This window comes from Phascolarctos cinereus, unplaced genomic scaffold (assembly GCF_003287225.1).
Source record: "Phascolarctos cinereus isolate Bilbo 61053 unplaced genomic scaffold, phaCin_HiC Scaffold_1;HRSCAF=81, whole genome shotgun sequence".
In the NCBI taxonomy this organism is placed as follows: Eukaryota; Metazoa; Chordata; class Mammalia; order Diprotodontia; family Phascolarctidae; genus Phascolarctos; species Phascolarctos cinereus.
In genome coordinates this window covers 236,703,294-236,847,472 of record NW_027555514.1, presented here as the reverse complement: position 1 = coordinate 236,847,472, position 144,179 = coordinate 236,703,294, and the positions used below count along the sequence as shown (strand labels likewise).

The following is a 144,179-nucleotide window of genomic DNA, read 5'->3' as shown; positions in this document are numbered from 1 at the left end:
CACACACACACACACACACACACACATTACACACACGTGTGTGTGCACCCACAAACACAAAGACTCTGCCTTCAGTAGCTTACATTCTACTGAAGTAAAACAATTTGTAAACAGATGAATTATTGGAAAATTTATGCAAAGTGAATCCAAAGTCAGATTGGTCATGTAAGAACACTAATAACTGGGAGGCTCTTCAAAGGTCTTTTATAGGATGATTTAATATTTCAGCGGTCTTGGAGGAAACAAAGATTTCTAGAAGTGGAGGTGAGAAGGCAGGCATGGTGGACAGCCCGGGCAAGTGCAGAGATGGGATATGTAATATGTACAGGGAACAGCAAATAGACTAATTTTCCTGGCATAAACAGTATGCATCAGGGAGTAATAATCCCCTGGAAAGGTGATCTGGCATCAGATTAGGGAAATTCAATCATACCAAACTGAGGAATTTATATTTTGTCCGAGAGGTAATAGGAAGTTCCTGAAGTTTCTTGAGCAGGGAAGTAACTTGGTCAGGAAGACCAATTTGGCAGCTTTGCACTGGGGGAAGGGACATATTGGAAACAGAATGACTGATTAAGAAGCTATGTGATAGGTGATGACGGGCCTGAACTAGGGTGATGGCTATATGAGTGTAGCAAAAAAGGACCATTGTAGGACCAATATTTATTAGCATTTTTCTCATCACCCCTACCCCAGGTATTACTTTTTCCTCAAAGGTGACAAAATATTAGGAAAAGATTAATCATTGTTTCAGGGGAAAGAGTTGGTTGGTTTTTGTCCTTTGTACTTAAAGAGAACCAAATGACATCACTCTGTTGGGATCAATGAATGGTGTGCCCAAGTGTGGCTGATCAGATCAATATAAGATAGGAAAGCTCTTCTGCAGGTCATGTACTAATAGTCCATATGAACATGTGGGATGGAGGGGAAAGGGTGAAATCCTAGGAGATACTGATCTTATCTCAGGGGCAGATTGGAGAGTTATTGTGGAACTAGAAACAATAAGATATGACGACCTCTTGTGGTAGAAATATCAGAGAAGCATGTTGTAAACAGATTGCTTATAGAATCTTAATTGTTGTACAGCATCTAGGGGAGCATAAAAAAGTCTATTCTAAATGAATTAAATTAAAGAGTTCATGAAAAATTAACAGGCATAAGCACCTTTGATGGATACATGAATAAACTATCTAGCATCTTCTGTTTGCTGCCCCCATTAACCCACTGTTTCCATCATGCAAAAGCAGCCCTGTTTTTCTATTATAACAGAAATTCACTTTCCTTACAGCAAAACACTTCCATGCCTATGACGTAGACCACTAACCAAACAGTCAAAAGCAATTAAATGAATGGTTTGGACCAAGTTACTCTTTATGCACTCCATGCAGATTGAAAAAGAGAGAAGTTCAAATAAACCTCAAACAAAGTTTAAATTTACTAGTGACCCCAGTTTGTATTTCACGAGGCTCTGAGTACAGACGAGTAACACCTACAGCATGTTACTCTACATCTGTCCCAGAGACTGAATAGGCAGATACTTAAATGATCCACTTTTGCCAAGAGTCATAAATGTTATGACCTGCTCTGAATTGGGGGCAAAAAACAATGCTTTAATAGGATTTTTTAAAAATCAGGAATATGAGCAAAAGGGAAAAAGTAACATGATTCCCTTTAGTGACTCAGATGGAGGGAAATGTCTCCAACAATTTCACCTTTAAGTATAATGGGACTCATTCAAAAGGACATGGATGAACATTCAGAGAAAAAAAAAGCTGCAAAAACTTACACTCCCAGGTTTGAGCAGAATGGGATTTTTCCAAGATTCTAAAGCATCTGGATAACCTTTTTAAGCTGTCTTCATTCTGTTATCTGTTCGCTTATTTCTACCCAGGACATGAAACAGATCTGCTGAAATGTCATGGAGAATGGTCCACCCAGCTTAAGGGATGCAGAGAGTACAGAAGACTTCCACTTCAATTCTGTATATTTAAGAGTCAATAGTGTAAGCTTCCCAACATCATCTTAACCTAAACTAATTCAAACTTCTGTCTTTTCAAGTCTTATAAAAAATTCATTCAACATTCAATAAGCATTTGTTGAATGCTTGGTATGTACAAGGCATGATATTACTTGTGGGGATCCAAAAAGAAAACCATGAAAAAAAAATCAATCTCTGCCCTCAAAGAGTTTGCAAACTTTGGGACAGCTAGGTGGTGCAGTGGATAGAGCACCAGCCCTGGAGTCAGAAGGAACTGAATTAAAATCCCACCTCAGACCTCACTAGCTGCAGGACTCTGGGCAAGTCCAACCCCAATTGCCTCACCAAAAAAAAAAAAGAAAGAAAAGAATTTGCATGCTTCAGGGATCACCCATCAAGATAAGAATCCTAAAGGACTAAAGTATATAGCTAAATCTGGTCTCAGAGACTTACTAGCTGTGTGACCCTGGGCAAGTCACTTAACCCTGTTTGCCTCAGTTCCTCATCTGCAAAATGAGCTAGAGAAGGAAATGGCAAACCACTACAGTACCTTTGCCAAGAAAAACCCCAAATGGGGTCATGGAGAGTCAGACATGACTGGATACAACTCAACAACAACAAAAATGATTTTCTTATTTAAATTGTATATATTCTGATTTCATAGGAGCATAGAGCTTTTATTATTATTTAATCCAATTAATGTGGGTATTTTAAACACAGTGAAATGGCCTGAAACAGAGGAGATGCTTCAAGTAAAAACTTTTGTCATTTCTTGAATTGAAGCTTTAAAAAAGTTTTATCTATTATTTTTTAGGAGACCTCTTACAGAACATGTTGGTTGTGATGCTAATGAATGAGTCTTTTGCAATTCCTGAGCTAGTTGGTGCACTGAGAACTCTAGACTTGCAATATGGAAACTATGGGTTCAAATCCCTGCTCCAACATTTACTAGGTGCATGACTATTGGCTAGTCACTTAATGTCTCTCTGCCTCAGCTGGCTGGGAATGAGAATGACAGCATTGGTGTTACCTACCTCATAGAGCTGTCATGAGGAAAATACTTTGAAAGTCAAATAAAGTAAGCAGTTGCTGATATTATTTTTGGATTAATCACTTTAAATCTGAAATTGATCAACTGTAAGAAGAATCATAGCATCATAAATTGTTTTAGTCAAAATCTGTACCTGAAAATTTCAACCCTGATCAATTTGATATGCCAGGCATCATGCTGTTGTGGGGGGATTAAAAAGGCAAATGAAATAACTCTTGCCTTCAGGGGGCTTATATTCTTTTAGGAAGAAAAAAATGCACATATATTAGTAAATGTGAAATATATATGAAGTACTTTCCAGAGTAGGACACAGTACTAATATGAAGGGAAATTTATTAACTATACAATAGGAGTTCCAGTGGGGGAAAAATGGAAAGGTAAGGAAGAATCATGTTCCAGAATTAGGGGAAAATTTGTATCTCTAATTGCTTACATCAATAAAATAGAGAAAGAGCAGATGAATGAATTGGACATGCAATTAAAAAAAACTAGACAAAGAACAAATTAAAAATCCTCAATTAAACAAAAAATTGGAAATCCCGAAAACCAAAGGAAACTAATAAAATTGAAAGTAAGAAAACCATTGAACTAATAAGCTAGAAGCTGGTTTTATGAAAAAAAACCCAATAAAATACATAAACTATTGGTTAATTTGATTAAGAATTATGTACGAGAAGGATGGGATTGATGAGGATGAGTGTGAGAGAATAGGTATAGCCATAGTTAAAGGAGGAAACTTTGGTCTATACAGCTTACTATTAGAATCACAGAGATAGTGAGTGGATTATCAGAGTATTCATAGTAGCAAAGGTAATGTTGATTTGAATATCAGTCCCTGAGAAAGAGGTAGAGGGGGTGGTTTGTAAATGATCAAGCTAAGGATCAGTGGAATCCTGGGACCAGGCTGGTTATAGATGGGGTGAAATATGTGTAGCACACTCACCCACAGCCAGGTCAGTTCTGTCTGAGGACTCACTCCAATATTAAGCGGATTATCTCTAGCAAATATGCTCCTCCAGCCTTTACCTAAAGGCCTTAAAAAGAAAGTCACCAAAACAATCTTTACCTATACCTTCTTTAGACTTGGCTTTATACATAGCCAGTAGATGGCTGTCTATGAGCTTAAGTTCAAGAAATGCCAAAAGTTCTTACTTGAAACCTTTCTTGTTTCAGGCCATTTCGCTATGCCTAAAATACCCACATTAATTAGGCTAAATAATAATGATAATAGTTGATCTTTATATATATATAACTTTAAGGTTTGCAAGTACTCTATATTATTTGGTTCTCACAACAACTTTATAAAGTAAAATTGTATTATAACCCCCATTTTTTAGATAAGCATTCTGAGACTGAGAAAGATTTAACTGATTTGCTGAGGTTTGCTGAGCTAGCAAATGTCTGAGGCCAGAATTGAACTCAGCTTTTCCAGACTCCAAGTCCAGTACTTTTCCCACTATGCCACTTAGCTTCCACAGAGTATCAAAAGCCTCTACTAAAATCCAACTATAGGGGAACTAGGTGGTGAAATGAATAGAGCACTGGCTCTGGAGTAAGGAGGACCTGAGTTCAAATCCAGCCTCATATGTTTAGCAGCTGTGTGACCATATGCACATTAACCCCACTGCCTCAAAAAAAAAATCATTGGTGATATGCTAAGTCCTTCATCAATTCATTCCCTAGATGAGGAGGAGAGCAATAGGTTGGTTATTGATGGTCATTCTTCCTCCTCCAATAATATAGCCTGGGATGTTGGGCTCATAAACTTTATACACAGATTAAAAGGATGGACAAGAGGAAAAGATCATGCCAGACTCTCCCCTCTGCCCTTCTCTTCTACCTGTTCCTCCTTACCAATCCCCAACACATAGGATTCCTCTGTTTATGACCTGGTACTGATGAGGTCTAGAGGTTTAGAGGTGCTGGGACCCCGAGATTACAACACGCAGGTCCTGTCCGAAAGAATTCAATCAAAGCCTTCTTTCAGCCAAAGGCAAGGTTTATTAAACATCCACCATATTATCCAGGCTCTTAAGGAATCTGAACACCTGTGAGCTATTGACTAGATTGTAAAAATCTGAGCAGTGGCTAGATTTTAAGAAGCTGAGCACCTTAATGGAGTCAAGATGGACCTTATATGCAGAAACACTGAAGGAGGGATCTAGGAGTGGCCAAGTAGTTTTTGGGGACAAGGAGGTAATAGAATGCCAGGGACCTGGACCACATAGCCAAGGGATAATGGAGCCTTGCTAGGATTAAGAATGGGAAGCAGGCAGGGGCTGTAGGGAGGTAAAACAATGGAGCTCTAGGCTAGGTTAAGGGTAACAGAGAATTGGGAGATTGGGCATAGCCACAGTGAAACACCAGTTGATGGGATTATAGCTTCAGGCAAATGCTAGAGATTTGGCCATGTGGGAAAGTCCAGGGTTTTTCCTTTCTGGGGTCGGATCCCAAACCCCATCAGTACCACACCTGAAGTCCAACATTCATCAAGTTTACAAGGACCCAGGGATAGAAAGACAACAAGCAAAATGTCCCTTGCCCTTAAGAAGCTTATATTCTGGGCAGCTAGGTGGTGCAGTGGATAGAGCACCAGACCTGAAGTCAGGAGAACCTGCGTTCAAATCCGGCCTCAGACACTTGACACTTACTAGCTGTGTGACCCTGGGCAAGTCCCTTAACCCCAATTGCCTAAAAAAAAAAAGAAGCTTATATTCTATGGGAATGGATATTGACTTAATGATAAGTTGAATAATGTGAATAATCTAGCAAATCTTTCTGCTAATACCTTTTCTTTTATTGTGTGTGTGTATATTTTTTTTTCACAAATGCAAATACTCTTGAATGGGACCACACTTTGAGGTCTATCAATTAAATCATATCAATTAAAACTTTGGCAGAGATAAGTCAAAAGCCCCCTAGAGCTGAAAGAAGGGACAAAGGATACTGTTATGAAGAAGTAAGGGGTGGTATACTAAGCAGGATGGGGGTGTGGCTGGGTTGTAAGAAGGAGAATAGTGAAAGAGTAGGGGTATGCAAGATAAACCATCCACTTCTCAGCTTTAGTTAGAGTTGGCAAGGTCAGTCAACTTCATCTTGCCTGCCACCTTTGGCAAATGCCTCTGGATCAGCCATTTACACAGAGAACAATTTAGGGGCTAATTAAGTCCTTCCTTAAGTCCTGAGGGTCTTATAAATGGAACACTCTGGGACCATTGGGTAAAACCTCTATAAAAGAAATCTGTTTCTCTGGAAATATGATCACGTTCCTCTCAGTATGTACACTTCTACCATCCGGACGAGGAGCTTCCAATTCACAAACTGTTCATTTAATGAAGCATCTTTTTTTGACCTATGGCCCAACAGCTGACTTATTCTACCCTGAGGCTTTTAAAAAGCTTTGGTTAGTCTTACGGGAAGTCATCTCAACATTGGCCAAGCTTAATGAGGCTTTTGATGACTTTAATGGATCCATGATCTCATCCATATGGATACTCCCTCCACACATGCAGATTTCAACCCCTCCATAGCTTTTTAGCCTATGCAAATGTTGCCCAGGTCTCCCACACAAAGGATCTTCCTTCCTCACCCCTAAAGCATAAGAAACCTTCCCTTAGTTCTTTAAATCTTTCCAGGATAAAAATGCATCATTAAGGCAGGGTGGCATAGTTGATAGAGTGTTGTACTTCTCCCATCACAGTTTTGATATATCTTGGGTTGACATAATTAAATGGAATTTTGAGGGAGAACACCAAAGGCCAGCAGATGACCTAGAGTCTATGACCAAATACTTAACCTAAATTTTATAATAAGATACTGTAAACATCCCACAGAAGAAAAAGAAAAAAATCACACTTCTCTGGTATTAAGGGAGAGTCCAGAATACAGGGGGTCCCACAGCCCTAACCCCCTACCATGTAGAAAGGATAACTGTACTTGTGAGTTTGATCAAAGATCTAGGTTTGAATTTTACCTCATATACTTACTAGATATCTAACTGGAAAAATTACATAACCACTCATCCTAAAATGGAAGCAATAGCAATAATTACCTCACAGGGATTGTTTTGAGAACTAAATGTGATATGTATGCAAAATGCTTTGCAAATATTAAAATGCTAAATATCAGGTATTATTATTATTATTCCTCTCTCTATGATGGCCCTACTTCCTCATCATATATATCCCTAATACTTGTCTTTAAGACATGTCTTTAAGATGTCTTTAAGTACAACTTGGTAATATGTTAGATTGGCTTATAGCCAGCATAGATTTTTTTCCCTATTATCCTTTGGGTCATGAGCAGTTCTGAATCTTCAGGATTTGTGGTGAAACTTGGAGGAAAAAATGTCTTACTACTTTTGGGAAGTTTGTATCAGATATTAGAAATCTGTGAATGAAATGAAATGAGAATACTTTTTTTCAAGAAATTTGACTGAGCAGAGGGAGACATATAGAATGATAGCTAGCTGGCATTGGGGCATGGTGGGTTCTAACAATGGCATTTTTAAAGTTGGGGAAGACATGGGAGTGTTTGTGTTCATCAGGGAAGGAGCCACTATGTATGTGTGCGTGTATACATGCACACACACACACACACACACACACACACAGATAAATGAGAGAGATAAAAATAATAATATTGGATGACATTGGGTAACATTGTTATCTACAAGTTTAATACCCTTGTTAATAAAAGAAGTGAAATTAATTTGGGATAACCTGTTCTTAGGAAACCTAGACTGAATTGTAATTTCCTTGTAGTTACAAACAGCAATATCATTAGAAAATCTAAAATTGTGCATATGTTGGACAAACAACCGTAGCTACTGAATACCTTCCAAATTACAGTTCTCCCCACCAAACTTTTTGACACTGTCACATAGTTCATCATAAATGGATATGATCTTCTCAGTGGAAATAACATTAAAATAGATACATTACAATCCATCAATTTTACCTCTGCATCCTAAGGACCACTGAGGCTTTCTTTCTGACTTGCAGTGGAAAACTCCAACATATTGTTATTAGGATGTGAGCTCCTTGAGAGTAGAGATGCTTTGCTTTTCTATTTATATCTCCAGACTTTAGCCCAGTGCTTTGTGCCTAGTAATTTCTTAATAAATGCTTTTTAATTATCATCCGTCCCTACCTGCAACTCTGGAGGAAATGAGCTTAGGATCTAGATTCTTTTTAAAATTTTTTTTTTTAGTAATTTATTTTGATTTATCAACAATCACTTCCATGAGCTTTTGAGTTTTTAATTTTTCTCCCCTTTCCTCCCCACCCCCTCCCAAGACAGCATGCAATCTGATATACGCTGTACATATACATTCCTATTAAACATATTTTCACATTAGTGATGTTGTAAGAATTAGAACCAATAGAAGGAACCACCAGGAAGAGGAAACAAAACACAATAGAAGAAAAAAAATAGCAAATAGTATGCTTCAATCTGCATTCAAACTCCATAGTTCTTTCTTTGGTTGTGGACGGCATTTTCCATCATGAGGCCTTTGAAGATGTCTTACGTCTTTGCATTGCTGAGAAGGGCTAAGTCTATCAATGATGTAGATTCTAATAAAATAATTTTTTTCCATGAAGTTTGGATTTAGTCTAAAGGCTGCCACATGTGGCCTCGAGGCCACAGGTTCCCCACTCCTGATTTCTAGAAAGTCAAGAGAAGCAGCAGTTAACAGTGTATTAGTCACATATCTCTATCTAAATATCTCTACGTACATCTATATCCAAATCTATCTGTGTCTATCTATCATCTGTGTCTATATATCTACCTATGTATATTGAAGATTTGAGAACAGGTATGACAATGGAGGCAATCTACTGGAGAAGATGGGAGGGAATGGGAAAACGGGTAGACCTGGAGGGGCTGACTTAGCCTGCAGGAGGGCTGTCTTCTTATTAGTGACTAGAGAAAAGGAGGAGACTGTGTCATTGACTCATTTAGCATGGTCTCATGACTTCCTCCAGCTCCATTTAGTCACATGTGACTAGTAAAGGAGGTAGATAGTGGGAGTAACCTTGGGTTATGACATAACTGGTGATAAGACCAGAAAGCAAAGGATTGCCACAGTACTAGCATTGAAGTGTTTTGCCAAATGATCAAAGTTGGGAAGGGAGAAGAGTATAACTGGAGTAAGGTTGATTGCCTCGTCCAGTACCAAAAAGCTGAGGGAGGAGAGGATGTAATAAAGAGGAAGAATATGGTTAGGGTAGTAAGACATGGAGAGAGATGGAATGATAAAAGATTATGATTGGATAAAGAAATTTCAGAATTCTCAAACATAAAGGTGTTTGTGGTTGTTCAGTTATGTCCAACTCTTCATGACCCCATTTGGGGTTTTCTTGGCAAAGATACAGGAGTGGTTTGCCATTTCCTTCTCTAGCTCATTTTACAGATGAGGAGCTGAGGTAAACAGGGTTTATGTGACTTGCCCAGGGTCACTCATCTAGTAAGTGTCTGAGGCCAGATCTGAACTCAAGTATTCCCAATTTCAGGCCTGGTGCTCTATCCACTGCACCACCTAGCTGCCCATAGAAATGGGTTACTTGTGGGCAATGGCAAGATCCAGGATACATCCACTCTTGTGTATAATTGAGGTAGAGTGAAGGAATAGGGCATGGAGGTTGAGTAGACTGAGTACCTAAATTCAGGATTTCACATCTATCCCTATTAAGCAATAATTTTGTCATATCCCAGACCATAGAGATATTTTTGAATCTTGATGGGATCATCCAATGTATTCAATATCCCTTCAAGCAATGTCACGCACTGCAATATATCTGACAGGTGGTCATTTCAACTCTATTTAAACACACCCAACAACAAAGCAGCCCTTTTTTATATTTGAACAGAATTAATCATTAGAAATTTCTTTTTTAAATGAAGTTTAAAAAAATCTCTCACATCATGGACACTATGGTTCCACTAATTCAGTGTAAGATAGAGTTAACATTTTTTGTTACCTTCTCACAATGCTGATTCACATTGATTGCATAGTCTATAAACCTCCAGATCTTTTCATGTGAATAATTGTCTAACTATCCCCCCATCCTATGCATGTGCAGATGCTTTTTTTTTTACCCAAATATAGAACTTTACATTTAATCCTGTAAAATTCTATCTTATTAGTTTTGGTCCATCATTCTATTTTGTTGAAATCTTTTTGAGTCCTGATTCATCCAAAGTGTTATCTAAGCGATGGCTTTATGTCATCTGCAAATTTAATGAGCAAGGCATTTATAACTTGGTTTAAATATTTTAAACAGAGCAGTGCTAAAATCAGAAAGAATGCTATGGCACTCCAGTAGAGACCTAAGTGTAGGCTGATATTGATCCTTGTTTGAGTTCAGTCATTCAACCAGTTCTAACTCCACTTAAATTTATTGTTATGCTGTCCAGAGTTCTTCATCTTATCCATGAAGATATAACAACTCTGTCCAATTCCTTGCTGAAATCCGTCTAAATTTTGTCTTGGAGATTCCCCTGATTTACCAGTCTAGTAACACTATAAAAATGGAGCTTTGGGTTTTAATGGTATAATTTGTGATTTATTAATCAATGCATTCTCCTGGAGATCACAGCTGCAATTCCTTTAATAATTCATTCCATATTTTTGCAAGGCATTTGGGTCAAGTTTATGAGACTATAGAAGGATATAAAACACTCCTTCTGTCCTTTTTTTCAGTTCTATGGCACCTTGCCTGTTCTCCAGTTTTTCAAAGGTCACAGAGTGATTGTGTTGGGTTCTATGGAAAATGCAGTAGTGAATAAGATAAAACCCTTTCTTTCTGGTAGTTTATAATCTAGTAAGGGAGAAAAGATATTTTATCAGTGGAAATAACACAAATAAGTATAAAGTAAGTCAATATTTGATAAGTATCGTGTGAATGATGGGACCAGTTGAGGCCTCAAGTTCCTTCAGCAAGTAAGTCTTTTGTTATTTTAATTCTTGATTGCATAAGAATCAGATTTTCTCAAACCAGACCCTATGATACAGCTTCATATGACTTATAGATGGAAAAGACCTTAGAAGTCTTCTAGTTCAACTCTTTCATTTTATAGATGAAAGCACTGAGGCCCAGAAATGGCAAAAGACTTGTCCAAGGTCATACGGATGGTAAGCATCTTTCACAGGAAGGCTTTCCCAACTCCTCTTAACTCTAGTGCCTTCCATCTGTTGATTATTTCTATTTGTCCTGTATGTAGCTTGCTTTGCGTAGATTCATTTGCCTTTTGTCTCCCTCATTAGATTGTGAGCCCCTTGAGGGCAGGGACTGCATTTTGCCTCTTTTTATGCTCCTAGCACTTAGCATAACCCTTGGCTCATTGTAGGTGTTCAATAAATGTTTATTGTTGATTGATTGATTGTAGCAGCATTAGGCAGCTAACTGGTACAGTGGATACAGTGTTGGGCCTAGAGTTAGGAAAACTCATCTTCATAAGTTCAAATCTGGCCTCAGACACTTACTAGCTTTGTGACTTTGGGCAAGTCACTTAAGTGACAAGCCTCAGCTCCTCATCTATAAAATGAGTTAGAAAAGGAAATGTCAAAACACTCCAGTAATCTTGCCAAGAAAAGCCCAAATGGGTCAGAAAAAGACACAACCGAAAACAACTGGACAGCAAAAAGCAGCTTGGGAGATCAAATAATAAGCATAGAGTTTCACATAGTATGGAAGGTGAATGACTCACCCTTTTTGTGAGTCTGATATTATTTCTGATTTGGAACTAATTGAGAGTACACCCTGCTGGCTTCCCTGAAAGCAATTGAGGACGCAGTCATAATAGTTTGTGACACAACCATTAATTTCACTTGGTGAGTACACTCCCAGTCCAGTACCACGCAAAGTAGGCACTTAATACATGCTTGTTAATGATGTTGATGAAGTGTGAGGCATTTGAATACTGTGACTGTTACATTTATAGGGAGAGACATTTCCTTTAATGCTGTTTTACAATTGAGTCAAAAAAAGGTCTGCAAACATAGACTGGAGAGCTTTCAAGTTTCTCAGCATCTTGAGTTACTGTGCTCCCAGGCTGCAGGAGGATTTTTGAGCTAACATGGAACAGTTGCACTTCACTAACCTTATTAAACCCACCCAGAGCTTGGGAGAGTTTCAAACTCCTTTGAAGACATGGCATTTTGTAAATATGCTGGCTTGGAGAGGATAGTGGGGGTGGGGATGGAAACAGCTTGTCAACCTAGGCTCACAGAGGCAACACTCCTAGTGTGGGAACTCCCTCCATCAAAGATTGCAAGCTTTCTATGACTTAGTAGGTCAATTCCTGAGGCAAACAGGGTTCAAATAACTCGTCCAGGGTCACAGAGCTAGTAAGTGTCAGAAGCAGAATCTGAACCTCACCATTTCCAACTCAAGGACTGAACCCCAGGTTTCCTCATCTGTCAAATAAGAAAAGTTGAACTAAATGATATCTGAAGTCCCAACTAGCATCTGTTCTATGAATCTATGGTCACTTAACCTTAGTTTATCTCAGTTTCCTCACCTCTAAAATGAGGATAATAATAACCCTTACCTGCCAGGGTTGTTCTGAGGATCAAAGGAGATTATATTTGTAAAGCACTTAGTATAGTGCCTAGCACGTAGTCAGCACTATATAAATGTTGTGGTTGTAATTATTATTATTAATTATCCATCATAGCAGCATGTGGTTGAAATTAACTTTGTTACAAGCTTCTCACCTTCTAAATCCACCCACTTCTACATTCACCTAGAGTTGCAGCTTCTCCTCACAGGCTTTAGGCAGATAAGACTTAATCTCTCCCAGACACAAAAGGGAAAGTGGGCTCATTGTTTATAATTGATGACTTTTTGGTGTGATATTTCTTTTCTGATCAATCACTTCTTTTGAGCTACATTTTCCCTTGGTACAGATTGTTTCAATCTTGGACTGGTAGATATTTGGTCTAGTATTTTTTTGGTACAAGGTTTGGTGAGCAGAAAGTATATAACAGTTTGTGTTACCAACAGAACTGAGCCCTCCTTGGCCTGATAGCTTTTTTGGACAGCCATATCCATGCTGTTGACTCAGAGCTTGCGGGCTATTAAATCCTTTTAATGTCTTGTGCCATCATGTATTTCTGCAAGCTGATTTTCTAAACACAAATTCAAGGTTTTACATGAGTGTATCTTTTACAAATTTGATCTCATTGACTTCAGTTATGATATTTCAGCCTGCTGAGATTAATTTGGCATCTTGATTGGGGCATACACTGTAGCTGCTCCTCCCAGATTTTTTTGTCATTAGCAAATTTGACAAGGGTACCATGGCTACCTTCAGCCAAGTTACTGATAAAAACATATTGTCTTCCTCCATTAGAATGTAATATCTAGGAGGGCAGCCTGCTTTTATTAGTATCTTTAGCACTTGGCAAGTGATTAATAAATTATCGTCCCTCACATCTGCCTCCAAAGTTAACATTGATTCATTAATCACCCTTCTTGGGCCCATTATAAACCCATTGTTCTCATCTATATCTTTATTATGCCCACATCTCATCCACTAAGATAGCATGAGAAACTTTGCAAATTACCTTACTGAAATCTAAGCTTAGTCTATTTATGAAATTTCCATGATCTGGACTTGGAGCCAAGAAGACCTAAATTCGAATCCTGCCCTAGACACTAATTAGCTGTGTGACTTTGGGCATTTAGCCTCCTTCTGCTTTGTTTACCTCATCTGAAACAGGAGGATAATAATAATAACACCTACTTCCCAGGGCTGTTGCAGAGGTTAAAATGAGATAATGTTTGTAAAGTACTTTTCAAACCTTAAAGGTCTGTAGAAATGCTATTTATTAATTAAGGGGTGAGAGAGGCTTATGCTGGGAGAAGGAGAAAGGGAGTGGTAGAATGAGGTAAATTATCTCACATAAAACAGACAAGAAAAGGCTTTTACAGTGGAGGGGAAGTGGGGGAAGGTGAGAGGCAATGAGTGAATCTTATTCTCACAGGAATTGGCTTAAGGAGGGAATAGCATACACACTCAAATGGATATGGAAATCTATCTTACCCTACAGGAAAATAGGGGGGAAAGGGACAAGAGAGCAGGGAGATGATAGAGGGGAGGGCAGATCGGGGAAAGGGGTAATCAAAAGCAAACACCTGTGAGGAAGAACAGGGTAAAAAGAGAGAATAGAATAAATGGGAGGTGGGGTAGAATTAAGGGAAATTAGTTAGTTTTTCACAACATGACTACTATGGAAGTATTTTGCATAACTGCACATGTATAAGCTATACTGAGTTGCTTGCCTTTTCAATGAGGGTGGGTGGGGAGGGAAGAATGGAGGAAATTTGGAACCCAAAGTTTTAAAAATACATGTTAAAAATTTTTTTCACATGCAACTGGGAAATAAAAAATACAGGAAATGGGGTATAGAAATATATCCTGCCCTATAGGAAAATAGAAGGGGAAGGGGATACGAGAAGGGGAGGGAGAGACAGAAGGGAGGGCAGATTAGGGGAAGAAGTATTCAGAATGCATCCCATCTTGGGGTGGGGGCGGGGCTAGATGGGGAGAAAATTTGGCACTTGAAATCTTGTGGAGGTGAATGTTGAAAACTAAAAACAAATAAATTAAAATTTAAAAAAAATGCTATTTATTGTTGTTCTCTACAAGTTTAATACCCTTGTTGACAAAAGAAAGTGAAGTAAATTAGATATAACTTGTTCTTTTTTAAATTTTAATTTAATTTAATGTTTTTAAAATTTCTGGAATGAAACAAGCATTTCCATAACTTAGTATAACAAAAAAGATGATTGCACATGAAACTGCAAATCTATTATGTACCATTTGCTCTTCCTTTTAAATATATAATAAAGTTATCATGTAGTTTTTTTTTTCCTTCCTTATCTCCCTCCCCCCACTCAGCCCTAGAGATAGCTACCATTAGACACAAATAACTTATTCTTAAGGAACCTGGTCTGCCTTGTAGTTTACTAACAGCAATGTCATTAGAAAATCTAAAATTGTGTATATGTTGGACAGACAGCAAGGATTTGGTTAAACCTGTATGCCACAGCTTCTAAACACTTTTGAAATTAAAATTCTCCCCACCTAAGTTTTTGGCACTGACATACAGTTTATCATAAGTAGATATGAACTTCTCATTGGAAATAACATTAAAATAGATACATTACCATCCATCAATTTTACCTCTGCCCCCTAAGGACCACTGAAGCTTTCTATCTGACTTGGAGTAGAAAACTACAATATGTGTCATCTCCTGCTATTAGGATGTGAGCTCCTTAAGAGCAGAGATTGTTTTGCTTTTCTATTTGTATTTTCAGCCCTTAGCCCAGTGCTTTGTGCTTTGTAATTTCTTAATAAATGCTTTTTAATTATTATCCGTCCCTACCTGTAAGTCAGGAAGAAATGGGCTATGGGATCTAGAAAGTAAACAGACACAGCAGTTATAGTATATCAGTGACAGAGGGAGGTGGAGACCCCTTCCTGCTTGTGATACATTCAGTCTTCCTTTAAGACTTGGTCATGGGACTACATAAGTATAATCTATATTGAATTGCTTGCCTTCTCAATGTAGGGGTGTGGGTGGGGAGGGAGGAAGGGAGAACATTTGGAACTCGAAGTTTTAAAAATGAGTGTTAAAATTGTTTTTATGAAAGGGCAGCTCTGTGGCACGGTGGATAGAGCATCGGCCCTGAAGTCAGGAGGACCAAACACTTGACACTTACTACCTGTGTGACTCTGGGCAAGTCACTTAACCCCAACTGCCTAAAAAAAATTGTTTTTATGTGTAACTGGGGAAAAATAAAACACTAAACAAAAAAAGTTTTTTAAAAAAGAAAAAAGACATGGTCATGGGAGGAGAGGGTAGAGAAATAAGTGGAGTATTTTTCTTCTTTTCCTTAAAGGAAATAAAATGAATCAAGAGTATGGCAACTGATAAGCTCACCATTGGTCCCTTTTCTCTGGTCTCTCCCCTCTCCAATCCACTCTTCACAGCTGCAAAATTGATATTCCTAAAGCACATGATACTGACCATGTCACTCCCCTGCTCAAGAAGCTCCCATGATTCCTTCTTGCCTCTGGGATAAAATACAACCATCTTTGGCATTCAAAGCCCTTCACTATCTGGCTCTAGACTACCTTTCCAGGCTTTCTACACAGTACTCCCCTTGGGATATTCTAGATGTTTCAGCCAAACTGTTCTACTTCTTGTTCCTCTTTCTCCAGGCTTTTCGCCAAGCTGCCGCCATTTCTGAGGGCACTCCCTCCTCATTTCTGTCTCCAAGGATTCCAAGATCAGCTCAAGTGGTATTTCTTAAACAGATCTTTCCTGAGCCCTTCAGTTGACAACATACTCTCTGGTCAAATTATTGAGCATTTACTTGGTATGTATTTTGTATCCCTATTTTCACGTACATCTTGTTTCACTCAAATATAATGTCAGCTTCATGAGGTTGAGGCTCATTTAATTTTTGTTTCTGTATCCTCAGTGCTTACCACGTCTAGGTGGCACAGTGTCTGGAGTGCTAGGCCTGGAGTGAGGAAGACTCATCTTCCTGAATTCAAATATAGTTAAGTATTTAGTAAATGCTTGTTAAATGGAAAGACAGCTAGGTGGCACAGTGGATAGAGTGCTGGAGTCAGGAAGACTCATCTTCCTGAATTCAAATCTGGCCTGAGACACTTATTAGCTGTATGATCCCAGGTGAGTCACTTCATCCTCTTTACCTCAGTTTCCTCTTCTGTAAAATGAACTGGAGAAGGAAATGGCAAGCCACTATAGTATCTTTGCCAAGAAAACCTCAAACGGGGTCATGAAGAATAGGACAAGGCTGGAAATGACTGAACAACAAATAATGAATGGAGTCCTGGGATACCCATTTCCTCAGTTTGTAGCTGGCTGAGAGATGGTATGATATCTATGGGTTACTGATATTTCTTTTATTGTCTTGTCTACCCTTGACCAGGAAACCAGAAAATAAATCAATGCTGCCATGTAATTAAAGCAACTACTAACACATCCTTCCATTTGAGGTACCCCTCTTTATATGAAAATAAAAGGTAATATACACGAAGAGAAAACTTTGAAGCCATTGAGACACTAATTGTTTTTTTTTAATTTTTCCTTTTCCTTATTGAAACTTTCAAAATCCACTATTATTTACTGTAATTATAATTATTATGAATTTAGCATCAGAAGGACAGCAGTGTCTCACAGGATAATGTCCCTGAAGGAGCAGGTTAACTTCCTTTTGCTCACCATATGCAGGTTCCTTTTTAGAAAATGGTTAGGAAAGGGATTCCTCATAAAAGAGGCTATGCTCTCAGCTTGGAAGTTGGTAAGAGTTGCTAACACCATTTTACTTTTCTTTTATTAGTTCTCAAAAGTGACATGGACTCTGAGGTAGAGGGTGATATTTCTATTGGGAGTCCTCATGCAGCTACCATGGGACATCGATCTGATGACGAGCAGGGTTCAATAAAGTTTCAAGTGTCACACGACTTTTCTGGATAGTAATTATTCTGGCCAGCCTTCAGGTAGAGTCTCAATTACCACCATCAGCAGCAGCTGCTCGCTCTCTCTCTCTCTCTCTCTCTCTCTCTCTCTCTCTCTCTCTCTCTCTCTCTCTCTCTCTCTCTCTCTCTCTCTCTCCCTTCTCCAGCTGTCAGCAGCTGTTCTCCCTCTCCTGCCATATCTAGATGCAAACAGCTGTTCTCTCTTTTGTCAAAATTGTCAGAAGCTACTCATTTTGCTCCAAACAGATGAACACCTGCAGCAATAGAAATTTTATTTTTCAGCTGTGGGATAAAGACCTTTCTGCTTTAAAGAGGTGATCAGGGCAAGGAAAGAAGGGGAGGCTTGTTATATTTAACAAGAAATTGAATTAACGAGTAGGAAAATGATTGCTCAGTTGTCTTTCAGGGAATGGGAGAGATTCAAGATGACTTTAAATGCCCATCAGAGGTGGCTGAAGCATAGTGGATAGAGAGCTAGCCAGGAAAATGTTGGATCAAGTCTGGTCTCTGACAACTACTGGTTGTGTGACCCTGAGCAAGGTACTTAACTTCTCAGTGTTCTCAGCAACTGTATGAAACTATAAATTGCAGAGGCAGGGCTGACCTGCACTGACTGAGGTAGCTTCCTTATCTGGGAGCATCTCATATCAGTGAAATCATAGTCCAGACCTTTTTCCTAATACCTATCATATTTCTGCCTGTTATAAAATTCCCAAAGGGATCATCATCATCACTGCCACCACCATCCCATCTTCATCATCACCCTCACCCATTAACCTAGGAAATGAAGCACCTCAAGAAATTATTTAAGGCCCAGTCAGTTCTGTAAAATGTATGTTGGTTGGTATATTATTATTATCTCAGAAGCAAACTTTTTACAAAGGAGTGAAAAATTCCAGTGATTTCATTTGGTAGGGAGCTTCCAGTATGTAAAGTCCTTCTACTGATGCAGATCAGCAACTACTTTGTATATTACCAGTTTAAAGAGTTACCAGGGGGCACTTAAGGATTAAGTGTGTCCTTGGTCACACAACTCCAGGTCTTCATGACTAGGAGACAAGTCCTATATCCCCTAAGTCAGGGAAGCTAACATACTCTCAGGCAGCAAGATGGTACAGCGAGAGACTCATCTTCCTGAGTTCAAATCTGGCCCTAGACTCTCACTAGCTGTGTGACCCTGGGTAAGTCACTTTACCCTGTTTGCCCCAGTTTCCTCATCTGTATAATGAGCTGGAAGAGAAAATGGCAAACCACTCCAGTATCTTTGCCAAGAAATCCCCAACTGGGGTCACAAAGAGTCAGATATGACTGAACAACAAAACATACTCTTAATAAATGGATTTTCCTCCTCAAATTCATGTTATTTTCCGTATTATTCTGAGTAAAGTCTTTGAGTCTTGACTTCCAGTTCTGTTTCTTTTGTTCACTTCTGATGTATAATCTGTTCTTTTTTTTTCTTCCTTTTATTCACATTATGATTGAACAGATGGTGTTCACAATAATACCAATGCTTCAAATTGTGATCATGCCCACTCTAATAGACTTAGCTGTTCTCAGTAATACAATGATCTAAGACAATTCCAAAAGACTCAAGGTGGAATCTGCTTTCCACATCCAGAGAAAGAACTATGGAATCTGAATGCAGATTGAAGCACGCTATTTTCTCTTTTTTTCCTTTCTCATGGTTTTTCCCTTTTGTTCTGATTCTTTTTTTGCAACATGACTAATGTGGAAATATGTTTAATATGATTGTAAATGCTGTCTTGGGGATGGAGAAAAAAATTTGGAACTCAAAATCTTATAAAAGTGAATGTTGAAAATGAAAAAAAATTTAAATTAAATTAGAAAAAAAGAAATTGTGATCATGAAAACATACACATCCATCGGCAAGATTTACCTTGACTTCATCAGGTTGTAGGGTAGCTGTTGTACAGGTAAAAATGAATTCAAAATTATTTTGAAGTCTCATAACAAAGATGGAAATTACAAAGGAAGTGACTGTCATTCAAAAGCATGTAAGAACAAGAAAGAGAAATTTTGAGCGACAGGGAGATATTAGATAACCTCACTTCACCCTCTTGGCTCTCTCCCACTGAAATGCATCAAATATCACTCATTGGGCATCTTTCCAGACCCCAGTGGAAGAGAACTGACTGAGCCTCTGAGGCAAGATGCTATGGTTTGGGGAGCCATTAGGACTCATTCCTATAATTTCATCATCTTATAAGTCCTTGTACTCGTGGCTGGCCAAGAGAGAGTCTTGTTAGAATATTGCCAAACTGAGTATCACCAGCTCGTTTGGCTGTGGAGGAAAAAAAAAAAAGAAATGAGAAACAACTGACATCTGTAGACTTGAAATTATGAGCTGTTTCTCTAACAAAGAGACCAAACACTTTTGGCTTGTTTTACAGTAAACATACACATAGAACAATCTGGCTGGCTAACAGCTGGCTGATGCACATGTAAAGCATATGTGAACACATATGGCTGCATAAAATTCACATATGTTCACTTAAAAGGACACTGTCAAGTCATTTTATGGCCTTTTTTTGTTCTCTGCACTGTATTGTTTATAAAACCTTCTTAGAAGCTTAAAAATACAATTTTCCTCCCTACTGATTTTTGTCTCTCTCTATCTCTGTCTCTGTCTCTCTTTTGTCATTCTTGGTCTCTTTCTTTCAAAGATTTATTTTAAATGGAGCTCAAATGGAGGGGACTGGTTTTAATATCAAAACAAGCTTAAGCTTATATAGCCCATGACTGAGCCAGAACCAGGATGGATGAGTTGGTAAAATGATTTGCACTGAACACAGCTCCACACTCCATGCTCAGAAGTAGATTTTTCCAGAACGTCATTGGTATTTAGTGGACCATTTCCTGGAATTTCAAGACTTGTCTTTGTATTGGAAGCCACAGGTAAGGAATAGTTGCCAGAAACCTGTCTAAAGTTTTCTGTAGTCCCTTTCTTTCCTCTGGACAAACTGGAACACATCCAGAGGGGGGCAACCAGGCCAGAAAAGAGGCCATAATCCATATGAAGACCCACTGAAAGAGCTGGAGATATTTAACCTGGAGAATAAAATCTAGTTTTCTATTATTTTGTTTTGATCTTTCATTCATTCCCCAAGCTCTACTTTCAAAAGAAATATATTTTCAAAAGCAGAGATTCTTAACCTTAAACCAAAAAAGGTTTGCTTCACAGACCCTTTCAGTGGTCTAATGAAGCCAGTGGACCTCTTCTAAGAAGAATATTTTAAAATGCATAAAATACATAATATTGCAAAGAAAACCAATTATGTTGAGATTCAGTTATCAAAATATTAAATAAAAAAACAAGTTCATGGATCCCATGTTGAGCTCCTATTAAAAAAACTTTTCTTATGTTTAACATGATTGTACGTGTATAACCTATACCAGATTGCTTGCTGTCTTGGGGAGGGGGAAGGGAAAGGAAGGAGAAAAAATTGGAATTCAAAATCTTACAAAGATGAATGGTGAAAACTGTCTTTACGTGTAATTGAAAAAAATGCCAGTAAGAAAAAAAAATTTTTCCTTTATTTTCAAGAGTCATCATAGGAACAGAGCAAAGTATGACATCAGAGCATGTGGAGTTTCCAGGAACATGCAGTTAGTCACTCAAAGAATGGAATAATAGAAAGAAATTTAACTTAAAACTGAGCCGTGTAGGTATGTTGACTCATTCAGGTATGGGCAGCATTTGTCCCTTTGTGCTGCTTAGTGGTGTCTAAAACATTTCTACGAACCCTATTAGGAAGGAAGAAATATGGATTCATTAAGCACCTACTACATGCCAAGCATTTTTACAAATATTATTTCATTTGATCTTTATTACTATTCATTGCAAAGACCTGTCAGTAGGCCAAGCACCGCTGCTACTTCCTCAACAAGGGTTAAGTAGCATCTGCAGGACTCTGTTCCTAAGAACTTCTGGTTCTAAGCATGGCACCTGTCATCTCTGGACTGTTAACATTCCAAGGAGTCTAAAAGGGACAAGGAGGGAAATGGCTCCAACCGTAGAATTAAAAACTCTAGTTACTTACCATTAACTCTGGAACCCAGTATGAAATGTTGTTCACTGGTGAGTGATCACTGACTGTTTCACCACCTGACCTCTGATTATTACCTGTCCAGAACTTTGAGATGTGTCTTATCCTTCTTGGTTTAGCTAGCTATCTAACTTTGGGAAGAAACATGGTACAATGGATAAGAGATTGGCCTTAGAGTTGCCTGATAACTCTCTACTTCTTGTTACCATATTTGTTCAGATTCTTACCACCTCACACATAAGTTGTCCAATAAGTTGCCAAATGGTACATCAGTCATTAGACTATCTTTACCTCCATTCCAATTATCAAGAATTCAAAATTCAAGCATTCACACTGTACTGGCGGAATACAACTCTAATGGCGTGGCCATGTTGTTTGTGTGCCAAGTGTACATTTGCCTAACAGATTGTTTTATGGAGAACTCACACAAAGCAAGCATTCGTATAGAGGGCAGAAGAAGTAATACAAGAATACTCCCAGGATCTCTCTGAAGAGACACTGGCACATGACCACCCAATGTGGCATCCCTGCATCAAAGAAGGCACTGACTCTATGAGCAAAGCAGAATTACAGCAATAGCTCAAAAGAAATGTGAAATGCACAAATGTAGAGACATCTCCATTCCAAATGTTCACATGGACTATTTGTGCCCAACTTGTGGTAGAACCTTCCGAACCCATGTTGATCTGATCAGCCATAGCTGGACATACTGTACCTTAATCCCAACATAGTGATGTCATTTTGGTCCTCTTTGAGCATGACAGATGACCACCGACCAACTTCCATTCCATCCTGCATATGGTTACTAGATTAGCCTTATGGTATAGCTCTAGCTATGTTGCTCTACTGCTCAAACACCTTCAATAGCTTCCTATTGCTTATTGAATGGTCTATACTACTTAGCTAACTACTTCAAGATCCTTTATTGCTTTGTTGCAACCTACCTTTCCAGTCTTATTTTCTCTAATCCCCTATTTTCAATAATCCCCAATGAGGGCTAAACACATCCAGAGTTTTCTGCCTCTGTGATTTAATTCATCTAATTCCTATTACTTGAAATGCTTTCCCTGCTCTCTATCCTCAACCATTTCTACCTATCAAAGTCTTATTCATTCTTTAAATACTTTTTTAACTTTTTAAAAATAATTTTTATCTATTTCATTAAATATTTCCCAATTACATATAAAAAAATTAATAATATTTTTAAATGAGCTTCAAATTCTCTCCTCTTTCCCTCCCTCCCCCTCCTATTCTTGAGAAGGCAAGCAATTTGATATCGACTACATATGTGAAGTTGTATAAAATGCATTTCCATATTATTCCCATTGCAAAAGAAAACACGCAAAAATAAAACAATAAGAACAAAAAGAGTGAAAAAAGTGTGTTTTAATCTACATTCAGAATTCATCAGTTCTCCCTCTGGAGGTGTATAGCATTTTTCATTTTGGTCCATTGGAATTGTCTTTGGTCATTGTCTTGATCAGAACCGCTAAGTCTTTCACAATTGATCAGCCTTACAATATTGCTATTACTGTGAACAATATTCTTCTGTTTCTATTTCTTCACTTTGCATCAATTCATTGAAGTCTTCCCAGGTTTTTCTGAAACCATACTGCTGATCATTTCTTATCTTAGCACAATAATATTTCATCGCAATCATATACCACAACTCATTCAGTCATTCCCCAATTGGTGGACATCCCCTCAATTTCTAATCCTTTGCCACTACAAAAAGAACTGCAATAAATATATTTGTACTAGGTCCTTTACCCTTTTCTTTGATCTCTTTGTGATATAAATCTAGTAGTAGTATTGCTAGGTGAAAGGATATGCACAGTTTTACAGCCCTTGGGGTATAGTTTTGAATTGTTCTCCAGAATGGTTGAAATCAGTTCAGAATTCCACCAATAATGCATTAGTGTCTCAATTTTTCCACATCCCCTCCAGCCTTTATCATTTTCTTTTTCTGTCCTGTTAGCCAATCTGATATCTTTCTTTGCCAAGAAAATCCCAGATGGGGTCATGAAGAGTCAGACGTGACTGAAAAATGACCAAACAATGAGAATGATTTATTGTACCTGTATTTTACTCCAATCAGTATTAATCAGTTTAGTGTGATTCCATAGGGGTAGTGATTATAATGATATGTTTATCTGTTAACATACATTGAGTCAGTCTAGTCAAGTAATATTAGCAAAGGAATTACATATATTAATATCTATTTTTCAAATATTATACTTGGGGATAATTAGATAAGATAAATTCTTTCTCATAATAAGCCCCAGACTTTAAACTATAAGTTATAAATTCACTAGCTTGTTAACCTATAAGTTCACTGTTCACTCATCTGCTACATCGCTCATTTGCCTAACCACAAGAATGCTGACTAGATGACTTCTACCCTTTTGAGTGATGAGTAGGTGACCAAGCCCAGTGTGGGTGAGATGTCCTAATATGATATGGAAAGTCCTCTAATTTATTTTGTACCTCCAGACCACGCATTCTTGCCCAACATGAGGAGATGCTTATCGTATGACTTCTTAGTCAGTGGAGATGACCCTTGCCTTGCCCATCCTGTGACTACCCATGCTGATGCATCATTTCTGGCCCTCCTGGAGAGTCAAAATCAAAAACTATCAACTAATGGACTCTACATTTTAATTTGCCTCATCTGTGTCTCTTGGTATCAAGCACTATAAAACTGGAGCCCTGGAAACAGGGGGCATCTCAGATCATGAGGAAGATCTGAAGTCCCATTCACTGAAGGGAGTCTATCCCTTTTATAAATGGTTATTAGTTTGGAGCTCTGCCTCAGTTTCTTTTATTGCAGATTGGGTAATTTTTGGACCCTAGAACAATAATAATCTCTCAAATATCTGTGATACCCAATCATAAATACCTACAGAATCCTGGGGAATTGATATCTTGCTTAAAAAGCAAATATGATGAAGGAGTAACTCACAGTTTCTGGTTTCTAGAAGTCCTTTTCTCCCATTTCTGGGGTGCTCAAGAAGTTTCTCTTAAGCATCATGAATTAGCATCCATCATCCTTGGCTACTGATAAGAAGTATTGATGTCATCTTATCTGGGACACCAGTAGGACTATGGGAATTCCAAAATCTTTGAAACCTTTTGAAGTTTGTAAGGTCTTCTTCTGGCCGAGGGCAGGGTGGAGGTAGGACAAAAGATGAGGAGACCTGGCTGAACCTAAGGCTGAAGTTTCTTCTCTTCTCCTCTTCTTCATCATCTTGGGTATTCTAGAAATTTACACTTTCTCTAACATCCTAAGTTCAATTCTTTCTCAATTCCCTTGATAATTTATATGGCTAAATTTTCTTGGCATATGGCTAAATTTTCTTGACATATTCAAACACGGTTGCTGTGTAATGCCATTTCAGTTCAAAACATTTTAGTCTTTTAGCATTTAGGCTAAGACATATTCTAACCAAGTTAAGCCTAAATGAGAATGGAGTCCAGTCCTCATGACCCTGTGAATCAGGAAGTGAGAGTGAGAGAAGGAATCAGCGACCAGGGTAGTGGGTTGCAAGTGTGTCCTCAGGATTGAGCAAGATTTCAGTTAAAGGAAAGAAGTGAAAAGAATATTTGTTAAAAAAAAGTATAAGTTTATAGGGAAATTTGTTGATAATATAGAAGAATTCTTAAGGGCACAACGGAACTAATCCCAGATTAGTGATCACAGAAGATCACAGAATCACAGAGCCCACCTAGGTTTTAAATTACTTGAAGTAAGAAACTCTTTGTATCCTCTACAATGTGCCTAGCAAAAATAATCCTAATATCATCTCCCTTGCTTCATCTACCTCTCTGGATGGGATCTATTGCCTTCTTTGCCTGTGACAACTTCGGGATACTTCCTGTTTACTAGATAGAGTTGCTATCCTGGTCCTATTTGGCTAGCCTTATCCTATGGCAATCAACATCCTTGTGTGACATTGGTAATAGTTCTTTTCTCTCCCTCTCATTCACTCACATTCTTTCATCTTCTCCCTCATCCTGTCTTTCTGTTTCTCTGTTTCTTTGCCTCTGTCTTTCTTCTTTTCTCCCCTCCCCTGTTACGCCCAGTACTATTCCACTTCCCTCCTTTTCACATTTAAACTTCCTACAATTTGGCCCCGTTCCACATTTCCAGTTGTATTACAAATTGCTTCCCACCTGTCTTTCTATCATTTAAACAAACTAACTTTCTTGCTATAACTTATACATGATGTTCCATTTCCTGACTCCAGTGTAAGTGGGAGATGTATATCTATCTTACATATACGTATATATTTATTTATTGTATGTGCATTGTTACATTTCATGTTGTCTCCTTCATTAGGATGTGACCTTCTTGAGAAATTGTATTTTTTTTTTGCCTTTTTTTTGGATTCTAGCCCTTAGCATAATGCTGATCACATTGTTAACTAGATTAGGTCTTTAATGGAATCTCATTATTTCAGGGTTCATCCCTCAGTTTCTTTCTTGTTACTCATTGGGTTTCTATAACTTCATCTGGATCATCCTGAAAGTGTGTTTGAGAAAGAAAGGAAGGAAGGAAGAAAGAAAGGAAGAAAGAAAGAAGATAAAAAAAAGACACAAGGAAAAAAGTTAAAGACAAAAGAAAAGCAAAAGAAAGTAAAGGGAAGTAAAGAAAAGCTAAGTTGTAAAAATAGCTCTTTTAAATTTGGCTCCAAAGTAAAGTTGAAGAAATGCATCACTATTCTTCACTCTAGAGGTAAGGAATATAGTATATGCTGTCAGACACAGCAGATGCATCAGTTAATTTTGTTGAACATTTTTTCTTTCTCTTACTTTTAAAGTTTTGGTTCCGAGGGATGGCTCACTGGGTAGGGAAGGAAGGGGAGCATATTCAGAAATAAATAGAATGCACAAAGCAAAGGGTATTGATATAAGTGATATTTTTTTGAAAGTAACTGTCATATTTTAAACAGTCTTTAGCTCATCATCTATTGATTGATCAGACTTCTGCATCAATGAGTTAAGGTCCATCTACAACACCAGATGTTCTGTTTCAATTCAGTAAACATTTATTAAACACCTACTATGTACAAGGCACTGTGTTAGGCATTGTTAACACCAGGAATTTGACTATGACAAGTATCTGGTGCTCATAAAACATATTACTGACACACTGACCCTGTGCCATGACTCAGCTTACCACCCATGGACAGCCAACCTTTCTGCTTCCTGAAATTGTTCCTCTTTTCTGTTGGTATTTCATATCTGGTCCAGAAAAGACTTCTTCCTGAAGACAGAGGGTGATAGATAGAACACCTCCCTTACCTTCAGTATAATGAAGGACTATAATTCTATAGCCTCATTGATTTAGAACTTTATTCTTTGTCTGGCTTGTTTGTATCATAACTGTAGGAGAATGTTCTCATCTAAGTGATTCCATTAGAGAATTATGTCATGCTTGCCAATGATCAGAGCACTCTCTAATGGTTTCCTGTACTTTTCAATGCTAAAGGTTGATTGGCTCAGAGTTTCAACTTTTGCCAACTCACGTTATTAGAAACAGTATAAAATCCTGATCTAGTTCTTTGTGCCACCTTGCCTTGGACTGCAGGTTCCTGGACTGGGTGCTACAACTGGGCAAGAATTTCAAACAACAAGACTGACCTGTAACACTGCCAGCTACCTATACCTACAATACAACTGAGAAGTCCATCACTTCATGGAAAACCAGTAGCTCCTTTCAGAAGCCTATGCCTTGCTGAGATACACACTGTGAGTCTGGGGATCTGGGGGATGGACGGAATTCTGATGAAGTGCCTTTGTTCTTGTTCCTATTGAGTATCCTTGCCAAGAATACCCTCGATCAACTGAGCACTGAGCGTTAGGCTTTAGCCTAAACCTGAATGCTAAGTAAATATCCCACTGGACTGATGTAGCTAATGCTCTCATCATTTCCTTGGCTCAGTTACCCTAATGCAGCATCAAAGATACAAAGATAGATGCAGAGTTAGAAAAGAGAGAAATCTTTTTAGGAAAGCTTTCATTCATTTCATGTGAGATAGAAATGTTTTCTGCACAAGTTCTTTTTCTGCCTGCATCTTCTCTTTTCTAAGCAGTTATTTGATGTTATCCTTGGAAATAGCCATTCTTCTCCAGTCTTAATGAAATGCAGGGCTCTATGCATAGATATAGCTGGGTATAGGAGTCTCTGACCTTCTTTCCTCCCTTCCCCCTACCCCAGACTACAATGACAATTACGCTTGATATGTCTTTATCACCTCTCAGTGTTGTCGATTTTTTGGTCCTTCTCATTATAAAGTCAGCCCCAGATTGCCAACACTAAAGATAAAGATAGGATTTGGGACTGGGGATAAAGGCATGTATTGGGAGAGTGGGTACAGTGTGTGCATGTATAATAATAATAATAATTAGCATTTATGTAGTGGTTAAGGTTTGCAAAGCAGTTTACAAATATTTCATTTTACCCTCAAAATAATACAAGGAAGTAGGTGCTATTAAATTTCTCATTTTTCAGATGAGGAAAATGAGACAAAAAGAACTTAAATCACTTGCCCAGGATCATACAGCTAGTAAATGTCTGAGAAAGGATTGGAACTAGGGTTTTCTTGACTCCAAGCCTGGCACTGTCCACTATGCCACCTAGATACATTAGTGTCTATGCACGTGTGCCAAAGTGAATATATATATATATATATGTTTCAGTTTTCAAAGAGACTATAAACATTTTAATTTCTGGATTATTAGCATTTTTTTGGACGTGACCTCACTGAGTATCTACTGTACAAACAAAAACACATAAGAAAATAAACTACTTTTTCCCCCCAGCACTTATCTACCCCCCTGAAAAGCCATGAAACTTTTGAGATCAGGTTTATAGTAGTCTGTTAGTCACAAATGCCTTACTAGGTGCTTTGAAGGTAGGGACTGTATTTTAACTAACCTTTACCTTCTTCCCAGTTCTCAGCACTGTGCTTTGTTACATATTCAATACTTGACTACTCAAATGGAGCTGGGATCTTATTAATGTGCATGTTTGCTCCAGAGACACAAATCTCAACCCATCTATTGTAGCTCTTGTCAATGTCCTCTCACAATTTCACTGTGGGAGTGCATTCAAAGTGCTGGGGACCTTCCTCAAGTTCTTTTGACCTTATGAGAACACCAGTAGAACTATGGCTCATCAGTACCCCTTGTTCTCAACACACTACCAATTAACTCCTCTCTTTTGAAATTCCTTATTCTTAATGAGTTGCAACCAACTCAAATCCACTATGTTCTTACTTAAGTGATCTTTAATTCCAGTTCTTTAGACACTAATGTTTCATAACCCATGGTTATTGTTCAGTCATTTCAGTCATGTCTGACTCTTTGTGACCCCATCTGAAGTTTTCTTGGCAAAAATACTGGAGTGGTTTGCCATTTCCTTATCCGGCTTATTTCACAGGTGATAAAGCTGAGGTTTAAGGGACTTGCTCAGGGTCACACAGTAGTAAATGAACTCAGGTATTCCTGACTCCAGGCTTGGCATTCTATTCGCTCTACCATCTGCTTGTCTTTCATGACTTGCAGACATATAATAACATCCAAAAAATACTAATATTGATGGATCTATTTTTTCAGAAGCATGGGGAACATTAAAGGAACTTCTCAGTTCCCCAAAGGCAATCTATCCCACTCTCCATCTGACATTCAATACTGGACTCTACTAATTGTCCAATTGAAGTGTCTTCTCAAGATATGGAAGCTGAGGGGCAGCTAGGTGGCACAGCAGCTAGAGCACCAGCCCTGGAGTCAGGAGGATCTAAGTTCAAATCCAGTCTCAGACACATAACACTCACTAGCTGTATGACTCTGGGCAAGTCACTTAATCCCATAGAAACTGATAGATAAAATATGTTGTCCATTTAACTGCATATTATAGTTAGAACAATAGGAATTTTTATCCACTTATTTTTTCCTCTGTGTATACTTAAATTAAACTCTTTTCAGTGATAATGAATCTCACTTAGGAGGTTTTCCAGTGCTCTAGAGCTTAGCCCAATAAACACAATGTCATCTAAAAGCAGGAGCATCTGGAAGACTTCATCACATATAGGAGGATCCATCTTCAAGTTAAGCTCTGCATTGTATTTCCTCCATGGCAGTAGTGAACAACAAATCCCCCCTCTGATGCTTACTACTGATGTGACCTTGGGCCAATAACTTTTCTGGTCCTCAGTTTCCTCTTCCGTAAAATGAGCGGGGTGGATTACATAAATACTGAAGTCTTGGTCTATGATCTATGACCTTACGAGGCTCCGATGACAATATATCTCTCAGATTTATACCATATTTGAATCCAAGAATTTGTGGGTCATGGAACAGTGCTCTTTCTATTGTTTATGTATTTCAAGCTATCACATAATTTTGATATATATACTAGGGAATTTAGAAAGGAGGAGGATTTAAGAGGTACACATGTTGCCATGGACAAATAATTCATCACCAAGCAGCCGATTCAATGGTGATGAGCCTCTCTGAACTTAGGTTAAACACAGTCTATTGCCAGCACTAGACTTCAAGCTTTCCTAGCATGCTAGAACCTGCCTTAGTGTGAGTTCTCCTGGTATACCCTCTGAGAGTCAATGGTCATTTTCATGAATCTTATGCATAGTAGGTGCTTAATAAATGTTTTGTTGTTGTTATTATTCAATTGTGTTCTACTCTTCATGATCTCTTTCGGGGTTTTCTTGGCAAAGATACTGGAGTGGTTTTGCCATTTCCTTCTCCAGTTCATTTTATAGATAAGGAAACTGAGACAGAGTTAAGTGACTTGCTCAAAATCACATAGCTAGTAAGTGTCTGAGGCTAGATTCAAACTCAGGGAGATGAGACTTTCTGACTCTAGGCCATGCTCTATCCACCATCTCACATGGCTGTCCCTTATAAATGTAGGTTATTTTCTATTTTTGCACTTGAGCCCATTCTGTAACTTCACATTCTGTGTATCTGAATGTTAAGGATTCACTTGAATAATGGTAGTAAGTAATTTTTTTTATCTGAATTTTTGAATGGTTAGAGGAAATTAATTTACCTAGAAACTCCTTAAGTAGCCACGTGATCTTGGCCAAACTTACATTATCTCTCTAAGATGTAGTTTTCTCATCTATGAAATGAAAGAGTTGGACTAGGATGATCTATAAAGTCCAATCAAATATGTTTAATAGGAATGTATATGCAGAGCCTGTATCAGATCGTGAGCCACCTTGGGGAGGGAAGAGAGGAAGGAGGGGGAGAAAAATTTAAAACTCAAAAGCTTATGGAAGAGATAGCTGATAAATCAAAATAAATAAATAAATAAAATAAAAAAAGATAAAGTCCCCTCAAGTTCTGAGAGTCTATGATTAAATGTTGCATAGACCTGGCCTTTGAGTGCTGTAATCTGGTTTGGTGTTCTTCACTGCCACCTTCTGTATTTTTGTAGTACTGCAGATGAATTTTTAATAGATAAAGCAATATTAGAGTTGGAAGGGACCTAAAAAACAGTTAGTTCTATAAGATAACTTACCTGACTCTACAAATATAGTGCATTTGCTTTGAGATGATTTCCCCTCCACCCCCTAGTCTCATTTGTGTTCATTCATCTATTCTTTCTTACCCAGGTATTCTTATAACCAAATCATTTTCATGATAGCTATATCATTAGAATAATATGTCTCCATGAATGTGAAACTTAACTGTCCCAAGCAAAGTCGGAACTATAATACTATGAAGTTACCAGCTGAGCCATTGTAACTGATGCCCAAGTGCATCAAACGATTGTGATATTGATACCTTCTCCTCCTCTTCCCCCATCCCCCTGAATAAAGGGACTAAATCTGAGTTAATGTATGGAATGCCCCTATGCTTAGAATGGGCAGCTAGGTGGTGCAGTGGATAGATGTCAGGCCTGGAGTCAGAAGACTCATCTTCTTGAGTTCAAATATGTCTGCAGACACTTAGTAGCTGTGTTCCCCTGGACAAGTCAATTAACCCTGTTTACCTCAAGTTTCCTCGTTTATAAAATGAGCTGGAGAAGGAAATGGCAAACCACTCTAGTATCTTTGCCAAGAAAACCCCAAATGGGTTTATGAAGGGTTGGACATGACTAAAAATGACAGAACAAACAAATGCTTAGAATTTCTTATTTTCCTCCTTTCCTTCTCCATTCTTGAAGTCTTATTCCATTTGACACACCTTCTATAAAACTTTCCCTGATCCCTCCCTAACCCCACTCTCAGTTAGACTTTTCTCCCTTTTAGAGAAGGAAATAAATTTCATAGAAGTTTATTTGCATCTCTGTTGTGCATTTATCATGCGTTACGGCAGGAATTTGTTTTTAATCAAAAATTTTAACTTCTCTTATGCTTTGTATGGTCTACCACAAATGGTAGGAAGTACTTAAATATTTGTCTAATTGAATTAGAATTGTTGAATATAAATACCAGAAAGTTGGAATATGAAATAAACTATCTTGTAAGTATACAACTTCCACATGCATATATAATACAAAGCAACTAGGCTTTAACTAGGAATTCTTGAACTCACAAAATATTCCATAAGAGAGTGGGTGGAGATGAGTACACCTTCCTGAGATTTAGTTGTATCAGCGCTCAGAACAACCTGATCTTTAGAGTATATGCTCTGAATGACAATGACAGAAGATAGTTAACCAGGCAGTCAACTAGAAATTATTATGCTCCTACTATGTGCCAGATACTGTGCTAAGAGCTAGACTCATCTCCTTTAATCTGGGATCTCCCTTAAGCTGGGGTCTCCCTTGATGGGCATCTTTCTTTAGTGGGAGGTATCCCTTTTAAGCGGCCATCTCCCTTGGGGGGCCCTTTCCCTTGAGGGGTGTCTGCTTTAGAGGGCTGCCACCCCCTTAAGCTGTGTTTCCCTTCAGGGGCAAAGAAGCTTGCTTGGTCTGTTGTGTTACCTGAAACAAAAGCCTTTACTTGATTTGAAGACAGCCTAAGTGAATTCTTTCAAAACAACCGTGCACCCCAACATTTTAGGGTGCCCTTGAACCTCATCAGTACCATAACAACACCCTGGTGGTGGTGGTCCAAGGCTAGACAGAGGAGTTTGTGTGATCATGATGCATTATAGGGTACAGTCACAGGCAGGAAGCAGTCTCAGATGCCATTAATTCTTGGCTACCTGATACAGTGCCCTGGTTGCTTGCCTTACCTGTAGCTCTCCAAAATACCATGGAGTGTGGGAAAGGGCACTGGACTTTTAGCCAAAAGACTTGGGTTGGAGGTCTGGCTCTGCCATACCAAAATGGTTGTCACTTTGTCCATCTCTCAGTGCCCCTGTATAAAAACCTATAAAATGATGAAAAATATAAAAATCCATTAATCTATAAAAATGGAAATAATAGTACCTCGCAGGGCTGTTGTAAGGAAAACATGAAATTTAGATAGTGAAGAAATAGGAGTTCTCATAAATCAATTTCTTTACTCTTAATTTCATTTATTATGAGATGACATTTTCTTTTTTTTTAAAGAAAAAGAAATATATTATAAACTTAAATATTAAAGCTTAAATACAAGAGGTGACATTTTCTTGACTACTACATAATTGCCAGTAACAAACAATTATGTATTTGATATTATGGTATGCCTGTAGGTTCTCTGCATCTAATTATTGCCTATCTTTCCCTTAAATTTGTTTTTAAAAGCATCTTTCCTTATATGTTCTCTTTTCGTATTTTACAAATATGAATAATTTGATAGTGTATCCTCCAGGATATTATTTTGCCTGTCTTTGTATACTGATTATTGATTGGTGATGCTTTTCCTACTACTTGTCTTATTTTGTTGGTATTTGTATACAATGATGACACTTTGATACTAGCTTTCCTGTGTAGTCAGGCAGTCAATAAACATTTATTAAGTGCCTACCATGTGTCAATCACTGTGCCTAGCACTGGCAAAGACAGTACTTACTCTTGAGCTCATAATCTATTATGGGCAACAATGAGCAGCCACATATGTATAAACGAGCCATATATGGAGGAAAGTCATATTTTTTTCTATTTGTTTCAGTTATCCAGTGCTTCTATGAGTATGCCTTCTAATGATGCAGTTCCCAAGCCACCCATGACCCCCACCTCCAACTTGTTTCACTCCTGTCCATGGCCTTCTTTGAATCTGCCATAGGGGTGGGGGATCCACTTAATCTGCCATGGGCCAACCTTATGTTTTTTAACATCACATTTATGAAGGACGTGGATGTATAATTTAATCTCAAATATATAAGAATCAGATACAGTTAAAATCTTAGATCTGTAGAATATGTCAGAGGTCATCAAATAACAACCTGTATCTTCTTAGGAATTCTCTTTGCAACATTCCCAACAAGGGATCATTAAGCCTTCACTTAAAAAATCTATTAACTGAGAACTTCTTACTTTTTGAGTTATATCATTCATTTCTTTTTGGACAGCTCTAATCATTAATGAAGCTTTTCCTGGAATTGACCCCATATCTAACTTTCTATTAATTTGATATATTGTCGCTAATTCTATCTTCTGTGATCAAACAGGAAAAAAAAGACTAATTTTCCCCTATTGCATAGCTCTTTAAAGACATGAAAATTGCTATCATCATCCCCTATATCTTCTCTAAGCTACTCACCTCCCTTTCCTTTAAATTTATCCTTTTATGGCATTGTTTCTAGTCTCCTATTCTTTGGACAAGCTCCAGTTTGTTTATTTTCTCCCAAAAATTTTCTTATAAATGTACACAATATTCTAGATATGGTCCACACAGAACAGAATGCCACGGGTCTACTACTCTCTCTCATTCTGGATACTATGTCTCTCTTAATGTACCTTCAGCTTGATTGACCATGTCCCCCATTGATCATATAGATTGCTAGGATCCCCCAGTTGTTTTTCACATGAACTGTTGTTTAGGCATGCCTCACCTATCCTAACCTCAGGCAATTATAGTTTTAAATTCAAGTGTAGGACTTTATATAAACCCATATAGGAATTTTTGGACTTCATTCTTCCCATCCAATATTATCTATTTATCTATCCCTCTCAACTTTGTGCTGCTGGCAAATTTGGTAATAGCCACTAATGAACATTTATGTGGTGCTTATCATATGCCAGGCACTGTGCTAAATATTTTAGTGATAATGAGGTCATCCTTTATCCAACTAAGTGATAAGTCTTTTGAATTTTATAGGGCAATAGACAAAGTCCAAAGAAATTCCATTAGAGTTCTCCTTGCAATTGAAATCATTTTAGAAATTTACACTCTTTGGTATTGGCCAATCAACCAGTCAATCCTTTTCGTTCTACTGCTGTATAACATATCACATCTTGTCTTTCTTGTTGTTGTTCAGTCATTGCAGTCTGACTCTTTGTGACTCCTTGTGGGATTTTCTTGGCAAAGATACTGGAGTGGTTTGCCATTTCCTTCTCATTTTACAGATGAAGAAACTGAGGCAAAGAGGGTTAAGTGACTTGCCCAGGATCACACAGTTAGTAAGTGTCTGAGGCTGGATTTAAATTCAGAAAGACAAATCTTCCTGATTCCATGCCCAGTACTCTATACACTGCACCACCTAGCTGTCCTCAGCTAGGACATCTTGTCTACAATTCAATAAACATTTATTAAGGTGCCTACTATGTGCCAGGCACTGTATTAAGTACTAGGGATACAAATGAGAAAAACCTAGGCAGTCCTTGTCCTCAAAGAGTTTACAATTTAATGGAGAAAGACAACACATAAAGGGAAACTGGAAAGGGTAGGGGATGGGGAGAGACACCTGGGGGTATCTTGTTTCATAGAGTTGAAACCAGGCAGAGCTGCATATGGGAAGTGGAATGAGCTGAGAGTCCAATTTCTGCCATCTATAAAGGAAGGCTTTGGGAGGAGTTTGGCACTCCACCCTCCAGCTCTCCAGAAAGAGGGGAGAGGAAGCTAAGGGAGATGGCATCTAGGCTTGAGTTAGCACCTAACTGTAGGTAATACAAATGATCACCTTAACTTGGGACGTGCTTCTTGTTTTTCATGATTGAAACCAAGCAGAGCTGCAGATAGTAGAAAGTAGAGTTATATCATGAAAGTTTTTGTTAAATATTTTGCTCAAATTCAGTTTTACTTTGTCTGTGGTACTTCTCTTATCTATCAGTCTAGCAAACCTATTAAAAAAGGCAATGAAATTGATCTGGAATGAATTTTTCTAGCTCATAGTGATCTTAAAGTGCCTTAGAAATATGAGCTTTTATTGAAAGTACGTGTTTAAGATCATAGATGCCGAGCTAGATTGGACCTTAGAGGTCATGTCATCCAATTCCTTCACTATACTTGTGATAAAACTGACTTTTAGAGTGGTTAAATGATTTACCCAAGGTTACACTGGTAGTTAGTAGATAAGCTGGGAGTTAAACTCAGGCCTTATGATTCAGAGCTTAGCAGTCTTTCCATGTGGCCTCCCAAGAATGGATATTTAATTCATGCTGCAAAGTCATCTAGCATCTCAAATTGGTCTCTTCTTCCTGAATATATGCTACTTTTTTCCCTGTCCTTGGCTATTACTTCATCTAATTATCAGTAAAGCATGGAATTCAACTAATAAGAACCTTCAATTTGCTCTAAAATTTCTTTGATATTATGCTTTTGGTAGAAAGAGGCAAATGACAATAGAACAAGCTTGACTTGGGGATTTAAAAAACTTTTTTTTAGGCAATTGGGGTTAAGTGACTTGCCCAAGGTCACACAGATAGTGTCAAGTGTTTGGTCTGAGACCGGATTTGAACTCAGGTCTTCCTGACTCCAGGGCACCACCTAGCTGCCCCTAGGGATTTCTTTAATTGAAAAAAAGTCCATTTGCAGGACATATCCTGTAACAAGGCCAGTCTCTTATACCTTCTACTTGCCCTTCATATTATATACAGAGGTCATTGACATTCAGAAAAAAATGACCTTGAAACTGCTGGCTTATTAGTCATAATTTAACTCTATTTGCCATACTCTATTTACTAATAACACAAGAAAGTACAGCAGTAGCTCCCTGGGGTAACTACAGGGTAGAAAAAAGGGATATCTAATGAGCTCTCAATTGGCTAGTAGAACAGGGAAGGAGTGGTCTGCTCCTCATTAGTGGTCTTTTGACAAAAGACTGTCAACTTCAATTCACCAGTTAAACTGAACAAACATTACCAGCCTGCTATTTATAAGGCACTAACTATCCTAGGTGCTGCGTTATAGAACCAAAAGTAAACAGTAATTCTCTCAAGGTATTTCTGCTTTACATAAATTGCATGTATAATTGCGTGCAGATAAGCCAATATAAGATGACTTAAGGAGAAATATAATATTATCTACTTGGGGTGAGGGGGATTAAGAAAAGTTTTATGTCAGAAGTAGAACCTGACCTGAGCCCTTGAGGGAGCTAAGGATTCTGTAAGACAGGTAAAATGCATTGAGATTCCAAGCACTTCCAAGGAGGCCATTATGGTTGGAACTAAAGGAAGTGATGGGAAATAAGTCTAGAATGGTAGATGGGAGCCATTTTGCACAAGGTTTTAATGTCAGTTGAAGTCTAGCAAACAGCTGGTATTGATCCTGGAGTTTAGGAGAGAGATCTGTATTGGATAAATAGATTGGGGAGTTGTCAGTGTAGAGATGGTAATTGAACTGATGAGAACTAACGAGATCGACCAGATAGAGGGTTGAAAAAGAATGGAAGGTCCAACAGAGAAGAGAGAAGATTTGAAACAGTTACTGTGGATAGTATGAAAGGGAGCCCCCGGAATTGAGGGAACAATGGAAAGGATTTTTGTGCAGCAGAGCAGTTGAGATTGGACAACATAGAATTATAGTGGACCCATTCAGAAGAATTGTGTAAATTTACCAGGAGTGTTCAGTAGTCTCAGAGTTGAAGAAGAAGATGGTGAGATTAACTCAAGGCTGGAATTTGCTAAGACAAGACTGGCAAAAGGACAAAGAGATAAATGGCACTAAGGTGGAGAGTATTGTATTGCTGAACTTGTCAATCATAGGGGTGGGTCTGGGAAAGGAGAAGTATGAGGCATCACCCAGTGTGATGGATGGGAACAGTATCACAGCTTTAGAGGACTTAATAGCCATCAAGTCGGATTTCCTCATTTTATTGATGAAGAAACAGAGACATTGCTGAGGTACCACATCACACCTATCAGATTGGCCAACATGACAAAACAGGAAAATGATAAATGTTGGAGAGGATGTGGGAAAATTTGAATGCTAATACATTGTTGGTGGAGTTGTGAAATGATCCAACCATTTTGGAGAACAATTTGGAACTATGCCCAAAGGGCTACAAAAATGTGCATACCCTTTGATCCAGCAATAGCACTTCTAGGGCTATATCCCAAAGAGATCAAACAAATGGGAAAAGGACCCATATGTACAAAAATATACATAGCAGCTCTTTTTGTGGTGGCAAAGAATTGGAAATTGAGAGGATGCCCATCAATTGGGGAATGGGTGAGCAAGTTGTGGTATATGAATGTAATGGAATACTATTGTTCTATAAGAAATGATGAACAGGCTGACTTCAGAAAAACCTGGGAAGACTTATATGGTCTGATGTTGAGTGAAGTGAGCAGAACCAAGAGGACTTTGCATACAATAACAGCCCCGTTATGCAATGACTAAGAATGTTAAACTGAACCCTTTTCAGCATTATGAGGATCTAAGACATCTCCAGAGGCCTCGGGATGGAAAATGCTGTCCACATCCAAAGAAAGAACTATGGAAGTTGAATCGCTCTCACTTATTTTTACCTTCAGTTGAGTTTTGTTTCATCTTTCTGATGGTTCCTCCTATTGGTTTTAATTTTTACTTACAACTTCACTAATGTGAAAAAATATGTTTAATGGGTATGTAAATATAAAGCCTATGTCAGATTGTGGGCTATCTTGGGGAGGATGGGGGGGGAGAAAAAGGGAGAAAAAATTTTCAACTCAAAAGCATGTGGAAAAAAAAATTTTTAAAAAATTAAAATTAAAAAAAAGAAAAAAAAAGAAACAGAGACATTGAAAGTTTAAGTGTCTAGTGTCACCTTTCCAGTAAGTGTCCGAGGTCAAGTCTACCTGATACCAGGTCCAGGGCCCTACCCACCACACCATCTACCTGCCTCATGGAAGCACAAGGCCTTGAGCATCTTGAGAATTCAGGATCTCTGATGCATGGGTTAAGAATCTTGTATATGGACCACTCGTGGCCAGGGGAGAATGGAGCCTAGATAGGATTAAGAGTAGGAAGTGGCCATAGAGGGGTAAGACAATGGAGGGCTAGGCTAGGTTAAGGGTACTATTATTAATGATTGAAACCAAGCAGAGCTACAGATAGTGGAAAGTAGAGTTATATCATAAAAGTCTTTGTTAAATATTTTGCTCAAATTCAGTTTTACTTTGTGGTACTTCTCTTATCTATCAGTCTAGCAAACCTACTAAATAAGGCAATGAAATTGGTCTGGAATGAATTTTTCTGGCTCATAATGATCTTAAAATGCCTTAGAAATATGAGCTCTTATTAAAAATATGTGTTTAAGATCATAGATACAGAGCTAGATTGGACCTTAGAGTTCACCTCTTCTAATTCCTTCACTATACTTGTGATGAGACACCCCACCCCACATTACTTGGCCACTCCTAGATCCCTCCCATAGTCTTTCTGTATATAAGGTCCATCTTGTCTCCATTAAGGTGCTTAGATTCTTATAATGTAGCCATGGCTTAGATTCTTAAAATCTAGCCACTACTCAGATTCTTAGAATCTGGCCAATAGCCCACTAATGTTCAGACTCATTAAGAATCTTCCCAATAAGGCAGATGTTCTAATAAACCTTGTCATTGGCTGAAGAAAAAAAAAGAATCTTGAGTATGTGTCCCCTTCAGAGAAGGTCCTTTAATGCTTCTGGCTCTTGGGAGTTGGCGATAATAGTCACAGAGAAGATTCTCAATCAGATTTAGGTGATGCAGTTTAGGGGTCCAGAGGTGCTGAGACCCCCAAATCACAACATGCAGGCCCTACCTGAAAGAATTCAACCCAAGCCTTCTTTCAGCCAAAGACAAGGTTTATTAGAACATCCATCATATTGGGCAGATTCTTAAGGAGTCTGAGTATTAATAAGCTATTGGCTAGATTTTTAAGAATCTGAGCATCTTAATGGAGACAAGGTGGATCTTATGTACAGAAAGACTGGGAGGGACCCAGGAGCAGCCAGCAAACTGGGGTGAAGAGAATTCCTGGGACCTGGAACTCATGGCCAAGGGAGAATGGAGCCTAGCTAGGATTAAGGGTGGGAAGGCCAGGCTAGATTAACTGAACTGGGAGACTGGGTGTAGCCACAATGAAAGGCCAGTTGATGGGATTTACAGCCCCAGGTGTATGCCAGAGGTTTGGCCAAGTGAGAAAGTCCAGGGTTTTTCCTTACTGGGGTCTAGATCCCAACCCCATCATAGGTTGTATTCAGTCTTAATGATCCCTTCCAACTTGAAGATTCCTATGATTCACTGAGCCAGAAAATTCAATTAACCTAATCATCCCATTCTCAGCATATTCAACAAGGTTTTTACCAGAGTAAATAATGTTTTCTTTAAATTCCCACCATCTCTCATTGTTACTATCCAATTAAAATCTTTCTTACTAAGGATTTTCTAATTCTTCCAACTTTCTAGTGTTATTAACGGCTGTCACTCTTGGAGGCTATGACATTTTTAGTACTCTTGCTGTTGAGGTTAAGGGGTGCTGGGACACCAAAATCATAATACATGGGTCCTGCCCGAATGAATTTGACCCAAGCCTTCTTTCAGCCAGAGACAAGGTTTATTAGAACATCCGTCATATTGGGCAGACTCTTTAAGGAATCTGAATGTTGCTGAGCTATTGGCTCAGATTCTAAGAATCTGAACACCTTAATGGAGACAAGATGGACCTTATCATATACAGAAAAACTGTGAGAGAGATCTAGGAGTGGCCAAGTAGTCTGTGGGGACTTTGAGGTAATAGAATGCCAGGGACCTGGACCCTGTGGCCTAGGGAGAATGGAGCCTAGCTAAGATTAAAGGTGGGAAGTGGCTGGGGGCCATATGGAGGTTAGACAATGGAGGACCAGACTAGGTTAAGGGTAATAGAGAATTGGGAGATTGGGCATAGCCACAATGACAGGCCAGTTGATGGGATTATAGGCTTAGGCAAATACCAGAGATTTGGCCATGTGGCAAAGTCCAGGGTTTTTCTTTTTTGGGGTCCACATCCCATCCTTGTCATAGCTAGGTGGTATAGTGGAAAGAGAGCTGGGCCTGGAGTCAGGAAGACTCATCTTCCTGAGTTCAAATCTAGCCTCAGACACTTACTAGCTGTGCAACCCTGGGAAAGTCACTCACAAACACCTGTTTGCTTCAGTTTCCTCATTTGTAAAATGAGCTGGAGAAGGAAATGGCAAACCACTCCGGTACCTTTGCCAGGAAAACCCCAAATGGGGTCACTAACAGCCAGACACAACTGAAAAAATGACTGAATAACAACAAAAATATACATGGTCAATCAACGTTATTTGAATGGCCAGTGTACTTTGGTCATAAATATGGAAATGATGCTACCAAAAAAAATCTCTAAGTAGAATCCACAAGATGTCATTAGACAAATCATGCTGGAGGTTTTTTGGAATGCAAATAATTGTATACTGGGGATATCATTAAGATGATCTCATTTAGGGACCTTTGCTTCGTACTAAAAGGTGATTTTACTCAGTCTTAGTGGGCTGTTGATACACTGAGGTTTCTCCCATCATAGTTTCATGTCACTTCCTTAGAATGATATTTTATATTGTTATATAAATATATACATATAATATACATATGTACATATATTAGCTTTACAATTTTCCAGAAACTTTGAAGTTATTTGGTCAGATTTGGCTCTTTTCTTTCGAGCTCACAAAAGCAGAAATTTAGGGCTATAAAGGACCTGAAAGTTTATCTAATAAATCTTCTTTTAAAGATTAGGTATCATTTAAATCAAAGAAATTTCCCAAAAGGCTATGACTTGCCTAGGATTATACAAGTAGTCAGGATCAGACTAAGGATTGTAATACAGATCTCTGACTCCAAGCCCAGAGCTCTTTCCACTACACATGGTAATGGGGGTGGAGTGGGTCCATTTTATCAGACATTGCCATAGTTATTGGTGAATCCATAAGGTATAACCAAAAGCACCAAAGAAACTACCAATCTGGGTGCAAACTCTTAATAGGCTTACTTCCTAACTCTTCATGTTGATGTGGTTTTCTTATCCCATAGATCAGTACATTTGTAAAAGGGATCTGAGTAAGCTGTTTAGTTGAGTTTAAAAGAGTACACCTCACCCCTTTCTATCCTCCCTTTCCCCCCATAGAAAAGGGTACAATAAAAGTCACTCCTAGTTCACTTGAAGTTGTGGCTAGCTCCTGGATAGACCTCCAGTTACTGGAGTGTATCCCGCATTCAGGGCAAAAGGGATCCAGTCCTATATGATGTGTCACAAATTATTGTTACAAGTATCTCACTGTGGCCTTTATTTTGGCACCAATAAATGAGTGATATTTCCTTCTTCCTTTTATGACACTCCTATTACCTTAGTTTCTTCTTTGAGTACACCTCTTAGATTTCTTTGCAACTGCTCCATGTATCTTGTATGTACCTAGATTTTTACATGTTGTCTCTTCCATTAGAATGTATACTCCTTGGGGCAGGTAGGTGGCACAGTGGATAAAGCACCGGCCCTGGATTCAGGAGGACCTGAATTTGAATTTGGCCTCAGACACATAACACTACTTGTGTGACCCTGGGCAAGTCACTTAACCCCATTGCCTAACCAAAAGGGAAAAAAAAAGAAAGAAAGAAAAAAAATAGAATGTATACTCCTTGAGAGAAGGGACTATTTTTGTCTTGTTTTGTATCCCCAGCTTTTAGCTCACATAGTGAGTAGATAAATACTGACTGATTGATCTTTCTTACCTCATGGCATTGGAGTTCTCATGTTTTTCCGTTAATTCTGATTATAGAGGAGAGTGCTCTTAGGTATTAATTCACATTAAGGTGTTAAAGTGCAGCACAGTGCCTGGCACATAGGAGCTGTGATGATGATGATGATTGAAGAGGTCTAGGACTTTTGGGGTGCTGCAACCCCAAAATCGTGGTATCGGGCCCTGCCTGAATGAATTCAACTCAAATCTTCTTCAAGCCAGAGGAAAAGTTTATTAGTGATAAATCACATAGGCCAGGTAACACCCGCCCATGAGTATGAGCTGGCATGAGAAAATCTCAGCCTTTTGAACATGAGGTTCTCAGCATCTAAATGTGGACCAGGGTGGATCTTAAATACTAAAGTAACTTTGGGTGGCCAGGGAAGAGGGTTGGGAAAAGGGTCTAGGTAAGAATTCTAATTGGGGAGGTCTGAGAGATTGAATAGACAATGAGAATAGCTAATGGAGGGAACAGGAAGGCATGGGTCAAAGGGAGATAAGGGGAGTAGTTTAAGTATTTTATGGGGCCTGTAACAGAGGGAACTGGAAGGCATTTGCAAAAGGTGAAGACTAAGGCTTCCAAAGGGAGATAAGGGGAGTCGATAAGGAACCATTTGGAACAAGAGTAAGGGCTTTCTGGGGCCCATAGACAAAAGGGAGCCAGATTCTTTTAGTGCAAGGGGCAAAGGTGCATCTGAATAAGATTGAAAGTTAAGGCTAAGGCTTTCAAAGGGAGATGAGGAGCCAGGGTCTGTAGACAAGTGGGAGTCGGATTCCCTTTGGTGCAAGGGGTGAAGATCTTGGCTTGGGTCCCGCCCCCATCAATGATGATGATGATGATGATGATGATGGTGATGATAGTAAATCTCTCTTTGGAAGCAATGAAATGATGAAGTATTCAGGAATTCCACTCCCTCCGCAATCTTTCAAGCCAGTAGATGCAACTGATTTTAGACCAGGAGTCCTTAACCTCAGGTCTTTGAACACATTAAAAATTTTTTTGACAGTTGTATTTAAGTACAATTGGTTTCCTTTGTAATTCTACATATCTTATTTTATGCATTGATGCATACAACATTTTTATGCAATATTTTAGATATCATTGTAAGAAACGATCCATAGATTTCAATAGATTGTCAAAAGTGTACAAGATAAAAAAAAATCAAGGACTCCTGTATTAGGTGAAACTTGGAACTAATATCTCTTCAATCTATTTGCCCTAGAAGTCAGAAACTGAAGTTTAAATTGTGGGTGAATGCCTTCTTTACTTCCCAATTCTCTTGACAGGGGGCCCCTTGAAATACGAGAATTATTTGGGCAGTTCTCATGCCTTGGGTACCCGGTGATTACACGCCTTGTTCCCGCTAACTTTGGAGTAGGAATAAGATACAGTGGAATTGGAGAATGGTGCTTTTTGCAAGGCCAGGTTTTTGTAGCCCTGACCAGCTAGAGAGGAAAAATGAGTTAAACACAGCAACTGAGAAGCTTGTGTCTGGAGAGCTGTGTCTCAGAGAACTCCGAAGAACTCATGTTGGTTTACAAACCAAGTGTAATTCTGCAACAATGCAAAACTTGTTACCTTATTTAGGAAGGCTGTGTATGTGGAAACCCGCAGGAAGAGCTCTCCAGATGTGCAGACTTAAAGAACATACAGTGATTAATGCCCTACTTCTAAACTATGTGTAAATTTAGTGTCAGCATTTTCTTGAACCAACTTCCAGCATTTAGTTCTGGGAAGCCTTGCCACACAGATGCTATGTCTATGTACATTGCACGGAAAAAATGTCTGATTAGTTTACCAAAGACTTCAGTTAATCTCTGACATTTTGGAAAAATTGTAAGACTTATTCATTTACTTACAGCAGTTTAAGGTTCATACAAGTTTGTACATCATTAGCTCTGGAGAGATTTCAGAGGTTATCTAGTCTAACGGGCTCAGTAAGCAAAAACACTGAGCGTCGTAAAAGTTGTGATTTATTTGACCCTAATTTGATAACATCCTTGTAACTGGAGCAGCTTTCTAATTCCCGATCTGGGAAGCATCTCCACATTGGCCAGGGGATCTCATGAACTACATATGGGAGAATGCCACTTAGTCATCTGAGTGATGTGTATATTAAATCCAGTTATTATATTTGCAGAGTGACTTGGTAATTTTTTTCCTCATGTGCACACACTCAAACCTAGTGCCAAATTGTCTTCTACATCCCCACATCCAATACTACTTTCCCTGTATGTACCAAGCTGCTTTGTAGTGATAGCAATAAGTTAGAGTAATACTATAACAACATGGATACTGCTTATAACAAGGCTCAGTGCAGTTTTAAGCTATTAAAACTTAATTTAAGTTTAGATCATATTCAATGAAATTTTAATTAAATTAAGCTCAAATTAAATTTAAATACCCCCCTCATTTGTGTTGGATAAGTTTTAAAGCAGAGGTTCTTTATCTGGTGTCTATGAACTTTTTTTTTTTAAGTAGCTAGAAGCGATGAGGGGATGCAGTGGATAGAGTAATGGACTTCAGGTCAGGGAGACTAGAATTCTAATTTGATCTCATACTTATTAGCTGTGTGACCGTGGACAAGTCACTTGACTTCTGTTTGCCTCAATTTCCCCATTTGTAAAATAGAGATAACAATAACACCTACCTCCTAGGGTTTTGTGAGGATACAATGAGATAATATTTGTAAGGCACTTTGCAAAAACTTTAAAATACCATATAAATATTATTATTTCAAATATTTGATAATAAGTGGTACAGTGGATAGAGTCAGGAGGGCCTGAGTTCAAATTCAGTCTAGATACTTATTAGCTGTGTGACCCTGGGCAAGTCACTTAACCGCTTTTGCCTCCGTTTCCTTATCTGTAAAATGAGCTGGAGAAGGAAATGGCAAACCACACCAAGAAAACCCCAAATGGGGTCATGAAGAGTCAGACATGATTGAAATGACTCAATAACAAAATTACAAGAATTGATGCTTCTTTGAAAGCCTATGTATTTTGTTTTAAACATTCAAAAACCTCATTTTAAGAAGAGGTCCATAGGTTTCACCAGACTACCAGAAGGACCAGGACAACAACAAATGGTTCTCCCCCTCGTGCCTGTAGAGATTATTGCAAACAAACATAAGTGTTGGTTCTCAAGGTAAATGCTTTGGTTACTTTCTCATTTTCTCTTGGAAGCTTTTCCTTTTCTCTCTATTCTTTCAGTTTTCTTCTGAGCCTATGGGGAAGAAAGGCTCTTCTGTTAATTGTCCATAGGACCCTCATAGTGTTGGAAAAGATTTTAGAAGTCATATAGTATACCCCTCCCAACCATACCATTTTGAGTCATAGAAGTCCAGTGGCAAGACAAAGGTCTAGACGAACAGGGATGGCCCAGGAAGCAGGGGACTTAGGCCTTTCTAAATCAAGGTCTTTCTCAGAACTCAGTTTGTCTGAGGTGATGTCCTTTCAATGACTAAGGACTGGGTAAGAGTTGAGACAAAAGATGGCCTAATTTACCATCACAAAGAAATCAGTATGGGAGGGGAAGACCCGAAAATAATTGCTGTTTATATACTTTCTAAGCCTTCAAACACTAAACAATGAGCAACTGAGACTTGGGTTTTTGTTTACCATTCAAACAAAGCCAGAGGGGATTTTGGGTTTTGAGGTGGAGTCAAGGAGCTCCATTTAAAACTCAATGGACTTTTAAAAGCTTGTCTTTCCCACTTTGGGGGGCTTTTGGCAAAGTAGCTAAAAATTCACCTGCTGTAAGTTGTCATTCACCTTGGTCTATTGGGCAGGTGGTTAAACAGGATTGATGCTAGTGTTTTCTGAATGTGGATAATCAAGTTTAGACTAGGAACGGGAAAAATAGGGGAAAAAATGGTATACTCTGAAGGATTAATGTGAGGGCAAAGATGTGTATCACAGCTGTGCTCACTAAGCTCGTCAAAGGGGCCTTAAATGAAACAAACTGTTCACTTTGATGAGGTACCAGATTTAGCATGAAATGGGAAGAATGGTGAAACTCTCAGAAAGTCACACAAGTTTCTGCGTTTCCCCTTGGGTGGTGCTCTCTCATATTTTGAATGTTTTGAATATTTAAGGATGTGGAACTGCTTTGTACTTTTTTTTTTTGGTGTTTGTTTCTTTTAAATCTCTTGTGGCATGAGCTGGCATCTGGGACCATAATGACTTTCCTTAATTTTTTTTTTAACAGCACAAGCAGCTGCAGTTTAGATACGTTTTGGAATGTTAATCGTCACTGGGTAGGGCAGGGAAGATAGGGAAGAGTTTGGAGTGGAGGAGGCCAGCACAGATGCAGGTATAGGTAAGTTAAGTCTGCCACAAACTGACAGCCCCAAAAGCTCCCTTTCTAAACTGTACTTCTTCTCCCCTAGATCCCCCATGGCTGTGTATTATTTATTCTGAAGCTAAGATGCAAACCTGACTGCATTCTTGGCTAAATGAACATGAAACCTTGTATCAGTTCCGCAAGAAACAGGCTGTTTACTTTTTAGAAAAGCGCACATTTGATTAAAAACAATTGCCAGCAGTTGGAAGGTGGGTACAGATGGGGAGAGGTTGTTAATGAAATGGAATTAAGAGTATAAAATGGGATGGTAAAACAATGGTAATGATGATGAAAAAAACCACTTAACATTTCCACAGACTGCTACCAGAGGGCAGAAACAAAATGATAAAATGTTTCAGGCAAAGGAAATTTCCAAGGATTTTCCTAATGGATAACTAAAGATCAAATCCTCCCATATTTGAGTTAAAAAACCACCAAAAACTCAAGGACTGGATAGAACTGTGGCTTTTAGTACACTTCACAAAATCACTACTGCTCCCTATTTCCCAATGAGATCTTGCTTTTGAATATTGCAAGTGAAACTCATGATTAGCACAAGCATTTTAGCAGGAAACAAGTGGGGATGTACAGGAAAACCCCTTTGTGCTATAAAAGGACAATTCACATCTGGCAGAGAATCCACATGGAATCATGAAAATGAATTTATTGGGACAGGTTCTGTGAAGGAGCCCTTGTTGCTCGATCTTATTCATGGAGAGTGAATGTCCTTGTTCTGTTCCAGAAATATTAAAAAAAAATTAACCTATATTCAACTTAAAAAAAATTTATTTAACTCATGTGGGGTTAAGGATGAGGATGCTGTTCATGTGTGAATATGCAACCTGCCAAGACTTTCAGTACTTCAACAGATCTGTGATCTCATTAATGTGGGTGTTCAGTCAGTCAGCCAGCAAGTATTTATTAATTACTTACAAGGCACTGTACTAAATGTGGGGAATACAAATTCAAGTTAAAAGATAGTCTCTACTCTCAAAGACTGTACTTTAGAATTGGGGAAATCAACCACATAAGAAGGTGGGGAAGGAGGCTATAAATATTTATATAATACCTGCTATGTGCTACTATTATAGGTGGCCCAGTGGATAGGATGCTGGGGCAGGAATCAGGAATAAGTAATCAGGAATATTCTTCCTCCTGAATTCAAATCTGACCTCAGCCACTTGCTAGCTGTATGACCCTGGGTTAGTCCCTTAACCCTCTGCCTCAGTTTCCTCATCTGTAAAATGAGCTGGAGAAGGAAATGACAAACCACTCCAATATCTTTGCCAAGAAAACCCCAAATGGGATTGATGAGGTCTAGAGGTTTAGGGGTGCTGGGACCCCAAAATCACAACATTCAGGTCCTGCCCAAATAAATTAGACCCCATCACTAGCTATGTGACCCTCGGCAAGTCACTTAACCCCACTGCCTAGCCAAAAAATAAAAAAAGAGGTTGAAAGGTGGGAAGGGAGAGTGGGGCATGATGGAGAAAATTCTGAATTGCAGAATTGGTAAGAAATGAGGACTTTGCTAACCTGGGTACCCTCCTTAAATGGAAGTTGGGGTGGAGAGTACTTCTAATGAGTGAATTTCAAGAATAGAATGAGTTCCCACGATGAAGAGGTTTCTACAGCATAGTGAAGAAGTTTGGAATGCAGCTGTGTGGGACAGTGACCCCAACCCAAACTAAACTCAGAGACCTCCAGGTGGAATATAAAGGTTACCTTTATTACAATCTCGAGAGATGGCTGTCTGCTCCTTTGATACATGTGGAGAGAGAGAGAGAGAGAGAGAGAGAGAGAGAGATGGAGTAACAGGGGCCACCTTATGAAAGCAAATCTCCGCCCACCACGCAAACAAGCCTCCACCCACCACTATCCTTTACCCCCTTACCTGGGGGTGGGCTTACATTTTAAGCTCGAAAGTTTCTTCCTATCCTCTTAACTGGGAGGTGAGGCTTACATTCTAGGCCCGAAATTCAAAGACAAGGAAAGAGGCCGGAAGCTCAGGTTGGGGGTGGGGCAGGGCTTAGTCTTTCTGTTAAGTGCTTAAAAACAGGGTTTAAGTGGGGGAGGATTTTGAAAGTAATAATCAAGAATTATTTGACCCTTTGAGGAGCCTTCACTTCTGAGAGTTCATTTCTCACACTACCTTCTGAACTCATTACTTTAATTACACTGAGAAGTCTTCACTGGGACATCCCATTCACAGCCTCATGGGAAATGGAAAGTCAGGAAGTTCAAAATGCTGCCTTTTTATTTTCTTAGCTATTATGATGATGGACAAATCACTTAACATCTCTGAGCCTCAATTTCCTTATCTGTAAAATGGGAATAACAATACATTCTACCAATTTCAGTGACTGTTATGAATTGTCAACCTAAACATACTTTTGTGAATGTGAGATGTTTCTAATGAACAGAAAAAAAGTAGGGAACCCCCACACACATACACACGGCATAGTTGTTAGAATTATCAAACAAAATCCTGATGGGCAATATAGACCTATAATTTTCACTGTACCCTGAATGACAAAAATCCTGACCATTTTGGAACTATGATGGAAGGGAGTTTCAAAGAAGAGAGAAATTCTTATGCATTTTCATAAACATTACACCTACTTAGGACTTTCACTAAATATTCGTTCAAGTTATGAAGCATTTATTAACTGCCTACTTTGTTGAAAACTGTGCTAGAGACTGAGGTGTGTAAAGCCTTACATTGTAAGGATTTAAGTAGCCATGCTGAGTTAGCTGCACTTTTTCCTTGAGGCAAGAGGGAGACCCTAATGTTTTTTGAGCAGAGGAATAACATGGTGAGACCTATATTTTAGGAAGAGTAATTTGGCAGCCATCTAAAGAAGGGATTGAATCCAGCCAACAAAAGGAGACATCAGTACCAAGCAAGACAGGTTAATAAATATTTGTTGATTGAATAATTGATCATGATGATGAGGGCGGGGCCCAAGCCAAGATCTTCCGCCCTTTGCCCCAAAGGGAATCTGACTCAGAGGCCCCAGACCCTCATCTCCCTTGAAAGCCCTAGTTTACCTTTAGATCTTATTCAGATGCACCTTCAACCCTTGCCCTGAATAGAATCTGGCTCCCTCTTGTCTATAGGCCCCAGAAAGGCCTTCCTTTGTCTCCTTTTGAAAGTCCTAGCCCCACCTTGATTTTGTGCAGATGCCTTTCAAACTTCTGCCTTCCTGTTCCTCCATTATCTATTCCCATTGTCTATTCAATCTCGCAGACCTCCCCAATTAGAATTGTTACCTACACCTTTTACCCAACCCCCTTCTCTGGCCACCCAAAGTTACTTTAGTATTTAAGATCCACCTCGGCCCTCATTCAGATACTGAGAATCTCACGCTCAAAAGGCTGAGAACCTCTCATGCCTGCTCTTCCTTACCGGCATCACCCGGCCTATATGATTTACCACTAATAAACTGTTCCTCTGGCTGAAGAAGATGTGAGTTGAATTCTTTCAGACAGGGCCCAGTACCGCGATCTTGGGGTCCCAGCACCCCAAAACCCCTAGACCTCTTCACTGATATTGCCCATCAAAATTTCATTTGAATATATCAATTCACTCCAGAAAATATCTTATAATGACAACACCACCAAAGGAAGTCAAATGATTTTAACTGGGACAATAATGGAAGGATTTCTGTGGTAAATTTCTAGGGAGCCATGGTGGCACAGGAAAGGAGGGGAATGCTTTAAATTAAGGAGAGCAAGCCAGGGATCGATTCACCTCCAGCAGGAACATTTTGAAAATACCCACCATTTATAGATGCTGAGGAGAAGCAAAAGAGAAAATACAACAGCAATAACAACAACTTAGCAGTTTGAAAAGTGATTTTCAAATACTGTTTCATTTTATTATCACAGCAACTCCAGGAGGTAGGGGCTATTATTATCTTCATTTTATAGATGAGGAGACTGAGGCAGATAGAGTTTAAGTAACTCACTCAAGGTTATACAGTAGGGGTACTTGAGCACAGCTCTTTCTGATTCCAGGCCTAGTGCTCTATCCACTGCACCTCTTCATCCTCACTCCTTGATTTTTATGGGGGGAAAAAGATTCCCATCTTCCCATTATTTCTGGTCATGTAGAATCACCAAATCACCAAATCTCCAATTTGGGAAAACCTTTAGAAGCCATCTAGTCCAAGCTCTACTTGACCAGGAATCTTCTTTATAATATCTGTAATATGTGGTCATATAGCCTCTGCTGGAAAATCTCCAATGATATGGACCTCACTGTCCTCCGAGATCAAGCAGAACACCTTCAGTTTCTCTCAGAATAAGATTATATTTCACAATTTGTTTGTTCCTACTGTCACTTGGTACATTAGAAAGAGGGGACAGAGAGGAGGGACAAGGAGAGAGGCAGAGAGAGAGAGAGAGAGACAGACAGACAGACAGACAGACAGACAGAGACAAAGAGAACTATTTGTGTCTAATGGTAACCATCTCTAAGGTGGGGGAGGAGGGAAGAAAAAAAGAAAAATAAAGAAATTTACAGGATAACTTTATTATATTTTTTAAAGGAACAGCAAGTTGTATATAATTTGCAGTTTCATGTGCAATCATCTTTTTTTATTTTACTCTGTTATGGGAATGCTTGTTTTATTCCATAATTAAAAATAAAATTTTTAAAAAGAAAGAGGCAGATACAGAGAAACACACAGAAAGAGATAGCGAGAGAGAGAAAGAGAGAGAGAGAGAGAGAGAGAAAGAGAGAGAGAGAGAGAGAGAGAGAGAGAAAGAGAGAGAGAGAGAGAGAGAGAGAGAGAGAGAGAGAGAGAGAGAGAGAGAGATACACAATTTATTCCAAGGGAAAATTTCCCTCAAGCTCTAGGGAGGTGTGCTTGAAATCCGGAACATGGAGGGGAGCTGATTTTCTCCTACATGTTTGTCTCCTGAAGTCTGTTCTCTTTGTATCTGGATTTGTCTCCAAAGACAGTCTGTAACCATAGAACCACATGTATTCTTTTCTGGAGCAGAAAGGAAGGAAAATGCCTCTCTTCTTCCAAGATCTTGGGCTAACTCTACCCCTCACACCTATATATACATATATATATATATATATATACACACATATATATGTATATCTATATACACACACATATATATGTATATATATACATATATATATGTATATATGTATATATATATACATATATATATATATATACACATATATATATGTGGTTTGGAGTCATCATTCTCTTTATCAGTGAGGACAGTCTTACACAAAAGATCCAGTTTTTCCAGAAAAAGAACTGATGAACTCTGAATGCAGATCAAAACATACTTAAACAAAAAACCCCAACAAAACTTTATTTTTTTTGCCTGTTTTCTTTTGCAACATAGCTAATATGGAAATATATTTTAAATGGCTGCACATGTATATAGAAAATTGCTTACCTTTTCAAGGATGTGGGAAGAGAAGGAGGGAGAGAATGAATTTGGAACTCAAAATTTAAAAAAAAATGAATGCTAAACATTGTTTTTACATGTAGTTGAGAAAAAAACAAAGAAAAAAAGATCCAGATTTTAACCCAAAGTCATGAAAAAAAAGAAGAGTGAGAGAAAAAAAGAAAGGAAAAAGAAAAGGAAAGGAAAGAAAGGGAAAGAGAGAAGAAAAGAAATGGAAGAAAGAAAAACAAGGAATAGGATGATGCTGGTGCATGTGCCTGTGTGTTGGATAAGGTGGGGTTAATCGCAAGGAGCAATTGAGTACCCTGTAATCTTTGTTATTTACCATTTGATAGAGTTAGATTGTTGGGCCTTATCCATTCTCTTTCTGGGTGCAGTCACTAAAATATAATACAAACCTTAGAAACTTGAATTACCTGATCTATCGGTTGGACTACAACCTCTGAAATGATATTGGGGAATGTGAAGTGGAAACATTTAGGAACTGCTTGTAGCTGTGATTCTCTGCCCAGAGATGGACAATAGGAAGACATTGATGAACCTGAAGGGATGATGGAAACTTTCTTGAAATGATGCCTTCCCGGACTAGGAATAGGGGAAAAGGTCGTGACCAAAAGAGGGGCAGAGCAGACCATAAAAGAAAGAATGGGCAATTTTGATTATACCGAATAAAAAATTTTTGCACAAAATTAACACAGATAAAATTATACATACACACATATATACATATACATACATACATACATATATATGTATATATACACACACACACTCCCATACAATTTTCAGGAAAAGAGATCTGAACATTAGTGCATGTAAAAGAGTAGGTGGTTTGATATATTATTTTCGCATAGTAACAAAATAATTGGTAACGACTGAGCTGTTAAAAACACTGGGAATTAGGGGCAGCTATGTGGCACGGTGAATAGACCACCGGCCCTGCAGTCAGGAGGACCTGAGTTCAAATCTAACCTCAGATGAAACACTTGACACTTATTAGCTGTGTGACCCTGGGCAAGTCACTTAACCCCAATTGCCTAACCACCCCCCCCCAAACCACTGGGGACTCCAGCTCTGGTGTCTCTGACAACTTTCTCCAGGTTTAATGGGGCTATTCAGAGCAATCAGGTTTTGCAAATCATAGTTTGAACTCCAATCAGTATAACTTTCTATTACCACACCATGCAAGAATCAATAATCCAAGAGCTAAAACACTGAGGTCATAAAAGAAGTGTAAATAACCAAAGAAAAGTAGTTGAAAACTTTTCTACCACCATATAAATTTGGTGCAATTTAGGAGATGGGGTAGAAAATGCCTGGGAGAAACTATTGAAGGGATAGGGAAATTGTCTCTCAGATCATTGGCAGACATGAAGAAATTGTCAATTGTTACTCTATCTCAATTGAATGAAATTGAACACATTTTTAAGTGCTTATTCTTTGTTAGACATTGTGCTTAGGAGCTGAGGATGCAAAAGCAAAAATAAAACATTTTATAGATGCTTGTAGATTGAATAGCTGGGCATACAAAGACAGAAATAAGAGTTTACATTGATTGCATTGGGGAAAAAAACATACTCCTAGGTAGTAAATATAAAATTCATTGAAAAAATTCAGGGCAGGGATTGTAGCCACAGAGGAAAAAAGAAAATGAGCTTTGTAGGAATGGTAATTCAGTTATGCCCTGAAGGGAACTGGGGTTTCCTAGGGGAGAGGTGAGGAGGGAAAGAATTTCAGAGATGTGGGACAACTTTTAAAAAGGCAGGGAAACAGAGGATGGAATGTTGTGTACTAAAAAATTACAAGTAGTTTGTCTAGAATCTAGAGAGAGTAAGGAGAGGTAATATATAATCTGTTCCAAAAGGCAGGTGGCAGCCAGGTTTTGCAGGGCTCAGCAGGTCAGAGTAGTTTGCATTTTATCTTAAAAGCAATCAGGAACTAGGGAAGTTTCCTGAGTCAGGTAGTGACGTAGCCAGACCTGTGCTTTAAGAATATCAGTTTTGTCTGTTATGTGAAGAGCAGAGACTGAACCAAGGAAGCTTCTTAGGGAGCCTATTAGAAAAACACAGGTAAGAGAGTAAGAAGGCTTGGATTTGGGAGGTGGCTGAGTGACTGTAGAGAAGAGATAGATGTGGGAAATGTATTGGAGGTAAAATTACAAGAGTTGGGAACTCATTGGTTTTGGGAGGGTGTTGGGAGAGTGAAGGGGGGTGAGAATGAGTCTGAGGGTGGGAAATGCAGAGGTAGGCTTTAGCTAGACTCCAGCTTATATCTGCCGGATCCTTCCATATATATTTAATAATTTGGGTTCCTGTCCTGTAAGTGTAGCTAAATAGTTAGTATCTCCCCTTGATAGCTTGCTTTTCTTCCTTTGAGAACTATCTGTTTAAATCTTTTTTTGACCATTTGTCTATTGGGAAATGGCTCTTGATATATTTCATTCAGTTTCCTATATATCTTGGATATTACACCTTTATCAGAGAAAGTTACTGGCAAAGATTTTTCTCATGTAATTATGACCCTTGTAATTTCTTTTAAAAACATTTTTTATTAAACAATTTATTAATTTTTAGTTTTCAACATTTACTTCCATAAGATTTTTTGAGTTTTAAATTTTCTCCTCCTCCCTCTCCTCCCCACTCCCCAAGATAGCATGCAATCTGAAATATATATGCTTTACTTATACATTCATATTAAGCATATTTCCACATTAGTCATGATGTAAAGAACAATTAGAATCAGCGGGAAGAACCACAAGAAAGAAGAATCAAAACAAAAAAAACAAAAGAAAAGGAGAGCAAATAGTGTACTTCCATATGCATTCAGTTTCCTTAGTTCTTTGGATGTAGATAGCATTTTCCATCACGAGTCTTTTGGAGTTGTCTTAGATCCTTGGCATTGCTGAGAAGAGCTAAGTCTATCAAAATCAGTCATAGCACAGTGTGGCTGTTACTGTGTCCGTGCCTTTTCTAATTTCTACTACATTGCTTTTGTTTGTGCAAAAGCCTCCTAATTTAATGTAATGCAAATTGTCCATTTTATTTTCTATGTTGCTCTTTTCTTTGGGTATGAACTCTTCCTCTTCCCACAGTTCCCTGCTCCTCTAATTGCTTTATGAGAACCTTCACATATACTTCCTGTACCCTTTTAGGGCTTATTGTCTATATGTTGTAAGATGACATAATATGTCTAATTGATTGCAAATTGCTTTCCAGTTTTTCCAGTCATTTTCTGAGTGAATACTTACTCCAGTAGTTTCAGTCTTAGGCTTTAATATCAAATGCCATCTTAAAATTGTCAAGTGCTTCTTCACCTCCTGCACCTAATCTATTTCATTGATCAATTTCTCTAGTTTTTAAACCAATGCAAAACAGTTTTTTTAATGATTACTACTTTGTAGTGTGCCTTGAGATCCAGTAATGCTAGGCTCCTTTCATTTTTTTTCATTATATTCCCAGAGATTCTAAACCTTTTGTTACTCCAGATAAATTTTGTTATTTGTTTCTAGCATTGTACTATAACTTTTGAATTTTGATCGGCATGGTACTGAATAATTAATTTAGGCAATGTACATATAAAAGTATCTATGTATATACAAATACGTCTATACATACACGTGCATATGTGTGTATATATTTTATGTATGTAGCATGGGCCGTATATGAACAATTAATATTTCCAGTTATTTAGTTCTACATTTAATACTACAATACTGTGAATTGTGTCTTGTAGTTATACTTACCTTGTTTTTGTGTGTGTCCTGGTAGGTTGGACTCTTAAATCTTTTTATACATTCTGTAGTTATTTTAAATGTAATTTCTCTTTTGATCCTTTCCTACCAGCTTTTTTTTTTTTGATAATACACATACATTCTGATGATTTATGTGGATTTGTTTTATACCATTACTTTTCCAAAAATTATTAATTACTTCAATTGATTTTTAGCTAAGTTCTATGAGTAGACCATTCCATCATCTGCAAAAGTAATAATCTTGTTTCTTTTTGTTTTGTGCCTGCCTGTTCCCTCAATTTTTTTTATTATAGTTAGCATTTTTAGAACTATATCAAATAATGGTGGTGATAGTGGACATGATTGCTTTACTCCTGATGTTACTATAAAGGTTCTGTTATTGGTATTGCTGGCTCTTGGTTTTAAATAGAAACTATTTACCATGTTAAAGAAAGGTCCACATACCTGTGCCATTTAATGTTATTAAAACAAAAATGAATATTGGATTTACTTTCTGATTTATTCTTTGGCATGCTTGATAATTTAGCATTAAATTATTTAGCTTATTTTAGTTTTAATCCTTTATTCAAAGATTCTTTTTTTTAAAAAACTTTGTTTCATTGTGTTCATTAAAGGATTCATTAATTTTTCTGCATTTGTTAATATTTTTATTTCCTACTACACAGTCAACTTTTGTAACGACACTCTGTACAACTGAGAAATAAATTAATTACTTCTTATTCCCAAAATTAATTGCTTTCTATTCCCATCCAGTGATTGCCAGAGATGTTGTCAGACCTAACTCTTCTAAAGTTCTTTTCAGGCCCTTAGTTTATGTCTTGTTGAATCTTGTTTTTATTGATTAACTGATTTATTTCTTCTCACCGTCCTCATCCTTCTCTGCCTATCTACTGTATTCATCACTTTGGACAACTCTTTCCTCTTTGATACACTTATCTCTCCTTGCTTGGTTTGGGTAATACTCCAGTACTCCTTTTACATATCTATTCACTCTTCAGTTTCCTTTGCTAGTTCATAACTCATCCCATAACATCTAACAGTGGATCTTTCCCATTTCTTTGTCCTGAGTTTTTGCTTCTTACTTTCTACTGGACAGGAAATTAACAGAAAGATCACATTCCTGAAATCCTGTTGAGGTTACTTAGCATAATGGATCTAGGGCTGGAAGAGATGTCAGAGGCTCCTTTACTTCAACTCCTTCACTTTGCAGAAATCAAGAGCTAGGGAAGTAGAAATGATTTGTCCCAAAGGAAACAGGTAGTAGCAGAGGTGACATCTGAACCCAGTCCCAGTGTTCAGAACTGCAGACAGTATTGTTTCCACTCTACCATACTGATTGACTTATAAGACAGTGTACATTATCTAATAATGATGGAAAAGAAACAAAATCCAGGTTGAATAGACTGTACAATCTCGGAGACCATAGATCTATTTTGCTCCAAAAAAGTTACCAAGCCTAATTTTCTCCTTAAGTGCAGGATGAGTTAAGACAAACAGCTCGGGGGAAACTAGGGACAGGCTCAAAATAAGATGGACACAATAGGGTAAAGAAAAAGACAATGGCCCTATTCTTTGTTCTTTCACACAAATGAACCACACAGGTTTTACCAGATATTACTGAATTGCATATGTATATACTTTTTGAAAATATATTTAAAGACCAGTATTTTTAGTTAGAAATAAAGCTCTAGTCGAAGATTTTAATAAGGGAACCATGAAGAAATTCTTGGCCTGGAACTGCATATCCTTCTCTGACCTTCCTTATAATTTCTCTCATTCACTGATTACCTGGTTAACTCAGACATAGCACTTTTCTCAGCATTAATCATGTGAGTAAGCTCGTTATTCTAATCAGTTGTACTTTTTGATTCATCCAAAGATCTCAACCTTCCAATCAGAATTAGTAAGGGGAAAGCAGGCCCTAGGGCATACTTTCAGTTTATACAAGGTCACCCTGAGTAGAATACCTGAAATCCAACTCTGACAAAGTCTGATCACTGGATTTTCTATATGTGTTCCTTGGGAGGTTTGGTATTTTTGTTTGTTTGAACTATACAGATTCAAACAAGATACTGGAATATTTACACCAAAGCAGCAGGGTGCCATCATGTAAAGAGGTGGATTGGAGGTCAGGAATGCCTGAATCCAAATCTATTTTCCTTTTCTTTTAAAATTAATTTATTTTAAATTATCAATCTTCACTTTCATAAGATTTTTGAGGTCCAAATTTTCTCCCCTTCCCCCCCCCAAAGCATGCAATCTGATATGGGCTCTGCATATGCATTCATAATAAACATTTTCACATTAGTCACATTATAAAGAATTAGAACCAATGGGAGGAACCATGAGAAACAAACAAACAAACAAAAAAGAGCAAAGAGTATTCTTCAATCTGCATTCAGACTACATAGTTGTTTTTTTTTTTTGGTGAGGCAATTGCAGCTAAACGACTTGCCCAGAGTTACACAGCTAGTGGGTATTATGTATCTGAAGCCAGATTTGAACTCAGGTCTTCCTGACTAGAGGGCCACTGCTCTATCCACTGCACCACCTAGCTGCTCCCATATAGTTCTTTTTCTGGATGTAGATAGCATTTTCTGTCATTAGTCTCTATTGCTAAGAAGAGGTAAGTCTATCAATGTCAGTCATAGCACAGTGTTGCTATTACTGTGTACAATGTTCTCCTGGTTCTGCTTATTTCACTCAGCATCAGTTCATGTAAGTCTTTTGAGGTTTTTCTGAAATCTGCTTGGTCATCTTTTTTTTTTTTTTGCTAGGCAATGGGATTAAGTGACTTGCCAAGGGTCACACAGCTAGTAAGTGTCAAGTGTTTGAGGCTGGATTTGAAGTCAGGTCCTCCTGACTCCAGTTCCAGTTCTCTATCCGCTGCACCACCTAGTCTCCCCCTGACACTACTTTTCTAGACAACACTCTTAAGAGTAAGTTTACAGAATAAGTGTGGTCCTGCATTCAGTGAAATTACAGTTATGGTACCTATCTGCTCATAATAACAAAAAAGCATTTATGAGAAAGCAAATTTTTCTACCTGTATAATCCACACAGGATATTACAGACAAAAGAATAATAACAGGATAGTGACTTGATTTAGTTCTATTCATATCTGAATTTTAAAAAAATGAAAACATGATCATCACCTCATCAAAATGATAATTGGTCTTGATTGAGAAATCCTAAGTTTAGAAAGCACCTTATAGTATTTTAGTTGATTCTCCCAATAATCTTGTGTGAGGTAGGGTCTACAGATATTATCTCCATTTTACAGATGGAGAAATTTAAGAGTATAATAAACAAGGGAAAACCATTGGTCACTCAGTTCTATACGTGACTAGCTCTGAATGTACTTTTGTTGATTTGTTACCATTACATTACTCAGTTATGTTATGTCCCCAGTTTCAAACAAGATAGAATCATATTCAATATAATATTTCAGTAGCTCTTAGTAGCCAGACACTGTTGTGAGCCAACCTCTGAATAAGGAAGACTTCATACAAAAGTCCTGCCTTTGATATATACTGTCTGTGTGACCTTGAACAAGTCCTTGCCCCAGACAGCTGTATTAAGCCAGAGGAGGTGTGTACCTGCAGTGGTAGAGGGAGTTTCCTCATCTGGGAGTTCTCTTTGCCCATGAAATCTGTAAGACCAACCCTGAGCCTTAAATGCTGTTTTTCTTGCATATGTTAGGTTCTTAGTAAAAATTTTTGGAGAATTAAGTGAGTGAAACTTGTCTTTCTCATACAAAAATTATTTAAAAATTTAAAATTCCTTTTAAAATGTTAAACATTAAAATTTAATATTAATTAAATTAAGTATAAAATCTAATACCTATAACTTTATAGTAATATGTATGATTAATGTCTATGAAATTATACTATCTGAAAGCGGAATCTGATCATCTCTATCTCTGTAGCCTTTATTTGTTTTTTTGTGTTTTTGGCTAGGCAATGGGGTTAAGTGACTTGCCCAGGGTCACACAGCTAGTAAGTGTTATGTGTCTGAGGCCGGATTTGAACTCAGGTCCTCCTGAGTCCAGGGCCAGTGCTCTATCCACTGCACCACCCAGCTGCCCCTGTAGCCTTTGTTTGTATAAAATGCATTGACAGGGTAGGTGCTTATTAAACTGTTTGTTCAAAATAAAATAAAATATTCATGACTTGCTTGAAAATAAATAACCGGAAGCCTAATCTAACATATTTACTTTTCACAGAGATGGCCAGCTATTCTTAAATTGATGTTTTAATTTTTCAAGCCTTCTTAACTCTCCTATATGGTCCATTGGCCTAGAGTCCTTTGGAGAGCAGAGGACCCCCAGGCCATGGGTAACACACATAACTGAATTTCTATCTCTTCCATGTTAAGTGGAATTTATAAAATTGACCTACCTTCTGCCTCCTGCTGCAGAGAAAATGATCTTAAGAATTATAAAATATCTTAGAAATAAGAAGGGAAGAAATAATGCAACTCATCATGCCTCTGAGGAATTTATATACAGGTAGTCTATATATTTCTCATTGCTGTGTCTCTGGATATCATCATTAGGTTGGCCATAGCAATTCTCAAAGGCCATCTAAGTTATAAAGGGGCTGTGATTTGCTTTGGTGAAGGCTATATTTGCATGGATGAAATCCAATATACATGAAATATTGAAACATTTAAATATTAAAGCATTTCCATTTTGCATGAGAAAAAATCCCAGAGTACCCACATTTTCAAGTATGATTCAAGGCCACCAAATATTGATTTATTTAAAAAAAATAAATTCTAAACTTGACCAAAGAGAGTGGAAAATCTGGTCCTGCCCAGACAAAAATCAGAAATTCATAGAATCTCAGTAGGAAGACAGCTCAGATGACATCTAATCCAAGTCTTCCCTGAACAAGAATCTAGACTATACTTAAAGACTTCTAGTGGGTGGAACTTACTGAGGAAGCTCATTCCACTTTGTGAGAATTCTCTTTGTTAGGAAGCTTCCATTAAACAGCCAAAATATTGCCTCTTTGTAACTTTTATGCATTGTTCCTAGTATTTCCTTCTGGGGCCAAACAACAGATCTAATCTGTTTCACATGGCAGCCCTTAAAACGTCTTTTATTTTTCTTTTCTTCCATGTATACAGTGATTTTGCTGATTCACAGTTTGTAAATTATGAAAAGAAGCAATCTTAATGTCCAAACCAGGAATCAGGAAGACTGAAGCTTTTGTGTTATGAAACCTAGCTAGTGTGTAGCCTGGTGGGAGATTGTTTCCAGAGCATTTTGGGATGTCAGTGAGAATCAAAATGACTTGCACCATGTCACCCAGTGTCACACCAGTTGCATTATTTCTTTCCATCTTGCTTCTAATATACTTTATAATGTAGATTCCTAAGAGCGTTTCTCTCTGAGGTAGGTCATTTTTATAGGTTCCATTGAATATGGAGGAGATAGAAAGTCATTTGCATGTGTTACACACGGCCTGGGTCTCCTACTCTCCAAAGGACTCTAGGTCAGTGGACTAGGTTTAAACCTTGGAGCCAATCCCCTTTCTTTATTATGGCTCTACTCCCAATTCTAAAGAAATCTCTAAAACAAAGTTTAACTATGTCTCATGGCTAGGGTTTACCCCAATGGGAAGTAAAGCTCCTTCCTACAAAAGTGCTCAGTGTGCAATACAGTTACCAGATATGAAATATAATTTTATTTCTTCAACCAGAAAAAAGTATGACACAGAATCCTATGATTCATACATGAATCATATTGATTCATACTTCTGTGAACAAATAAAGGATGCACAAAATACTCAAATAGCACATTATAGTCATTAGATTCACTCTGTAAAGTAAAGATACTTTGAGGGGCTGCTGAACAAATACTCCCTGCATACCTTTGACCTTTACCAATCAAGCAACTTGGCAATGTCATGGAGGGGTCAGCACAGCTCTCCAGGCCCTTCAAAGTATGGTTCTAATCTTCCAGCTTCAGGATTCTCTTCTTGTCTGAGAAGCATCTTGTTAAGGAAGTCTACCTTTTAGAGGCTGGTGTCCAACTCAAACACATTAACTCATAATCAGGATTATCCCTGAGGTGAGCTTCATGGCTAGAAATGTCCATTTTTCTGGATAGATATTCTCTGATTTGGACTCAGAAAAGGAAACAGCCATAATGTGGAAGTCTAGGTCACCTCTCAGACTCCCTTGGACAAGCATAGGCCACTCATCATGTGTTTGTCCCATATGTAGGTTGCCCTTTTTTTTTTCTTTTTTGATCTTATGGAGAAGCAATATGTGAGAGCATAAGAAAGAGAAATATTCCATTTCTCCAATCGGGAAGAGAGAGAAAATATACAAAAAGAATAGTAAAATTGGTGGGCCATTTCACAGATGGCTTTGTAGACCACAAAGGAGACAGCATTTTTTTCTTTCCCTTCTATTTACTCCATCATGAGGTGGGTGGGGAAACAAAATTCATGAAAATGCTCCCAAATTTGAAATTTTAAAAATTTTAAAAAAATTAAAAATTTAAGAACTTAAAAAGAATTTTTAAGAAATTGCATATTGAGTCCTTTGTATCTCTGTCAGGACACAGGTAGTATTCATTATTAGTCCATTGAAATCTTTGGTTTGCTTTCATCAACATTCTTAAGTCATTCAAAGTTCATTTACATTATAAAGGCAACATTACATACTTTGTAATCTCATCTACATGATTAGGATGTCTCAAGTTGATCAGAATCTCTGCTGATCTTCTCTTACACCCTCCACTCCACTCCCATTATGAAGATTCTAAGCTGTGACTTGGTATTTAGCAGTAATAGCTAATATTTTAAGACTCATAAAAAACACTTAATACAAATGATTTCATCTGAGCCTCAGAGAAACATCATGAGTTATGTATATATATGGTAGTTATTATTATCCCCATTTTACACATAAGGAGACTGAGTTGGAGAGGGGTTAAGTGACTTCCCTAGAGTAACACAGTGTGATCAGAGCCAGCTTTTCTTGAATCTTAAGACCAATACTCTAGCCACCATATTTCTTCTAAGATAGTCTCTAATCCCAGGCTACAACTTGGTGTGCTCTACCTCTGAATAGACCAGGAAGCTACTTTTGACTGCAACAGATACCACAACTTCTTTCTATTACTATTAGAAAGAGATAATCATTATGTGGTCATTGATTGCTGAAGTATGTCCCTAATTCACATTAAGCTAGGAGGACTACACAACCCAGGAACAATCTGAAGAAAGAGGCGGGAGAAAAGCAATCACCAGGTAGCAGGTAGCATAGGAAGTAAGTGAAAACACACCTAGAAAGCAAACCAACTTATCAAAATAACTGAAGACCATTACATGAGCATTCTAGGAGCCAACAGTGACAAATAGGAAGGATTATTGCATTTTACACAGAAAGTAAGCAATAAACTGAATAATGTAAAGACATTGGTCTCCTCTACCTCCTCTTCCGCAGGCCTCCACTAAATATGAGTAGCTCCAGAGCAATCTGCTGAGTGAGATTCAAAAGAAGTAGGCATTGGGCAAAAATACACAATTTTTTTTAATGTATTCTACTGTATGTAGGAGTGAGAAGAGCTTTGAATTTGAAATTCAAAGACATGGGTTTGAATTTTGCTTCAGTTAAACAGTATTCGCTGGGTGATCATGAGCAAAGCTCATAATTCCTGAGCTTCAGTCTCATCTACATCATAACATCATAGGGTTTGCTTTATAAGGCTGTTCTGAGGAAAGTGAGCTAATCCAGTAGAATGTGTCCTTCAAGAGCAAAGACTTTTTTTTTTGTCTTTGAATCCCTAGGGCCTAGCACATGGTGAGTGGCACTTATTAAATGTTTGTTGAATTTAACTTAAACCTTATAATCTTAAAGAACTATAAATGGGAATTACTCTTTCAGTGCAGTTTTACTAATGTTAATTTGGCATCTCTCTCCAAACCTTCTACATATGTTTCATTATACTTTTAATGGCTATTTTGATTTCTGAAAAGTATTGATGATTTCCTAAGAAAATGTGGTGTTGAAATTGGATCTGTTTTCTGAAGGAAATGACATTGGAAATATGAAACAGATACAATTATCTTCCTATGATGAGAAAAATGTCTCATCACAAATCAAAAATGTCATCTTTTCCTGAGTTAAAAAAAAAAACCTCCACCAAGTACCTTTCTTTAAATTAAAAAAAAATCACTGTGAAGTCATGCAAATAGTATGAGATAAAGTCATGAGGCTGTTGACTTTTGAAATCTGCAACAAAAATTTCATGGTTCTACTTCCTTCTCCCATCCCCCTGAGTAATTTCATATCTGCTTACTTTAGGAGAGGTAATCTTACAGAGCAGAACAGAAATGTCCTGGCCTACTTCATGAAAGGCATGAAAGAAAACATGCATAGCTGCAGATAGTACCTTGTGACATTTAAATTCGCTGGTTAATTTTTATCTACCTCATTAATTGAAAGAGATGTTTTCTTTTCTCTTTTTCTTTTCTCCTTTGTGACAGCACACAGAAAATCCATCTGGTACCTTGAGAACACTGCTGGATACTCTTGTTAAAGAGAATTCTCTTTGTGCTGTTTGGTTTCTTGACTTCCTTTCGAAATGTCAGCTGTCAGTGGATTTATAAAATACTCTATGTTTATCTTCAACTTCATATTCTGGGTAAGTGTATTTTTTTTAAAACAATTTTGTGATAGAAACAGGGCACAACCCCCCCCCCCCAGATTATGGATGAACCTGGACTGTAAGCTAGAGAAACAAAAGGGAAACTATATTTTTCTATGGATTTGTTTTGTTTTAGAAAGCAATTCCTTGGTTAGTTTAAGTTTGTTTGTGACATGAAAGATTTTTTAGAGCCCCCAAGAATGTTTTTAATATCGCAGGCATAAAATTGATGAGGGACAGGACAAGTAATGAAAGTTCTTTGTAGATGTCAATCCTGAAGGGATCATTCCAAATGGTGAACACAATTGCACAGAAAAATCTCTGATCCCATTTCAGCTCCATTCCTTTCTCCTCCCAAATCTTCTCACTTAGTAGGATACAAACAAGCCATGTAGGTGGGGTTATAGAATGAAAAAAAAATAGACCGGAAGAGAATGGTGACAGTCAAATGAAAACAATGTATTGGAAAAGGCTAGAAAAAAGGACACAATTATTACTTTAATCCTAAAAGTAATAAAAGCATTATCACCTTGAGGTTGAAAAATACATTTTTAAAAATACTACCCTTAAAATTGAAACAAGGTTTGTTTTTCAATCATGATACTATACTTTCCAAACTAAAAGTCCCTTGGTTTAAATCAAAATCAAGTGGAAAAAAAATATCCAGAGAGCACTGGAACACCTATATGTAAGCACAAGTAGGATGGGCCACTTTAGTAGATACAGATGGGGGTAGGGAGGGGAAATTAAACTTCAGAAAATGGATTTTTTTTGGGGGGGGTGAGGCAGTGACTTGCCCAGAGTCACATAGCTAGTAAATGTTAAACATCTGAGGCCAGATTTGAACTCAGGTCATCCTGACTCCAGAGCCGGTGCTCTATCCACTGTGCCACCTAGCTGCCCTGAAGGCATATTTTTAAAATAAGTAAAAACTTGCTTATGTCACATAATGGCATAGAGGATGAGGAATAATGAATAGTGATTAATTTTAGTAATAATTACTCAGCATACATGCACAATAAGTTGTGGAAGTCTGTGGTGAAGATACCATCATGCTTATTCTACAAATAGACTAGTTAAGTGACTTTCTTATTTTCATACAGCTAACTAGCAAATGTTAAAGCCAGAATATGACTAGTTTCCTTTGACTCAGCTGTTGTAGTTAGTTAGAGCATACAGCTCTGTGCTTCTTGGAGGAAATAAACTCGGCGTGAGGCCTCTGTGGATTGGTTAATGTTTTGAATTATTATTTAGCCTGCACTAAAGATCCAAGAGTCTTCAGATGGGGAGTGTAGCATAATCACATGAATAAGCTAAATTTTAGTGGGCTGACTTTTTTTTTTTTGGTGGTGATCAGGGTTAAGTGACTTTCCCAGGGTCACACAGCTAGTAAGTACCTGAAGCTGGATTTCAGCTCAGGTCCTCCTGATGATGACAGGCCCAGTGCCTTATCCGTTGTACCACCTAGCTGCCCCTTGGATTAACTTTTTAAGCACTAGTTTTGGCTCTGAGGAGGACAGATACAACTTTTCTGGATTGTTTCTCTTCCTCTAAATGAATTTCACACTTTTTTGGAGTCTAAGTAGCTTGGGTTAAGGAGAAATCTGACTATGGTTATGGTCCTGAAGTATAAGAATTTACTCTAGTACTTTGGATGAATTCAGCAGGAGTCATAGATTAAAGAAAACTATGCCGTAGAGAAGTAGTTGATTAAAATGGGAAATTAGACAACCACTTCTTCTAGAATGAGAGTTTGAAAGAGTATTAGCACTAGGGTCATAGCTATGGTTTAGTTTAGCCAACTTTTATTTTACATATGCAACTCAAATTTTCCTAAGCCTGTTTTCTGTCTGTCTTCTTTTGTTTCATCACAACCTCATATTTCTGTGTGTCTGCCACACTCCAGCCACTGGTAGAATTTAAGCTCCATGATGGCAGGCACTTTTTTTTTAATTGTTGTCTGAGTTGTTTTAGTTACATCTGACTTTTTGTGACTCCATTTGGGATTTTCTTGGAAAGATGCTGGAGTGGTTTGCTATTTCCTTTTCTAGCTCATTCAACAGATGAGGAAACTGAGGCAAACTGGGTGAAGTGACTTGCTCATGGTCACCCAGCTATTAAGTATCTGGGGCTGGATTTGAACTCAGGAAAATGAGTCTGAGTTCAGGCCTGGCACTTTATCCACTGTACCACCAACTGCCCCTAAAATCTCTGAACTGAGAGTTTGAGGCATCTCCAGCACTTAGAACTCTGCACATAATAGATATTGAATAAGCGAAATAAGTTGAATTGAAGAAGGAAATAAGCTTCCACAGATGAAGTAACTTGCCTAATGTCATAAGACACTTAGCGGCAGAGCTGCTTCTGGAAACATTGTCTGAATGCGATTCAATTTAGCAAACATTTTTGGCTACTATGTGTAAGGTATACAAAGACTCCCTTCCCCCTGCAAAAAAAAAAAAGACCTAATGTTGTAGGATATAATATAGAAATATATTTGTAATTATGTTGTAATACTAACTAATAGTTATGGGAATCAAGAAAGGTATGTTGTAGGAGGGGGCTCCTCAGCTGAACTTTGATGGAAACTGGAGGGAGTTTCTTAGAAGCTGAGGTGTGAGGCCGAAGGCATTTCAGGCATTGGTTGTGATAAGAATTGGTTGTGCCACCACTCAGGCAGCTTTCTTTCTTTTCTTTCCCCTCCTCTGTAACCCCCCTTCCCCAGCCCTAGCCCTACTGCTTAGGAGCCATCCGAGCTACTTAACTTTTATTTTTTTAAAACTTACCTATTTACACTGCTTGGATGAGATGAGTCACTAACTCTTTTCATTTCAATGAAATGGAGGACCACTAGGTCTTCCCATGTATCTCCCCTGCCACTGCCTCCTAAGGTTCTCCAGGACTCAGCATGTGTTCTATATTTAAACTCTCCAGACTAGCACTGCCATCTGACCTACTGATGCAACCTAAGAATTCTTAGGTCCTGATCACTGAACCCTTAAGGTTTCCAGCCCTTTCTATTCATGGAACTTTTTATGGGCTGACTTTCCGTATTAGAATGTGAGTTCTTTGGAAACATGGGACTATCTTGCTGTTTCTATCAGTAACCCCAGATTTTATCCCAGTGCTTGGCACCTTGTTAGCTCTTAATGAATGCTTGCACATTCACTGAGGTAAGAGATGAAAGGTCAAGTTTAGGGAAGGGCAAATATAAGTCAATTTGGCTAGAACACAGAGTGCATGAAGGGTAATAACAGGTCTCTAACTTGGAAGGGGCGTTAAATACAAGGCAAGGGATTTTTTTTTTATCCTAGAGTCATTAAATGCGAGGTAAGGAATTTGTTGTTTATCCTAGGGGCTTTGTGTAAGCAATATATTGTTTTAATCTAGGCACAGTAGGAGCTACTAGAGATTTGTGAAGAAGTGTTATAGGTTTTAGGAAGATTATATTGGCAGTTGTTTGGAAGATACTATTTGGGGGATAGGGCTTGAGTGAAGAATAGTGAGTCCTAGTGGTAAGTACAATAATGATTCAATCAGTTTATCCTTTGTCAACTAAGACATTTAATATAAAGAATTAGTCCTTCCTATCTTTCTCTAAGAGGAAGAATGTCAACATTATATCTTTAAAATTTTTATTTTAAATTTTTAGTCAATTGGGGTTAAGTGACTTGCCCAAGGTCACACAACTAGCAAGTGTTAAGTATTCGGTCTGAGGCTGGATTTGAACTCAGGTCTTCCTGACTTCAGGGTCAGTGCTCTATCCACCATGCCACCTAGCTGCCCCAAACATTATATCTCTTAAATGAAAGTTCTGTGAGCATGTATGATTTTTTTGTGATGGTCCATGAAACCTTGGAGGCAGATGAACCAAACAGCATGCATATCAGAAGACATGTTTATCTCTCCTTCATGAAAGGTGGCCTGATGAAGTAGGAAGCACTTATCTGACCTTCATAACATTCTTGAATCCATCCACTTCTTTCCTTTTTTTTTTTTGTGGGGCAATGGGGGTTAAGTGACTTGCCAGGGTCACACAGTAAGTGTTATGTGTCTGAGGCTGGATTTGAACTCAGGTCCTTCTGAATCCAGGGCCGGTGCTCTATCCACAGTGCCATCTAGCTGCCCCTCAATCATGTGGCTACCACCCTAATTCAAACTCTCAGTACCTTTTGCCCATGATATTAAAGAAATTGATTTGTAAGATGTGAAATAACTAATACCAGCTCATAGTATTGTTACTATCTTGTTTTTATCTTGATTGTGGAATTTAGAAAAAGGAGGAGATATGTTAATAGCTCAGGTTGATGAGGGATTTTGCCACTTATAAAACCATTTTCCTCATGTGAACTCTTGAGGTAGATAGGATGGATATCTTGTTTGCCTCAGAAATGAGAAAAATGAAGATCATAGAGTTTAAGTGACTTAATCAAAGCTGCCTAGTGTGTGATCTATGAACTGATCAATCCATAAACATTTATTAAGCACCTACTATGGCCAGGCATTGTGCTAGGCGTGGGAGATACAAAGAAAATGGAAAGGCCTCTGCATCAAATAGCTCATTGTGGGAAATACCATGTATACACATAAAAATATATACAAATAAAAGCTGTGTACATCCAAGGTGATTTCAAGGAGGAAACGGCATTTTGGGGGATCCTGAAAAGTCTCATAAAGGGGGTGGTATTTGACTTGAACTTTGAAATAATCTAGTGATTCTAAGAAGAGATAAAGATGGGGTACATTCTAGAAATAGAGGATGTCCCGTGTAAAGCACTGAGAAAGAAAGACAAAGGTCGTTTTAAGAATAGAAATAACATGTAAAATAAACCTGGAAAGGAAAGTTGGAGTCAGGCGATAAAAGGCTTTAAATGCCTAAGAGAAGAGAATAGATGTTTCCTTTAGGCAGAAGGGAGATACAAGAGATTAGGGAGCAAGGCAAGTGATTTATGGATGATACTTTTGTAGTTATGTGGAAGATGAATTATACAGGGGTGAGTATTGAATCAGAGACCAATTAGGTACCTACTTTTTTGGCAGGTTCTGTGCTAGGTGAGGAAATGAATAGACAAAGATGAAATAGTCCTTGCTCTCAAGAAACTCACATTCTGTTGGGGGGGGGGGAACAACATGTACACATGCAAGCATTGTATTGCTATTATTTTTGTTGTTATTATGAGAGGAAGACCCTGTTTAAGTTCCATCTCTTAAATGTACTGGCTATGTGAACTTGGGCAAGGAAGTTATCCTCTCAGTGTTCTACACAACCTTCCAAGATTATAAGTTGTATTGACAATGCTGAGCTATGTTGACAAATGGAGTTTCTTCACCCAAGAATTCTCCATAATCAGTCCCAGGACCAGTTACTTGTCTTTATCATAATCATCATTTCTCGTCACCATCCTCATTGTCATCTTCCTCTTCTTCTTTTTTTTTTTTTTTGGTGAGGCAATAGGGGTTAAGTAACTTGCCCAGGGTCACAAAGCTAGTGAGTATCATGTGTATGAGGCCAGATTTGAGCTCAAGGCCTCCTGATTCCAGGGCTGGTGCTCTATCCACTGTGCCATCTAGCTGCCCCCTTTTCTTATTTTTGATGCTGCTTTTTGCAATCGGAAAAAAGTATTGGACTCTAAGCTCATTTTCTTAAGAATCACTCATAGTATCTTCTAGACCACTTCAGACAGTATGCCAATGACGATATGTACTTCATCCTATTTCCAAATGACTTTGATTTCTTCTGTTAAGCTTTCTGCTAGGCTTTCTTTCCACATTGCTTAGAAATACTGATTTTTTTTTGGTTTGGCAATGTTTTGTAAAACCATTGCTCTTACGTTATTATGGATCGATGGTATATCTGGGTAATTGTGGCCAAAGTTCTGCTTGTGATAACACTCAGGTTCCAGTGGGTGTTATTGGTGGGATTCTATGGGAGCTTTTGAGACTTCTATTTGTAGTACAAACATTTGCCTTCTCTTAACTTGTAAAATATAATGAGTCTCCTATATATACAGGGTTGTGTCTTCCTATGTTTGTATATGTGCCAAATTTTCATAGCCTCAAGTAGGTAATTTCTTTTATTTATAAAATGCACTGGTTTGTAAATCTAGACTCTTTAAGGATAGTTCATGACTTGATTTTGAATTGCCATCATAAATCTTTCTGTTTCAAGAAAAAAATTCAGTATAATTCAGTCATAACACCAGTTGATTCATGCAGATGCCACTCTTATGCTTTTTTATCTTTTACTTAGCCATTTTATATGGGGGTGTTATCCATGTGAGATCTTTTTATCTTTTATCTTAGTTATTTTATAGGCTTCATTCAGAAACAACTTGTCTTGTAACATTGGATAAATCCAATGGCATGGATCTATGGTCCTTTTTTGCTATTGCTCATTGAAGTGATGCTTATTCCAAAAGTACTTCTCTAAGGTTCTGTCATTCTTCTTGTGTGCTCTGAGAATATCTGTCAATCCTCTTCCTTGTTTTGAGGAGGAAGTGTTACTGTCTCTATAATTACATTAGGGTGTTAGACTAAGTGTTTTATTAATACCATTGTTGTTAATAATGGGTCATTATGCTTGTTATAAGCCCCGATTAGAGACGGTATATGGCAATGAACCAGCCTTTGGAAGAATTTCTGGTTTCTAGAGTACTTTATATAACCTTAATACTTTAGTTACAAATGCTATAATGCGTTATCTGAAATTGGCCAAAGGTTGGGGCTTAAATAACAGATAAATAGCGTGGTTTAAGGCAGAGCCATAGGGACTTTTATTGTGCGGTACTTTGATTGCTTTATGGTATATTTTTTTGTGGTTATACAGCTCCTTCATTCTCTGCTAATAAAGATACGTTATTTTACAGTTATGTAAAGCTAACAAGGTGTATCACTTAAGCACTGTTCGGTACTTCTAATTTCCCTTGGGAGTGGCAGCATAGATTTTATTTTCTCTTGGTATTCTTAGACTCCACCCTACCCTGAGTGTAAGATCATGCAATGTAGCCTTTGAGTGAATGGAACAGTTGTGAGGACCAGCAGTACGTCTTTTCAGCCAACAAATGACATCAGTACCTGAAATTAAAATACAGACAGCATGGGGGATGTGGGAAATTTATGGAGCAAGTATTTCAAGCCTTCCCTCTCATTTCCCTACATATTTTTTTTGCCTTTTAGGATGGACCCACTCACAGTTAACATTGGGATTTAAAAAGAAAAATCCTTCAAAGAAAATTAACAATTTGTCACAATCCTAACATTTATTAAAATTACAAATAATAAAGGTTAGACTGGTATGGTTTTCTTCAAAGTCTTTATCACCTTATATTTTCACAATCACATTGTTTCTAGGGTGATTTATCTTCAGGATATACATTCAGCATATCAGCATATGTTGATATCTTTGAAGGGACAGGACATGATACCTCGTAAATTTTTAGTGCTTTCTATTTTATAGAATTGCTCATAAAAGAGTCAAGAGCTTCCAAAAATCACTATAGGGGAGTGAAAACCATCCCTCATCATTCACTATAATATACTGATTTATATTTCTTGGAATTGGGAGTACATGTTAGCCCTGAACAATTCGATTTGTTAGGAGATAAAACTGGGTATTTCCAATAGGGATATTTTTGGACCTTCAAATGCTCTAAAACCTGACTATACATGACTCTCTCTGCTGCCTAAACATAGTTTCTGTGAAATATTAATTGACAGAATAAAGTATGTGTGTGTGTGTGTGTTTTAACTCATGATCTTTGTGTGTGACTTTGGGTAAGGCATTTTGTATTTCAAGCCACTCCCTGAGACTTTATCTACTAAATCAAAGATGAGCTTTTGTAGACAGTTTCCAGGAAAGGAGTTTCTTGCTGACAAAATCTCGTGTTTTTCAGGTGCAATGACCCTGCTGCTGAAATGCCTCATAGTTTGAGTATAGCTGAAATGTGTTAAGTTTTTGAAATATCAGGAAGCTGGGCTTGATGATGTATCTTTAAACATGAACCAACTATACCTATCTAGTTCAAAGAGAAATTCTATGTCTAAATCTAAATGAAGATGAAATGAGATAATTATAATTATTTTTTTTGTTTGTTTTGGTGAGGCAATTGGAGTTAAGTGACTTGCCCAGGGTCACGTAGCTAGTAAGTATTAAGCCTCTGAGGCTGGATTTGAACTCAGGTGCTCCTGACTCCAGGTCTGGTGCTATATCCACTGTACCACTTAGCTGCCTCAGTAATCATAATTACGATGTGAACAATGCTTTTTGTTTTTTTAATTAAGGCACAGGAGTTCTTAGCCTCCAGTTCTCAAACTTACATTTTAATGAGTATTTTGATAGGTATATTTCAATATAATTGACTTCCTTTATAATCTTATGCATTTTTTAGATGTATTTAATTCTGAGAAAGGGGCCACATGCTTCACTAGACTTCCAAAAGGGTTCATGACACAACAAAAGATTAGGAATCCTTGTCCAATTTTTTTTCTTGGCATTTGGATCACTTGCTTGACAGACTCAATCATTTATGAGAATTACTCTAATAAATAAATTATGCTTTGCTGCTATTTCTCAAAGGATTTGATTTTTTAAATACTATGATAATAGTCTTCTTAACCCATAGGTTTATGTGATACCTTACAGTTTTTAAAGCACTAACATATGTATCATCTAGCTTGATTCTCACAATAACCCCATGGAATAACTAGGGCAAGTTTTATTAATATTCCCATTTTATAGATATGGAAACTGAGGCCTGGAGCTGGTAAAAGTCATTTAAGATCACACAGCTGATTAATGACAGGAGACTCTCAATTCTTTTTTTTTTTTGGCTAGGCAATGGATTTAAATTCACTTGCCTAGGGTTATACAGCTAGTAAGTGTCAAGAGTCTGAGGTCAGATTTGAACTTAGGTCCTCCTGACTCCAGGGCCAGTGCCCTATCTACTGCACTACCTAGCTGCCCCAACAGGAGACTCTCAATCCTATGCCTTGCCACTGCCTTGCCCCACACTGTCTCACCATATTTAGTAACTTGAATTAACTGCTCACACAATTGTTCTAATCAGAACTCTTATATAGACTTATTAAGGCCTACTTTTGCTTTACATTCTATATATTCAATTTATAAATAAACTAATAAGTATTTGTTAAGCACTATGTACTAGGCACTGTACTAAGTATTAAGCAAATTTAAAAAAACCTCCCTGCCCTCTAGGAGTTTACATTCCTATAGGGAAGACAATAATTTGGAAATCAGTACATACAAGATAAACCAGAATAGACGGAAGGTAGTCTTTTTTAAAAAAATTAGTCATTTTTATTTCTCAACATTCATTTCCATAAGCTTTTGAGTTTTAAATTTTCTCTGCCTCACTCCCCAGATTGGTGCGCAATCTGATATAAGCTCTACATATACATTCCTATTAAACATATTTTTACATTAGTCGTATTGTAAAGAATTAGAACCAATGGGAGGAACCACAAGAAAGAAGAAAACAAAACAAAACAGAAGGAAAAAAAAAGCAAATAATATGCTTCCATCTGCATTCAGACTCCATAGTTCTTTCTCTGGATGTGGATAGCATTTTCCATCATGAGACTTTTGGAGATGTCTTAGATCCTTGCATTGCTGAGAAGAGCAAGGTCTATCAATGCTAGTCATCACATAATGTGACTGTTACTGTGTTCAGCGTTCTCCTGGTTCTGCTCAGTTTACTCAGCATCAGTCCATACAAGTCTTTCCAGGTTTTCCTGAAGTCTGCTTGCTCATCATTTCTTATAGCACAAATAGTATTCCATTATATTCATATGCCATTCCCCAATTGATGGGCATCCCCTCAATTTCTAATTCTTTGCCACCACAGAAAGAGCTGCTATAAATATTTTTGTACATATGGGTCCTTTTCCCATTTTTATGATGTCTTTGGGATACAGCCCTAGAAGTGTTATTGCTGGGTCAAAGGGTATGCACATTTTTATAGCCCTTTGGGCATAGTGATGGAAGGTAGTGTTATTGGGGAAAGCATTAGCAGCTGTGGGGACCTAGAATGGCCTCTTGGAGAAGGTGGAACATGAGGTGAGTCTTGAAAGAAGCTGGGGACTTTAAGAATTGGAGGCTGGGAGAATAGCTAAAGATTCAGTTCAACCAGTGCAAAAGTGACAGAAATGTGTATCGAGGAACAGTTATTGGGCCAGTATGTCTGGATTGTGAGCTGCGGGGGTGGTGGCCATAGCAGAGTAATTATTAAAAGACCAGAAAGATAGGGAGGAGAAAGGTTGTAAAGAGCTTTTGATACTTTTTAGTATAGAAGTTGTTAGAATAATAATTAATACAGGGAAGTTTACAAAATCCTATACATGATATTTTGATGATTATAATAATTATCTCATTGACTATTGTGATAAGTAATTATCTCAATAAATATTCTCATTTGATCCTTAAAACAGTCCTGTGATCTATATTATTAGGTATTATTCTCCTCATTTTACAGATAAGGAAACTGAGGCTGAGAGGAGTGACATGACTCATTCAGAATCATACAGCTAGTAAATATATGAGGTAGAATTCAAACTCGGGTCTCCCTTACCTCAAGTCCAGTCTTAAATTACCTAAGATACTTCCACAAAACAAAACAATGAAAATGTGCTCCTTTAAACAGATTAAACATAACTTGATTCTCCCCTCCCCCATTTGCTAGTGAATCCCTCCTCCAAATCACTTTGTATTTATTTATATTTACTTATATGTACATGCCATCTCCCTCTATTAGGAGGGTAAGGGCCATTTTATTTTTCTCTATAACATAGCATAGTACCTAGTAAAGAACAGGAGCTAGATTAGTTTTTGCTTAGGGAATTCTTTCCACATAGATAAGGCCACCCAGGTGCAATGATTACAAATATGAATTAGTGGAGTTTTGAGGGAGAATCTATTGAAAATGAGAAACAAAAAGAAGAATCCGACATTCAGCATTATCTATCTCCCAATTTACTGTTGAAGGAAAGAATTAAGATTAAAAATGACAAAAAGCCTCCAGTAATAAAATCCGACTTAACAAATAATGATGTCAGTGTTATGCCCCCCAACTGAAAGAACACTGACAATGTTATAGAAAAGGTTTAAAAAACTGCTGAGATTATACTAAAGAAAAGATTCAAAAATACTTCCTTTCCATAATGGAATCCAATTTTGACTGTGATTGAGGGCTTTTTTAGGGTAATATCAATTTTGACCCAATGATAGCTTTTAAGAAAAATAGAAGAGAAATGAGTTTTGAGAAATAAATATCAGCTAAGACTATAAGGATAATTTCATGTCACCAAAACTTAGGTATATGAATGTAATCAGTTTCATCAGTGATCACTGATGGCATGAGTGAATAAATAATACCTTTAAAATTTGTTTAGAATAAATAGACCCCTGGTCTTTTCATTTATGAAACCCATTGAACTGTGGTAGGTATAAACAAGCTTGTTTAGGCAACATAAAAGTCACAAGAAATTGTAGCTATTTTGGAAGATTGCAGCTTGAGCAAAACAGTCTTAGTTTCTAAAATATTTAGATAATTACTCTTTTAATTTTTAGTTTACATTTATTTTTCCAATGCCTATCAAGACTGAAAGTTTTCATAAATAGGGAAAAAGAGTTGTTTTCATTACCTTTCTGCATACTTTGACCTTCAAAGTTGTTAGGAGATTAAATTAAAATGGTTTTATTTCAGGACTTCAGTGGGTGTATATCATTCCTGTGGATTCTACCTCTAATGATTTAAATCAAACCTCTTCATGTTCTCTCATGCTACATGACTCTTGTCTATGTGCTTTCATAAATCCTAAATAGAGGTCTACTGAGCATAATGGAGGATCTCTTTTAGATCATTTAATTATGCTTATAGTAGGGCAGCACTCATTACTCATATGCTTATGTTATCCCTTACTCTGGTTATGCAGTTTCTCGGTTGTTCATCTCCTCCAGGATATCTTTTTTCAGTACACTTATTGTATACAAGTCAATATTTGTAACATGCTACAGTCTATATAAGTTTACCATGTACCTCTCTATTATCCTTTGGGCCCTCCACAATTTTCGTGTGTCAGAGACCTATGGTGTAAAATGATTCAAAGCCATAACGAATATTCCGAAGAATATTGATGTTAAAATGATAGGTTTTCTTGGGGGCAGGTAGGTGGTGTAGTGGATAGAGCCCAGGCCCTGGAGTCAGGAGGACCCGAGTTCAAATGCGACCTCAGGCACATAACACCAGCTGTGTGACCCTGGGCAAGTCACTTAACCCCATTGCCTAGCAAAACAGAACAAAAAAGATAGGTTTTTTTTTTGTTTAAGGGAACAACTTGAGAGTCATTGAAACATTGTACAATTTCCCTAAAGTGATCTCATTCTTATCCTATTAAATTCTGGTTGGGCCTAGCTTAATGCTCATTGTCAGTGTTGGTCCAAGATATACTTGCAGCTGTCCATCTCACTGTATACTGTAGGCTCGACAGCAGGCAGTCTCCATACACTTATCCATATATATATATATATATGTTTTGTGAGGCAATAGGGGCTAAGTGACTTGTCCAGGGTCACACAGCTAGTGTCAAGCATCTGATGCTAGATTTGAACTCAGGTCCTCCTGACTCCAAGGCTGGAGCTCTGTCCACTGCACCACCTAGCTGCCCCTCCTATATGGATTTGACATAGGTTCAAACTCTTTTGATTTCCTGTGGATCTCACTTATTAAACTTCACAGTGTTCTAAGGCTTAGTGCAATTAACACAATGACATCCATAAACAAGAATATCTGGAATATTTTACTACGTGTAGGGAATTTTTCCATTTAAGTCTCTACCCTAAATGTCATTTATACTTGTGCCTGTCAAGGCATGTTGCGAGATCTTATATAGTGTCCATGAGAGGCATCTTATTGGATTACATGTATTTTCCCATGTTTCAAAGAATAGAATTGCTAACGTAAGTGGGAAGAGAAGAAAGATATCTCTTGTTCTATTCAATTAAATGGCTTTAAAATAATAATAACCGCACTAAGATCTTATATTTTCTCTGTTTTTCAATTGTGTGAAAATAAGCCTATAGTTTGGCCATTTGCAAAAGCCTGCCTCTTTATATTTTCTTTGAAGATATAGTTGGTGTATAAATAGATTATTAGAATAAAATTTTTTATCACTATAAGGTAATAGGTATATGTGTGACTACTTATTGATATTATCACCCTTTTTTGTACTAATAACATATATATATATATACATATATTTTTTTTTCCAATCTCTTTATCTTCCTCAGTTTCATGTTTGAGAGTCTTTCCTACAGTGACCTCAAAGTTATGCTGCATTCAGCACGGGTTAACTCTATTTGTCTAGTTTAGGTCCTTTTTTTAAGGGACCATTTCCACTTTCCTATCATATATGGCCTGAGAAAGAACAAATATAGTAGTACTCTGTCACAGATGAAGAAAAGAGTTTATTGCAGAAATGTTGATTTAATCTACTTACAATTTTTCTAGGTGAACCTTCAAATGTATAGCTTATGATGCTCTAGCTTAACTTAATCCCATACTAAGCTTTCTACAATTTCATTCTTCCTTCGACTTGTTCGTGAGGAAATATCCTAATCACTTTATGCCATTCTTCTCTGTGAGGTTTTAACATTTTTCATTCCTGGTTACTGTATTTTTCTGCCTGGGAAAGGGAACCGTTGTGGCATTTTTTGGGCTCTCTTGGCCTCCTCATTGTGGTAACTTGATTTATATTAGTTTAACTTCCATAAGAAGCGGCGGTAATCCATGTTTCCACATTTTCCTTGAACCATTTCCCATTTTGTTCACTACCAGTTGCTTGTTTGAATAGATCTGGTTGGAAAGGTTATAATTTATGCTGTATTTTAAAGTAAACTTATTATTTTAAAATAATTTTTTAAAAAAATTATGAAAAATTTGATTTCAATTTTAACTTAAAATGTAAAACACTGGCTCTTGTCAGAGGTCTTAGGTTCAAATCTTGCCTCTACTTAATTGGGGAGTAGGGGGTAAGGAAGAATTAACAAAGCTGATGCACTCCCAAAAAAGGACCATTGAAATAGTCTTTAAGGATGCATAGAAGGGAGTTGTTATATGCTGCTTTTTTTTGAAGCAAGGTATAAAATGGAGACTCCTTGTTCAATCCTATTGCGTTTTTTTGTGTACATATGAATTCTATCTGTTTCTCTGTATATCTTTACTTGTCTTTATCTCTATAACTGTCTCTGATGTTGTCTCTATCTCTTGTGTTTAGTTTCAGAATAAAAAAAAATAAACTTTTTGGCAAGGCAATCTGGGTTAAGTGACTTGCCCAGGGTCACACAGCTAGTAAGCGTCAAGTGCCAGATTTGAACTCAGGTCCTCTTGACTCGAAGGCTGGTGCTTTATCCACTGTGCCACCTAACTGTCCCTCACTTTTCTTTTAAAGAAAGAAATGGAAGGTGGTGGAAGTTAGGAACCTTAAGGGCTTAAAGGCATCTCTATTCCTAGGCCTCATCTGATGGGTGTAGGCGGGTCAGCAGGGTAGAAACTGTGGGGTTCCCTCTGAAGCCCTCCAGTATGTGGCACCACCAAAACTTTTAGCCAATGTTACCATGAAGTAAACACAGAAACATAAAATTAAAAACCAAAAATTAAATCCTCGTCTTGGAGTTCCATTAGGGAGGGAGGAGTGCCAGGGAAAAGTAAGTAGTGAATTTTAGCATCCTATTCCTCCCTTCTGTCAGCATATTAACAAGACCAGAACAGCTGTAGTCCAAGGCCTTCTGCCTATTGCACAGTATTTCAGCAGACACCTCAGAATCTCTTACCAATAAAGTTTCCTTGATTTATTCATATTTGAAGGCCATAATATACATCTTAACTTACCCTACTCCCCCAAATGCAAGAATTTGACTTTAAAAAAGTCAATGTGTTTTACATTTTATGTAGTGGCTATGGTCCAGATGAAATAATCTGCTAAAGTCATTTAGGAGTTGAAGACTTAAAGTACTGTTCCTCATTGTTTCTTTTACAACTGACTTCTAAGACCAAAGAAAGAGGGGGGAAAAATGGCAAACATTGATATTTTTGGAATACACAAACCTTAACTCATACCCTAGTTGTTCAGTATCAAATTTTGTTTTTCCCTTGCCTATATATTGGTCAGTTCATTTCATCCTTCATCTGGAAAGCCTCCTTGGAAATGAACCTCAGGGATTAGTAAGGCTGTGTTGTCTTTAGATGACTGGAATTTATTTTTGACTTGGTACTGTCAGTATTGGAATTGAAGTGTGTGTGTGTGTGTGTGTGTGTGTGTGTGAAATATACATAGATTTGCATATTAAAACATACAATATAATATATAATATAAATATAATTTCCATACTTCAATTCCTGTAGTGTCTTTGTGTGTGTATTTATCTATATATAGATCTATATGTATCAATACCTACACATTTACATTTCAATTTCAGATGATTTCACTGCCATAAATAGATAGACTGCATATGAAGCACATTTATAGCTCCTAACACCACACATAGCCATTAATGAATCTCTAATCTATCTGAATATAATATCTATTTAAGAATACACTTTTGTAATTGTAGCAGTTAGATGCCATAGAATTAGAAGATAATTTTCCTCTTATCTTCAGGGCAACATGGCACAGTGAATAGAGTTGGCTTTCCATTCTTGTCTCTGCAACATTCTAGCTGTATGACCCTGGGCAAGTCACTTTGCCCTGAGAGCTCTTGGCAATTCTCTAAGAGTCAGGAACTCTTAATTGACGTATTGACCAACCTTGGTCCCATGATGATGAAATATGCTACCCGCATCCTGATAGAGAGGTAAAGAACTGAATGCAGAATGAGATCTACATGGTTTTTTGGACTTGACCAATGCAGAAATTTGTTTTGCTTGACTATACATGTTTGTATTAGAGGGTTTGTTTTTATTTCATTATAAATTGGGGAGGGAGGGAAGGAGAGAAGACAGATTTTTGCTTTGAAAAAAAAAAGATAATTTAAAAAAGAATATTGCAGGAGTAAATTTTGCCTTTCATTGATTTGTTCATTGAAGAAGTTTTCCTTTTCTAGGAGTTCCCTTGGAAGATACTAGGTCATGTTTAGTGTGAATAATGAAACCCCCTGGGCATGGTAGTATGTATAAGAATTTGCACTATACAAAGTTAAAATTATTATTATTATTATTATTTTTAATTTTGGCTAGTCAATGGGGTTAGGTGACTTGCCCAGAGTCACACAGCTTGTAAGTGTTATGTGTCTGAGGCCGGATTTGAACCTGAATCCAGGGTCGGTGCTCTATCCACTGCCCCACCTAGCTGCCCCCAAAGTTAAAAATTATATGTAAAGAATTGTAATTAGTTCCAGCGCAAAGGAAATACACTGTAAATTCCAATAGTTCAACCACTTCAGGAGATTCTTGTTCCCAGTAATTAAGAGCTAGATGTAAAATCAAAGATCTGGTCCTAAGTACCAATTTACTCTAACTTGACATTTCCCCCTCTAACTCTAGATATGTGGCTGCGTCATCCTGGGAGTATCAATATATGCACGTGTCAGCAAACATGGTGAAGAGGTAAGTTAAAGATCAGCCCCCACCCCACAACTATTCCATTCTTGTTTGTAGAAATGACTGAGAGCAAAATTCTATTCTGAATATGAACAAATAAGTGAGATCCCCTTCAGGAATCCTTTATTAAGTATGTTCTACATTCAGGTACTGCATAGGCACTGGAATTTTTATTTGGTGAGTGTCCATCTGGAAGTGGGGAAGGAGAGGGAGAATTTGCAAGAAGCTTGGGAAAAGAGCCCAGAGTTGGTCACTCAATGGGGTCTGGATGGTCTGGATCAAGGGAGCAAGGAGGGAAAAGGAAAAAGAAAAAAAAAGGAAGAGATCTCTCTCTGCCTTCAAGATCCAGCTCAAATGACATCTCCATGATATCATTACAGATTATTACTTTCCCCAGCCCCAATTATTTCAAGTTTACTTTCTATTAATTTACCTATCTCCATTGTACTTAACCTCCCCACTCCCAGTGAAATGTAAGCTTTTTGAGGACAAATGTCTTCATTTTTGTCTTATGTCTCAGTTGCCTATCATAGTTACATTTATATGTAAAGCTAGGTGGTGTAGTGAACAAAGTGTTGGACCTGAAGAGAGGAAGATCTGAAGTTAAATGTGGCCTTCAGTCACTTGCCAGCAGGGTGACCCATACCATGTCACTTAAACCTCTCAGTTTCAGTTTCCTCATCTGTAAAATGGAGCTAATAATAGTACCTACCCTCCAAGGGTTGTTTTAAGATGAAATGAGATATTTGTAAAGCACTCTGCAAACTTGAGAGGTCTATATAAATGCTAGCTACTAATAAACAGTAGTTGAATGTTAAAAATATGCCTATGACATGTGGCACTAATAATACAGACCCGAGGAACAGATTGGCCATGGAATGGTCCATTTTGGTGACTATAATTCCCATAGACAACCTGAAGTAGAATGTACGTCCTTTGAGGGCAGGGATTTTTTCATTTATATTTGTATCTGTAACACCTAGCACAGTGGCAGGTGTTTAGTGCATAGTTATTGGATTAGACTGGGTTGAATTAGAAATGACATAAAATAACCTTCTTCAATAAAACTGTGAAAATATAAGCAAATGATGACTCTAAGTCCTTTTGCTGGGGAAGATACCAATAGGGGATAGAGAGGATATTATCTGTTATCCATCTGTTCCTCTTTTGTACTCCATCTTGGCCCTGAGAATCATTTATTTCTCAGATTCAGGCCCATCAGTGCCAAGTTATAGAGGCAGAACCATAATGTTGTTTTGTTTTAAATAAATACATGAGATTACAGGAGATGGTTGAATATTGATGGTTCTATTTCCATGTTTTTGTCCTAGTCAACCAACACTAGTTTCCTGATGGTCTTATGTGCTGTGTGTGAGCTTAGGGAAGGGTGCTTGGACATTATAGAGTAAAGAAAATATTTGAAGGCTAACTTAAAATGAATAACTGCCCTAGCGATGATAGATTTCCTCGAGATAACAGTGGGGGGGGGAACTGTTATAGGTTATGGGAGATGAATGTGGACTGCTTTTTCATGGGAAGTATTAATGATATGAAAACATTATTTACTTCTTCCTCCCCCACCAATTCTTAAGATTCCCCCCCCCACTATTTCTTGTTAATGATCAAATTTTCTGTTTCATCTGTTAATGCATCGAACCTACTTAATGTATTACATAAGGATTTCTGTCCTTGTGAGACTCTGACTAGCTTGGCAGGTGCTTTTGCATTTATCACCTGCCTCTCCTCCACCCCAGGCCTCAAGGTTCTTATCTAAAAAATGTCGGGTTTTCCTAGATAATTTCTAATGTCCCTTCCATTGTGGAATGCCAAAACAGATTTTTGTCAAGAATCTAGATTAGATTAGAATTAGATAATTCTCATGTGATGTTCATAACCACTACTGAGCTAAAGCTGAATCTCCAGGAACAGGCGAGCAAGTCCACACTAAGACACTTGCTGCTGAACAGATTTTGGTGGAGGAAATAATAGTTTTATTTGAACTCAATAACAACAAAAAACCTGTTTTTGAAAAAAAGTCATATTTTAAAGTGGTAGGGATTTAGGAAAGATAGACTGATATAAAATTATGAATCATAGGAAAGAAGAAAATTGGAGGTGGAGAATTTCTCTTTTCTAGAATGTAAATTTTATGGTCCCTCCATGCCTGGAATGTTCTCCCTTCTTATCTGTACTTCCTGGCTTCCCTGGATTCCTTCAAGTTCCAGCTAAAATCCCACCTTTTACAAGGAAGCCTTTACTAATCCTTCATTCCAGTGCCTAGCCTTTGTTAATTATTTCCAATTTATCTTGTATGTAGCTTATTTGTACATGGTTGTTTGCATGTTGTCTGTCTATTTATTTATTTATTTAGGTAAGCCCAGTACTTAGCACACTACATGGTACATAGTACTGACTTAATAAATGTTTATTGACTGGTACTATTCCAAGAGACTCTTGTTTTCCTTCAGGACCAACCTCCATAATCACCAAGCAGCTCACTTTCATTTTGATAGAGCTTCTTTAATATCAGGACGTCTTGAACAGGTAGTCATTGACCACCTTTTAACTCAGACTCACTCATCTCTGTTTAGACATTTTTTCACTGCTCTTAGACCCATGCTTTTATATAAGAGCATAAACAGGGTTTAGTCAAAAGACAACTTAAAATACTCCTGTTCTTTGGGAGCAAACCTCTTCTTTCTTTTCCACTTTTATTTGTATTCATTCTTCCCATTCTACTAACTCTTGGGACAGTCAATGCCTTTTTTAAAAAAACTTTTTCTCACCATCTAAATTTCTCTGTGGGGTCAGGTGACCTTCCAGCTCCATAGAAAGCTACAGCTAGTACTTAACCAACAATAACTTTATTGTCAGGTGAAAGTTAAACCCATGATTTGTAAGTAAGTTATGTTCCTTAATTAGACCAATTCTCATTCATTGCCCTCCTCTAACACTCAGGATCATCTGAAGAGGGAAACCCCCTAATTAGATATAGTACTCTAATGATGTAATGACCAGTCATGAGCATCACATTCTAGATTCTTGATAAAAATCTGTTTTGGCATCCCACAATGGAAGGGGGACATTAGAGATTATCTAGGAAAACCCAACATTTTTTAGGTAAGAACCTTGAAGCCTGGGGTAGAGGAGAGGCAGGTGATAAATGGGAAAGCACATATCAAGATAACAGCCTAGGCAGGTTGAGAATTTAACTTATGGTCCATTATTCCCTTCTCCCACGCCCCCACCACATTTCCTCTCTGGCTGTGGAATAAGGAAAGACTAAAAGAAATTCAAAATTCTCTCACACACACAATGATATAAAGTGCCATCATCAGTAGCGACAACCACAGTAGGAAACAACAAAAGCAATTTTTAAATATATTAAGGCCACGTGAAATCATGTGTGGCATAGCAGACAAAGAACTGTCCTCAGAGCCAGGAAGACCTGGGTTCAAAGCCTGCTTCTGACACATATTGAGTGGGTGATCCTGGGTAAGTTACTTATCAGTGACCCAGGAAACTCTTTAAAACTAGAACAGGGTGAATCTTCATTGGTGGAAGAATTCTTCACTGGAAATTCACTCTTATGAAACACCAATGAAACCATAAACATGATTTAATTTTTTTTAAAAGGTCAAATAAAGCACTGATGGAAGACATAAAGGACAACAGATTCTCAAGGTGTAGAGAAGGGGAATTTGATGGTATTTTGAAAAGAATTTCTATTTATGTACAAAAATGTCTTGAAGGAAAGTACACCATGAATCCTGTCTAGAATGCAAAATGGTGGTAGAGTAAGGAGAGCACTAACCTAGAAGTTAGCACACCTGGGTGCTAATTCGACTTCTGTCAGTTGCAAGCTTAGACAAGTCACCTCATAAGCCTCAGTTTCCTCATTTCAAGTTAAAATCCCATAAGCATTTACTAACTACTTACTATAAGCAAAAGTGCTATGCTGTATACTGGGATGACAGTGACAAAGAGTGAAATGATCTCTACTTTCATCTACAAAATGAGGTGATTAGGATAGACGGTTTTCTCTTGGGATCACTTGAGTTTTTCCCAGACCTTGGGCCCAAAGGTGGTTGAATAGGTCTCATGACTTAGTGAGTCAAAGTGGATGTCATGGACACCTGGAACATTAAGTATTATTTTATTATTTAATTAGGGTATTATTCTTTGGCTGATTGGCTTAAAGAACTAAATGTCTGCTGTGTGCCGTTAAAATTTCATGTAAGTCAGAGCCAAGAAAGGGGTGTAGCTCTTTAGAACTGACTGACTTCTCATTTTCTTTTTTTTAGGACTAATTAATTAATTAATTTTTGGGGGTGAGGCCATCGGGTTAAGTGACTTGCCCAGGGTCACATAGCTAGTAACTGTTATGCGTCTGAGGCTGGATTTGAACTCAGGTCCTCCTGACTCCAAAGCCAGAGCTCTATTCACTGTGCCACCTAGCTGCCTCCTGACTTCTCATTTTCATGAGAAGTTGCTGTTATTACCAAATTAAGCTTTTCCCAATGAATGGTGGGAACAGGAAGAGCAACTACCAACCGAAATCCTTTTTAAAGTTTTTGTCTCTTTGCTATTTTTATCCAGCAAGGTAGCTGGCATTTATATAGCGCTTTAAGATCTTCAAAGTACTTTTACAAATGTTATATACTTTCATCCTCACAACAACCCTGGGAGGTAGGTGCGCTATTAATTATGTTCATTTCATAGAGGCAGAAACTGAGGCTTTAAGTTTAAGTAACTCACTCAGGGTCACACAGATAGTAAAAGGCTGAGACTGTATTTGCACTTGGGTCTTCCTAACTCCAGGCCTGGCATTCTATCCACTGCACCACTGAGGTATCTCTGTAAAAGATTTTTTTAAATTTTGCTAACCAATTCATGGATTCAGTGTCACCAAATCTTGACCTTATGCTCAAGTTGAGTGTATAACTGGCCTAATATACGACTGTAAGTCACAGGTCATATGAATCAAAAATTACATTAGCTATAGTGAAATTGTTCTCAAAGCTTTCCTAGCCAATGCATCTTTCCTATTCAACTCTAGTAAAGATGATGATGACCATAGTTAGCGTTTACCTATAATGCCTTAAGGTTTGCAAAGTGCTTTGCAAATTTCTCATTTTTGTTCTCACAGTAACCCTGTGAGGGAGTTGCTCTTATTTTCTTTTTTACAGATAAGGAAAGTGAGGCATACAGAGATTCAGTGATTTGCCCTGAGTTCCACATCTAGTAATAGTCTAAGGTCAGATAGGAATTCAGTTCTTCCTGATACCTTGGGTCCAACTCCATACACTGTACCACTTAGATGCCTAAAAGTGTTTGTGGGGGTTGGGGAGCATGCTTGGCAAATTATTAATCATCTTGTGACTAACTTGTGTTTTGTCTCCAGCTCATCAATGAAGAAACATCTGGAGTGGACATATTTGCAGCTGTTAATCTCTTGATAGCTGTAGGCACCATTATCATGGTACTTGGTTTCCTGGGATGCTGTGGTGCTATGAAAGAAAGTCGTTGCATGCTACTCTTGGTAGGTATCCAGGCCCCAGTTTCTGTGCTGAATGTTGGGAAGTTTGATGGTGCTTATCTTTCCTTCCAATCGTGCCAAGGAATCTTGCCAAGATTTATGCAATCCTTATGTTTGTATTTAAGGACAGAATGTGGAAGTTGAGATATCTGAGATCTTTCATGTGGAAAGACTATTGGAACAGAGACCTGTGAAAACTGTCTTTGGTTCCACTTCCCAGGTCTTGCTGGGTGGTGTAGAGGAAAGAGTGCTGGACCTTGGATCAGGAAGATCTGAGTTCAAATCTAGCCTCAGACACTTACTAGTTGTGTTACCCTGGGCAAATCACTTAACCTTAGTTTCTGCAACTATAAAATGGAGATAGCAATAGCCTCCCTACCTCTTAAGGTGGTCGTAAGGATCAAATGAGGAAATAATTGTAAAAGTGCTTAGAGTAAATTCTGGCCTACAGTAGGTGCTATGTAAATACTCATTACATTTTTCAATAGTATTTCACCATTTGTACCGGCAACTGCTTTCAACTTATGTTGTTTAAAAAAAGGTCTTGAGTTTAGAATATTGTGGCAAGCTTAATAAGATGTGATTTAGGAGAGATAAAGGTAAAGTCATTTGTAGGAGATCAGGGGATTGTGGATTTAGAACTAAAAGGGAACCCGGGTCAGTTAGTTCCCTTTTTATGGATGACAAAACCCAAGGTCCTGAGTCTCAGGTGTGATAAATGTCCGAGCTGGGATTTGATTCCAGGTTCTCTGATCCCATTCGTGGTTCACTTCTTGCTATATTTGTTGGGTGACTCTTTGTGATCCCATTTGGGGTTTTATTGGGAAAGATACTGGTGTGGTTGGCAGTTTCCTCCACCTTATTTTAGAGATGAGGAAACTGAAGCAAATAGGGTTAAATGATTTGCCCAGTCACACAGTAAGTGTCTAAGGCCAGCTTTGAACTCAAGAAGAGTCTTCCTGACTCCAGGCCCAGCACAGTTCCACCTAGCTGCCTCACATTAATTTAGCAATATCTTAATTCATTTTCCACCAAAAGATAGTCTTATAAGAGTTACTTCTCATTGTTCCAGGACTTAAGTTAAACTCATCAGACTCCAGGCTTTGTTGCTTTTTTTGGTGGAACAAAGCCTGTTCGTGGGGAAGGGCCTTTGCAGCTTTCTTTTTCCTGCCCTTTTAAGCCCTAGGAAAAAGTACCTTTTAAAATTTTATTTCAACCATTTTCCTTATCAAATTTTTATGCAAATGTGACTCAGGGTTGCATCATTCTCATGAACTATGTAGATGTTGGGGAAAGTTGGGATGTGAGGGGAGGAGGAAGCATATCTGTAAATTTCAATCTATGAATTTAATTTTTGCAATTAATCCTGAGACTTTGACCTACGGTTTCAACCTTCACTTTTGTTGATCCATTTCTAGAACTAGTAGGGAAACCTAATGATACATTTTGGTTTCATACAATCAAACAACAGACATTTATTAAGCCTTTACTATGGCCAGTTACTATGCTGCTTCAATGCCTTCTTCTGTCAGTATTACTGAGCAGTGAAATAGGAAAAAAAAACCACACCACATTTTTAGGGGAGGTAGAAGGAAGTGAAAAGTGACAGGTTTAGTAATATACCATTTGTTGAGCAATAGTCTCCTGAGTTGACCAGCACCTGACATCATCGTCGGTTAGAGTGATCTTGGATTGTTATTGGATAAAATGGGACTATTGCTTGATATCTCTCTTTCCTCTCCAGTTCTTCATCTCATTACTTCTGATTGCGATTCTTCAGATTGTCGCAGGTATATTAGGTATTGTCTACAAATCCAAGGTGAGTATATGGAAAACGGATGATGTTATGCTAGGCAAAACCTGTGGTGTTAACACTGTTATGGCTCACTTTTTATATTTTATTTTATTGTCCAGATTGAAGAATCATTTAAAAAGAATTTCCAGGAACAGGTAGAAATTTTGGACCAAGATGGTACTGAATACGAAACATTTAAAAATGACTTGGACGCATTTCAAAAGAAGGTAATTGGAAAGCTTTACTGGAAATCCTAGAGTGAGGCATGGATTCTTCTCAGCTTTACAATTTCCACCTTGTGTGTTGTTTCTAGAGGAGGATCAGAATGTTTGTTTCACAGCTTGTGGGATGGTCTATGATTAGACTGAGCTTGAGTGTAGGGACTATCTTTTGCTTATCTTTGGATCCTTAGTATTTAGCATAGTGCCTGGGAACTTAAAAAAATGTTAATTCACTGACCTATGGAAGAAAAAGATGAGCAATTATAATCCATGATTTCTTTAGATGGGAGGGGGCTATTTAATTTTTGTCTCTACATCCTATGTACAGCACCTTGTACATGGTAGGATATTAAAATTTTTATGGAATTGAATTGAAAATGATGAATACAGGCGTTCTTAACCTAAGACCCATAGTAGGGGTCCATGGATAGATTTCTGTGGGCAAACTTCAGATGGGAAAAAACATACACATTTTTCACTAACCTCTAACTGAAATTTAACATTTCATTCAATAATTTTAAGAATGTTATTCAGGGGAGAAGCTAGGTGGTAAAAAGTATTCAGTACTGGCTCTGGAGTCAGGAGGATCTGAGTTCACATCTGGCCTCAGGTACTTACTAGCTGTGTGTCCTTGGTCAGAGTCACTCAGTCCTGATTGCCTCCCTCAGCCCTCAAAAAAAGAATGGAAAAAGAATGTTATTCTGAGACTTTATCAGGCTTTATGGCCAAAAGTTAAGAACCTCTGTTTCAGAAGAAGGTAACTGTAAAAAATATACTTTCTTTTTTCATTTAAACTTTAATTGGACCAGCTATGTGTTATAAAATTTATTGTGTTTTTAAATTTTTTTTAGCTTTGGTCAGGACCTGTGACTTTTTTTCTCTTTTTGCTTTTTGGTGAGGCAATCAGGGTTAAGTGACTTGCCCAGGGTCACACAGCTAGTAAATGTCAAGTGTCTGAGGCCAGATTCAAACTCAGGTCCTCCTGGCTCAAAGGCCAGAGCTCTATCCACTATGACACCTAGCTGCCCCTGGACCTGTGATTTTTATCAGGGTGGAGAGGTTCCTTGTGAGCATATTTTGATGCTTCTAGGTGGGGCTGTAGTATGCAGGGTGCTGAGCCTTGAGTCAGGAAGACCTGAGTTCAAATCTAGTCTCAGATACTAGCACTTACCTTCCAGGGTTCTTGTGTGAGGATCAAATGAAATGATATTTGTAAAAAGAAAAAAAAAAGCAGTTTAGCACAGTGTCTCATGCATAGTAGGTACTTTATAGATGTTTATTTCCTTCCTTTTTTCCCCACCTCCCAATATAGGTCAACAGCTATTTGGCTATCCATAATCTTAGAGAGTTGTCTGAGGACAGTAAAAGGTTGTGGCTTGCCAAGAGTCACATGTCTCAGAGGAAGGACTTTTGAATCCTGGTCATTCTGATTTTGAGGCCAGTCTCTGTCTATTATACAAGGCTGCCTCTCAAAAGTTTTATTAATACATAATGTTTAAAACTGTAATGCTTATTTATTTCAATACTTTTTATTGTAAGCTTAATTAATGTCATGAAGATGGTTGGGAGTTGGGACTTGTGACTTCATCGCGGTGGGGAACCCTTAGTATGGAAGGTTCCTGTAGTTGAGTTCCATGAGGTCTAAGTGACCTAATTCCTAGTAAGCAAGAGCTGGTAAAGTACAGTATAGAGAAGGTAAGAGCTGGCAAATCAAGTGGGTCTAATACTGGAAAAGCATCCAGAGCCCAAAGGCTCTGGAACAAAGCTAGTATGCTCAGGCTTAAATCGGGAGCTTCAGGGTGCCTTGTGAAGACTCAGGCTGGATCCAGGCTAATTGCAAAGGTGCCAGAAGCTAAGACAAAGTCTGAGGTGGAAGGATGATTGTCCTTAATGAATACTTAAACAACCCACCCCTATGATGTAAAGAGTATGAATATCATTTTGTCCATTTTATATATGAGGAAACTGAGATTCAAAGGTTTCTTTGGAGTGACACTGTTAGTAAGGGCCAGGTCAGGATCTGAACCAGGTCTTCTAAAATCAAATGCAATATATCAAATCAATAACCAAAATATCAGATCCAATGAATGGGCATGCCAGTATCAACTTGGCATATCAACAACTTCATGATAGAAAAAACAGTGAACTGGGACTTAGAAGACATGATTTCTGTACCTATCTATGGCCCTCTCTGACTGTGTGAACAAGGTCACATTCCTTTTCATATCTCTAAGTCAAATGTCTAAAATGAGGGTATTTGCCTAGATAATCTAAAAAGTCTCTTTAAAATTCTGGGACACACTGAACACTCAAAAGACAGTTATTAAGAACCTACTATACATCAGGGACTGCGCTAGGTACTGGGTACACAAAGACCAAAATGAAATGGTTCCTGCTCTCAGGGAGTTTATATTTTATTGGAGAAAACAATGCACATGTTTAAATATATACAAAATATGTATCAAACAAAGGTTTTTTTTGGTTGTCATTGCTGTTGGGTGTCTGCAGTTTGATACTAGCAGCTGGTGGGATTAGGCAAGGTTTTGTATGGAAGATGAGTGACTCTTTAGTTGAGCTTTGAAGTAGGCTGAGATTTCTATGGTGAAGGGGTGATTTAAAGACATGGAGATAGAAATTATAGAACAGGCAAACGAGTCCTATTTTGTATGTAAATGTTGAATGGACAATGAGTGAAAGAACTGGGATGGAGTGGAGGTACTTATGAGCAACTTCGTATAAGAAAGACACTACTGGTGATGGAGGTAAATTTTCATCTCTCTGTCTTTTTACCTCACAGTTTAAATGCTGTGGCTTAATCAATGGAGCTGCTGACTGGGGAAAGAACTTCGACAAATATTCTGCATCATGTGAATGTACAAACATTACTAATACAAATGATGTTTGTGTATCGTATATGGGAAAACAAGTTTACAAAGAGGTAAGAGCCAAATGAATTTGGCATGGTGAGTAAGTAGATCTTTTGTTCTCTTTATGTGAAAACATTTGTTACAAAGAAAATTTTAAACACTTCAAACAATAGTGCAAACATTTAGAATTTTCTACATTAAAGAATCTTTTTGGAAAGATCAAGAACATTAAGGCAGACATAAAATTAACAGTAAGTGAATGTAGCCACTTTTCCCCATGAGGTTGGCTTCATTTCTAGACGACTCTGAGCAATACTAGAGATGTGTTCTATAGTAGGAAGGAGGAGAAAAAATTTAAAATGATCTAAGAGGAAAGGTCTATTTTCTAAAGTGATCTCTATTACTATTCTCTTGAAGTTTGCTTTTTAAGATTTTGCCACATAATTTAGAAGCAAAGAAACTTATCCTTTGAAAACTTCAGAACTTATTTTAAAGAAATTACTATTGATTTTTTAAAAAATTAATTTATTTTGAATTATCAACAATCACTTCCATAAGCTTTTGAATTTAAAATTTTTCTCCCCCTCCCTCAACACCTGTACCCCCAAGTCAGTGTGCAATCTGATATAGGCTATACATATACATTCCCATTAAACATATTTTCACATTAGTGATATTGTAAGTAAGAATTAGAACCAATAGGAAGAACCATCACACAGAGGAAACAAAACACAACAGAAGAAAAAAAAAGCAAATAGTATTCTTTGATCTGCATTCAAACTCCACAGTTGTTTCTTTGGATGTGGATAGCATTTTCCATCATGAGGCCCTTGGAGATGTCTTAGATTCTTGTATTGCTGAGAAGGGTTAAGTCTATCAATATTAGTCATCGCACAATGTGTCTGTTACTGTGTACAATGTTCTCCTGGTTCTGCTCATTTCACTCAGCATCAGACCATACAAGTCTTTCCAGGTTTTTCTGAAGTCAGCCTATAACTGTTGAGTCTTTTTTTTCTTTTTTTAGGCAATTGGGGTTAAATGACTTGCCCAGGGTCACACAGGTAGTAAGTGTCAGCTGTTTGGTCTGAGGTCGGATTTGAACTCAGGTCCTCCTGACTTCAGGGCCGGTGCTTTATCCACTGTGCCACCTAGCTGCCCCTATAACTGTTGATTCTTACTGAGAAATTGGGAAGGATTTTCATATATATGTAGAATTTTGAGTTTTAGCACATTCATTTGGCATTTTAGAGTCATTGGCCCTAGTTAACTAGAAAACTAGGAAACTTTTGAAATATAGCACTTTCTTGATGGTTGTAACACAAAGGTGTATTGATGGGATCCTTTAAATAGAAAGCATAGATTATACATAATTGATAAACTGACATTAATAAGGTTGTATTCTACAATGACAGAAGGTTACATTTGGCACTAGCATCTTTTAGTACTGGCTATCTTAATGTTTTGGGGTTTTTTTTGGCTAGGCAATGGGGTTAAGTGACTTGCCCAGAGTCACACAGCTAGTAAGTGTTATGTGTCTGAGGCCGGATTTGAACTCAGGTCCTCCTGAATCCAGGGCTGGTGCTCTGTCCACTGCGCCATCTAGCTGCCCCACTGGCTACCTTAATGGAGAATTGAAAAACAACAAGGACAAAAAGAAAAAGACTGAGTGGGAAAAGAAAAAAATACAAAACTATTTCAACCTTTTTATCTGCTCTTATCAAGACATCAGCAGGTCTGTTCTGAAGAACTTAATACTGCTGCTTTTAAGTACAGTAACTCACAGGGGGACACATGACCAGTTTTCTAGTCCCACCACTCATTTTTGTGGGAAAACAACTATGCTATGCAAGTGAATATAGAATTATTTAACAGTTTCTAGCTAGGCTTTTGAGAAAGAAAATATACATATTTTCATAATATTTTTTCTCCTGTTAAAGATTTATTCCTAAGACTTTCCTTCTTTAAGATTTTGAAAACCTCTATAATGATCTACAACCATTAAAAAAAACACCCTCTAAGTTCACACATAATTCAGTTGGATATAGGCTTACTGATATATCACTTTCCCAAAAGGCAGGTCATAAATTCACAAAATATTTCCGTCTGCCTTGTGTCATTTGTGAAAAACCTGGAAAACTACGAATCCTGGAATGACCATAATTCATGTTTGCTTTGTTTTTGTTTTTAGTTTTTTCAAAGATAACTGAACTGTCTGGGAAATAAAAATGTGATTCTTGTTTGACATGTTCATTAGTTTCCTAGTTAACTCTGAATGAATTGTAACACTTTTCTAAATTGTGGATTCCATGTGAGTGGGAAAATAAGTTATGTGAAAGGATGAAGATTATCTAATGCCATCTTGTAGGGGCATTTAAAAAACAAATGGAATGTACTAAGTTAAAAAAAAATCAATTGTTCACACATTTACCATTATTGCCATACTAATATTTGTGTCAGAAATGCCTGTGTTTGCTTTATGGGGATGCCATATTTCACTTGGCTCAAGCCCTCAAATTCAAACCTGAAGAAATCTCTCCATTGGACAGCCCAAAAAGCTGATTCCACTTTCCCCTACTTGCAAGTATTCTGGTCACCTACCATATTAGAATTGTTATTTATTAAAAGAGAAAGACAGAAACATTATGTAATGGAAGAGTTAGGGAGTTTTTCTAAACTCCACAACAAGGTGTGAAGGGGTACAAATGAGGTGTTAGATTTTCCTGATTGGCTGAGCAAATGAATTAGCTACCTTTCTGAAGACTTTGAATAGCTAAGCCAGTCAAGACTTGGAGACATTTTGTAGAGGAGATTTCTTTTAAAGGAGGAAGAAAGACTTTTCTTCTCCCTTCCCCCCACAATTTACCATAGTGTCTAGCAATAACTTGACTAGAACAAGAAACTCCCTTCAGCAGTTTGAGAGTTTCTTGGTTCACAAGAATTCAAGTCAATTCAGGAAGGGGAGACAGTTGTAGATGGACAATGGCAGTCAAAGCAGCTTAGAAGAATGGGTCCCTTGGCAGCAGAGAAGGCCAGTTAGCAACTCAAGGGAGCTATCCCTGGCAATCAAGAGTTGAACTGTGGAAATCGAATCTGGAAACATGATTCACCTGAGGGTGACTGTGAATTTTTTGCATGGAGAAAGGACTTCCAAGCCCTTCAATAACAGTTGTGTTGTTGCCTTTAACACGTGTATATTACATTTGTGATTTTTACCATTGTGTTTGAGCTGATTCTTCTTGTGAATGATCTCTTCATTTGTGAGGGAAAATGCATGCTAGGGTTACAGGAAAAATATCTTGGAAATATTGCTTACACTATGCCATCTTAGAAAATACCTTCCCTAAGAAATGTCTACTATCTGATTGTTAATGGGAAATCCACTGGTGGATGATTATTTTCTAGGATAAGCATCCTTTTCTTTGAACCTCAAGGTAGTAGTAGCTCCCTTCTATGGACTAAACTCTCAAATGTGGAAGTTAGGGAGGTAGCTAGAGGTGATACTAAATTCTGCAATAGATAAGTCCCAGCAATTTCAGATCCCATGGTATTTCTTAACTTCCCAGAAAAAAAAATATTCCCAAGACATGATCTGAATTCTCCTGAACAAAGTGCCCATTCTCCTTTGGAACTCAGCTTTGCCTCTGCAAAAGGAAAGACAACAGTGCTTCCTTATGTTTGTATGGAATTTTTGAAATTTACCTGAATCTGGCAGTCCTTTCTACATTAGGAAGACAGTGTGGCACAACAGAGAGACCATTGGATTCAGAGAGGAAACTTCACCACTTATTAACTATGCAGTCTCTGCTGTGTCAAATCACCTCTGAGTTTAATTTCTTTATTGGCAAAATGGATATATCATGACAAATTGCTATCTCACAGGGTTATAGAGCTATCTTCTTATAGCTAGAAGGCATCTTAGAGGTCATCTAGTCCAATTATGAAGAAATTAAGGCCCACAGAGGTTGTGATTTGTCCAAAGGTGAATAACTAGTAAATGACTGAACCAGGATTTAAACCCAGGTTCTTCGACTCCAAATCCTAGAGGTCTTTCCATTATACCATGTTTCCTTCCTTATGTAGGAAATAAGATGTATCTGTAATTTGTTGCTATTATCCTTACCTTAAATCATTTCCCTATTGTTCCAGGGACCTTCAAGGCATCCCTGTTGACTTTCAATTTGTTCTCACTAGGTGTAAGTGTTCATTAATTACTAGAGCTCTGGATGACCAGTTCTGGATTAGTATCTACCAATCCAAGTGGAGCTGTGTCCTCAACAGTTCCTGATTCAGTCATGCCCTAGATGCCTTCCTATAATTCTCTGAAATCACTATGAGAAATTGGGACATTTTGAGCTCAGGATTTTTTCTTGAGCTTATTTATTAGCCAGACTCCAGTGGGACATTGCATATATTTTGCAAATATTTGAAGTATTGATGCTAATACGTGAGGCTACCTTTTACATTTTGATTAATTCTTGACTTTGTAATGTTCTGCTGGCCTACTAGCTTTAAGATTTACACACATAAAACTCATTTTGATATAGAATGGGCAAAAGGGATAACATTTGAAAATTCTTCTCCTGATCCGTAGTAAAATTGTAATTATGGATGTATCAGAGTTATGCTTAGATATCAATAATCTGGAAAGTTTGTTACTTCATTAGGATATGCTTCCTCTACTGACATAGATCATATAATCAATCAAGATTTATTAAGCACCTACTATGTGTCAAGGAAATAGGAATACAAAGGCAAAAATAAAATAGTCCTTCTCTCCAGAACCTTATGTTCTATCAAAGAAGATAACACCCACATGTATAAGCACTGACAAAGTATAAAGTAAATACACAGTTAAATGCAATGGCATTAGTGAGGAGGGAGGGCACTAGCAATTGAGGAAACCTTGATAGGTATCTTGTAGTGTTTGAGTTGAATCTTAGAGAAAGTGATTCAGTGAGAAGGAGGTGAGAAGGCAGTACATTCCAGGCATAAGGGATAACCACTGCAAAGGCTTGGAAATAGGAGGTGGGGTGCCATACATGAGGAAGAGCAAGAAATTCAGTGTGGCAAGATTGTAGAGTATGGGGAGGGAAGTTGTGAGGAGCTTTAAAACCAGAGGAGTTTATATCTTATCTTAGATGTAATAGGGAACCACTGGTATTTGTTGATTGGGAAGACATAGTCAGAGCTGCACTTAAGAAAAATTACTATGTCAGGGCTTCCAGCTGCCTGAAGAGAGGCAGAGACCATCTAGTCCCCACATTCTCCTTCTAGTAAAAACCCAAGAATTATATTAGATTTAATAATGAGAAACTGCAGAAAATGACTTCTTCAATCCCATACTAGACAATTAGCCAAAGGCTTATGGGAAATAAGAAAGGTAGGTGTTGGCAAAGCCAGTGTCCATCCCACACAAACAAGATATTAACATCTCAGCACACTAGAGCTGGAGAAACTTTTAGCCTATAAGGCTATGTATAAAAAAGGCATGGAAAATGGCTGCACCCAGAAAGATCAAGGGTCATTGGAAACCTATAGTATAGACTCTGGATGTGACCAGAATTGGCAGTGAACAGTCTAAATGCTGCAGCTCTCACATTAAAACACCAATCCCAAAGAACTCTTCGAATTTTTTTTTTGTTTTTCTTTTTTGGTTAGGCAGTTGGGATTAAGTGACTTGCCCAGTGTCACACAGCTAATTAAGTGTCAAGTGTTTGGTCTGAGGCCAGATCTGAACTCAGGTCCTCCTGACTCCAGGGCCAGAGCTCCACCTAGCTGCCCCAGGAAAACATACTTTAAATAACCAGAAAAGAAGGATTTCTGAGTACCAAGGACCCACAGTTAGGGTCATATATGACTTGGTGGCTTCTTCTATAAACCAGTTATAGACTTCCAACCCAGAATACCTTATCATGAGAAACTAAATATAATCCTACAGTGGGAAAAATGACTTTTAATGGAATAGAGAGCTTTTAGATATTCTTGATGAAAAAAAGACCAGAGTTGAGTAGGATCTTTGACATGAAAACATGAGTCAAACAAAATCTGGAAAAGCCAATTTATTTGAGCAATTGAAGGGGCCACAAGATAATATAATAGAAAATTCTACTGGAGGAGAAGAAACAAGTGTATTTTAGAACTTTAATATCTTCAAAGGGTAATGAAGGAGTTAAAAAAAGGATTGGGGGGGGCTGTGGATTGATTTCTGTTCTGAAAGTTTTAAGAGGGAAAGAGCCAAAGGAATATATGCTATAGGAAAAAGGAAGAATAAGGGAATGTGATTTGATATTGCTTACATTTGGAGTAAGTCAGAAGAAGAGTTTACAAACTTGGAAAAAATGAAGGAGTAAGCATCAAACTACTGTTATCTGAAATGGACAAGGAAAGGTGGAACACTGATCAAGGAGGAAGTGAATCAGAATTACTCTGAGGTACCACATCACACCTATCAGATTGGACAATATGACAAAACAGGAAAATGATAAGTGTTGGAGAAGATATGGGGAAATGGGAACACTAATGCATTATCAGTGGAGTTGTGAAATGATCCAACCATTTTGGAGAGCAATTTGGAACTATGCCCAAAGGGCTATAAAAATGTGCATACTCTTTGACCCAGCAATAGCACTACTAGGGCTATATCCCAAAGAGATCATACAAATGGGAAAAGGACTCACATGCACAAAAAATATTTATAACAGCTCTTTTTGTGGTGGCAAAGAATTGGAAATTGAGGGGATGCATCAATTGGGGAATGGATGAACAAGTTGTGGTATATGAATGTACTGAAATACTGTTGTGCTATAAGAAATGATGAACAGGCTGATTTTAGAAAAACCTGGAAAGTCTTGTATGCATTGATGCTGAGTGAAGTGAGCAGAACCAGAAGAATGCTGTGCATGGTAACAGCCTTGTTGTACGATGACTAATATTGATAGACTTAGCCCTTCTCAGCAATGCAAGGATCTGAGAGTTATGAAAAATGCTTTCCACATCCAAAGAAAGAACTATGGAGTTTGAATGCAGATCGAACCATACTATTTACTCTTTATTTTCCTTCTGTTGTGTTTTGTTTCCTCTTTCTGATGGTTTCTCCTATTGGTTCTAATTCTTCCTTACAACATCACTAATGTGAAAATCTGCCTAATAAGAATGTATATGTATAACCTATATTAAATTTTGAGCTGTGTTGGGGAGAAGGAGAGAGGGAGAAGGAGAAAAACTTAAAACTCGAAAGCTTATGAAAGTGATTGTTGATAAATCAAAATAAATTAATTTTAAAAAAAAGGATGAAGTGGTTACAAGTAAAACAAACTTCCTAATCTTAAAGTGGGAATTAAAAGGAAAGAAAAAGACCTAGAAACTAAGGAGAAGCAGCCATCCATTGGAGAATGACTGAATGTACTGTATTACATGAATGTAGTGAAATATTACTGAACCATAAGACATAACAAAAAAGGATGATTTCAGAGCATCCTGAAAAGGATGAAACTAATGCATAGCAAGGTGAGCAGAACAAGTAGAATGATTATGTAAGAAAACAAAACTGTTGAGGAAAATAACCTTAAAAAAAACATAAGAAATTGATAAAGCAATAACCAACTGTATCTCCAGAGGGCTTTTGAAACATGTTACCCAACTCCTGACAGAGAGGTGGTGGGTTTAAGCTCCAGAAAGAGATACATTTTTGGATATGGCCCCTGTGTGGATCTCTTTCTTTCTCTCTTCATGTTTAATTGGAAAAGAAGGGAGGTTAATAACAGTGAAGTAGTGAAACAAAAGGAGGAAGAAGAAGAAGAAGAAGAAGAAAAGCAATTGGAACAAATGGCAGGATATAGAGCTTCATAGATCTTTGTACCTCATTCATTTCTGCCATGTATATATTTTTTATTTTATTTTATTCATTCATTCATTTATTTTTCCTGTGTGAATTCAGAATACAATTTTACAGCTATGTGGAGAGGGGAGAGATCTGAGGCTATTAGATAGAATCAAAACTTTTGTATGCTTCAGTAAAGATGGTCTTTATAAGTTGCTGTCCTCAAAAGAAATTCATCACTTGGTCTATGCAATCAATATCTGGCTCGATTCTGTGTGTCTTCCAGGATCATTATTCTTCCCAGGCTGGCAGGACCTCCAGAGCTGCTCTCCCAGTCTTTGGAAACAAATGTTTCCCCTCTTAGCTCAGTAAAGTATCCAACTAAGACTTTAAGCACAAGTGTGATACCTAGAACTTCCTCTTCCTCTTTTTTTTTTAAAGAAAACAAATATAAGGACTAACAGGAGATTTATAGAAATTTTTATGTAAAAATAAGAATATAAAATATTTTAGATTCCATTTAAATTAGGAACGGATTGAGGTTAATTGTATTAATTATCAATTGGAAGAAAGATTTCTCTTTTAGATGGAATGTAAGCTTCTGAGCATGGAGGCATTGTTATATTTATTTTTGTCTTTGCATTTTCAGTCCTTTGCACAGTACCTGGTGCATGGTAGATATTCATTACATGTCTGTTGATTGATTCACTGATTTAGAAGGTTTAGAACAAAAAGTATGACTTAAGAACAAACAGAAAAAGAACCCCTCTATTTCTACTTAATTCTGAAGAAAAAATATCTTAGTTTAATTCTTGAGCAAGTTCAAATAGTTTGGCTTTTTTTAGGCAGTTGATAAGCATTTTAAAGCACTTGCTATGTGTTGGGTACTGTGCTAGGCAGTAAGGATACGAAGAAGGGCAAGAGAAAGTCCCTGACCTCAAGGAGCTCCCAGTCTGATGGGGAAAACAGCGTGCAAACTCCTATGTATAGACAAGTTATAGATAGGAGAGACTGGAGTTAATCTAGTCTGAACAAAGCAAGAGTCAGTACAGTTCTTTACTTTGTAGCAATTCAATTTGTCTTTGCCCCAGTGAGTTTCTGTAGAGTAAGCTCAGTTTAGTCTCACAATTAAACAAATGCTTAAATACATCACATTGAAGATATTGGATAGGCACAAGGATGAAACATTACCTAGTCCCTGGCTTTGATGAGTTTCAATTTTAATCTGTTATATTATTCCAGTTTTCCAGTGCATCTGTAATCTCATCAATGGAGAGTCTTCCCACCAACGCAGATTGTAATCTATTCACTGTTATCTGTCTAATGTAACTCTCTTGTGCTAACGAAGTTAAGATATAAGCAAACCCTTCATAATACTGACCTCTCCTTTTTTTTTTTAACAGACATGTGGTGACTATATTATAAATTTTTTAAAGAAAAATTTGGTGGTTGTTGCCGGAGTTGCATTTGGAGTGGCAGTGATTGAGGTGAGTGGAATGTACTTTTTATTTCCAGTTTTGTCTTTCAGATTTGATCAGTGAAGGCCAAGAAGAAGGCTACTTTATATGATTTCAGTATTAAAATCTAGGAATTAGCCTAGACTTCTCCCTTGTTTTTAATCTCAGTTGTCCTTTCCAAAGGGAAACAATTAAAAGTGAATCCAACTTTTATACATTTAGAGAAAAATAAACATTAGAATTTCTCATTTCCCTGATTGGGGAATAGAAAATGGAAATTGAACCAGTGCAAGGCTTAAGTCCCCCTACCCCCTAGTCCATTTCATTTTAGTCAAGGCAAATGAGTCTTAGAAATTAAGTAGAACATTGCAGCCCCATGCCCAACCCCCATCTTAAAGAGCATGAGTTTATTTTGATGAGCTTCTGAATATACTTTATGGATCAGCTGAGATTAATTAATCCCCCTCACTCATTTACTAATGTTAAATAAAAAGATACTGTACCTTGCTGGGGCTAGGGACTAGACCTGTTACTTCATTAGCATGGAGGGCTCCCAAGAGAGGAAACTTCTTCTACCAATACAGGTCAGCATCTTTTCTATACCACTGAGAGTTGATGTGACTGGCCAAAGGTCACAGATCTAGAATGTGTTAGTATTAGAGGTGGGATGTGTGCCTACCTCTTCCTGTCTTTGAAAACACTTCTATATCCCCTGTGTCACCCTGCATCCATACCTTTCTGAATGAGATTTTATTTTTATACATTTTCTTTTTGCGGTCTGCACATTCTTGGTAGTTTTTTTTTCATGTCTAAAAGAATAAAAGACGACTCAGAGGTATGTATTTTGCAATTTTTCCAAACCTTGGAAAATGGATATTTCATTTTTATATTCCTGCAAAGATGTAGATTCCCTTCCTCCTCCTCTGACCTCCTCTCCCTGCTCCCATTACAAATTAGGATCAGTGTTTCATGGCAGCCTATTCACATGCTTCCCGAATGTCAACTTATGAAATGCCATACAATTTTCTCCCCAGAGTTTTTGTGTCATGTTGACCTCCTATTGGAAACATAGCATAGATAGGGAGGAATTTTACTGGGTACCATAGATAGCCAAACCATTTAGAAAGGATGCCATTTAGGTGACTTTAGAAATGATGTCATTTCCCAGTCAAGTTTTTTGGGGAAAGGAAATGGCAATACACACTTAACTTGAGGGAAGGAACCCAAATAAATTCCAAGTTCGTTGAATTCTAAGGGGTAGAGCTAATTCTGACACTAAGTACCTCTGTGACCTTAGGCAAATCATTTAAACCTCTCTAGGCCTCAGTTTCCTCATCTGTAAAATGAAGGGTTGAATAGATGACCTGGTATTCCCAATCCATGAACTAAATGAAATATCACCTTGGTTTTCTCATCTTAGTCTTTTCTAAATTTGCCCTTGCCTCTGAAGTAAGAGCATTCTTCTTCTTCTTCTTCTTCTTCTTCTTCTTCTTCTTCTCTTGTGATTTCATCTTTGTAGGGAAACTCCTAGTGTAAAAAAAAATCCCTTTACTGGGATAGGTCAGTAACTACAGTATAATTTGTAGTCTTCAAGATTTTCCTAGGTCATTAAATCAGTCAGGTTCTTGCCATCACATTGCTACTATTTGTTAGAACCAGGGCTCACACCCACGTTTTTCTAACTCCAGTGCCATCCACAGCATCATCATTGCCTCTCTCCTAGCTATGTGGAAATAGAAGCTATTGGTTACAGAGACTAGGAGACAGCTAGAAGACCTGGGCTCCAGGTTCACAGTTGTGCTTTTGGCAGATCTCCACCTCAGAGACTTCACTCTTTCTACAGCAATCCTTAAATCAAAGGGGCAGCACATAAGGCACAGTACATGAGAGCCATGAGCACACAGGATATTTTCTTAGTTGCCCTAAGGACAGGAGCAGTACAGGGAAATGCCTTTTAAACAGAGATCAGGTTATTCAAGAAGGATGGGGAGGGAGAAGGAAGGCACTTTATAGCAGCTCCACAATGGAAATGAGGTGTGACCATGTTCTGAGACGCGCCACATAAATAAAATGGGAGGTTAGGTCTTTCTAGTAGTCACTCAAGATGGTTGTGTGTAGAGTAAAAATAAAAATGACCCATATGAAAAACCTATAATTTGCTCAATTCATTAAACTGAATCTGTTTTTCAGCTATTAATCAAGGTGACTTTATTTTATATTCCCTCAGGTGTCTTTCTTGGCTGTATTTGACTCCCTGTTTTAGGGCAGCCTTGGAAAAAGTTTCTGCCATTCTCCTTGTGAAAATTTGGCTCATAAAATGAGTATTGGTTTTTCACACACTTGCTAAGGCTGCCTTCCTATTGCTTAGCCCATCCTTAGCTTTTCTTACTGTTCCCAAAATAAGTCATTCAAGAAAATATTTATTTCTATTTAGAGCAAATAAATGTACTTAGGTTAAGGTCATCTAGTCCAACCCTTCATTTTACAGATAAGGAAACTGAGACCCAGAGAGGTTAAATGTTTTGCCTAAGGTCACATAGCTACTTAGTATCAGAGTTAGGATTTAAATTCTGATCATCTCCTTCATTTATTTATTTGTTTATTTTTTGGTGAGGCAGCTGGGATTAAGTGACTCGCTTAGGGTCACACAGCTAGTAAGCATTATATGTCTGAGGCCAGATTTGGACTCAGGTCCTCCTGACTTCAGGGAGGTGCTCTATTCACTGTGCCATCTAGCTGCTCCCTGATCATCTCATTTAAAGCCAGTCTTACATGGTCTTCAAAGAATCCCACCAATTCAAAGGAATTAGAAAAGACAAGTGATATTTTGGTTTGTTTAGATTAGATATAATTTACATCAGATTCTTAATTTTATTGTGTTCGTTAACTACTAAATAGACCCCTCTAGTAGTATGATGAAGTTTATGGATCCCTTCCCAGAAAAATGTTTTTAAATGCATAAAATAAATTATAGAATTATAAAGGAAAGTAATCATTGAAATAGTTTTTTATATATTATGTATGCAGTGTGTACACACACACACACACACACACACACACACACACACACACGCACACACACATTTTAAAACTAAGCTCACAGACCTCAGATGGAGACCATTGTTTAACCCTCAGTCTTGATCCTGAAAGATGTCTCCTAGAGTCAGTAAAACATATATTAAATTCCTACCTCTGACATACTAGGCATGTGACTATGGACAAAGTGTTCAGGGTCCCATAAAATTCTCTTCAAGTTACAGACTAGCTTTTGATCTGCATTGGTGGAGAGAATTTAAAAGCTTTCATTATGATCACAAGGTGAAGCTAGAAGAGATCTTGGAAATTACCTTATTCAACTCCCTTACTATACAGATGAGCAACTGAGGTCTAGAGAACATTAAGTAACTCACCGGATCTGATACCTAGTACCACATTGTTTCCACCCTGATAAAGTCACAGATCTCAAAGAAAAAACAAAAACAGAACAAAATCATATTGGCGCCAGCAAATTAGGCCTTGATTTGTTTTGATGTTTGTTAGGGTTAGAGACCACATGGATGACCTATCTCTTGAATTTGCCCCCTTGAGTAAATATTTAAGATTAATTAAAATTTTATATATATATAATATATGTATGTGTGTATATATATATATATATATATATATATATTATATATATTTAACTTCCATATCTTATTTTCCCCAGTTACATGTTAAAACAATTTCTATCAAATTCCCTCTCTTCCTACCTCCACACCCCCCTCCCTGAGACATTAAGCAATCGGACATAGATTATACATATGCAATCATGTAAAACATTCGCATACTAAACTGCTATATTTTCAAAGGAAGTTCCCCTTCCAAAGAAATTTGCAGAGCCTTTGTCAGAATCTGAACTAAAAACAATCAGACTATTAGGTCTCCTCAATGGATCACTGCAGCCAATGAGCATGGCAGTTTGAAAGAGCAAGCCTCAACGCTCAGAAGACCCCAGTCTAAGTTCTGCTTTGACACGTAGTGGTTGTATCACTCAGTGCTCTAGGCCAGTCTCTAAAACCCTAGATTGCTGAGGTGATGATCTGCATTATTAGAGGAAGTTTCCCCACCCAGGAATTTCTTATACCATTGAAATCACAGATCCGATCTCTAACCCATGAGTATTCAACTTGTCTGACAAAGGGCTACTGACCCTGTCAGTCAACACATCTAGAGAAAGGTGGCCCTAAGAAAGGCTAGCGTGGTTATTACTCCCAGGAGTCCAGCAATCATGGAGAAATGGTCACTTTGGACACTTGTTCCAGAAAATGCTCTGAAAAGAGTGGACTTTTCTTGTAGAGAAGGGCATGACATTTTTGCTAATTTATCATGAATATGAATGGCTTCTCTTAATTGTTTGCTCATTCACCAAACAATGACAGATTGTCTTTCTTCTGACAGCATAATATGTTGTTTGTTCAGCTAATGAATGCTCAGCTTTTGTTTCATGAATGGAGCAGTGGATTTTTGTCATCTTGCCTTTACCTATCATTTTGTTTATTTACATTATTCTTTTTATGAATATTCTTACTTCCCCCTCCTTTCTTCCCTGCTCTCCAAAGGCAAAGTAAAAATTTCTCAGAACCACTTTTTCTAAAATTCAAACTAAAAATCCTATTTTGATGATGAAAAGTCATTTTTTTTGTTTGTTTTTGGTGAGGCAATAGGGGTTAAGTGACTTGCCTAGGGTCACACAGCTAGTAAATGTCAAGTGTCTAAGGCCAGGTTTGAACTCAGGTCTTCCTGACTCCAAAGCCAGTGCCACCTAGCTGTCCTTTCAAAAGTCATTTTTTAAAGAGAAAAGTAGATACTGGTAATCCTTTCTGATCCCCACCACTTAGAATCCCAAGTTTCTTTCAGTCAATTCAAATATTACCTTCTACATCTATATGAAGGTTTTTCTATTTGTTTTTAAATTCTGCCTTGCCTTCCTGACACTGATGAGATGCTTATTATTATATGCTTACTATTATTGATGTTGTCTCTTGGAAGATGTGATTTCTTTTGTTATTCCAAATATACATCAAAGGATTCCATATCAACTAATGAATAGTCCTCAGGCTTCTGACCAGTTACTCTCTTTATTATTTGTTGCTAAGCTAAAGTTTGAAACTTCAGACAATAACTTTTCAGTCCTAATATTAAAACTTATTAAAGTTAATATCTTTGTCATTTTGCTGTTTTCAGATTTTTAAAAGATGCTTTATGATTATGTAAAATATTCAATTATATGTTCTTGATTAGAAAAAAAGGATATAAAGATAGAATTTTTTTTTTTAGATTTGGCAGTTGAGATCATTGTTAAATTTGGAGAGATGAGTTTTAATTCAATGGTATAATAGGTACTCAACTGATTGATTCATCCATGGACAGAAATTCTAATTCAGTTGACTAGATCACTGACAGCTTAAATGACTTGTCCATGGTCACACAGCTAGTATGTGTCAGAGTCAGGATTTGAATTTTGATTATAAGTCCAGTGATTTTTCTTTTTTTCTTTTTTTTTCTTTTATTTTCAGTCATTTTTCCACTACACTATGTTGTTTTCTCATGACTGAAGCCTATTTTGCAGAAGAGGCCATCTCTTGGTTTGGTCTTGCTTTTTCTTACGTTGTAGAATCCTTGTTTAAACAGATTGCCTAAACCTAAGGTCTCCAAGTTCTTTGTGGCTACTTTTATGTTCTCTAAGTCTTTGAATTAGGAAGCATAGAGGTCTGGAGATGATGCTGAGAGTGGATTTCCTTGAGGAAGGTGTTGATCTGGTATCTGTAGTAGTAAGTAGATTCTGTGACCCTGAGGCTATAAACTTGGAAAACTGAATTTGGAATCATTTGACCCATGGTTTGGACTCTAGTCTATCATATACCTGTAACTTGTGTTACTTTGCACAAACCACTTAACCTCTCTTGGCTTCAGATTTCTCATCTGAAAAAAGAGAGTTGTATGGGATGACTTTTGAAGTCTTTTCCAGTTCTGAATCTATAATCCTATGATATTACAATGCCAGTATGTCCACCTTCCATTCTGGAAATAAAAGAAGGAGGAGGTGGGAGAGCAGATAGTGATGTAATAGTGGTTGCCACTCCTATAGGCACCTTAATGGAATTCACAATTAACTGATTGAAGACGTTTGTTCTAAAGAGATAAACATCAGTCCATGTTATCAATGCTATTTTGTTCCATCTAAGTATCCAGGCACTGAAGAAGAAAGTTGCCAATGTTCCAAATGGTTTGAGTGAGATAGTCATGAATGGCCTACTACAGCCATTTTTTGAATATTTGAAAGACTGCCACCTGGAAGAGAGACTAGATTTGTTCTTTTGAACCTTTGGGGAAAGAACTAGGAATAATAAATAGAAGTTATGAAGAGTAAATTTAGGCTGGATAGCTTAAAAAACTCAATTGGAGCCATCCGGAAGTGGAATGGACTGTCTCAGGTTATGGTGGGTTCCCCTGCTGTCATGGTTAAGGGAAGAGGGGTCTTTTTGAAGAGGTTAGATGAACAGTTGGCTCTTATGTTGTAGTGGGGATTCTCTTTTCAGATACATGTCCGACTGGACAGATAGATAATAGATATGGATATGGATATAAATATGGATATGGATAAATAGCTGAAAAATAGATATAGTTGAAAGATGTTAGTGATGATCAATAAATGAGTGGATAGATAAAATATTTATTACATGCTTACCTATTTTCTAGGCTTTGAGCTAAGGGCTATGGATAATCATGCATATGGATAAGCATGATTGTACCTGGCCTTAAAGGACTGTATTCCGAATAAGAGAACTTGGAAAGTGGTAGGGGTTGGGGTAAATCTGAAGATAGTGGTATGATGTTGAGATGGCAAGATATGGGGAAAGCTGACTCATCAGAGGGCTAGGTAGTACCTTATTGATTCTGTAAAAATGATCTCTTGGAACCAGTGATTTTTTTTCCCCCTCAAAACCCACACATAATAGTATGCTTTTTCTTTTTCTAGATGCTCGGATTGGTGTTTTCCATGGTCTTATACTGCCAGATTGGGAAAAAATGAAACTACAGGAGTTAAGCTGTTACCCACAAAATTTGCCTTTTAACAAAACTTGCTTTGCTCTTTAAAAAAAATTACAACTTTGTCAAGAAGTATTTAGTTTATTAAAATACTACATTTTGATGAAAGCATGGGTAATTTCATTACGTATCAGAAGTCTTTGAGTTAAGTGACATAATGATATGAGTGTATATTTTTATTTGGAATAAAAACACATTTTTGTTTTAATTGACTTATTTCCTTTGATCATTGTGTTCAAGTGGTAATATATTTTAAACGTTCATTCAGAGCTATTTGGTAGAACAATGTTGATCTCCAAGTGACAGAACAATTATTTGAAATTATAAATCTGAACTTTTCTGAAATTATTTGATTTTTGTCTTTTTTGTGGTTTGGAATATAATCAGTGTAAAGCAGTTGGATTAACTTTGTAGCTGAAATCTAGTATAGGCTTCTCATCTTACAGTGGGGATAACTGATGGTCAGAAACATAAAATGATTTACTCAGGGTAACACAATTACGTGACAGGTTTAGTACTCAAAACCTGATTTCTTGAATCTCCAGTTAATAGGATTATAGAATTAGGTCTAATCTACCCTTTACCCTCATTTTACAGATAAACTGAAATTCAGAGAGCCTAAGTTACGGGCTCATAGCTACACACATGGCTAGTGTCCAATGGGAACCCCTGATTCTTAACTCAGTCAAAATATGCAGATCTTCCAGACAGTTGTGTTCCACGGCCTGCCTGTATATGACTGCCCTATCCCACTGCCTACCTCTTCTCCAGTGCCTGTTTCTGTTCTTAATCTAGTAGCTCTCCTGCCATACCATCTTGAATCATTTCAGAGATCATAAATTTAGAACTTGAACGGACAACAGAAGTCACCTAATCCAACCTCATCTTTGTTACTTATGAGAAAACTGATTCCTAAGAAGATTGTGACTTGTCTAAGATTACTTGGATAATAAGCACTGGAGGCAAGATTTGAACCCAGGCCCTCTGACTCCACCTACAAGACTCTTTCTGCTGTTTCATGCTTTAATAGAGCATAAGGAAGTAGAAACAGCCTATATTGCAATGACTGGCTTTTTGACAAATGTTTGTTGGTAAATAAATCAGTATAGTGATCCATTGGAAAGTATGAGGTTCATTGGAAAGACCTGGATTTTTAAACCTGTCTCAGATATTTACCAGATGTATGACCCTTGGCAGGTCACTTAGCATCTTTTAACCTCAGTCTTCTCAGATGTGAAATGGAAGTAACTAGTACTTACCTTATGGGGGGGTTGGCATCATGGAATGTGTGTGGGGTATACATAGGACAATAATTGGTTGGAAATCAAGTGGAAATTCAGAATTTTCTTCACAAAGTGTATCGATTATTTCTAGCTAAGGGAATCACTCTGACTCAATGTCATACATCATGGAGCTTCAGAAGTTTTAGAGAACTTGAAGAGTACAAATCACAGAGCATATAAAGCCACCTTCTGGTATTGACAACTTATAATTCCAGTGCTTTTTGAAGTTTCTGCATAGAGAACATCAGAATCAAAAGAGGCCTTTAGTTTTTTATAAAGACATGGATCAGCTATGATGAAATCATTGAAATGTCAGCCTAAGAAACTAAATCAGGGAGACTTAAAACAACAACAACAGCAACAAATTAGGTTTCCTGGGTCAATGTGGCAATGTTTATCTAAAATAATTTTTGTTTTGCCAAGGATCTTTTGGAATTTGGGCTAAATAAGTCTATGAATCCTTTCCTATAAATGCATAAAGTATAGGATTATTAAGAAAACTGCATAATTAAGAAAATATTTAAAAAGTTCATAATTGGAGGTTAAGAACCCTTGACCTAAGAGAAGGATCTCTATTAAGATTAAGATCTTTTGATTGGATAATTTTTTAAAAAAATTTTTATTGAATTTTTATTGTGATTGATAAAATTAAATGTGTGGATAGCCAAGTAGACACCCACCTAGATGGAGATTGGCTAAACAAATTGTGACACATAAATGTGATGAAATAATACTATAATATATGAAACAATGTGAAGAATACAGAGATGTATTAAAGATTTATGTATCTATGCTAGGTAAAGTAAGTAGGATCAGGAAATCAATATACACATTACAAAAAATAAATGGAAAGAAGAGGAAAAAATGAAAGTGAACACCTGAGCACTGGAACTAAGCTTGGCCCCAAAGAGATGAGAAAATGCACCTTCCTACCTCCTTTGAAAAGGATGTGTGTGTGTGTGTGTGTGTGTGTGTGTGTGTGTGTGTGTGTGTGTGTGTGTTGGGGGAAGGCGGAGTTTGGTACTATGAGTGAGCTGTTGGATTCACTGTGATAGCGGATTGGTTAGTCTTACTGAAGTACTCTCAAGAAATTCCACATTGCATGTACTCCTGTAGCCAGCTTTTGGGAGGACGTGACTGAAGATCAACAGAGATGGGCTCATATGGATAGGTGATAAACTTCACAATTGGACGGATGAGATCACAGACCCATCTGAGTATTTGTTCTGGTTCTTAGTTACACAGAATGCTTTCTGGGTAAAGAAGTGGGGAAGGATGTATTTGAAAGTGAAGAGTACAAAAAAAAATCAGCATTTTTTTTTTAAGTAGGAGATAAGCCATCCCTTCACCTTCCAGGCCTAGAATTCCTGAAACGGAATTTGATGTTAAATCTACCACATAAATCATTGTTTTCCACAGTGAATGGATCCAAAGTTCCATCTAGCTGTCAAGTGTAATCAGTGGAACCAAGTAGACAGAATAAAGATAATGAGCCAAGAAATGCCCCATAAAATGGCAAAGAGGAACTACAAAGGAACACGAATATCCATTCCGGGGATGTTTGAAAAGTACAGGAACAAGAAGAGTAATTAGACAACCCTGGTCATTTTTGCCAGGCAAGGTGGGACCCAAATAAGTCATTTCTATTTAGTGCTACCTGAGGATCAGCCACAGCGAAGCCAAAAGGCACAGAAAAGTAAAATGAACATGACATTAGACCAGGCTCCAAATACCTCCACAGGAATTTTGTGACACTATTTCAAAGAATTCCAGCAAAGCCTTCTATGTTCCACAGGGATTAAATGTCTGGAAAACAGGTTTGAGTTCTTGGCAAAGTCTAAGCCTACAGTTTTCAGGAATCTTCTTAACAAAGCAACAAATTAATAAATGGAACCTGGAACTCTAAAAAGAAGAGATAACTTAAAAATGACAACATGATAATAAGCTTGTAGAGGACTTAGATGAGTCAAACAAAACCCAGCGAGTTCTTAGAATAAGAATCAATTTTACTTAATGGGACGGAGAGATGCAGCATTTACTCGATGAATGGGGAAAGAAAGGGTCTCATGGATTTGGGATTTAGAGACTTAATCTGTATTTTTGGTTTTGGAAGTCACTTCGTATGACATTGGCTAACCCTTTAAATCTTTACTTACATATCACTTTTCTTACTAATTGCCTTAGTGGTTTTCAAAGACTAATAATTTCTCAGACACTGAGAAAGAAGGTATGAAAGTTTTATTCTTGGAAGGTATCTAGCTACAAAAATTAAAAAAAAATCTCAACAGCAGCACATATACATCGAACACTCTAGCTGAACAGCATTCTTTATCTCATTTAATGTACCTTCATATGTAGACAACTCATTTTGCAGAATGTCTTTATGGTTAAATGTTAACACACATTTATACCTGGTTAAACACTATTGTTTTGTGATTTTGTTTTTGGAAAAAGGATTTGAGGTGGTGAGGGTAGGCTATTTAATTTTGGACTGGGCCTATGATTTCATCAGTATGCAAATATCCTGATAAAAATATCATTTCATTTACAATTTATATTCTTTGAGGATTGCCTGGGGTTCTGAAAGTTTTAAGTGACCTTCCAAGTGTCATACAGTCAATGAATGTCAGAGGGAGGGCTTCCTGATTATAAATAAGGCTGACTCTATTATATCATGCTGCTACATGGAAGTTTGATTATATACTGATAATGTGGCTGCTTTTGAGAATCACTACTTAAATTGCAATATTGAGTGCCTTCTTTGGGAAAAAATGATGCTAAAATAAGCCAACAACCCTAGATGCCAATGGATCTTTGAATACAAAGTAGATCTATTTTCTCATTTTCCCTTGTCATTTAAAGCCCTTCACCATCTGGCTCTGGCCTACCTTTCCTGATTTATTTTGCATTATTTCCTTTCCTGTCCTCCAGTTCATCAGCTCATCTGGCCAGTTTGGTGTTCTCTGGACACAACATTCTGACTCCTTCCTCCATGTTTGCATATACTGTCCCACATCCCTGGAATGAACTCCATCCTCACCTCTCTGTTTTAATATCCCTGCCTTCCTTTATGATTAGCTCTGGTGTTACCTCCTTCCTAAATACCACAGCTGATTCTGCCCTCTCCCTCTGTACGTTGCTTTGTATTTGCTAGAAGTGAGCATGTATGTATGCCCATAGTACATGTGTGAATATATACAAAGTATATGGATATAAAAGTAATCACATAATTTGAGAGTTTGAGAGAATCTTAGTGACTATCTAGATCTAGGCCAACCCATAAACAAAAGGAATCTCAGTGTAACATACTTGTCAGGTGTTTGTCTGGGTTCTGCTTAAAGACCTCCAAGGAGGGAGATCCTACCACCTACCTGGATATCAATCAATCAATCAATAAAGATTTATTAAAGTGCCAGGCATTGTGCTAAGCCTGGAGGATACAAAAAGAGACAAAAATAGCCTCTGTCTTCAAAGAACTTACAATCTAATGGGTGAGACAACATGAAACCAAATATAGACAAGCCATGTCCAGGAAAAATAAGAAATAATAGAGGGCACTAGAATAGAGAGAGGTCTGGGGAAGGCTTCTGCAGAAAGTGGGACTTTAGTGTTGTTTTAAAGGAAGCCAGGGAAGTTGGTAGGCAGAATTGAAGAGGGAGACTGTTCCAGGTGTGGGAGACACCAGAGGAAATGCCTAGAGTCGAGGGAAGGAAGGCCTTGTTCATGAAACAGCCAGGAAGTCAGAGTCAGTGCATGGAAGAGTCCACGGCAGGGAGTGCTGGGTACTATACCCACTACAGTAGAATAGGTTCTGCCTTAGTCTAGCTCTTATTGTTAGGAAGTTTTTCCTGACATTTAGCCTAATTTTGCCTCTTTTCAATTTCCCCCCATTGCTTCTGGCTTTGCTTTCTGCGGCCAAATGGTACAAATCCAGTTTCTCCTTCAAATGGCAGGTCTTCAAATGCTTAAAGACAACAACCATTGCTCTCTGCCCCTCTTCCTCCAATTCTTCTCCAAGTTAAACACGTATGACATGGATTCAAGGCCTTTCATGGCTGCCATCCTCTGGACATTTTCCAGCATATGTATGTTATTTTTAAACCATGGTTCCCAGAACCAAACCCAATATTATAGATAAGATGTGGCGAGGGTAAAGTAAAGAGAAACTATTATCTCCCTATTCCTGGAAGCTCTGCCTCTCTTCATTCAGCTCAAGATTGTATTAGTTATTTTTTGGCTACCATTTCATAACTGCTCATATATATCGAGCTTGTGGCCTGCTAACCAGCCCATCTCTATTGATCTTTTTTTTTTATGACATCCCCTTTCTATCTGTCTCCCCTGTCTTCTATTTGTTAAACTGATTTTTGATCCCAAGTGCAAGATTATATATTTATCCTCTATTGAATTTCCTCTTATTAGATTTAGCTCAGTGCTGGAGCCTGTGAAATCTCTTTGGATCCTGACTTTGTCATGTTCCATGAAAGTTATCTCTCCTAGCTTTGTGTCATTTGCAAATCTGATAAGCTTACAATCCATGTCTTTGTCCACATCATTGGTAACCCTAAATAGCACAAAGCCAAGCATAGATCCCTTTGGTTTCCCACTGGAGACCTCCTGCCATGTTAACAATGAATGATTAACTTCTCTTTAAGTCTGGTCATTTAACAGCTCTGAATCCATCTGGCTGTATGATAGTCTAATCTCTAGCTCTCCTTCTCCACAACAATAGTATGAGCTACTTTATCAAAAGCTTTGATAAAATCTAGGCAAACCACTTTCAACACATTACCCTCTTCAGGTTTAAGTAATCCTATTAAAAATGCAAATGAAGTAAGGGCAGCTAGGTGGTGCAGTGGATAGAGCTCTGGCCTTGGAGTAAGGAGGACCTGAGTTCAAATCCGACCTCAGACACTTGACACTTACTAGCTGTATGACCCTAGGCAAGTCACTTAACCCTGATTGCCTCACCAAAAAGCAAAAAAAAAAAAAGCAAATGAAGTTAAGTATGACTTGATGAAACCATCTTTCTGTTCTATGTTTGTTAATCTCTTTAATGATCCCTTCTAGAGTTTTCCTAGGAATTCAAATCTAGATCACTGGCTTCTAGTTTAGAGGCACTGTTCTCTTTCCTTTTGAAAAACTGGGAAGACATTTGCGTTTTTCCAATATTGTGTTATATACATCAGCAATGGCATGATCTTTCTTTCTTTTTTTTTTTTGGCTGGGCAATGGGGTTAAGTGCTTGCCCGGGTCATGCAGCTAGTAAGTGTTATATGTCTGAGGCCGGATTTGAACTCAGGTCCTCCTGAATCCAGGGCTGGTGCCTTATCCACTGCGCCACCTAGCTGCCCCTGGCATGATCTTTCATAGATCATTTGATAGCATCTCAGCAGTCAAATCTGGCAGTTTTTTTTAGGACCCTGAGGATGGAGTTTGTGAGGCCAGGTAATATGAATTTATGAAAGGTAGTTAGGTACTCCTTTACTTATTATTTATGTAAGTGCATATAAACAAATGAATGAATAAAAGCAAATAAATGAATAAAATACAAATGTGCACATACATGTATATGTGGACATATATATACATATGCCTTACTTATATATACATACATACACATATATTTTATTAACTTGCCTTTTACTTTATTTACATATATTTATTTGTATACATATTATTCTCTTAGTAGAACGTAAACTCTCTGGAGGCAGGAACTATTTTTTGTTTTTGTTTTTGTCTTTGCATGCTCAGCACCTAGACCAGTGCTTTGCATATAGTATGAATGAGTGAATGAACACTAATTTATGAAGTGCTTACTATGATGTTCCAGGCCCTTGTATATAGGTGGTGTTTATCAAATTCACATTGAGTTGAATCCTGAGGTGAAGCTAAATTTTTAGAGAAAAATCAAGCAGTTTATTCCAAATGTCACCCAACATCCCATGGATCCATAGCTAGCTACAGGCAGCTGAATCAGCCAGAGGGACAAAAAAGATAGCTGAGTAGCACTTTCCTAAACTAAACTCTTCCCAATTCCCACATGCCTTTTACATGGTGAGACACAGAAATGGACATGGAAATTTAGTAAGATTCTGGCAAATGAGTATAATGGGAGGGTTACTTCATGGTTCTCACATGTTTAATCCCCATGAGCATGGTTCCTTTTCAAAAAATGTGATTATAGGTTGACTCATAGTCAGCTCATTATCCACTCTTCCTCTTAGATCATTTTACCACTTTAATTACATCTGTCCTGTCATTTCCTATTTTATATTGGTACAATTATTCCAGCTCTTAAGTGTATAAAGGACATCAATCTGTAAGCACTAGGCTTTTGCCTTTACTCTGAGAGAAAGCCTTGAAAAACAGATTTTGTAGAGAAGGTCAAGGAATTCCCTCTGTGCTCAGCTGTCCTATAACTTCTCAAAGCCAAATATATAAGATATTTTATATAGTTAGGTAAAGGAGTTAGGAATGAATGAATGAATAACAAAATCATTTTTAAAGTACTTATGACTGTGCTTAAAAAAAGGGAAAGAAAAGAAAAGGTAAAGGAGAGAAAAGAAAGTGAGAGCTTAAGTACGAGTGATTTGTTTGGTTTGGTTTTTGAGATTGGGCCTCCCTACCTTCCTCAGGTAGATGCAGTCCATTCATGTACTACATCTCATTCTGATTTGGGCCATTTCTGACCTGGGCCAGTTCATCCTTCCTCAGGCAGCCTGGTGGTCCACTGCTCTCAGGGGTTCACTATATTGGTGCCAGACTTAGGGTGGATCATCTTAGCCCTCTGCAGGCTATAACCCTTAAATTCAAGAGATCCATTAAGCGGCTAGGTGGCATAGTGGGTGGAACACTGTGTTTGGATCCAGGAAAAACTGAGTTCAAATCTGGTAACAAACGCTTACTAGTTGTATGACCCTGGACGAGTCACTTTGCCTCAGTTTCTTTCACTGTAAAATGGAAGTAATAACAGTACCTACTTTTCATAGGGTTATTGTATGAATCAAACCTGATCTGTAGTAAATAGTATATAAATGCTCATTTCCTCCCAAGCCTCAGTTTCCTTCGTATCACTACAACCATGAACAGGTATGTTTGGCCAAATACTAGCTTTTTTCTACAATTCCTATTATGTATTAAGACTCTTGTTCAGATCATGGGGTTGACGCTTCACCCTTATAAAGGAAGATTAGTTATTTTCAATTAAAAAGCAGTTAATATTCTTATGTTTTTATATATAATTTATTATGCTAATAAAGGCAGAACTTCAATTTCTGTCTTTAAAATGAGAAATCTCACATCTAGTACAGAAACTGTTGTAATCACAATAATAAATATTTCTATAGCACTTTAAGGTTTAAAAAGAGAACTTACAAGACATAAAACTTCACAGGGTTGTTGTAAGGAAGGTGTTATTGTTATTATCCTCATTTTACGGATGAAGAAATCGACTTAGATTGACACAATGACTCCTCTAGTTGGCTAGTTAGCATGTATCAGAGCCAGAGTATAAATGAATGCAAATTAAGCCCCCTTTTCTAAAAGAGGGGTTCCAAAGCACAGTATGACCTAGCATTTGGGACTTTTGGAACTACATTTATTTCTAAAGCTGAGAGCCAAGCAGAGAAGGATGCTGGGTAAGTTGGGCAAAAACCCAAACATTTCTGCAGGGATAATTTCAATAATTTAGATAAAAATGAGTCTTATGGGAATCTAGTTGGCTCCTGACTTATACAAATAATATTCTGTATTACTTTTTTGCCTTTTTTGGAAGACTAAAAAGGTCCCTGAGGTGGTGTAACAAAGGCCAATAATAATAGGTAGCATTTATGCAAAACAGTTTATATTATATATATTACCTTTTTTGGTCCATTCAACAACTCTGTGAGGTCCCCTCCTACAAATACTATCATTTCCATGTTACATATACAGAAATTAAGGCTCGTAAAGTTTGTTACCTAGCCATGGTCACCCAGCCAGTGCCAGAGATAGCATTTTAATCTAGATTTCTCCTGACTCTCAGGCTAGTGCTTTTCCTACTACACCAAGAAAATGAACTCCAGCTGAACTCTAAGGCAGAAGAGAGGAGGCAGATGTCTCTCTGTCTTTTTCATTAGTTTCAAGTAGTTCAAAGAGGGCAGATCAAGTCTTCCTAGGCCAGAGGCCCAAGCATCAGGGAGGAATTATGATTTGGAAAGGAAGAGCGAACAGCAACATTTTAGGAAGCTATACAGAACATTGTAAAAAGTAACAGGGGGCTTATGAGGGATGAGTCCAATTGCTTTGATTGGCTTTGTTCCTTCCCCCCCTTCCCCCGCCCCACCTCCTAACTGTACTTGGAGATGAGGACTGTGAAGAAGAAAATAAATTATAAAAAATGGACACAAGAATTGAAAAGTATCGTTATTGTAAAGGAAACAGCATAGAGGATAGAATGTAGGCTTTAAGTTGTGGAAGGTGAGTTCAAATCTGCCTTTTATACTTACTGCCTGGATCACCCTGGGCAAGTCACTTAATTTTAATGTGCCATACACACCTCTGTAAGATGCATCTGCTAAGTCATATTGGGCTATGATCTATGATGGAAAATCACAGATTCTTTACATACTCATGGATGTATGGGAGCAAAGAGACCACACACCTTGATAACCAGTGAAAGCATCACTATTACATCATGTGTGCGAAAGACAGGGAGATGTAGGCTGATACATAGAGCTCCCCTGTCCTCTACATTGTTCTGACCACATCTGTATCGTCATGATTAATTATATTATATTCCTTCGTAATCCCATGTACTTTATTTTATGCACTTAAATACATCATTCTGGAAGGGGTCTTTAGGGTTTACTGGACTGCCAAAGTCACCTTGGCATAAAAAAAGGTTAAGATTTCCTCTTATAAAGGATAATGATTCTTTTTTTTTCACCAAAGAAAAGGTTTATTAAAGATCCCCCATACTGGCCAGACTCTTAAGGAATATGAACATTTGTGGCATAACAATTCTTAAGAGCCTTGATCAATATAATAACTAATCACTACTCCAGGAGAAACATGTTGAATCATCTCACTTTTTTTTTAATCACCTCACTTCTTGCAGAGAAATGATGGGCTAGAGTTGCAGAATGAGACATAAATTTTCAATCAAGACTAGTATACGAATCTGTTTTGCAGGATTGTATTTAATTTGTCAGAAGTGATAGCTTTTATTTCTTTTAGGGAGTTTGGGGGAAAGCTTTAGGGGGAAGGGGTAGTCAGTCAACAAGCATTTCTATGTGTCAAGGACTATGGAGATAGAAAAGAAAATCAAAAACATAAGCCCTGCCCTCAAGGAACTCACATTCTAATGGGGAAGGAGGAGACAATATGCAACATGGAAGTAGTGATAGTAATTCCTTCCTTTTTCAAAAAAAAAAAGAAAAAAGAAAAGAACTTCAATAAAACATCAAAAATTTGGAAGGAAAAGTACAGAAAATTTAGAAGGGGACACTGACAAGTAACCCACTGTGTTAAATTATACACACACACACACACACACACACACACACATATAGATAGATAATATACATATATACATGCAATTCATCTATATATACATAGAGAAACATGCATATGAACATATCTATGTGTATGTGGATACATGTGTATTTTATGAATATTCATATATTTAAATACCAAGTTGTATGTAGTAGAGATTAACAATGTCATATACAATATCCTTTTTCTGTTCTGTGTATGAGGAAATGTTCATTTGTCAAGTTCATAATAATTAAAAAATTTTAAAAAGGAATGAGAATTTTAGGGGGAAAAAGAAAAGACTTAGGACAGAAATGATATGTATATACCTATTTGTCATATGAAAGGGGTTAGATTTATTCTGCTGAGAATCACAAAAGCTTGGAGTTGAGAAGTCATCTGATCCAACATTCTTGTGATGGAGAATTCCTTTTATAACACCCCTACAAATGTTCATAAGCCTCCTTGTGAAGAAAACTCTAAGAGTGCGATGCTGAGTTGGTTCTCACATATTTACCTTTACTTTGGTTTTTGATTCTAGTCTTTTTTTGGGGGGGGCTAGGAAATGGGGGTAAGTGACTTGCCCAGGGTCACACAGCTAGTGACAGTTATGTGTCTGAGGCTGGATTTGAACTCAGGTCCTCCTGACTCCAGGGCCAGTGCTCTATCCATTGCCCTGATTCCAATCTTTTTCAAGCATATGGGTGCAAGTTTTCTGTGTTGTATGTATATTTTTTATTTTTAATTTTTATTTGTTTTTTAAAATTATTTTTAATTAATTTATTTTTAGTTTTCAGCATTCACCTCCATAAGCTTTTGAGTTCCCAATTTTCTCCCCCTCCCTCCCCACCTATCTCCCCAAGATGGCTTGCAATTTGATATAGACTTTACATATACAGTCCTATTAAACATATTTTCACATTAGTCAAGCTGTAAAGAAGAATTAGAACCAATAGGAGGAACCACAAGAAAGAAGAAACAAAACAAACAGAAGGGAAAAAAAAGAGCAAATAGCATGCTTCAATCTGCATCCAGACTCCACAATTCCTTCTCTGGATATGGAGAGTACTTCCCACCATGAGTCCCTTGGGGATGTCTTAGATCCTCAGATTGCTTACAAGAGCTAAGTCTATCAAAGTTAGCCACTGCACAACGTGGCTGTTACTGTGTGCAATATTGTCCTGGTTCTGCTCACTTCACTCAGCATCAGTCCATACAAGTTTTTCCATGTTGGATGCTTTTTAAAAATTCAATAGAAACAATTTTTTAAAAAAAAGTACAATTATACAAATATTGTAGGAATTGTTAGACTAGTTGAGCAGTCTTTTTGTTTTTGTTTCTTCTTTTAAAAAATGATTTGAATTTCATTTTCTTTTATTGTATAGATAAAATGTTTACATATAGACTTTTGAATGTACTCACGAACTGAAACAATATGGTTTAATGATTAGATGATAGACATTATAGTGAGGCAAACCTGAGTCTCAGTTTTTTTCACCTCCGAGTGTCCCAGGGATCTTTATAATCCCATGGTTTATCAACAAGTTAGAGTTGCCCATTCACAGCATTAGGAGAAGTTTCTCACGTTAGAATTCCCTATACTAATGAAATAACACATATAGGGACCTCTCTTATAATTCACTTCCCCTTTCCCTTCACCTCCCCAAATGCACTCTATATAGTGAAATTTAAGTCAGGGCATAGCCATACTGTTTATAATATCAATAAATGATGGGGATAGATCCAGATTTGCCACTAATTCACTGTGGGACCTTGGGAAAATGGCCACTTCTTTGGGCTTCAGTTTATCTATCTGATATGATGGCTAAGGAGAATATGGTAGAAAAATGGGACAGAAATAAGGCTATGTGTCTGAGAAAACAAATTGAGATCCCAGATACCTGGAAAAATACAATGTGTAATAGACATACAAATGGGGTGATATTCCTTTTTGAAGTAGGCAGAGGATAATGTTGGGATAACTTTATAATTATATCATTTAGCAAAAACAAACAAAAAGAATCCTAAGAATATTTGGCAAATTAAAGTTATGCTACTGTGACTTAGAGGCATCATTTATTTGCCAAGTGTATGTTAAGTGTCTACTATGTTCTTGGCACTGGAAATAAAAAGACAAAATTGAAAAAGTCCCTGCCTTCAGGGAGCTTAAAATTCTATGCCAAAGGGACAATGGAATACACCCTGACAGCCCATCTTCTCTTAGTATACTCTGGTTGGCATCTGGACTATCTTGAGTCTGTGGTGTGAATAGTGTCTGGCATATAAGGACTGCTCAAAAGTGTCTTGATGATAACAAAGACATGAGAGCAATGTAATTATATCATTATCATACTCCACCAAGTAGCATAGGTGCTGATGGGTGAAGAATTGATGAAGACAGATTGGTGACTGAGTGTCTCATTTTTTTGCTATTGTTACAGATGCCACTAGGGGATAGGGTTTGCTATCCAATTCAATTTCCCTTTCCAGACAATGACCCTCAGGCTTATTGTACATTTCTAGTAGGAAGTTGTAGTAGGTCTCACTGAGACAAGGCAAATATAACTGATCTTAAATGGATTATTTAATGGGGATGAATGAACACCTGAAATTTCAGAGAAATGTTTAGCTCAGTCCAAAATATGTCTGTGGAAAATAATTCCTATATATTAAGAATGTATTAGACAAAAGCAGTAATAGTGTATATGTGTATATCTATCTATCTATCTATTTATCTTATAAATGGGAATATATTTTAAACAATAATAGTAATAGTAAATTGTATACACATATGCACTCCTGCAGCATTGAGAATAATTGGCAATAAGCTATGTTCTAAATCCTTAATAAGAGGAGGAAAAGAAGGTGGGTTGAGAGAGAAAGAGAGAGAGAGAGAGAGAGAGAGAGAGAGAGAGAGAGAGAGAGAGAGAGCGAGCGCATAACATTGAGATGTGGCTTGTGTATTGGTTAAGCAGAGAAAGAGAGAGCAAAGAGAAAGGTGTCATCTGCTCCAGGTGGCAACCTGATGGATTCAGCCTGAAGTGTACCTTGAATGTGTGGGAAGGCATGACAAGGAAAGCAAAATGCCATTTCATGCCTGGAAGGGAGCCAGACCAAGAGAGTTGGGGCAAAGGATCTGTTTGTGTCTTCCTAACATTCTTCATGCCACTTCTAGCTATAGGTAATAGAGCCCAACAAAATTATTACATCTTGTCAAGAAGTTGTGTCTGAGTACATTTTATCTTCTGCATTCCAAGCTTGATGCCAGAAAATATGTCTACCAACTCCATCTTGGGGATGTTATTTCCCCCATTTAAAATATTTTATTGATATGCACACACACACACACACACACACACACACACACACACACACACACACATATATGGGCAGCTAGGTGGCACAGTGGATAGAACACTGGGTTTGGAGTCAGGAAAATCTGATTTCAAATCTGGTCTCAGACCCTTACTAACTACAAGACCCTGGGCAAGTAATTCAACCCTGTTTGCCTCAGTTACCTCATCTGTAAAATGAGCTGAGAAGGAAATGGCAGACCACGCCAGTATTTTTGCCAAGAAAACCCCAAATGGGGTAATGATTTCAGAGTTGGACATGACTAAAAATAACTGAGGAACGAATATATGGTTTTTTTACATCATCCATGTTTATCACTTTATTCCTCTCCCTTTCCTCTCTCTCAGAGATCCATCCTGCATAACAAAGAATTAAAAGAAAGGAAAAGAAGAAAATAAAAATTCAGCAAAATTGATCAACACATGAAAAATATCTGATATTATCACAATCATTTCATGATAAACAATCTTTAAAAAAAGAGGATGAAAAGAAAAAAATTACCAAAATGTATTAATACATTGAGATAATCTGATATTATATTCAATGGACCCTGACTAAAAGAGTGAGAGAAGGTACATTTTCATGTCTCTTCTTTGGGGAGGGGAGAATAAAACTTTTTTTTAATATAATTTCTTAGCTTTCATTTTCAATTGTTTTGTAGTAATTGTTCTTTCCATTTATGTTCTACTGTGTATTCACTGTACATATTGTTTCCCTAGTTTTGCTTCCTTTACTTTGTATTAGTTCACATAAGCCTTTATATACTTTTCTGTATTTATCATGTTTGTCATTTCTTATGGCAGTAATGTTGCATTATATTTGTGTGCCACAATTTGTTTAGCCATTACCCAATGGATGGACATCTACTTTATTTCCATTTCTTCACTACTATGAAATGTGTGTGTGTGTGTGTGTGTATATATATATATACACACACACACACACACACACACATACACATAAATACATACATATATATATATATATATATAGAGAGAGAGAGAGAGAGAGAGAGAGAGAGAGAGTGGTGTGTGTGTGTGTGTGTGTGTGTGTGTGTGTATGTGAGAGAGACAGAGAGAGACAGAGAGAGAGAGAGACTTTTGTTACTCTTTTTCTGGGAAGACAGGCCAGTTTGAATTGGGAAAGTCTTGCCTTATAACAACAGATAGTTGTCTTCTCAATCCAACCAAATGGAGCATCTCTGTCAGGACCAACTGTATTGGTGTCAGCTGAGTGAAAATAGCTAGAAGGTAATAAGATACTCATTAATAATTAAGAACCTACCTAGGTTCTCTGTTGGTCTGTTTAGGAGCATTGTGAAACTCCTACTGCTATAATATTTGGCACACAGAACTTGCTTAATAAATGTTTGTTGAAGTTAACTGATTTGAAGAAAGAGGTTTAAAGCCGTAATAGGATTCAAGAAATAATTTACTTCAATCCTTTCCTCCCACACACTTTATAAATCATTCAAGAAAACATCTATTAGCTCTTATTTTAGAGATGCTAAAAGAGAATATGGTATGTCCTGATAGCTCATCCTAATCTACTTTCAATTTTATGACTTTTTTTTTTGAGGGGGAGGAAAGGGAGAGAGGGAGAAAGTGATAATGCTTGTTCCTTATTTTGTCTCTCAGCCATCATTCTTCATTCTGCTGTGTTGCTTAAAGGTGACATAGAGGTCAGGAAGACCTGGGTTCATATCTTGCCACATATGCCACTGACCCTGTATGGCCATAGGCAAATCATTTAACTTCTTCAGGGCTTGTATAACTGACAATTCTTGAAGGCACTTGCTGGTCTATATCAATGAAGCAAATTTCCACATCAAGAAAACCCTCACTGACAATGCCATTTAAAACGGGCTCTTTATATCTTGTGTTCCTAGCTAAAGCTTTGCCTTAAGGGCAAAGATCATGTTACACACACATACACACACACAACACACGTATGCATATGTGTGTCCATAGGTATTTTTTCTTATTTAATTTCAGTAGTCCATCACGCTGGATTGGAAAAAAATTCATCTTTATTTAACCTCTAAATGAAAATTTACATTCCCTTCAAATATGAATTTTTAAAAAGCATGATTCTGAAAAGGAATTAATAGGCCTTACTGTACTACCAAATGAATCCTTGTTATAAAAAAAAATTAAGAATCCTTGCTTTGGACACTCATAGTATGTAACACAGTGAGTCTTAATAAATATTTCTTTCTTGATTATTTTAAAGAAAGCAATGAAAATAAAATAATTTAATTTTCTTCATTGATTACTCCTTCTTCACAGAATTAGTGGAGCATAAATATTCACAGTAAGATAGAGTATGAATTTTGTACCAATGGAGGTAGTCATCTTATTTATGTGGTTCTTACTACAAGGGTAATAGACATTCACTCTACTGTCTCCACTTCATGAGAGAAGTAGGCATATTTAGAGGGATAAGCCAAACACCCTGCTTAGAGAGTAGAAGAGACTCAAAATGATTTCAGTGTGCTACAGGAAAAATGTGGATTACATTAGGCAAGAGAAAATAGGTTTATCATGCTTAAAGAGGGGCTTCAAATGCTCAATGTCAGTTCTTACAAAAGCCAATTTTTACATAATAGATGCTTCCTTTTCAGAGAAAATGTACATGGGAAATTACAAGATTCTTTGGAATCTCTCCTTGCAAGAGAGGACTATTGTATGGTTCAATTTTCAAATCCATGTGGATGCAAATCTACACAGTCAAAAGAGAAGATTGGGCATTTGCTCTAAAGACTCTGGCAAGAGGACCCCATTCTCTGAAGTATCGTGCTGGCCTCCAAATTTATTAGATAAACATCTATTTCCCTTTAACTAGCCTGGCCAGTCACTAGAGTGCTTGTGTATATATTCTTGGAATGCCCCAAATGATCAACTTTTAGGTTGACAGTTTGAGATATAAGGCAAGAAAAACTTTAATTCATTCCAAAGGGGCCAAAGGGGAAAAGGCCCCAAGTTGAAGATTCAAAAAAGCAGAGAATTTTCAGGAAAATATTCAAGGGACCAATAAATATATTTTTACCTTGTGGTTATAGCCTCATTCCCCCTAACATAAAATTGTACTCCAAAAGGACAAATAGAAATATTTGAAAACGAGAAAAATCGTTGCTTTCCTGGTCACTTTTCCTCCTCCTCAAAATACATTATAATTTAAATTCCATCAACAAGTGTACAAACTCAGCACAATAGAAACAAAACAAAAAAATTGTAAAGTAGCCATAATTCTTGTGATTTGAACTTTAATTAAATGTAACAAAACAAAGTAAAAGGTACATATATATTACCTTTAGCAATGTCACCATCATCATCATCATCATCATTTATATAAGGATTTAAGATTTTCAAAGTGCTGACAGAACCTCATTTGATCTTCACAATAACCCTGTAAAATAAGGACTGTATTTATCACACTCATTTTCCAAATGAAGAAACTGATGCTCTTATATTAGATTCTCAGAAGCTTGTTTTTGTATGTTAGGTAATTGATCAGTCACTCTTGTCAAACCATGTTGCCACCACTTAGTAGCCATTATTCTCAAAATGAATGATTATGTGATAAGTATGACAAAGGCAGAGAAAGAAAAAATGATTCACACACAAAATGTAAATATCCTAGTGATATTCTTCCATTTACTTTTAGGAAGAATTTTTTTTTTTTAGGCCATGAATGCATCTCATACCAACCATCTATGATAGGAAAACTAATGTTCCCAAGGTCAGGTGGTCATCTCTAACAGAACAAAAGAGTTTCCCAGGTTACTCTCTCTCTCTCTCTCTCTCTCTCTCTCTCTCTCTCTCTCTCTCTCTCTTTCTTTGTTTCTCTGTCTCTGTCTCTCTGTGTCTCTGTTCCTCCACACCCATACCCATCCACACCCTACACATATACATTGAACTGAAAATTAAAGTACGGTTGTAGTGAGACACATGTGTAGAGAACAGATGTGGCAAAGAGTGTTTTGCAAATTTTGGCACTAAGAATCTTTTTTGTCATTTGTGGAGATCTCCTGAAGTTCTTCATGGGTGTAGCTCTGTGTTTGGCTCTCGAATCAGAGCCTTCAGGTCCCATAACCAGCACTCCTTAATATCTAGTTTACCCTGCTGGTTGATTAGTTCAGAGTAGGGATGGAATCTATAGAATATTCATTCTTAGAGTCAGGAAAACTGACTCAAATACCTCTGTATGACACTGAGCAGGTCACTGAACCTTTTTTAATCTCAATTTGCTTATCTACAAAGTGAGGATAACAAAATGACCCACCTCTCAAAGTAATCATGAAGATCAAATGAGTTAACAAATGTGAAACTCTTTGGGAACCATAATGCACTATGTAAATGCTACTATTATTATCAAATGATAACTCACTATTCTAATATAGAATAAGTGCTATATTTAACATGTAGTAATAGCACCTTACTATTTTTCTTGATTCCCAGAGATTTTAGGATAATGATTGGTTAGTAGACAAGGTGTTATCTGTGGCATCTAATCCCAGATTTATGCTTTGGGGCCTTTGAAATTATAATTGATTGAGACATTGAAGGGGGAGGGGAAAAGAATGAGAGGGGAGAGATTGTGTCTGCCTCATTCCCATTTTACTATATAGATTGCAGAGGTAGCTATGCTGTAATGGATAGAGAGCTAGCCTCAAATTCAGGAAGACCTGGGTCCAGACTTGTCACTAAACTAAAGTTATAGTATCTATTCAGGGGTGGGGAACCTGTGACTTGGAGGCCCCATGTCACCTTCTAGGTCCTTGGGTGTGACCTTTTGACTGAGCCTAAGTTTTACAGAACAAATCCTTTTATTAAGGTGATTTGTTCTATGTAGTTTGGATTCAGTCAAAGGGCCTCACTTGAGGGCCTAGAAGGCCACATGTGGCCTTGAGGTGGCAGGTTCCCTACCCCTGTGTCAAGCTGTAGTTTAGTGCTTTGAATATTGGAATATCTTGTATATTTGAGGTAGATTAGCAGACATGCACAAGGTGCTACAATAGACCTTCTTTAAAAAAATTATTTTATTCAGAAAGTAAGAAATAAAACAAGCACTTGTAGAATAGGAAAAAAGATGATTGCACATGAAACTGCAAATCTATTTTGTATAACTTGCTATACTTTCTAAATATATAATAAAATTATGTAATTTTCTTTTTTCCCCTTTTTTCTTCTCTCCCCCCTCTTTCGCCCTAGAGATCAATTCTGTTAGACACAAATATGCATGTATATGTGAAATCATTCTACACAACCTTCTATTCATAATTTTTTTATTTTTTTAAAATTTTAATTAATTTATTTTGAATTATCAACAATCACTTCCATAAGCTTTTTAGTTTTAAATTTTTCTCCCCCTCCCTCCCACCTCCCTCCCCAAGATGGTGTGCAATCTGATATAGGCTATACATATATATTCCTATTAAACATATTTTCACATTAGTGATGTTGTAGGTAAGAATTAGAACCAATAGGAGGAACCACCAGAAAGAGGAAACAAAACACAACAGAAGGAAAAAAAAGCAAATAGTGTGCTTTTATCTGCATTCAAATTCCATAGTTCTTTCTTTGGATGTGGAAAGCATTTTTCATCATGAGACCTATAGAATTGCTGAGAAGGATTAAATCTATCAATATTAGTTATCACACAACATGGCTGTTACTGTGTACAATGTTCTCCTGGTTCTGCTCATTTCACTCAACATCAGACCATACAGTTCTTTCCAGGTTTTTCTGAAGTCAGCCTGTTCATCATTTCTTATAGCACAATAGTATTCTGTTACATTCGTATACCACAACTTATTCAGCCATTCCCTAATTGATAGGCATCCTTTCAATTTCCAATTCTTTGCCACCACACAAAAAGAGCTGCTATAAATATTTTTGTACATGTGGGTCCCTTTCCCATTTTTATGATCTCTTTGGGATACAGCCCTAGAAGTGCTATTGCTCGGTCAAAGGGTATGCACATTTTTATAGCCCTTTGGGCATAGTTCCAAATTGCTCTCCAAAATGATTGGATCATTTCACAACTCTGCCAACAATGCATTAGTGTTCCAATTTTCCCACATCTTCTCCAACATTTATCATATTCCTGTTTTGTCATGTTGGCCAATCTGATAAGTGTGACATGGTACCTCAGAGTTGTTTTGATTTGCATTTCTCTAATCAATAGTGATTTAGAGCGTTTTTTCATATGGCTATAGATGGCTTTAATTTCTTCATCTGAGAACTGCCTGTTCCATCAGTTCTTTCTCCAGATGCAGATAGAGTTTTCCCTCATATGTCCTTTGTAGTTCATTTGGTATTTATAATAGTCAAAATGACTTAGTGGCTCAAAGTCATTCTGAAAACAATATTGTGTTACTGTATACAGTGTTCTCTTGGTTCTGCTCATTTTGCTTTTTATTATTTCATGCAAGTCTTTCCATGTTTTTCGAAGATCATTGAGCAGATCATTTCTTATGGCACCGTAAGTAGTATTACATCACAATCATATACCACAACTTGTTCAACCATTCACAATAGACTTTCAGTTCAGTTGGAGACAGGTTAAATGCTTTGCCCAGAGTTGCATAGCTCACTAGTTAAATATCTGAAGGAGCACTCAAACCCAGGTCTTCATGACTCTGAAGTCAGGTTATTTGCTTCCATAACCCCTTCTGAAAATCTTTTTCTGTGTATCAAACAAGTTTTGTTGTTGTTATTATTGTTGCTTCTATTTACGGAGTTGCTGTCTCTATCAACTCAAGATCTAGAATGAGACATACATTTTTGGACACACCCAATATGGGATTTTTTTTTTTTAACTATTGATCTTTGTTGTAAAAATTTCTTTTCTGTCTTTGTTTTTCTTCTTTTATTTTTCAAGATGAAGGAAAAGAGAGGGAAGAGAAAAGTGTACTAATCGAAAAGAAAAGGAAAAAATTAAAATTTCATTCCTTTCTTCTATATTCTGTTCTGTTGTGATAAAACTGTGGTAATGTTTAATAACTGTCTCTGACAATTTTTATTTCTCCATTTTCATGTTTTCTTATTTCTCAGTTTTGATTTTGGAAATATGACTTTCCTATGTTTTCTTTTTGATTCAATTTCCTAATGGCTAACATATTTAATATCTTTTATTATTAATTCAAAAAAATTACCTTTAATTTTGTTAACTTCTCCTTTATGATCACTTGCTTTATCTGTACTTATTTGTTCAATATATAATTTTAAAACTATAATTTGGGCTTATATAATACTTTTCTTTTGTTAATATTGGCATCCAGAAATATGTTTGTCTCTGATAAATATTTTATTTCCATTCCATACTTTTTTTGTATGTTGTACCTATATTGTTATTTTCTTTAATATAATTTTATATTTAATACTAGCATTATTAGCAGTTCAAGTCTCTGTCTACACTGATAGCTTTTGATCTTATTTCCTTATTGATTATTTTGTTTATTTTGCTACAACTTCTAAAATAATATTTACATGTTTGCCTTGATGAATTTATTTATAATTTCCTTAAGCCATAGAATGTGGTTAACTTTTATAAAGAATACATGCATATTTCAATTAAAAGAATATTCCTTACCAACCATTTTATCTCCCCATGCATCTGTCCAATACAGCTTTTCAGCATTCTATTTGTCTTCAAGTTATTTCTTTCCCGACTTTCTGTTTGCTTTCTCGCATTCCCTTATTGAGAAATTGAATTTTCTTCTTTTTATATTTCGTTCTTAGAATTTTTATGATGTGTTTAATTTTTCTTTTAAAAATGTCATGATGTTGTTAATTTAATGTAATCTTAGTATTGATATTTCTGCTATTACTATCAAGTGAAGACTTCCAGATCAGGGAACCCTGATGGTAGATTAGATATTTTCTTTAGATTTAGTTAACTCTCAATAACTCCCCAAAAGAGTAATTTCATGCCATATGAAACAATCACAGCTGAAACCATAGTACAAAACCAAAGAATACCCAGCAAGGTCAATATCCTTATGAATTAAACAGAGAGTGCCATTTTTTTGCTGTTGAGGCAATTGGGGTTAAGTGACTTGCCCAGGGTCACACAGGTAGGCGAATGCCAATTCTTAAGACACTTGCCCATTACCCTCCATGTTACCAGAAGGAATACACACATTGGACCATGTGCTTGAACCTGGATCCCATTTTAAGATACCCCCCTGTCAAAGAGACTTTGCTGGCATACCCTACTTACCCCCATCTGCCCCACAACCCACAACAAATAGCAGATACTGAGTATACCCTGTCAATGGAGGAGGAAATGAGGTCAAGAGTGCTACCCTTTTGTTTGTGGCTGCACCTAGATTAAGGACCTTCCCACCCACAAGTCTTCAGGCACTCCTTGCCCTTCTCTCTGAAAAAAAGTGTCAGATGCTGATTCAACCCAGAGAAGGAAAGGAGAGCCAAAAAAGAAACATACAGATTCCTTTACTTTAACAAAGAGTGTACAATAGATTTAAAAACACAACCTAACAATGTGATGTCTACAAGATACAAACCCAAAACAGATATAGACATAGATTTAAAAATATAAAATTCACTGACTTTGACTCTAAAAAATCAGAAATTTCAGTAATTATATTTGACAAATTTGAATTCAAATTAGAAAAGCATCAAATGAGATTAACAAGTAAACTATATATGCCTGAAGGCAGAGGTTTACTGGAACCAGCCTATACTGGCTGTCCTTATGAGAAGTCTCTTGACCACTTATCTATTGGAGAATGGCTTTTGTTCTTTCATTATGTTCTTTATCTATATGTCTTTCATCTTTTTAGCTTCAGAACTTTTACTGTTCCAGCCTGTTGAGATATTTTAAGATGCTAATGCTATCATTTATCATGTTAGCTAGACCTCCAAGTCATCTGAAAATTTCATGAGCTTCTCATCTATTTTTTTCTTCACAGTCATTGATGAAATATTGAAAAAGAAGGGAGCCAGAGCCAGAAGCCTTTGGAACTCCAACAGAAGCTTCTTCCCAGGTTGCATGTTGTTTTGTTTTTTCAGTCTTGTATGACTCTTTGAGACCCCATTTGGGATTTTCTTGACAAAGATACTGGGATGGTTTGCCATTTCCTTCTGCAGCTCATTTTACAGATGAGGAAACTGAGGCAAACAGAATTAAGTGATTTGTCCAGGATCACATAGCTAGTAAGTGTTTGAGGAAGAATTTGAACTCACAAAGAGGAGTCTTCGGGATTCCAAACTCAGTGCTCTATCCACTGTATCACCTAGCTGATCCTCCCCCCCCCCCATCCTATGTTACTATCAAACCGTCAAACAATACTTTGGGAAGCCAGTTAGTGAAGCATTTCTGAAGCCACCTAGAGGTCTGTTGTCAGAATACATCTTGATTACTTGGCTCCTAGGATGTCTTGAAAGCTGTAGTCAAAAACCTTACTGAATTCCGAAGGTACTGTGTCAGTAAAACAGGGAGAATAGGAATAATAAGCATTTATCTCATACCTACTATGTGTCAGACACTGTGTTAAGTGGTTTTACAAATATTATTTCATTTAATCCTCATGACAGCCTTGTGAGGTAGGTATTACTTTTATCCCCATTTTACAATTGAGGAACTGAAGCAGAGGTTAAGTGGCTTGCTGAGGGTCATACAGATAGTAAGTGTCCAAGGCCAGATTGGGTTTTCCTGACTCTAGACCCAGTGTTCTAGCCCCTATACTACCTAGCTGAATGAGACATTGCCTGAATTGGGGCAGCAATTACATGTCAGGACCTCAAGGAAGAAAAAGAAGCAAGTAATATTTTATACTGTATTGGAAGGTTTCTCTGGGGATGTCCCTCCCCATTGTTGGGGTGGCCACAAACAGCTGAGTAATGACTGATTTTCCAGGTACTTCCATCATGGTCTTAGTAGGGAGCAAAGTAATGGGAAAGGGGCTCATATATCTTGAATCAAACTGGCCTAATCATGGTGATGAACAACCTGTGATAAGAGTGAATAGAATGAAAGGTATCATGGAATAATTGGGAGAGCACTGGATTTAATAGAGTCCAGGACACTCATCTGAATGAACTCAAATCCCAACTCAGATGCTTGCTAGTAGTGTGACCTTTGGCAAGTCACTTAAGAACTGTATGCCTCAGTTTCCTCATCTGTATAATGAGATGGTTGGACTCAATGGCCACTAAGGTCCCTCCCAACCTTAAATCTCTGATCCTCTAAGCACATGGGGAGGCCAGTTGATGGCCAGCAGAGTATTACAAATGTGTAATTGACTTTAATTGACTGTAGTCCTAGATGTTTCTCCTCTTGTGGTGAATTGGAATGTGTGTTGCACAGCAGGATTTTGGTGTAACCAGATTCAACCTACTCAAACTCAATGTACTTACCTGTGTGAATTGTGCTATGTTTACCCCTTAATTGCTATCCCCAAAGAAGCATATTGAATGACAGACACTGGTCACATACCAGCAATCTAGAATTTCACCAGAAATTCAAGTCAATTCCATTGGTTTTTAGTTTGAAACATTCACTTTTTTTGCAAATAGAGACAGAATTTATTCATCTCTTATCTAGTGGCACATATTCAATTTATCATGATTCATCAAAGATAACTGAGAGTAATTATTTCCAATTCTTATAATCATGAGTGATCAGGAATAGAATTTCTCTATGCCAGATAACATTGATCGTTTTGAACATGCTGAGGTGCAGCCTTATAATTTCCTTATATTGTAGGTTCCAATTCTTTTTCAATTTCATTCTGAAGGTAAAGAATCAAAACAAAATGTGAGTTGCATAGTCTTCCTCTTTCTTTATCTTCCACAGAGACTTCAAAGCAATTTTTCTAAAGCCCAAGTCTGACCTTGTCTTCCTCTGAGTCAAAAAGCTCTGATGGCTCCTTCTTACCTCCAGAATGATCTGTTTGACATTTAAAACTCTCCATAATCTAGCTCCATCTTACATTTGCTAGCCTTTCTGTCCACACACTTTAAGGTCCAGCCAATCTGTGTTAACTCACAGATGATATTTGGGGGAGGGGGTAGGCAATTAGGTGGCAAAGTGATAAAGTGCTAGGTCTGGATTCAGGAAGATGAGTTCAAATATGGCCTCAGGCATTACTAGTTATGCAACTCATGGCAAATCATTTAACCTCTGCTTCAGTTTCCTCAACTGTAAAATGGGATAATAATAGCATCTACCTCCCAAGGTTGTTGTGAGGACCAAATGAGATAATTGTAAGTACTTAGCACAGTGCCTGGTGCTTAGTAGGTGCAATATAAATGTTAGCTATTATGATTATCCTTCCATCTCTGTGCCTTTGCACTGGCTGCTCCCTGGTATGTACCTGGACAGCACAACTTCCTCACCTGTACTTATCGGAATCCTTATTTTACTTCAAGAATCAACTTCAGCACATTTTTTTTCTGCTTAAAGCCCTCTCTAGTTCCTTCGGCTGCTAGTGGCTTCTCTACCAAGATTGCCTTATATCTGTTTTGCGTGTGTTTTGAATATTTCTGTATATACACATGTACGCACACACACACACACACACACACACACACACACACATATAGTCTCCCCTTTGGAATCCAAGTTCCTTGAGACAGGTATCATTTTATTATTGTCTCTGCTGCACAGTGCCTGGCATGTAGTAGTTCAATCAATAAACATTTATTAAGTGCCTATCATGTTCTAGGCACTGTGTCAGGGATATAGAGAAAGGCAAAAAACCAATTCCTTCCCTCAAGGAGCTCGCTGTCTAATTGGAGGATGATATGCAAAGAACTATGTACAAACAAATTATATAGAGGATAAATGGGGGAAAAAGTCAATAGAAGGAAGACAATGGAATTAAGTGAGACTAGGAGAGGCTTCCTGTAGAAGAAGGGATTTTAGCTGGGACTAGAAGAAGCCAGGGAATTCAGGAGGAGGAGATGAGGAAGGAGAGAATTCTAGGTGGTGTAGAGGACAACGCATGAAAATGTCCAGAGACAGGAGATGGAATGTTGTATGTGAGGAACAAAATGGCAGCTGGTGTCACTAGATTAAAGAGTACACGGCAGGGAGTGGGTTGGAGATAGGGGTGGTAAGGTATTAGAAGACTAGCAAAGTTGTGTATATTTGGGGAGAGGGCTAGGTTACGCAGGGCAAAAAGAGGATTTTATATTTGATCTATTTTATTGAGAAAAGGGAGTGACATGATCCAACTGGTGCTTTAGAAAAATTACCTTGGCAGCAGGAATGGAGGATGGACTGGAGGTAGGGTTAGACTAGTGCCAGGTAAACCAACCAGCAGAATATTGCAATGGTCCAGGTGGGAGGTTATGATGTCCCATACCAGAGTGGTAGAAATGTCAGAGGAGAGAAGGGGGTATATTTGAAAGATGTTACAAAGGTAAAATTGACAGGCATTGGCAACAGGTAGAGACATAGATGTTGAGAGATAGCGAGGAGTTAAGGACAGCGTCGAAATTGCCAGCCTGGAGGACTGGGAGGATGGTGGTGCCAGGCCACCTCCAGTAAGGAGGAATGACTTGGATGAAGATCCAGCAAAGGAGACTGATAAGTAGTCAGATAGGCAGGAGAAGAACCAGTAGAGAGTAGTGCCTTGAAAACCTAGACAGTAGAATATCAAGGAGAAGAGAGTGAGAGACAGTGTCAAAGGCTGCAGAGAGTTGAGAAAAGCCCATTGGATTGGTCAATTAAGAGATCAATGGTAATTTTGATATCCCTGGTATTTAATGTGTCCTTATTGATTGATTGATTGATTGGCCATTAATTTGCATCATGCAATAGTCATCTGTATATAAGCCAAGACAAATGATCATTTGCAAGGAAGAATAATTATCATATTAGTTAATTATATTCTTTCTGGCTATTACATTTTTCTGGGTATACATGCTTGAAACCTTGGAATTATTGATGATATATTGACTTTCACTCCTTACATCTAATCTGTCACCAAATCTTATCATTTTTTTGAAATGTCTCCCACCTCTGACCTATCCCATATTTCTCATTTCTTCTGCCATTAGACTTAACTTATTTATTCCCTGTTAAATTTCATTGTCTGTTCAATTTAACTCATCTATATTTATCAAAGTTATTAGTGCTTACCGATTTCCCATTCACTCTTTAAACATTTGTTAATTGCTTGGCATTTACTATGCATTGTACTTGGTGCTAAGAGAAACACAAAAATAAATAAGACACAGTTCCTGGATATTGAAAAGCTTAGAATCTACTGGAATAGGATTTCCCAAATGGCATTCCAAAAGGCCTGGTATGAATAAGTCCCCATGTGAAGAAATCCTGATGTAAATAAGAGTTTCCTCAGAAAACTTCAATGTTAACAATATTTCCTTCTCTAAAATATAAGATGACGATGATTTGCAAAAGAGGAGGTTGGGGGTAGGCATTTATGATATGATTTAATTGGCAAAAGGAATTTCCAGTAAGGAAATTGACTCCACAGCTTAACCTTTAGAAAGTTGCCTGGGGTGCTAAGAGGTTAAATGACTTCCCCAGGGTTAAACTACCATAATATGTCCCAGGTAGAATTCTCTAACTACTCTGTCATCTTGCCTCTGAAGCATGAGGTTATGCATCAAAAACATTTCCTTTCACAAGATTGGAAGATTTAGTAATAGAAGAGACCTTTAAAAATGGAAGGGTCTAATCCTCTCATTTCATAGATGAGGAATCTTAAAGCCCAGAGAGGTAGTAAATGGCAGAGATGGAATTTAAATCCATCATGAATGCTATTTTTTTCCCAGCATAAAAATAGGCTTCTCGGTTCTCTAAAAATCCCCCTAGGGGTATCCCATGGCTCTAAGTTTATTAGAACAGCATTTATGAGTTGCGCCACTATATTTCAAAGCCCTAGGTGACCTGTGGCCCAATTGATTTGGGCAATGCTCTAAGTGAAGAGAACGCCTTTAAGTGGTCTATGTATATTCAAATATACAGAGTCAAATGACTCTGACTCAGCTAATATTTTCATAAAGTACCATTTATAGTCACAGGATGGTAGATTTAGAGCTGGAAAGGACTTTGCAGGGCATGTAATTCAACCCCTCCAATTAGAGAAGGAAACTGAGGCTTGGACAAAGTGAGTTGCCCAAAGTCACTTCAGTAGTAAGCAGCAGAGCTGAGATTTGAACCCAGGTACCTAGGCTCCAAATTGGCATTCTTTTCACTTCCCAAAGCTGCCTCCCTCAAGAAATGAGATTACACTTGCCCAGCAAGTTATAATCCTTTACAATGGAACCTCAAACAGGACCTTAATTAGTGGACTTGTCAATTGTCTTTCCTCTGGGGGGTTACTACCTCCTGATCGACCAAGCGTGGCATATATAATGTTTTTTCACAGTTAGCAGAAGGGTTTGTATTGAGGAAAAGTCCTATTCAGGCTCACTTGTCTTCTTTTTTTTTCTTTTTTATCCTCACTCTATTACTAGTTGTGAATGCTTAGGAGGGGAAGCAGTCGGTCATGCATAATTAATCTCAAAAAATGCATCTTATGCTCTCCAAGTGTTAGGGGAGGAAGTCACATGCTGCTCTCTCAAAACATCATGAGCTGTCTAAGTGGGTTGGCGCCAAAGTAATTTATTCAAATGTGGCCCCAAGGACCATTGCCTTTGGAAAACAGCAGGGACCCTACTTTGTTGGTCTGCAACAAAGGCAACAATAAATATGGCACAGCTCCCTCCAGATAGCTCCAGTTGTCTTCTCCCACAATTCCATGGTTTATTCTAAGGTTGCCCTCAGTCACAGAACACACCTGCCTACAGAAGGTTGAAATGGTTTTAATAAAAGCTCCCAAGAAATTCAATCACTACATTAACCTCCACAGGATAGTGAAACAATTTGATCTGCCACCTGTGCTCTCAATTTACATGTCCTACAAGTCAGTAATTCCCTAGTTAACACTATAAGATCCTACAAGATTTGACAGAATTCTCGTTAGTTATGGGATCATGGGTGACTTATTTTTACCACTATGAGCCTCAATTTCCTCATCTCTAACTGGATATAATTATACCTTTCCATGAGGTCTTAACCTTTCTCAGTGTTATAGGTAGTCAGGAGAAGCCTATGGACCCCTTCTCCAGATCACGTTTTTAAATGCATTAAACAAAATTCAGAGGAAGCCAAGTATATTGCAACAATGATGTGATTCTTTTCCATTCAGGTTCATGGACCCCTTGAAATCTATTTGTGGCCACCAGGTGAAGAAATTGCCATAGAATTTACTACTGTATTAGGTTGTTATAAAGTCCAAATAAGATGATGTTGAGGAAGGCACTTTGCAAACATGAGTGTGTTATAGATGGCATCTATTATTATATATGTACAGAAAGCAGGTTTAGCTTGTGGATGGTGAGATGTGTGTGTGTGTGTGTGTGTGTGTGTGTGTGTGTGTGTGCGTGTGTTTCTGAAAATGTCTCCAATTGTCCATATTGATTATATTCTCTACCCTGCTCCTAGCATTCATAATATTAAAACATTAAACAAACAAACAAACAAAATGTAACAAAATTGGAGCAAGTAAGAATATGGGTCTGGTCAGTTTCAACCTAAAACTGCTTGTCAACTGAATTATACCAACTTAGCTTACTCTTGATTCTGACCATAAATAATGATAGTTAATAATAATGATAGCTAACATTTATACAATGCTTACTACATGCCAGGCTCTGTGCTAAGCACCTTACAATTATTATCTCATTTGAACTTCAGAGCAACCTTAGGAAGCATGTGCTATTATTATTAACTTCTTTTACAGATAAGGAAACTGAGGGAGCCAAGATGGCAGAGTGAAAGCAGTGACTTACTTGAGCTCTTCCCCAAACCCCTCCAAATACCTGTAAAAAATGGCTCCAAACAAATTCTGAAGCAGCAGAATCCACAAAAAGACAGATTGAAGCAAATTTCCAGCCCAAGACAACCTGGATGGTTGATCAGAAAGGTATATCGTGCAGGGCTTGGAGAGGAGTGCAGTTTGGTACTATTTTCAGACTTCTCAACCCATGAACACCAAAGACAACTGAGAAGGTCAGTGGGAAAAGTCTGTTTCTGCAGAGCTGAGAGTGGAGCGCAGGGTGCTCCAGTTCTCTGAGAGCATGGAGTGTGGGCCCTGGGGGTGGCTGCCTCCTGAGCTTGTGGCCCACAAAGTGAGGGGGAATCGAGTGGCTGATCAGAGGGGGATTGCAGGGATCTCTTTGCCAGTGCTGAGGCAGGAATCTCTTGCTTTGCCCATGCTTGGATCTGGGTCACAGCTTTGGGCGGTGGTCCTGGGGTGAGGAGGAGTGCTGGTGTGGTGGAGTCTTGTAGTGGCTGTGAAAAGGAAGTCCTCCTCACAGTTCCAGGACAGAAAAGAGTGCTTGTGGTCACTAATAGACCAGAGCACAGGCCAAGAAAGGAGTAAACATCTTGCCCCTTATCATACCACCGTGGAAGAACTGAAAATTTAAAGGTTCCCACAATTATCTCTGAAAATAGCTGTACAAACCCCTGAAGCTTGGGACAGTACATTCTCCACATTGGAAGCAGACTCTGACCTTAACAAAGAGTTTAAAACTCAAGTAATTGGCTGGGATCATGAGCAAGCAGCACAAAAAGAGTCAGACTATATTATCTTACTTTGGTGACAAAGAAGATGAAAACATAGAACCAGAAGAAGGCAACAAAGTCAAAATCAGTCCCAGCCCTTGGAAGAGCTCAAAAGGGATTTTGAGAAGCAAGTAAGAGAAGTAGAAGAAAAACTGGGAAGAGAAATGACAGTGATGCAAGAAAATCACGAAAAACAAGTCAACAGCTTGCTAAAGGAGACCCAAAAAAATACTGAAGAAAATAACACCTTAAAAAATAGCCTAACCCAAATGGCAAAAGAGGTCCAAAAAGCCAATGAGAAGAAGAATGCCCTAAAAAGCAAAATTGGCCAAATGGAAAAGGAAATCCGGAAGATTACTGAAGAAAATACTTCCTTTAAAATTAGAATAGAGCAATTGGAAGACAGTGACTTTATGAGAAATCAAGACACTATAAAACAAATCCAAAAGGATGAAAAAATAGAAGATAATGTGAAATATCTCATTGGAAAAACAACTGACCTGGAAAATAGATCCAGGAGAGAGAATTTAAAAATTACTGGACTATCTGAAAGCCATGATCAAAAAAAGAGCCTAGACATCATCTTTCAAGAAATTATCAAGGAAAACTGCACTGATATTTTAGAACCAGAGGGCAAAATAGAAATTGAAAGAATCCACTGATCTCCTCCTCAAAGAGATCCCCAAAAGAAAACTCCCACGAATATTGTAGCCAAATTCCAGAGTTCCCAGGTCAAGGAGAAAATATTACAAGCTGCCAGAAAGAAACAATTCAAGTATTGAGAAAACACAATCAGGATAACGCAAGATTTAGCAGCTTCTACATTAAAGGACCGCAGGGCATGGAATATAATATTCCAGAGGACAAAGGAGATAGGATTACAACCAAGAATCATCTACCCATCAAAACTGAGTATAATTCTTCAGGGGAAAAAGTGGTCATTCAGTGAAATAGAGGACTTTCAAGTATTCTTGATGAAAAGACCAGAGCTGAATAGAAAATTTGACTTTCAAATACAAGACTCAAGTGGAACATGAAGAGGTAAACAGGAAAGAGAAATCATAAGAGACTTATTAAGTTTGAACTGTTTACATTCCTGCATGGAAAGAAGATATTTATAACTCATGAGACTTTTGTCAGTATTAGGGTAGTTGGAGGGAAAAAATTATAAAAAAATATATATTATATATATATATATAATTTATATAATACATAATCATATTATAAATATATATAAATTCTATAAATATAATACATAATTATATAAAAATTATATAAATATAATAAAACTATATATATAATTATATGTATGTATAGATATATAGATAGATAGAGGGTACAAAGTGAGTTGAAGTTTAAGGGGTCATATCTGGAGAATAAAATTAAGGAATGAGAGAGGATTATACTAGAAGAAGAAAGGGAGAGGTAGAACAGGGTAAATTATCTCACAAAAAAAAAACCAGAAAAGAAAAGGCTCTTCAAATGGAGGGGAAATGGGGGAAGGTGAGACAGAATGAGTGAATCTTATTTTCACCAGATTTGGATTAAGGAGGGAATAACATACACATTCAATTGGGTATGGAAATCTGTCTCACCCTACAGGAAAATAGGGGGAGAAGGGGACAAGAGAGCAGGGGGATGGTAGAGAGGAGGAAAAATTGGGAAAGGGGATAATCAGAAGCAAATACTTCTGAGGAGGGACAGGGTCAAAAGAAAGAATAGAATAGATCGGAGGGCAGGATAGGATTAAGGAAAATAGAATTCGTTTTTCACAACATGTCTACTATGGAAGTGTTTTGCATAACTGCACATGTATATCCTATATTGAATTGCTTGCCTTTTCAATGGGGGGGTGGGGTGGGGAGAGAGAAGGGAGAAAATTTGGAACCCAAAGTTTTAAAAACATGCTTAAAAAAATGTTTTCACATGCAACTGGGAAATAAGAAATACAGGAAATAGGGTACAAAAATCTATCCTGCCCTACAGGAAAATAGAAGGGGAAGGGGATCAGAGAAGGGGGTTAGAGATAGAAGAGAGGGCAGACCTGGGGAAGGGGTATTCAGAATGCATGGCATCTTGGGGTGGGAGGAGGGATGAGATGGGGAGAAAATTTGGAACTCAAAATCTTGTGGAAGTAAATGTTGAAAACTAAAAATAAATAAATTTATATTAAAAAAAAAAGGAAATTGAAGCAGGCAGAGGTTAAGTGACTTGCCCAGGGTCATGCAGAAAGCTTGAGAGGTAGGTGCTATTATTATTCTCATATCATGAACGGGAAAATGGGGGCAAAACAGAGGCTTAAGTAACAGCTCATAAGTATCTGAGGCTGGATGTGAACTCAGATGTTCCTGACTCCAGACTCTGCACTCTAACCACTGTGCCACCTGGCTGTCTCCAATGATGGGCGTTGGATTCACACAAGTATTTTAAAATTTTACCAAGAATTCAAGTCAATTCCATTGGCCCAATGTGTGAAATACTTTCTTCTGGAAAACTGGTAGAACAGTTGCTTATCTCTAGGCAGGGGATGAATTTCTGATTCACCACCAGTCCTCAAAGGCTTTATTCAAATGATGGGTCCTCTCAGGCTGGTGAAGCCTAATAATGCATCTCACGATTGAAAATGATGCATATTAGTTAAAGTGACTCTGCTCAGTGACAGGAAAGCTCTGACATGGTTAAAGAAAGCACTACTTGAATCTATTTTGTACACTTACAGCTTCTGCTGATTAAAAAATTGCTGGGATCCAGCCAACATTGTCGTCATGTGGACCCTATGATGTTTCAAGCCCGCCCCAACATCCGTGTGGGTCTGGCAGTTCAAAGCTTATTTACTCTGGGAGCACTGATGGAGTAAAATGCTGCTGGTGCTCAGAATGATGGCCTCTCCCTGCCTTATTTTTCATTTAAGATCAACCTAATCGGATATGTATTCTCCAGAGCAGAATCCAAATCGGAAATCTGGAACTTTTTGGCCTGGACTCCCCTGGCCATCTGGCCTGCAGGTACCATGCTGGTTTTTATAGTAGGGCACAAAGAATGAGAAAGTCAAGTCCCTTTAAAACGACAATAAATTTTCTAAATGGATCTGTGTGAACTGTTTAAAAGCTGAAGATGAAGGTTTTGGGTTGCCCTTAATTTGAAAGGGGGATAAGTGGAGCCAGGTGGGCTACTTATTCAACACTTGCTCATGCCCATTTTCTGAATCTGCAAACATTATCCATGAGCACAGGATAGAAATTGGAAGCAGTAAATTATCAACCTTAGGCTCTGTCATCCCAAACCTGTCCATGCACTGATGCACTTGTAAAGATCCTTTTGAACGTGAGTTGCTGAAATCTTTATAAAGAAAGATTTACTGTCAGCAGGGCATACAATGTGTATTGAAGAAGCAGGGATGGGAATGAAGAAATAGCTAACTACTTCATGATACTGAAATGCATCATTATTATATCAGAGTATATTATATGAAACTTTTTGGGTCCAGAGCTATGGTTTCATTGGGATATATAATCAAATATATAGTTAATATATATGAAGCACTTTGGAAACTTTAAAACTTTATAAGCAAAAGTTAGTTTTTATGGGAAATGGGCAGCTAGGTGGCATAGTGGATAGAATACTGGACCCCTAATAGTATGTGTGTGTATATATAAATACACATGTATATGTATATACATATATACATGCATATATAGAGACACACAATACATATACAAATCCAGCACATATACATACATACATGTACATATTCACACACATGCACATACATAGTATATGAAAAGTCTCAGTGTCATTTTAATCTTTTATAAGTTAAAACTTATTATATATCATATGGGGTAGCTGTGTGGTGCAGTGAATAGAGTGCTGGGCCTAGAGTCAGGAAGACTCGTCTTCCTGAGTCCAAATCTGGCATCAGTCACTTACTAGCTGTGTGACTCTGGGCAAGTCACTTAACTCTGTTTGTCTCAGTTCCTCATCTGTAACACAAGCTGGAGAAGGAAATGGGAAACCCGTCCAGTGTGTTTGCCAAGAAAACCTAAACAAGGTCACAGAGAGCCAGACATGACTGACATAACTCAACAACAAAAAAAAATAGGAAACTATATTTCCCCTAATGTTGATTAGCAACTGTTCTGTTGTTTGTAATTTTGTTAGGGAATTGCCTTAGGCCCTGAGAGGTTAAGTCACTTTCCCTGAGTCTTACAGCCAGTATGTATCAGACTTGAACCCAGATCTGCCTCACTCTGAGGCTAGAATTCTGTCTACCACATTACTCTGCTTTCATATATATATAAAACAGGTATTTACATAACATAAAATCTCCTACTCCAATGTCTCATCATAGCCTGGAGGACTCTCTGGGTTCTTAACCTTGTCAGGTGTGGGCCCAGCAAGTACACTGGTAAAGGACTAGACTAGCTGAATTTGAAGAGGCTGATTACCAGACACTCAGCCATTAGGTATTATTTTCAGCTACAAGAGTCCCAAAGAAAGTGACTCATGTTGAATTGGACTTCACTCCAGACTCTCTGAACTGCTGCACCTCTGTCCTTGTGATTCCTTCCTCTATTTTATGAGGACCCCTTTGAAACTTCCACTTGAGAAAATGTTCAGGCCCACTGTCCTCACTTCAAAACCAACTCCAGACTTCCACTTCCAGGAGCCAAGATGGTGGAGTAAAAAGGTAGTCGCTCTCACCCTCCCCTATCAACCTCAGAAAACCCAGAAAATATCACCCCAGAAAAAACCCTGGAACAGCTGAACCAGAAGAAAGACAGGGAGCAGCAGAGCAGTAGCCCAGCCTCACTTTAGCACACCAGGAGGAGATCCTGGTGACTCATTCTATGGCAAACCAGTCTCCCAGTGCCTCAGCGGATCTAAGAGAGGCAGCACTGCAAGGGACCCCAGGCAGAGAAACACCCTGAAGCACCCATCTGAAAGGAGCTGAAGAAAGCTAAAAGAAAGGAAAAACAGGCAACCTAGAATTGCCTGAAAGTTCCAGTCTTGCTGATTCTAGCCCAACGCCTGGTAAGCTGCCAGAACCCTACAGTCTCCAATTGCCAACATTACAGGCCCCAACTCACAAAGCCAGTGACAAGACCTAGGCTCCCAACACAAGAAGCTTGGGTTAGTGCCATCTGCTCC

General features: G+C 37.6%; 1 protein-coding gene across 4 annotated transcripts; it reads left to right on the top strand.

Moving 5' to 3' along the window:
* The first annotated feature begins 26,891 nt into the window (after window positions 1-26,891).
* Window positions 26,892-108,476, top strand: TSPAN8 (tetraspanin 8). 4 transcript variants are annotated; one of them, XM_020990262.2, is made up of 10 exons: window positions 26,892-27,373; window positions 46,869-46,979; window positions 64,707-64,864; window positions 81,421-81,483; window positions 86,882-87,019; window positions 88,761-88,835; window positions 88,931-89,038; window positions 91,830-91,970; window positions 101,122-101,205; window positions 108,194-108,476. In XM_020990262.2, the coding sequence occupies exons 3-10, from the start codon at window positions 64,805-64,807 to the stop codon at window positions 108,245-108,247; spliced, it is 723 nt and encodes a 240-aa protein (XP_020845921.1). In that variant the 5' UTR covers window positions 26,892-27,373; window positions 46,869-46,979; window positions 64,707-64,804; the 3' UTR covers window positions 108,248-108,476. The 4 variants fall into 4 exon arrangements, with proteins under 4 accessions (XP_020845921.1, XP_020845920.1, XP_020845919.1 ...); XM_020990261.2 differs by lacking the exon at window positions 46,869-46,979; XM_020990260.1 differs by lacking the exons at window positions 26,892-27,373; window positions 46,869-46,979 and adding an exon at window positions 54,409-54,517.
* The last annotated feature ends 35,703 nt before the right edge of the window (window positions 108,477-144,179 follow it).

Coding starts and splice junctions, on each gene's coding strand:
- TSPAN8 (XM_020990261.2), top strand. CDS start 64,805: ATGTCAGCTGTCAGTGGATTTATAAAATACTCTATGTTTATCTTCAAC. Junction 64,865..81,420: donor TCTTCAACTTCATATTCTGG/GTAAGTGTATTT, acceptor CTCTAACTCTAG/ATATGTGGCTGCGTCATCCT. Junction 87,020..88,760: donor GTCGTTGCATGCTACTCTTG/GTAGGTATCCAG, acceptor TTTCCTCTCCAG/TTCTTCATCTCATTACTTCT.